At 36.8% G+C, this 144179-nt stretch overlaps 9 protein-coding genes across 12 annotated transcripts in view; 3 read left to right on the top strand and 6 right to left on the bottom strand.

The window, feature by feature from the left end:
• The window catches only part of LOC120413196 (importin subunit alpha-7), a 7440-nt gene extending 5002 nt beyond the window's left edge, over positions 1 to 2438 (bottom strand). Inside the window, exon 1 of the mRNA XM_039573912.2 lies at positions 2300 to 2438. The gene's annotated coding sequence lies outside the window, so the exon portion shown is untranslated. The remainder of the gene's footprint in view (positions 1 to 2299) is intronic.
• The window catches only part of LOC120413260 (B9 domain-containing protein 2-like), a 229896-nt gene extending 207708 nt beyond the window's left edge, over positions 1 to 22188 (bottom strand). Inside the window, exon 1 of the mRNA XM_039573988.2 lies at positions 21147 to 22188. Within this exon, the coding sequence (XP_039429922.1) occupies positions 21358 to 21840 (483 nt within the window). The 5' untranslated portion in view covers positions 21841 to 22188 and the 3' untranslated portion in view covers positions 21147 to 21357. The remainder of the gene's footprint in view (positions 1 to 21146) is intronic.
• On the top strand, positions 2341 to 3023 carry LOC120413197 (DNA repair protein SWI5 homolog). Its single transcript, XM_039573913.2, has 2 exons — positions 2341 to 2459; positions 2517 to 3023. The coding sequence occupies exon 2, from the start codon at positions 2529 to 2531 to the stop codon at positions 2769 to 2771; it is 243 nt and encodes an 80-aa protein (XP_039429847.1). The 5' UTR covers positions 2341 to 2459; positions 2517 to 2528; the 3' UTR covers positions 2772 to 3023.
• Positions 15992 to 17208, bottom strand: LOC120413249 (protein Asterix). The gene is made up of 3 exons (XM_039573978.2): positions 17077 to 17208; positions 16441 to 16563; positions 15992 to 16373 (listed from the first exon to the last, which is right to left on the bottom strand). Exons 2-3 carry the CDS (start codon positions 16556 to 16558, stop codon positions 16165 to 16167), a joined length of 327 nt encoding a protein of 108 aa, XP_039429912.1. The 5' UTR covers positions 16559 to 16563; positions 17077 to 17208; the 3' UTR covers positions 15992 to 16164.
• LOC120413248 (general transcription factor IIF subunit 2) lies at positions 17306 to 18405 on the top strand. The gene has a single exon (XM_039573977.2). The coding sequence runs from the start codon at positions 17408 to 17410 to the stop codon at positions 18248 to 18250; it is 843 nt and encodes a 280-aa protein (XP_039429911.1). The 5' UTR covers positions 17306 to 17407; the 3' UTR covers positions 18251 to 18405.
• Positions 22189 to 31843: 9655 nt separating the features above from the next.
• On the bottom strand, positions 31844 to 33187 carry LOC120413256 (uncharacterized). Its single transcript, XM_039573985.2, has 3 exons — positions 33083 to 33187; positions 32909 to 33021; positions 31844 to 32843 (listed from the first exon to the last, which is right to left on the bottom strand). Exons 1-3 carry the CDS (start codon positions 33104 to 33106, stop codon positions 31925 to 31927), a joined length of 1056 nt encoding a protein of 351 aa, XP_039429919.1. The 5' UTR covers positions 33107 to 33187; the 3' UTR covers positions 31844 to 31924.
• A 3754-nt stretch (positions 33188 to 36941) lies between these two features.
• LOC120413257 (uncharacterized protein K02A2.6-like) lies at positions 36942 to 43478 on the bottom strand. Its single transcript, XM_039573986.2, has 4 exons — positions 43345 to 43478; positions 40849 to 42238; positions 38859 to 40703; positions 36942 to 38800 (listed from the first exon to the last, which is right to left on the bottom strand). Exons 2-4 carry the CDS (start codon positions 42229 to 42231, stop codon positions 37529 to 37531), a joined length of 4500 nt encoding a protein of 1499 aa, XP_039429920.1. The 5' UTR covers positions 42232 to 42238; positions 43345 to 43478; the 3' UTR covers positions 36942 to 37528.
• Positions 43479 to 46714: 3236 nt separating this feature from the next.
• Positions 46715 to 48411, top strand: LOC120413252 (ubiquitin thioesterase OTU1). Its single transcript, XM_039573980.2, has 3 exons — positions 46715 to 47373; positions 47451 to 47782; positions 47847 to 48411. Exons 1-3 carry the CDS (start codon positions 46944 to 46946, stop codon positions 48057 to 48059), a joined length of 975 nt encoding a protein of 324 aa, XP_039429914.1. The 5' UTR covers positions 46715 to 46943; the 3' UTR covers positions 48060 to 48411.
• Positions 48412 to 60610: 12199 nt separating this feature from the next.
• Positions 60611 to 121970, bottom strand: LOC120413207 (uncharacterized). 4 transcript variants are annotated; one of them, XM_052710151.1, is made up of 6 exons: positions 121249 to 121970; positions 87113 to 87812; positions 75319 to 75379; positions 71228 to 71302; positions 65348 to 65596; positions 60788 to 61305 (listed from the first exon to the last, which is right to left on the bottom strand). In XM_052710151.1, the coding sequence occupies exons 2-6, from the start codon at positions 87201 to 87203 to the stop codon at positions 61167 to 61169; spliced, it is 615 nt and encodes a 204-aa protein (XP_052566111.1). In that variant the 5' UTR covers positions 87204 to 87812; positions 121249 to 121970; the 3' UTR covers positions 60788 to 61166. The 4 variants fall into 4 exon arrangements, with proteins under 4 accessions (XP_039429860.1, XP_039429859.1, XP_052566111.1 ...); XM_039573924.2 differs by having other exon boundaries at positions 60789 to 61305; positions 65348 to 65599; XM_039573926.2 differs by lacking the exon at positions 75319 to 75379 and having other exon boundaries at positions 60611 to 61305.
• Between the last annotated feature and the right edge of the window lie 22209 nt (positions 121971 to 144179).

The following is a 144179-nucleotide window of genomic DNA, read 5'->3' as shown; positions in this document are numbered from 1 at the left end:
AGTTGACCCCTAAAAAAATACATTTTTAAAAACATAGGCAGTCACATAAAACAAGTCAAACATCCAACCCATAAATTCTTCCTTTCAATGGTTGAAAAATAGATTTTCTACGATTTTTTAGATCAAAGCCCGTTTAAAGGCAGGGTTGGGTTGTAATCAATTCAAAAATAGTATAATTCAAAAATTCTGAAATTCAAAAATCCATGAATACTTAGATTATTAAATTCTGAAATTATAAAATTCTAAAATCTAGAATTTGAAAATTCTTAGTTTTTTAATTCCTAAATTCTCAAATTCCTAATCCTTGAGTTTTGAATTTCTGAAATTCCAAAAATCACTAAATTCAGAAATTTCAAAAATTCTCATACTTAAGTTCAGAGATCCAAATTTGAGAAAAAACAATTCGTGATTCTATCTCGAATTGGAACATTAGAGAACCGAGTACGGACTACGGTACGGACTGAATTTAAATTTATCGCACATTGAATATAAAATTTAAGAATTTTAAAATTTTTGAATCTCAAACTTTAATTCTCGATTAAATTTTCAAAAGGTCCTATCTGCATAGGAAACCCATGAGGGATAGGTTGTTTTGAAAATTTAATCTAGAATTTTATTGTTTCTTTGAATTTTAAATATTTTGTTAATTTTAGATGTTTTGAACCGCTGAGTTCAATGCATTATGCACAAGGAATACCGAATGATTTTTTGGAGAAAAATCATTCGGCCCAGTCTAAATATTTTTGCAAAATTCAAAGTGTACGTATTTTTGGGAATCCTTAAGTTCATGATATGGGACTGCGCAAAAATGTTGTTGGTCGGTGTTATAATTGGTGAAAGATTATTTTTATGTTGCTAATTTGCCACCTAAATCTACCTATGCAGCTTAGAAAATATTAAATTATTTTTTTGCGCGATTTTTCGGTAATTGGGTCTTGAAATGAAGTTTGAATTACGAATTTTGCTGTTCACAACGCAAAAGCTTATTTTTCTGAGCACGTCACATTTTACGACCCTAAAGAGTTAAACTCTGGATTTTTAAATCAATTCAATAAACCTGATAAAAAGTTGTAAACTAACAGGCTCTCGTCGCAAATAAATTCATGCGAACATGGCCAGTAGATCTATAACAGTAATAGTAGTTTAAGCAACAAGTTGCAAAAAGAGGATTTTTTCAGCACGAGTCTTACATTTATCCAACGAGGTTCACCGAGTTGGATAAAAACGAAGAGTGCTGAAAAAATCAAGTTTTGCAACGAGTTCCGTACAACATTTTTTGCAATTCCGAAAAACACCCATTGAGTGAAATTTTAAGTCAAGTTTTCATGTATTTTGTCAATAAATCGTTTAAATCAAAACAATGTTGAAAAGTGTTACTTTTCGAAACAAGTACTGAAAAGTTCAACTTTTCAGCACCCATTTCAGTGCTGAAAAGTAGAACTTTTCAGCATTTATTTTGAAAAGTGTTGCTATGCGATTCTGTTATTTTTGGTACAGAAAAGTAGGCTATTTCGTCGTTCAAGAATGACAGGAAAAGTAAGTAGTTTCACGACGGAATTGCAAAAAGTTGTATTTCCATCATAGTAGCGCATCACCACTGTGAATGCAACCAGCGCATCACCACTGTGAATGCACAAAATGTAACAAATCGGTAAACAAGCCGTAGCTTATCAGTAAATCAACGCGACCAGCCACGATTTTTCCGGAATAATTACGAAATTTCCGCCCTTGCAACGCCCATTCCCCATTACTATTTTCCACAACGCAAACGTACGTACGAACGTCCGACGACGACGAATTTCCCAATCTCACGTTCCACGTCCAAGTGTTTTGGCTGCTGCCTGGCCATGGCCACCTCCACCACACCAGCAGCAACAGCAGGCCATGGCGAGTGGTTTTTAATTTCCCTTTCTACTTCAACACACAGTGCACACAGAGCGAAAACTTCTTGCGCTCTGACATTAGTCACTTTTTTTTGCGTTTTTCCTCAGCTGCTGCACCACAAAAGCCCCGTGGCCTCAACGGGGGGAAGGGAGGGGGGAGGACCGGTGGCGCGAGGTTGACGGCAGGCAGGGGAGTTCGTTCCACATTGTGGTGCTACTACACTGCAGGCAGCAGCTCTTTTCTCGAGTCGTCAAGGCAAAATTTGCGAGTCTTCAGCCTCTTCCACCTGGTCTCGAGGTCGGGCCCCGTTTTTAATTCGACGCAAAAGCACTCTTCCGGCCCGTTTCGGACCCCAAACGGACGCGCAACGCAGAGGTAAGGCCGCCGACCCCACGCGGACGCACAGTTTACTTACTTTGGATTCTTTTTTCCGGGTGAAAATTAACAATTTTCCAGCAGCACTTTCATCAAAGGAAAAAACTTGGTTTGCAAGACAGTCCTCCTCGTTCTTCACGGAATCGCGTGTGTCACGGTGTGTGTGTGAGCGCGCGTTTGACAGATCGGTAACGCGAGGGGTAAGACAGTGACGTTTCAAAGAGAGAACACAGCTTGTTAACTTTTGTTCGTTCAAGGGGTGATGCAAAATGGACGACGGCCGGAAAAAGACGCAGGACTACGCTCGAGCGGAAATCGAGAGCAGACAAAGACGGAAGCAAAACGACGACGACGACGCAGAGCGAAAGGACAAGGAACGATTGATGGAGTTGCTGCACAAGTACAACGATATTAAGGATGCGACGCAGCGCGTGCTTGGAGCGCTGGCCGTCCACGAAGGTGTCACGGTGCGGGAAATGCATCGGCGGTACAACTTACCGCTGGATTCGTAGCGATTGGCGACGGATTATTTATTTACTTTTTCATATATTTATTTTTAACAAAAAAAAAACTGTATGTACTATTGTGTAAATTTACATATATGAATTAATTCTATTGAAATTAATTGGACCACTCCCTCCATTTCGAGCCAGTACCAATTTAAAGAAAAATGCGGACGTAGAATGGATTTGTGTAGTCCATTTTCCAATTTATTTTGTTTTCAGTGTATATTGCGCAAATGAAAATTACTACTTAATTTTCACATTCGGCGATTATTTTAATTAAAAATTTACATATGAGCAATTCTCTACGAAATCGGCCGATTTTGACCATTTCTATTGTTTTGTGTTGTGGATTAAGAGGTTACATACATGTAGAAAATCACAAAATTTCATATTCCAGAAAATTTATTAAATCCACTAAGGGACCATCCATAAACCTCGTGGACACTTTTTTTTGAAAACCTCACCCCCCCCCCCCCCCCCCTCGTGGACAATTGCCCATACAAAAAAAAACTTTGTTGTAAGGATCGTGGACAGTCGTATTAACCCCCCCCCCCTCTTAAAGTGTCCACGTGGTTTATGGATGGTCCCTAAAATGATTATTTCAAACACTCCTGAAAGTTTCATAAGAGACGATTTAAGCTCAAAGTTTTGCCATGCGTAAAGCGAAGTGTCAAACTTTGTGAGCGTTTTTCTCTAAACACCGAGTTGATTTACGGGTGCCACGATATCTCGAGATGAGATGGACAAAATTGGCTGAAATTTCGGGTGAAGACTCTCAAGACATATCCCGTGTGCATGACGAAGCCCGATTTTGAAATTTTGCTTTTTAAAAAATACAAAAATCAAAAACTAACGATTTTTTATTTGAAAAACATAAAAATATTTTAATCTTTTTTTAAAATATTTTTTTTTTGAAAATCGGCCTCCGTCATGCACACGGAACCAGTTAAACGAGTCTTCAACAAAATTTTGTTCCGATTTGGTCAGAGCAGTGTTGAGATATCGTGGCACCCGTTTTTGTAAACTGCAAACTTCCAATAGCTCTATCTCGGCGAAGACACAACAAAACGTGATAAAATTTATTTCATTGATAGATGAAAATGTATATTTTAATGCCCTGAAAACAGATTTGAAAAAAAGGATAAGCGTGTGCTCAAACCAACCTCTGAAATTTATGCCGATTTACATGTATGTAACCCCTTAAGCTGGTTGCTGAATTTTCTGGCATCTTTTTAAAGAGGTTTCGGGGAGGCCGGAATAAAACACGCGGTTAACTTAGCGAAAAGAAAAATAAAGCGTGTATTCTCGTTAAACTTTGTCACAGACTGGTAGCGGAAGTGCAGCTGTCAAACAGCAGCAGCCCGCGTGTGCCCAGTGGGCTTGAGCGTCGTAGGGGCGAACAGAGTGCGGTGGTTGCCAACTTATCACCCCTGCTCAATCACAGCACGTCTCCTCCAATCCCAGCTTGGCGCGAAGATCCTTGAAGACAGCTGCCGGTAGACCTTTGGTCATGATGTCCGCTTGTTGCTCCGCTGAGCGCACGAACTTGATCTCGATCGTCCTCTGCTGCACCAGCTCCCGCAGGAAGTGGAACTTGGTGTCCACGTGCTTCAGGCGCTTGCAGTCTCGAGAATCCTCGGCAATCCTGATCGTGGACTGGTTGTCCTCGAACATCGGTACGGGACCGTCCACTGGCTTGCCCAGATCGTCCAGCACGCGTATCGTCCACAGGGTGTGACACGCTGCCGTGCAGAGTGCCGCGAGCTCCGCCTCCGTCGACGACAGAGAAACCGTCTGCTGCTTCCTCGTTAGCTAGCCGACCGTACATCTCGAACTCCTCGGTTAGCTTCTGCTTGACCGCTTCCAGCACTTTCTACGACGTTCCGGCCAGGAGGATGTCGTCTACGTACAGTACCAGGATCAGCTTCTTGTCTCCAGCTCCTCGGGTGTAGGTACACATGTCGTTGGCGCTCCGGACGAATCCGAGTTTGCTGATGAAGCCATGGAATCGGTCGTTCCACGCTCGGGACGCTTGCTTCAACCCGTAGATGGAACGGTTCAGCTTGCAGACCAGACCATTCCCCTGCTGAAACTCTTCCGGCTGGGTCATGTAGATCTCTTCAGCTAACTCACCGTTCAGGAACGCTGTTTTCACGTCCATCTGGTGCACGAACATCCGATTCTTGTTGGCCAGCGCCAACACCGCCCGCCGCGTGTCCAACTTCGCCACCGGAGAGTAGGTCTCGGTGTAGTCGAACCCGGGCTTCTGCGTGAAACCTGTGGCGACTAGTCTCGCCTTGAACCGGTCCGGTTTCTCAGCGTCGCCCCGCTTCACCTTGAACACCCACTTGCAGGTAACGGCTTTGCGTCCTGCAGGCAACTTCACCAGCGTCCAGGCGTTGTTGTGCTTCATGGAGTTCATCTCGTCTTGCATCGCAGCTCTCCACTCGTGCCAATCGTCCCGCTTTTTCAGCTCAGGGACCGAACTCGGGATGTCCTCGATGAAGTTCATCGCATTGAGTGCAAAACTGGCGTACTCAACCTCGAAATCCTTGTGCCAAGCGGGAGGGTTCTTCGGTCTTTGAGGTCGGCCGCTGCCATCAGCTTCCTCAGCTTCGGGTTCATCGGCAGCACTGCTGAACTCGTCTTCCGAAGTCTCGTCTCCATCGTCGGCACAGCTCGCGTCATCGACGCAGCTCTCTTCATCGGATTGAAGTGGCACAAACTGCGAGTCGGGTTGCGCGACCTGCTGCTGCACCGCGACAGACTCCACGAAGTCCACGTCGCGCGCCGTGACGACCGTCCGTTTCTTGGGATCCCAGACTCGATACCCGTTGTGTGAGTACCCGACGAGCGTTCCTTTCCACGCCTTGTCGTCCAGCTTTCGGCGCAACTCCTTCGGGACGTGGACGAACACATCGCTGCCAAAAACACGAATGTTCGACACGTCCGGCTTCTTGGACTCCCACAACTCGTACGGCGTTTTCTTCATCTCGAGAGCAGCGGTCGGGCTTCGGTTCGTCAGGTAGGCCGCCGTCAGCATGGCTTGCCCCCAGAACTTCTTGTCGACGCCAGCATCAGCAAGCATCGCCCGCGCCTTCTCGACTAGCGTCCGGTTCATGCGCTCGCTCAACGGCTTCGTACTCCTCGAAACACTCCATGACCTCGTCCTTCGAGCGAATCAGGTACACCATCACGAAATGGGTCCAGTCGTCGATGAACGTCACAAAATATTTCATCCCGTCGAGTCCCTCCGGCGACACGGGACCACACACGTCGGTGTGTACCAATTCGAGCACTCGCGACGATCGACGACCTTCACGCGGTGGGTGAGGCTTCCGCGTTTGCTTGCCGACGACGCACGATTCACACACGACGGTATCGTCAGTCCCGGCGGTACTGAGGTCGAGTCCGGATACCATCTCCTTCTGCACCAGACACTTGAGGCTTTGCTCGTTCAAATGTCCAAAACGACGGTGCCAGAGAACGAACCCTTTTCGCACGCGACCGCACGTCAACAGCGAAGAATCGTCCGTACCGTGCCGAGCCAGAAAGTTCATTTCGTACAGCTTGTTCTGCACAGTAGCACACGCGACGATTTCGGAACCACTGTACACTGTCGCTTTCCCGTCTTCGAACACGACGCGCATCCCGGCTTGTTCAACGCGCAGCACCGAAAACAAATTGCAGCGCAACTTTGGCACGTACAACGCGTCTTTGATCGTACAGTTCACTCTCTTACCGTCCACGACCGCAACCACCTTCACCGTGCCGGAGTGCTCCGCCTGGATTGTTTCACCGTCCTTGGCCACCGCGATCTCGATGGGCTTCTTCAGACGATGCAGCTCACAGAACAGTTCCTTGTCCCGCACGAGGTGGTCCGTCGCACCGGAATCGATGAACCAGCGCGTCCGCGCCTGCTGGGGGTTCGCCTCGCTCACGAAGCAAACTTCCTTCCGGTTGCTGCCGGAATCCGCCACGTTCGCCTTCGACTTCTGCTTCCTCTTGCTCTGTTGCGGTTTCTTCTTCTCGGGACAGTCGGCCACCCGGTGGCCCTCCTTGTTGCAGCCGAAACACTTTTGCTTCTTCTGCGGCTTCGCCCCGTGAAACGCAGCATCGCTCTGGGACGGGGTGGGTGATTCAATGCCCTTCTTCGTCTCTTCGTCCAAGAGCCGGTTCTTGACGAAATCGAGCTTGAGGTCCTCCTGCGACATGGTTTCCAGCGCCGTCACAGCACCGGAGTACGCCGATCCCAACGAGATGAACAGGTGGCAAATCACGTCGATCTCCTCCAGCTTCGCGCCGGCGGACCGATACTCCCGGATCAACTTCTCGAACTGCAAGAAGTGCTGCTGCAGCTTTCCCCCATCGTAGCGCATCGTCACGATCTGCCGTTGGATCCGCATCCGGCTCGCGACGCTCTTCCGCGCGTGGATGTTGTGCAGCTTGTCCCAGATGTCCTTCGGGGACATGTCCTCCTCCAGGTGGTCCATCTGCGCATCGCTGATCCGCGCCATCAACTGCGAACGGCACTGACGGTCCTTCTTGATGCGCTTTTCCAGCAGCTTCATCCGGGCCGTCTTTTCCTCCGGCTTTTCTCCCACTTTCTCCTTCAGTTCCGCCACGTCGCCCACGTCCGACCGCAGACATTCCAAGAGCTCGTGCTCCTCCAGGAACGATAACATGCGGAGACGCCACGGGTTGAAGTTGGACTCTTCCAACATCGGCACCTGCACCGGAGCGGGTTTTGCGTCCGTCATGACGCCCGACGATTCCGCGCACTTTTCCCGTTTGACCGAAAAACGCGACTTGGGCCCACAACCTAAAAAGGTTTCGGGACGGCCGGAATAAAACACGCGGTTTACTTAGCGGATAGAAAAATAGCGTGTAATCTCGTTAAACTTTGTCACAGACTGGTAGCGGAAGTGCAGCTGTCAAACAGCAGCAGCCCGCGTGTGCCCAGTGGGCTTGAGCGTCGTAGGGGCGAACAGAGTGCGGTGGTTGCCAACTTATCACTTTTCACGGTCATTGGAAACCTTGGAAACGGTCGTGGATAGACCTATCTGACCCGCCGCCTATTTCGACGGTCGTTTCCAACAATATTTATTTATTTGGCTTAAACTTTGTGGGGACCTTTTCTATCACCAAAGAAGCCATTTTGTGTCATTGGTTCACACATAAAAATCTCTATATGATTTTGACAGCTGTTCATACAAAAATGGTACGTAAATTTCCAAAAATCTGTAACATTTCAGGGAATTTTTCGATTGATTTGGTATCTTCGGCAAAGTTGTAGATATTGATGAGGACTATTCAGAAAAAAAAAGTACACGGAAAAAATTGCGGATTTTTTTATTAATTTTTTTTTACAAAAAATCAATATCCCAAAATATTTTTTTTTATTTTTGTTTTTTTTTTTTTGTATAAAACATATGCAAAAAAAACCCTGCATCTTTTAAGCCATTCAGAAGTATGGGCTAACATTTTGCCGACGAGTTATATATATTTTTTTAAATTGCGATTTTTGTAAATAAAAAAGTCCTGTAGTTAAAATTTGTTTGACCTCTTTTTTATGTAAAATCGAAATTGCATTTTTTTTTGATTGAGTGCACCGTTTTTAAAATATAGCCATTCAAAGTTAAATTTTGTTTTAACATCCCCAATTAGGCTGTTACAAATTTTTTTTAATGTTTTTGTCTCTCCCACCTTCAAAGTTGGCCCTAAAAATCAGGGGGCAAAAAAATATTTTTTTTAATAAACTTCAAAATTTCTATGGAAATTTGAACTGAAAATGAGCTGAAATCAATTTTAATTGCATTATCCTGCGTTTAGAATAATTTTCAGCATGTTTGGGTTGATTTAAAAATCTTTTGAACTTTTGAAAAATTTCGATGTTTATTATAGTAAAATGTTTTGTTTTGGCTAAAATTTTGTTTTCGGCAAATCTTACATTTTTTGAAAACTATTGCGGATTTTAGAGATTTTTAGACAATCGTGCAATTTGTGGAAAGCTCTCCAACAAAGTGCACACCTCAGCAGAAAAAAACTATCCAAGACACACACCCTAGTTTGAAACTGTTCTAATGTGGTCGAAAGCAACAAAGCTCAGTCGAGACACGCACCACTCTAGGTGTAAGGGGGGGAGAAGGGGTAGGATTTCAAGTGTGCAAATATTTGGTGTGCAGTTATGATTTGCAAGGGTGGAGAATTTGGTGCAAAGTGTGCAATAATGATTGCAAAACAATACAGAACTAGTGTAAAATGCGAGGTAAAATGCATGTTTCCATGTAAATGTTGAAACTATGGCTTGTTATTTCAATATTTATATTTTTTTTTGCATTTAACGGCATTTAAAAATTCTACTTTTTTTTATTTGGCCTCTTTAGGCAATTCTGGATTTTCAATTTTATTTTATCGATTGCAACATTATTTAAACTTTTGCAAGCTTCATTTTTTTTGTTTTTTTTTCATCAAAAAAGATTGCAAATAGCACCGCGACATGCAAATAGCATGTCTGCTTTAGAAGAATCTTTCCGTGACCCATTCCTTGAGTGTTTTTTATGCGAAATTTTGTGTTACTTTCAAGCTCCGTACCAGCTTTAAAGAATTTGTAGAGTAATACAGGGATGCCAGATGAAATTTTGAGTTATCTGCAATTTTTTTTTTCAAAAATCTGCAAAAATCTGCAAACTCAAATACACGAAAAACTAGGTTTATGAATTCGTATCCTACAATTCTGTTTAACAAAATTATGGTGTTTAACCCAAAAAACGTTCACATATCTGCCAATAATTGAAAATTCGGCTATTATGCCAAATCAAGTATTCCGAGAAAAACGCGTTTTAGTGTTTGTCACCAAATCTCCGTCAAGGCAATATCCCATAAGAGTGGCATATTAGCCGTTTGGTTTTTCGCATCGGCAGCCAAGTCTAAACATTATTTCAGTGAAATTCAAGGTTCAGAAGATGCGTTGGAACATCCTCTACCACCTGGTGCTAATATCTCGTTTTTGCCAAAAGTGGATATTAGCCGTTTTTTCAATGGTGGGCAGATATATGTTTTATGTACTTAAATTTGTGTGAAATCAAACTATTTTGCTAAAATTATTTACAGTATTTTCAAGTAATTTGAAAAAGTCTTAATAAAAAGTACTGTAGCTTCAATTAAATCTTATTTACCTGCATGATCAAAAGTCTTGATCAAATTGCATTGTGTTTTACTTTTCGATAAATGGCAGGATATCCTTAGTAAAATTTTAAAATTATACAAACAGTATTCCAAAAATTAACATATTTTTGTCAAGATACCTTTTGTATGTTTTATTCCTCAAATTTGTGTTTTCCTCTTTCAAGGTTAGGCTAATATAAATATACTTTTTAAGTTATATTTCAATGTTTTTCGAGAACAGAAATTTAGAAAAAAATAACTCATCTAAAATAATTTTAATTAAATAATTTCGGCACGGTTTTAGTTCTGCCTATTTTGTGATACTTTTGAATAACTTAACAAAAAGTTAAAATAAAATTTGCGATAGTATTATTTCGTGCAGTATTGTATCCAAGGAAATGATTGTTTCAACGGCTATTAACGGTATGCTGATTTCACGTAATTATAAATATAATTTTGAATCTCTAAAGTCCATGAAGCATACTTTCAGATAAGTCCAATTTTTTGATAATTATTTAAATGGCTTATTCTTCTTGCACCACTTTACTTGAAATGTTTACTATTTGTTTGGTCATGTCAATTATTTACATAACATTTACATTTTTACTTGTTATTAAAGGTTGACTGACTTAATAAAAAAAATAATAATGAAACAGTTAACGAAAAGATATGACTGTCGATGGTAAAATATTTCAATAGTTCATCGCTAACAACTTTTTTGGATGATTTCGTGATCAAAAAAATCTGACCCTGGAGAATCCGGATTATATCCGGCCAGGGACCCGGAATCTAGGTTTTTCCGATGCATCGTGTTCGGTGTAAATAACTGAGCGGACGAACACAGAAGAACTAAAATTTGTTTAGTTTGAGCCAAGATATGGGAACTATTCAATATTAAAAACCCAAGTGATAATTAAATGGTTAACAAATCTGTAATCTAAACTTTAAAAATAGTAAAATACAGTCCACAACAAAATCTCCTAAGCCTTCGCAAAAAAAATACTATGGAAAATCAAATCACGTTGAAAATAATTTTGTCTTTGTCTTATTGTGGGTCTTTGAGCTCGAATATGACCCCAAAATCATCCGAAGTGGAAAAAATACAGTTTGTAAAAAAGTTTATACATATGTACCCTTCAGGCATTTTACACAATATGTTCTGAAGCATAAAAAAAACTTAAAACCTAGCTCTACATTTTTTAAAGTAACTCATGCTGAAAATTTGTGGAACAATAAGTTAGTAAAAAGATGATTTCTTTAAAAACTTCCTGAGCAACAACTTAAGAAAAAGAAAATAAAATGTTTTTTTTTTTAATATTGTGTTTATTTGTTTGATTATCACAAGTAAATCTGTAGAACTTCACAAAAGTAAAACTTTGATCAGTCGAGTCTGGGTTGTATGTAGAGCGTCCAATTTCCCGGGGTTACAAACTTCTCGGGAAAAGAGGAATTCTCAGAAAATTTGAAATTTTACAAAAATTGATCTGATCCTGGTTCGGATTAATACTTTGGAACAAAATTGTATAAAATAGCAATAGCAATGGTCAAAATAAGTGTGAAAATCAACTGATGCCTTGACTGCCTGTAAAAAACATACGACTTCAAGAAAATATATATTTTTTAAATTTATAATCATACAAAATATTAAAAAAATAAGTTTTTTTTTCTAGGTTTTTTTTTCTCAAAATTTATTTTCCCTAAAAGAGCACTCAGCTAGCAAAATCTTAACTAAGAAATATGTAAAAAGTAATCCACTTTAATGTATGTATGTATGAAATATGTACCCTCTCTGTAAAGTCTTATGAATTGATCTCAGTTGAAAGGTTCTCCAAATCTCTAAATTGCAAATTTTACATCCTGGAGTATAACTGTTGAATTTTAATTAACACTGATTGGAAATTGTATTTTTTTAAAAGTAGGTATGATTTTTTCAATCACGGTATTTGGACAGTGAGTAAAATTAATTCATGCTCAAAAACAATAAAATGATAAAATGCTTTTGAATTTGTCTCTGTGACCAGTTCGAGAGAAAATAATATAGAAAAATATTGATAATTAAGTTGCAATAAAAATATTTTTTCCAGAACAAATTTTACTGGTTTGAGCTCAGGAATAAATAGATAGGCATTTAATTTGCCTTAAAAATAATCTTTTTCACTTGAAATACAATTTTTATGCAATCACAACTCAAAGTTTTCAAATATTTGGAGCGAGTTTTTTGAAGGAATGTTTGCATTTTGGGCGCTTTTGTGTAATACGAAGAAGTTTTTCAATGATTTTTAAATGATGCAACCTTCGGTTAAAATCATTTTCATAGCAAAAAAGTAGTTCATTAGTTTCACATTTAAACCTCTTACGCCCTTGTAGTTCTTAGTGTCATATAAATTTTCAACTTTAAACTAAAATTTCTCGAATAATTTTAAACTAATTAACCTAATTCTTCTTGCACAACCCTCTTTGAGACATTTAATGATATCAATTCAATTTGCATCTAATTTGGTCGTGGTAAACAAAAACGTAGAAGAAACTTAATTTTGACCTTGGCGGGAAGGGGTACTTTATTATCAAATGGTAAATGGTATTTCATTCTTTTTTATTTAAAAAAATTTCCAAAAGGTTAAAAAAATATACTTTTGATAGAATTTCGGGAAATCCCGGGAAATTTACAAAAAGGAAAATATTCTTTTTTCGGGAAATCCCTCGATTTTTTTCCCGGGACGGGAAATTGGACGCTCTAGTTGTGTGTGTTGTCCCGCCCGTGTGGATCAATCGGACCGCGCACTGGACTCACAATCCAGAGGTCACCGGTTCGAATCCCGCGGCGGGCGCTCTAAAATTCTTTGTGTAAATATGGGTATTCGGCGCCGTCGCTCCGTGCCATACTTTCATACACTTAGGAGCCCAGGGCGGCGAAGTCCTTGTAGATAAAAAGGCAGACACTAGTGGTTGGTACAAGCAATGGTGGCCGACAGCTATAAAGTCAACTTCGTATAGCTGTATGTGTTCTCTTAAAAAAATGACATGACAGTCAACACTTTATTGTCGATATTCCTCCTCGATAAACTTGGCCCTTGAACAAAATGAAAAATAAATAAATATTTAACTATCGTTTTGATCTGTTTTTGCTTTTGGTCCGAAAACATTATTATCAATTTCGTACAAAATTGAAATATATCAAAAATAAAAATAAAACTCGGATTATTGTACAGAATGACTATAATATTAAATTTCTAACAGTTTTGAATGTGTTAATTTAAAACATAAATTTTGAATTGAAATTTCTTTCTTGAGGAATTTGATTTAAATTGATTTACTTATAAATGAGTAAGCAAAAAATTATGTAGTTTTCAATAAAACTTTTCAGCAATATATTTTGTTAGGAAAAAGTTTTAAAAAGCCAATATTTTTAAAACATTGAAAAATGTTTGAAAATGTATCTAGCAATATCCTTAAAATATATTGTTTGAAGAAATTAAAAGAATAGCTTTTTAACAATAACGCAAATAGTGCATTTATTTTTTTTTATAAATATTGTTGTGCTGAGGAAATTAAACTTTATAAACTTTCTACGACCATTTGTATGCATTATCTACTTTTACCAAACTTCAGCTTCAGAAAAATCAGATCTGGCCCGCAGGGCCAAAAGGTTGGGCACCCCTGGGTTAATTCATCCTCCAATACCTACACCTTCTATGTATTGCTATTTCGCGATTTAATGTTAAATATTAAAAAAAAAATCAAAGCTTATGCTTTGTGCTCTATCAGAAACCTAGAAACGCTTTGATTTATTTTATTTTTATAAGTTTTTAAGTTTATCTTCATTAAATCCTTCTGTGAGCCAAAATTACTTTTTCAATATCGATTGCAATAGTTTTTAAAATGATATTTATTTTAAAAAAAATCATATTGTGCGCACTGCTATCGAATTTTCAATGGAAAAACAATTTAAAACTAAAATAATAATTTAAATAGTCTTTCAAAATTTAGAATCATAATTATTTCAATCAATCCAATTTAATAAAAAAATAAGGCATACAAGAGAAGTATGCAACAGACGTTTGTGCAATTTAAGAAATATTTTTAAATGATTCGAAACACAAACCTAAAATTAAAAACAGGACAACAATATATGTTGAAATGTTTTTAGAATGTTTGAACATTTGACTTGAAAATACTAAACTAATCATTCTTTATATGTGAACGCTATAGGTTCTCTATACATCACACAAAATTATATAAGATTTTTTTCAATGGAAAAAAGAAACTCCGGAATATTTTCTCACACATAAGTGTCATGTAGATTGAACAATGTTGTACCTGTGCTACCCGCGAAAAGAAAACTGAACTTTTAAAAAGAATGTATACATAATCGCTACAGTTAAGCATGTTTAAGAAAAAACTCGTTATTTTTTGGTCAATATTTTTGGCGACTTAGGTAAAAACGAATGTAAAGCATATTTGAATCAAAAAATCGAACCATCCACATTAACGACCCGCGGGTCTTTTGTGGTCTCTATTGCAAGTTTCTGCTCGAACCTAGGAGTCCGAAGGCTTGAATGGAACCTTCCACCCCAGTGTTTGAACTGACGACCTTTGGATTGCGAGTCCAACCGCCGCCAGCGATTCCACCGGAGTAGGCTTGGTTTGGTGTGTTGTTTGTACTTATGGCATGGAGACGACTCCTACACCTGGAATGACTTAACGGCCTAACAACCAAGGCCGGGACCGACATTTTACTTCCTCATCCGATGGAAGGTTGGAGCAGATGGGAATCGAACCCAGAATCATCCGCTTACAAAGCGGACAGCGTAACCATTCGGCCACGCACTGCCACATATTTGAATCATTGAATCTTAATTAAATTGAATGTTTTATTTAGAAATTGCCATTGAACATTTTCCTTTTAATCTTATATCTTATAATAACAATATACCAGGAGGACGACTCTTACGGAATGACTTAACGGCCAACTGAGACCGGGACCAACGTTTTACTTCTCCATCCGATGGAAGGCAATCTTAAAAAATATTTTGAAAACCACATTGAAAATCTTATGTAACTTCGCATTTCTATTTATTTTTATTTTTTTTTTTTAAATTAACAGAGGTAGAAAATCTAATTCACCGTTAATTCTTAATTATTACAAAACATGAAGAAATTTATTTAAAAAATGCTAAAACTCAAATTGAACTTATTTATGTCTCCATTATGTTTTCAAAATTGTTCCATATAAGAATCTGAAAATTCAATGAAGTAAACAACAATATTTGCTTCAAATAATTTAGGACAGCATTTTTTCAACAATAGCCAAAACCTTGGAAAACATTTACTGAAACAGAAATTAATTAATTACAATTGAATTATCTTGAAGCCAAGCAACTTAAACCATTTGAATACCAAGATTTGAGTAGGAATCTTGCAAGGACCAAAGCCATGTTGTAGAGCGCGCAATCTCCCAGTCAAATCAATCCGAATTCTGAAACGGAATCTAATTAGAATCGTACACAAATTCCGTTTCAAACGCAACAACCGGTTCGAACACGGAACCGGTTGTTGCGTTTTAAACGGAATTTGTATACGATTCTAAGTAGATTCCGTTTCAGAATTCGGATTGAGTTAACTGGGCTGATTTGTATTTTTTTCCGACAAGTGTTCCCAAGTGATTAAAAAATAGTTGGGAAAATTCGGAATACTTGCATATTTTGACAGTAATCAAACTTGACGTAAGTCTAAGAAGATTGATTCTAAATTTGTAAATACTATGTACTGTTGGGTTACTCAACTTATTCAAAGCAATTGTCACATAAGGATTATTATTTTTTTTTTTGCAAACCTCATCGGTAAAATATCTGCAAAAATCTGCAACAAAAAAGTTGTCTGCAACAAATTTCGGAAATCTTCAAATTTGCAGAGAAATCTGCAAATCTGGCATCCCTGGAGTAATATTCCAGTCTAATGACCCAACATTAGACAACGGATCGGATTTTCTGGTTGGCCCTGTCAGACAAAGGAAGTTTTCGGATAAAGGAGGTTTATGAAAACTAGAATTCCACGTTCTCATTTATTCAAATAAAATTATTAGTAAGGTTTCTCCAATCCAGAAATGCAATATTCAAATTAATGGTACGAAGAAAACAATGATTCAAAGTTGTTGTCATTTTAAACCCCAAAAGAAAAAGGAAAAACCCCACTGAGTTAATTGTGCTAGTTTCTAGTTTGTGCCCCAGCCTTCCTATATCGACTGCCACGGTGGCGTCATCGGGGTCGGATTCTGCAGGTAGGACATGACAACGGCGCTTACACTGAGCATAAACGACGACAGTACCTGTTTGGCGTCATCACTGACCCGCGAGTTGGCAAAGCTAATGCACGAACAGTAAAGGGCCAACCATGCGCACCATTTCAGTTTCATCATCAAGCCACACATTGAGAATATCATTCCTGTCAGAAGTAGGGTGGCGTTACTTAGGAGTTGCCTTTCAAGAGGAATCGGCGTTGAATCTCTTACCCAGAATGTTCATGTAGTCCGGCATCAGGTCGTCACCAACGCCGGCTTGGTTTCCGGAATCCACCGGCTTGTAGCGGTTCACCTTGTCCGGTCGGCGGGGGTCCACGGTGGCAGTCATTGTCGCTGGAATGGTTTTTTGGCAATGAGTTTATCTGGAGTTTTTTTTTTAAAAAAAAGGTCATATAAACAACATTTTCAGTTTATGATTTATGCGTGTTTTTGAAACCGCCTTGGGTCAGGGGTAAAAAACTCTAGATATTTTAAATGTATAATTTCCAGTTAGTAAAACAATCTACTTCTGGAGTTTTGTTTTGAAAAGGTACATTAAACCAAACTTTCAGTTTTTGCTTTTTGGGTGTTTTTTTAATACCCCTGACTCAAGGCGGTTTCGAAAACACCCAAAAGCAAACACTGGAAATTTGGTTTATTGTACCTTTAAAAAAAAACTCCAGACTTTAAAATTAGAATTGCCCAAATATGGAGTGGCACCTCAAGGGTTAAAATTGAGTTGTCATATGATAGACCAAATTAGTTCCTTTTAAATTAGCTATTTTGGTCCAAATCTAGCTAAATTAAAACTCAATTTTGCTTTCACGATTGCACACAAACCTAATGAAATGATTAGCACTAATTTACCTTTAAATTTGAGGAAATTCGATTAAAAAAAGATATTTTCTAATTTAGAAAATCGCGATGTTGACCCGAGGGAGCAATTTGTGCACTTTGACTGACAGAACAGCTGACAGTTCTCTTGTGAGTTGGTGTGAGGCATTGGTCAAACTGGTCGAAAAAACATCGAACTGTCATCATCGAGCCGATTCGGAGCTAATTCGAACTCCCCATCATAAACTGTCAAACGCGGCGGTGGCCTCCTTTTGTTTACAAACTGTTTGCCCCCCGCACGCACAGCAATCTGCAACAGTTTCGTCGTGAATTTTCCGGTTTGTACGTGATTCCGCTGCAGAAAATGTCCAAAGAAAATACCGACACAGCTGCGGCCGCCGCCCGGGTTGACAAGGAGCTGGACCTGTCCAACGCAGGTCGCGGCGTTTGGCTCGTCAAGGTGCCCAAGTACATCGCCAACAAGTGGGAAAAGGCGCCCGGGAACATCGAGGTGGGCAAGCTGAAGATCTCCAAGCAGGTCGGCCAGAAGGCACAGGTTTCGCTGACGCTGTCCGATGCCGTCATCAACATTGACCCCGCGGAGGAGATTCCGCGCGACCACCGGTTGGACGTTTCCGTTGTGACCAAGCAGACGCTCGGGGTGTTTGCGCACAGCGTGCCCGCGTCCGGTGCCGGCAGTGCCGACCCGACCCCCGAAAGCGAAAAGCTCTTCATGGAAGGACGGATCGTGCAGAAGCTCGAGTGCCGACCGTACGCGGACAATTGCTACATGAAGATGAAGCTGGAATCGATCCGGAAGGCGTCGCAACCGGCCCGGCAGCTCAAATCGCTCGAGAAGATTGTGCAGACGTTCAAGCCGGTGTCCGACCACAAGCACAACATCGAGGAGAAGGAGCGCAAGAAGGCCGAAGGTAAAAAGTCTCGCGACGACAAGAACGCCGTCCTGGATATGCTGTTCAACGCGTTCGAGAAGCACCAGTACTACAACATCAAGGACCTGGTCAAGATCACGCGGCAGCCGATCAGCTATCTGAAGGAGATTCTCAAAGAGGTCTGTGATTACAACATGAAGAATCCGCACAAAAACATGTGGGAGCTGAAGAAGGAGTACCGGCACTACAAGGAGGACGACAAAAAGGACGAGGACGGCAAGGAGGGCGGAATGTCCGACAGTGACAGTGACTGAAGTGGGACTTGTTTTATATTATACTTTTGCAGGGGGGGAACTCAAGACAAACTTCATAAAAGAATTAATAAATATGGATCTTATTGCTTCTATTTATACGGTTCCGTTGTTTCAGAATCAAGGTAAGCAAGGCAAATACAATTTTATTCAATTGATTTTGATTCTAGTGACTAATCCGAACAGGTTCCAAAAACTAAATATCCTTTATAGCTAAATACGGAACTCGCAAGAAACTTGATCAAGAAAAGTTAGAATTATTTTCGTGACCTCACTACAAAAGCGCGTGTCTTTTGATTCTTGGAGGATTAAATATTTTGGGTAGTTGAGTTCCCAATTTCCCCTTAAAATTTATAGAAACTTGCTTGCTATTTATAATTCGATCTCAGTAGAAAACGCTTTTATGAGCTGTAATTGAACGTCAAAGTGTTGAAATGGCAACATTTGGGGTCACGATGGAGTTAGATGCTGTTCCCCTATGTAATCCACTGCTGTAAAGTAACAGGCATACACTCAAAAAAATATTCACATTGAAGTTACGTGAAAAGCTTTGTGGTATTTTTCCACTAAACTTTTCACGTAACTTCTACGAGGTGGCTCTAGTAGAAACGGAGTATGCTTGGCCAGATCATTTCACGTTGCTTCTACGTGTTTCACACGTAGAAGCTATATGAATCGATTGATGAATTCTACGTGCTTGCTGTAGTAAACATTATATGATTTTTATGGTTGTAGTATTTATTTTTTTTTCGAATGGAAATTAGAAGAAATAAAGAGTAATTGCTAAAAATCATTTCCTTTATTAACTTATAAATTTCTTCGGGGTGATTTCACTATAGTCAAACACTGAAAAATGTAAAAAGAAAAGACAATTAAATTTTCAAACACTGTATTGTTGATTTTTTTTAAATATTTGTATTTTTGAATTATTAAATTCATTTTTTTTTGTTTATTTTGTGATTAATTATTGCGTATTTTTCTCTGAATTTTTCAATATTAAAACTTATAAATTTCAGCCTAAGTTTTATTTAATTTGTTTAATTTTTTATTTATTTTTGAGATTTTTGGTTTATGAATTTAATTAATTTTGGATGATTGAAATGTTATATATTAATTTACTGAAATATTCTGTTTTATACCTTTAAAACATGTTTTTTTTTTAATTTTTGAGATTTAGACGCTTCAAGTTTAAATATCCATTTTAATTATTTTCAGAAATTGAACTTTGAAAACACAGAAATTCTTAACTTTAAATATTGAAAAAAGTAAAAAAAAAATACAGATTGGATTCGCAAATTCGCTAATTGGAACGACTGACAGCTGAGCAATTTTCTGAGATTTCGGACATTCGATTTTTTTGTATTTTTAATCAGACTGAAACTTTTTTGGTGCCTTTGGTATGCCAAAAGAAGCCATTTGGCATTATTAGTTTGTCCATATAATCCATACAAAAATGATGTATGAAAATTCAAAAATCTGTATCTTTTGAAGAAATTTTTTGATCGATTTGGTGTCTTCGGCAAAGTTGTAGGTATGGATATGGACTACACTGAAAAAAAATTATACGCGGTAAATGTTTTTTTGGTGATTTTTAGTTTCACTTTTAAGAACTAAAACTTAATTTGCAAAAAAAACACCATTTTTTATTTTTTTATTTTGTATATCTTTTAGGGGACATAAAATGCCAACTTTTCAGAAATTTCCAGAACGGGCGAAAAATCTTTGCCCAATTTTTGAATCACAACTGTTTTTTTTTTCAATCAAACGAAATATTGGTCGCAAAACATTTTCAACTCATTTTTCGATATAAAATTGAATTTGCAATCAAAAAGTACTCTTGTCAAATTTTGATAAAGTGCACCGTTTTCAAGTTATAGCCATTTTTAGGTTACTTTTTTGAAAATAGTCGCAGCCATTCATTTTTCCAAACTAGTGCCCATGTTTGCCCACCTCTGAAAAAAATATTCTTCAAAAGCTGAGAAAATCTTGATCTCAATCTTTTCGAAAACAATATTTTCAAAATTTTTAAATTTAGACCAACATTTAAAAAGGGCGGAATATTGAATGTTTGGCTCTTTTGAATTGTAAGTCTTGCTTTAATTTTTTTGAAAATATTGTTTTCGAAAAGATCGGAAAATTTCACGAATGTTTCATATTTTAATATTGTAAATCGGACCATTAGTTGCTGAGATATCGACATTAGAAAATGGTGGGTTGTTTGGGTGAGACTTAGAAAACATCAATTTTCCTGTTTTTAAACACTTGCATGGCAATATCTCAGCAACTAAGGGTCGTATCAACAAAGTTCAAAAAAGCAAAATATAGAGAATTTTCTCAGCCTTTCAAAAATATTTTTTTCAAAAGTGTGCAAACATGGGCACTAATTTAAAAAAAATAATAACTGCGACTATTTTCAAAAAAAGTAACCTAAAAATGGCTATAACTTGAAAACGGTGCACTTTATCAAAATTTCACTAAAGTACTTTTTGATTGCACATTTGAAACACTTTTGCGACCTACATTTCGATTTTTTTTTAAATCAGTATTGATTCAAAAAATCATAACTCGGTCAAGGGTTTTTTTATGCCTCCTAAAACATATAAAAAAAAAAATTTGCAAATCAAGTTTTACTGACAAAAAGTGAAATTAAAAATCACCAAAAATTGTATTACCGTGTATCATTTTTTTTTTCAGTGTACTGCCGTTCTACGCATAATTGTCCCATGTTCGGAAAAGTGCAACTGAGAAAAACGCGATTGAAATTTTTCGACCGATTTCTGTGGTTCTACGCATAATTGTCCCGGGAGTCCCTATTCACCCTATGTGTCCATAATCGCCCCCAGTTAGTAGTTTATCACTCTTATTTGTGGTACTCTTTCTATATTTAGGGAAACAAGACATACACGCAAAACGGACATTAGGTATAAATTCCTAATTTTTAGTATTTTTTGAACTTATGTTCTAGCTTGTCAAATTATACCTAAAAATTAGTAATTTTTTCTTCCTAAAATTTAGGATTTTTTTAGAACATTGAAGTACTTCTTAAAAATTCCTAAATTTTAGTATTTTTTTAGTTCAAGAATTGTGATTCACGTTTTGACATGTCAATGTCAAAATAATTTCGCGGCTGTGAGTTTGTGTTCCGTGGTGCTGCTGTTAATTTTTAATTGTGGGAAGTGGCAAGGTAAGTTTTGTGCCGGGAACCGATCGGAAATTGATTTCGAGTTGGCCGACGAAACTTTCCACGTGGCCATCCGGATCCAGTGCAGCCCCGGTTGGGTCGGCAGAAACGCAAAGCCGTACCCGACTGGCCAAAAGTTGTCGAACGAGTTCAGCGCAATCAGTTCCACGTGCAGCTTTGGCCAAACCTGGATTCCGCGGCAGGCCAGGTGCAAATCGAGCGGAGTTCCAAAGTTGGACCGCCGAGGATCGACGCGGGCCGTGTTGGCGACACTCTGTCCCTCGCAGTGACCCTCAATCACTTTCCAACTGGACCCGAACTGGACGCTCCATTTGCAGAACAGGTTCGGCTCTTCAAAATCCGACGCATGGCACAGTTCTCCCAGGATGGGACAGAGGTTCCGCCGGGGCATCGCTGGATTTAGTTACGTAGCTTTATTTTTTTTAAGGGAACCGCTTTTTGAGTGCCAAGGAGGAGGACGGAACCTTCAACTCCCGGCGGGATTAAAAAAGCCGCGTCTTCCCTCTCGTGCCCTTGAAGACGGATGTTTGCGGAAGAGCTGGAAAGGGGGAGTATAAAGGAACCCCAACCGGGGGGATTGTGCGATCCACTGAGAAAGATGCTGGAGGCGAATGAAAGGTTTGAGGTTGGTGAACCAAAGTTTATCTTGTTGTGATTTGGTTGGGAGTTGCGGGTGTGTGTATGTATGCGTGTGTGAAAGTGCGTTTGTGCTCGTGTGTGTATGAGAGACTGAGAGTGAGAGGGCGAGGGTAGAGGAAGAGAAAGTGGGAGAGAGAAGAGGAGAGGGAGAGAAAAAGGAGGGAAAGAGAGAGAAAGTGGGAAAGGGAGAGAGGGAGAGAGAAAGTGGGAGGGAAGAGGGACAGAAAATGTGGGAGAGAGAGAGAGCGCTAGGGTGAGGGTAGATGAAAGAGAGAAACTAAGAGAGAAGGAGAGAGAGAGAAAGAGAGAGAAAGAGAGAGAGAGTGAGAGAGAGAGAGAATGAAGGGGGGGGGGTAAAATGTGTGTATAAGAGAGAAAGATAAAAATAGTGCTAGAGAGAGTAAGAGATAGAGAGGACAGAGAAAGAGTGAGAAGGAGAGACAAGAGAGGGGGAGAAATAGAGAAATAGTGGTAGATAGAGTAACAGGTAGGAGAGAGCAAGTGGGAGTAAAGGGGCAAAGTGGGAGGAAGAAAGAGAGAGATGAGAGAGAAAGTGGGAGAGAAAGTAGGAGAGGGAGAGAAAGTGTGAAAGAGAGAAGGGGAGAAAATGTGGTAGAGGGAGAGAGGGGGGAGAGGAAGAGAGAAGGTGGGAAAAATAGAGAGGATGGGAGAGCGAGAAAAAGTAGGATAGAGAAGAGAAGAGAAAGCAAGCTCGAAATAGAGAGAAAGAGGAAGAAAGAGAGAGAAAAATTTAAAAACCCTAAATTTCAAACATTCTCAAACTCCAAAAAATCAAATATTCTAAAATTCAAAATATTAAAAGATTTTTATATTGAAGTTGTAAAAATATTCAAATATTACAATAATAAAATATCAAAAATAAATAATTATGAAAATATTAAAAAACTAAAGCAGTAAATTATTCCAACAATAAAATATTAAAATATTGAAATACTTAAATTTAAAATAACAAAATATGAAAATATGAAAATATTAAAATATTAAAATATTAAAAAATTTAAAATATTAAAAAATTTAAAATATTAAAATATTAAAATATTAAAAAATTTAAAATATTAAAATATTAAAATATTAAAATATTAATATATTAAAATATTAAAATATTAAAATATTAAAATATTAAAATATTAAAATATTAAAATATTAAAATATTAAAATATTAAAATATTAAAATATTAAAGTATTAAAATATTAAAATATTAAAATATTAAAATATTAAAATATTAAAATATTAAAATATTAAAATATTAAAATATTAAAATATTAAAATATTAAAATATTAAAATATTAAAATATTAAAATATTAAAATATTAAAATATTAAAATATTAAAATATTAAAATATTAAAATATTAAAATATTAAAATATTAAAGCATTAAAATATTAAAAATTTAAAATATTAAAATATTAAAACATCAAAATATTAAAATAATAAAATATTAAAATATCAAAATATTAAAATATCAAAATATTTAACTATTAAACTATTAAAATATTCAAATCATCGTAAATGTATTTTAAAATATTAAAATATTAAAGTATTAAAATATTAAAATATTAAAATATTAAAATATTAAAATATTAAAATATTAAAATATTAAAATATTAAAATATTAAAATATTAAAATATTAAAATATTAAAATATTAAAATATTAAAATATTAAAATATTAAAATATTAAAATATTAAAATATTAAAATATTAAAATATTAAAATATTAAAATATTAAAATATTAAAATATTAAAATATTAAAATATTAAAATATTAAAATATTAAAATATTAAAATATTAAAATATTAAAATATTAAAATATTAAAATATTAAAATATTAAAATATTAAAATATTAAAATATTAAAATATTAAAATATTAAAATATTAAAATATTAAAATATTAAAATATTAAAATATTAAAATATTAAAATATTAAAATATTAAAATATTAAAATATTAAAATATTAAAATATTAAAATATTAAAATATTAAAATATTAAAATATTAAAATATTAAAATATTAAAATATTAAAATATTAAAATATTAAAATATTAAAATATTAAAATATTAAAATATTAAAATATTAAAATATTAAAATATTAAAATATTAAAATATTAAAATATTAAAATATTAAAATATTAAAATATTAAAATATTAAAATATTAAAATATTAAAATATTAAAATATTAAAATATTAAAATATTAAAATATTAAAATATTAAAATATTAAAATATTAAAATATTAAAATATTAAAATATTAAAATATTAAAATATTAAAATATTAAAATATTAAAATATTAAAATATTAAAATATAAAAATATTAAAATATAAAAATATAAAAATATTAAAATATTAAAATATTAAAATATTAAAATATAAAAATATAAAAATATAAAAATATAAAAATATCAAAATATAAAAATATAAAAATATTAAAATATTAAAATATTAAAATATTTAAATATTTAACTATTAAAATATTCAAATCATCATAAATGTATTTTAAAATATTAAAATATTAAAATATTAAAATATTAAAATATTAAAATATTAAAATATTAAAAATATTAAAATATTAAAATATTACAATATTAAAATATTAAAATATTAAAATATGAAATATCAAAATATTAAAATATTAAAATATTAAAATCTTCTGTAAGTTTTTTTTATAGTTTTTTCTTACTCTTGCTAGCGCCTAAGTCTAGCAGCTCATTGGCAGTCAACCATGCTCATGCTCATGCTCATGCTGCTCTTGCTAGTGCCTAAGTTAAAGAAATAATTGTTCCTAAATGGATTATGATGCAACACACAGCTGTAAGGAACTCCAAAACTCTGTTATGCACTTCAAAATAACTCATTGTATCTTGATTATTCACCAATAAAACCGAATTGAATTGAAAAATTGAAAATATTAAAATATAAAATTATAAAAATATTAAAATATTAAAATATTAAAATATTAAAATATTAAAATATTAAAATATTAAAATATTAAAATATTAAAATATTAAAATATTAAAATATTAAAATATTAAAATATTAAAATATTAAAATATTAAAATATTAAAATATTAAAATATTAAAATATTAAAATATTAAAGTATTAAAATATTAAAAATTTAAAATATTAAAACATCAAAATATTAAAATAATAAAATATCAAAATATTAAAATATTAAAATATTAAAATATTAAAATATTAAAATATTAAAATATTAAAATATTAAAATATTAAAATATTAAAATATTAAAATATTAAAATATTAAAATATTAAAATATTAAAATATTAAAATATTAAAATATTAAAATATTAAAATATTAAAATATTAAAATATTAAAATATTAAAATATTAAAATATTAAAATATTAAAATATTAAAATATTAAAATATTAAAGTATTAAAATATTAAAAATTTAAAATATTAAAACATCAAAATATTAAAATAATAAAATATCAAAATATTAAAATATTAAAATATTTAAATATTCAACTATTAAAATATTCAAATCATCATAAATGTATTTTAAAATATTAAAATATTAAAATATTGAAATATTAAAATATTAAAATATTAAAATATTAAAATATTAAAATATTAAAATATTAAAATATTAAAATATTAAAATATTAAAATATTAAAATATTAAAATATTAAAATATTAAAATATTAAAATATTAAAATATTAACCTTCCCTTGGTATAAAAAAAAAATCACACATAAGGTACTGGGGTCCTTTTCGACCCCAAACTTTAAAAAATCGTCAAAAATCCAGTTTTTGACCGATTCCGGTTCTTTTGGTCACAAATGAAAGCTTAGAACGTCCCCTTTCCGAAACCGACCGAAACCCGGATTTGGTCACTGTGGCCACCGGGAATCGGCTACAACCAAAAAAAGGCCTTTCTGAGACCCCAACTTTGACGGCCTGTATCTCCGGCAAATTTAAACCAATCAGGATGCTCCGGGTTGCATTCGACAGGTTTATACCTGTAATTTGACCACAAATATTAATATCAGGGCCAGGTGACCTACCGGTTCTGGAAATCCGGAACATCCGAAAAGTTCATATTTTACTGTTTTTCACGTATATGTGATACCAATACTCTCTTGATAGTTGAAATTGATCCATAAAACTTACTAAAAACACATTACACGATTACCAGAACCACTCTGGAGTGTTAGTGGCCACTTCCGGGTAACCTGGAACCGGTTCCCGGGTACCCGATGAACGGCCAATTTGATTTTTTTGTTGAAAACCCATCATGTCACATATCAAACTTCATGAAATTGAAAGATATGTCCATCTTTGGTAATGCCGTTAATCGCTGAGCCATCCTGGCCAATCTGGAACCGGTTACCGGTGGCGCCTTGGGGACACTTCCGGAATATGAGAGAAACCCTATCATCCGACATATCAAACTTCATGAAATTGAAAGATATGTCAATCTACGTTCATGCCAATGTTCGCTGAACCATCCTGGTCAATTTGGAACCGGCTACCGGTAGCCCCTTTGGGGACACTCCCGGAATATGAGAGAAACCCCATCATCCGACATATCTAACTTCATGAAATTGAAAGATATGTTAATCTACGGTCATGACAATGTTCGCTGACCCATCCTGGCCAATTTGGAACCGGTTACTGGTGGCCCCTTGGGACCACTTCTGGAATATGAGAGAAACCCTATCATCCGACTTATCAAACTTCATGAAATTGAAATTTATGTCAATCTACGGTCATGAAAATGTTCGCTGAACCATCCAGGTCAATTTGGAACCGGTTACTGGTGGCCCCTTGGGACCACTTCCGGAATATGAGAGAAACCCTATCATCCGACATATCAAACTTCATGAAATTGAAAGATATGTCAACCAACGGTCAGCGAACAACGCCATGTCCGTAGATTGACGTAGTTTTCAATTTCATGAAGTTTGATATGTCGGATGGTAGGGTTACTTTCATATTCCGGGAGTGTCCCCAAGGGGCCACCGGTAACCGGTTCCAGATTGGCCACAATGGGTCAGCGAACAACGGCATGACCGTAAATAGACAAATCTTTCAATTTCATGAAGTTTGATATGTCGGATGATAAGGTTTCTCTCATATTCCGGGAGTGTCCCCAAGGGGCTACCGGTAACCGGTTCCAGAATGACCATGATGGGTCAGCGAACATTCGCATGACCGTGGATTGACATATCTTTCAATTTCATGAAGTTTGATATGGCGGATGATAGGGTTTCTCTCATATCCCTGGAATGTCCCCAAGGGGCCACTGGGAACCGGTTCCAGATTGGCCAGGATGGGTCAGCGAACAACGGCATGACCGTAGATTGACATATCTTTCAATTTCATGAAGTTTGATATGTCGGATGACAGGGTTTCTCTCATATTCCGGAAGTGTCCCCAAGGGGCCACCGGTAACCGGTTCCAGATTGGCCAGAAAGGGTCAGCGAACAATGGCATGACCGTAAATTGACATATCTTTCAATTTCATGAAGTTTGATATGTCGGATGATGGGGTTTCTCTCATATTCCGGAAGTGTCCCCAAGGCGCCACCGGTAACCGGTTCCAGATTGGCCAGGATGGCACAGCGATTAACGGCATTACCAAAGATGGACATATCTTTCAATTTCATGAAGTTTGATATGCGACATGATGGGTTTTCAACAAAAAAATCAAATTGGCCGTTCATCGGGTACCCGGGAACCGGTTCCAGGTTACCCGGAAGTGGCCACTAATACTCCAGAGTGGTTCTGGCAATCGTGTATTGTATAGTAAGTTTTATGGATCAATTTCAACTATCAAGAGAGTATTGGTATCACATATACGTGAAAAACAGTAAAATATGAACTTTTCGGATGTTCCGGATTTCCAGAACCGGTAGGTCACCTGGCCCTGATATTAATATTTGTGGTCAAATTACAGGTATATACCTGTCGAATGCAACCCGGAGCATCCTGATTGGTTTAAATTTGCCGGAGATACAGGCCGTCAAAGTTGGGGTCTCAGAAAGGCCTTTTTTTGGTTGTAGCCGATTCCCGGTGGCCACAGTGACCAAATCCGGTTTTCCGGGTCGGTTTCGGAAAGGGGACGTTCTAAGCTTTCATTTGTGACCAAAAGAACCGGAATCGGTCAAAAACTGGATTTTTGACGATTTTTTAAAGTTTGGGGTCGAAAAGGACCCCAATACCTTTAAAGTAACTTTTGTTATGGACGCTCCCCTAGGGGTCGTCCGAGGTATTTTTGTTTTGTGAAATGTGTATTTATACTATAAATTTAATGTCAGAAAATTTGAAGGCTCTAGCATGTATATAACAAAAGTTATGGCAAATTTAATTTCCAAAAAGGCCGAAAAGGACCCCAATACCGTAGGAAGGTTAAAAAATTAAAATATTAAAATATTAAAATATTAAAATATTAAAATATTAAAATATTACAATATTAAAATATTAAAATATTAAAATATGAAATATTAAAATATTAAAATATTAAAATATTAAAATATTAAAATATTAAAATATTAAAATATTAAAATATTAAAATATTAAAATATTAAAATATTAAAATATTAAAATATTAAAATATTAAAATATTAAAATATTAAAATATTAAAATATTAAAATATTATAATATTAAAATCTTAAAATCTTAAAATATTAAAATCTTAAAATCTTAAAATATTAAAATATTAAAATAATAAAATATTAAAGTATTAAAATATTAAAAATTTAAAATATTAAAATATTAAAATATTAAAACATCAAAATATTAAAATAATAAAATATTCAAATCATCATAAATGTATTTTTAGGTAAGAACATTTATAAAAAAGTTGTTTTTTATGTAAATAAAAATATAAATATCATTTAGACCATTGTTTTCTTCTGCCTGCATATCTCTTGGATAATACCTAATTTTATCTTTGATTATTCCTAAATATAAGTTATTTTGGTTTCCTTACTTTTCTAGAAAATACCCAAAATTTAGATATTTATGCCTAGAAATTAGGAATAATCGTGGTCCGACATCTTGAATTATACCTTGAGCGCTTACTTTTCCAGAAAATATCTCAAATTCAGGCATTTATGCCTAGAATTTAGTAATAATCATGGTCCGCCATCTTGAATTATACCTGAATATCAGTTATTTTGGATCCCTTACTTTTCCAGAAAATATCTCAAATTTAGGTTTTTACACTTAAAATAAAGAATAATCGTGGTCCGCCATCATGGATTATACCTAAATAAAAGTTATTTTGGATCCCTGACTCTTCCAGAAAATACCTAAATTTTAGGTATTTATGCCTAGAATTTAGTAATAATCATGGTCCGCCATCTTGGATTATACCTAAAAATAAGTAATGTTGAATCCCGAAGTTTTCCAGAACATACCTAAATTTTAGGTATTTATGCCTAGAAATTAGGAATAATAATGGTCCGCCATCTTGGATTATACCTGAATATCAGTAATTTTGGATCCCTCACTTTTCCAGAAAATACCTCAAATTTAGGTATTTATACCTAAAAATAAGGAATAATCATGGCCCGCCATCTTGGATTATACCTAAATATTAGTAATTTTGGATCCCTCACTTTTTCTGAAAATACCTCAAATTTAGGTATTTATACCTAAAAATTAGGAATAATAATGGTCCGCCATCTTGGATTATACCTGAATATCAGTAATTTTGGATTCCACACTTTTCCAGAAAATACCTAAATTTTAGGTTTTTATACCTAGAATTTAGTAATAATCATGGTCCGCCATCTTGGATTATACCTAAATATTAGTAATTTTGGTTCCCTCACTTTTCCAGAAAATACCTAAAATTTAGGTATATTGGTTCTTCAATTATACCTAAAATTTAGGAATTCTCGTACTAAAACGCGACTAGTAATTTTATTACTAATAGCCGATTAGTAATAAAATACCTTATTGCAGTCAGGTTCGATTATACCTAAAAATTAGGAATTTATACCTAATGTCCGTTTTGCGTGTAATGCGTCGTAAAACTAATGATTCCGTGAAAGAAAATACTTGGTGGGACAATTATGCGTAATGGTACAACGATGGGACAAACAGACTTGGTGTTGTTTTCAAGGATTTTCCGAACAAAGTACTAGATTTTATTTGTTTTTCGAAAAGTAAACGTCAAACTAAACCTAACAATGACAAAAAGTCACAATCGACCAAAAATGACATGGGACAATTATGCGTAGAACGGCAGTGTAGTCTTTATCCATACCTATAACTTTGCCCAAGACACCGAATCGATCAAAAACTCAATTTCCCAAAATACGTATTTTTTTATTTTCGAGATTTTTTGATATGTTTTAGGGGACAAAAACCCGCAACTTTTGAGCTATAGAGAAACATGGTCAAAAAATCTGCCGCCGAGTTATGATTTTTTGAAAAAAATAGTGATTTTTGGAAAAAATCGAAATTTCATGCAAAAACAAATTTGATGTAATTTTTTAATGTAAAATTGAATTTACAATCGAAAAGTACTTTACAGATTTTTTGATAAAGGGCTCTGTTTTCAAGATATAGCCACCGAAAGTTTGATTTTAGCGAAATATTTGCAGTTTTTTGATTTTTAAAAATAGTGACCATGAGTGACCATTTCTAAAAATATTTTTATTGAAAAGTTCAGAAAATTTGCTATGAAATTGTCTAAGAGACATTGAAGATTGGACCTCTGGTTGCTGAGATACAGCCGCTTTAAGGAAAAGAAACAGGAAAATTGAAGTTTTCTAAGTCTCACCAAAACAACCCACCATTTTCTAATGTCGATATCTCAGCAACTAATGGTCCGATTTTCAATGTTAAAACATGAAACATTCGTGAAATTTTCCGATCTCTTCGAAAAAAATATTTTGAATTTTTTTAAATCAAGACTAACATTTTAAATGGGCGTAATATTCAATGTTTTACCCTTTTAAAATGTTAGTCCTAATTTAAAAATTTCCAAAATATTCTGAACTTTTCAATAAAAATATTTTAGAAATGGTCACTCATGGTCACTATTTTAAAAAATCGAAAAACTGCAAATATTTCGCTAAAATAAAACTTTCGGTCGCTATATCTTGAAAACAGAGCCCTTTATCAAAAAATCTGTAAGGTACTTTTAATTCAATTTTACATTAAAAAATTACATCAAATTTGTTTTTGCATGAAATTTCGATTTTTTCCAAAAATCACTATTTTTTCAAAAAATCATAACTCGGCGGCAGATTTTTTGACCATGTTTCTCTATAGCTCAAAAGTTGCGGGTTTTTGTCCCCTAAAACATATCAAAAAATATCGAAAACAAAAAATAAGCATTTTGGGAAATTGAGTTTTTTGTGAAGTTGATACAAAAATCTGCAAATTTTTTTTCCGTGTACCTTTTTTCTTCTCAATAGTCCTCAACAATACCTTCAACTTTGCAGAAGACACCAAATTGATCAGAAAATTCACTCAAAAGTTACAGCTGTTTGAATATGTACGTACCATTTTTGTATGGACAGCAGCCAAAATTGTATGGAGACTTGTATGGGTGAACCAATGACACAAAATAGCTTATTTGGTCATAGGGAAGGCCCCCACAAAGTTTGAGCCAAATCAAAAAATACAAATAAAATCCATTTCCGGTTTTGGTAGAGAATTGCTCATATGGGACAATTATGCGAACTCGGGCTGCGTACTAGCCTTACGAAAGAACAAGTTCAACTAAACAATGGAATAAAAAAATCTTATGTAAATTTATATTTATTCATCAATTCAAATCAAACGATTGAAACAATCAAAAAGGAACCAACAACTCTCACTCGCTCAAATAATTTTAAACACATTCTCCGTCAGCCGCACCAGCAGCGGCACCAGCGTGTCCACTTTCAGCCCGTTGCGCCACTGGTCTTGCAGCAACTTTTCCGCTATCGCCGTCGGTGACTGATCCGGATCCTCCTCCGCACGTCGCGAGATATCAATCGTGAAGAAGATGACCGCTCGCTCGACCAGCGGCCCGTACGAGTCGCAGATCGTGAACAGAGCCCGGGCAGCCTTCGCCGGAACCTGGTCCAAGTCTTGCACCACCATAATGCCGCGCTCTTCCAGCTGCGGCTTGTACCGGTGCAGGAACGCGCTGTAATCGGCGGCAATATCGGGCGTCTCAAAGTCTGCGCTGGTCAGCCGGATCGGTCGGGTGTTGTCGAAGCACTTGGACGTGATGCCGATGATGTCCTCGACGAGACTCTGGCGGACCGTGGCGGAATCGTACAGGAACACAAATGTGGATGGTTCGCCAGGTTTTCTGTACAGCGCTCGGTTGACGCTGACGTTGAGCGTGGTCCACAGCATCGGATCGATCGTGGGATACTTGGGACGGAGTTGCGTCACGAATTGGTCACAGTGCTGGGGTTTAAATGAGGGTGTTTTGGACAGCCAAAGCTTTGCAATTGCCACCGCCGCTACTACTACTATAACTACTCCAGCAATCGCTAGTAGCGAAGTGTTACTACTTTCAGCTTCCGGTCCTGGAGTGGCACCTTTCGACTGTTTCTTGGGGCTTTCCTTTAGCGGTGTGGTCGGTTCCGTGTAGCTAGAGCTTCTTCTGGACGTTGATTTGTCCTGTGGAGGCGAGTCCATCTCCAACTCGTCCGGTTCTACCGACCGTCTCGAGTCGTCTCCGTCAATGCTGGCATCTACATCCTGATGGGACGAAGATTCCGCAATCGAGTGGTGCAGAGATTGACTGGAAATTTGAAAAAATGCTTCATATCGCAAAAAATAAACCAGGTTATTAATGAAAGAACTAACCTGGACGTATCCATCAAAACATCAGACAAAGTTTCGGATTCCTCTGATGCTAGTGCCGGTGCCGGTTTCTTCGATCGTATAGGTGGTCTTCCTTTTGGAAAGTCTCCAAATGGCTGCAATGAAAAGTGGTTAGTTCTATCGAATATAAAGTGCACTGATAAGAAACCACTTTACCGAGTTCGGATGTGAGTCACCCATCACGATTGCGCACGGAAATAGTACGAAGAGTTTGCAATAAAACGAGTGGAACACAAGTGCAAGTTGGGTCAAGAATCAAAACGAGGCACTATTTTGATTGGTTGCCGATTTTGAAAGTAAACAAAATTATGGAATTGTCGAAAAGGCCGAACCGGCCGAACGCAAATAGATCAGAATGTAAGAACAGTCTGCTGAACTCGATTACACTAAAACCCCGGTGGTTTGACACTGCACAGTGGTCCAGATCACAAAATTAAGTGGAAAATGGATTTTCCGTAAAATGATGAAGTTTTGGAGCTTTGGTGCTTTCAGAAGAGTTCCCAAGTAACCATCCAGCACTAGGAAAAATCATAAAACAGCAATAAATCAGCAATCCTAATGCAAGATTGCCATGCAACAGCACGTGCAAGTGCTAATTAGCATTGTGGGCGTAGCATTCAAGATAGCTGAGATAGTGCTGTTTAAGTGCGGCGGCTGGCAACTCTGTTTGTAAGTTTTCATGAAACTGGCAACAGTGTAAGCTTTGTTTATATTCGGAACGGTAGAGCGAGGGAGACGGCATGAAAACATTTTATTATTTCATTCCAACCGTGGGAAACTGCGAGTTTTTCTTGAGATCACCAAATTATGATACAAATAGGTACCCAAGTAACCATCCAGCACTAATAACCAGCTATACTTCGGCACTAAATGCGCTTTTACAGCTACGGGTAAAAGCTAAACAGTTTTTGCCTCAGCACTGACAGCTACTATAGTGCTGAATAATGGCCGCTTTTGGACTTTACTCGGCTGGTTTAGTGCTGTTCTCTACTTTTGATGTCCAACCCTGCGGAAAATGTCAAAATAAAAAATAAACAGAGAGGCAAAAATGTTGCTCGCCCCACGCTCTCTCTATTCTATTTTTGGTTTGTTTACTATACTGCGTTACCGACTGCCTGCTGAATGAACGAAGACGATTATTTTTAGAAGATCTGTGTGATTATGGTAGTTGACGTCGCTGATGTGGTGATTCCAGAGCCCGTGTCCTCACGGCTAAATGAGAAGTAATGTTTGATGTGTTTTTATAGCTGGTTATTAGTTCGTGTCAACACAAAATCACAAGTTTTTCTCTTCTCTTTTTTTGAAACCAATGGAAAACAATTGATTTATTTGACAAACCTTATTTATCTATAAAGCATTTTTGTGTACAATGAATCACTTTTTACATTTATTTGATTGTCCTACAGTTACCTCCTAGGACAATGTTTTTATTCAGCTATTTTTCGCACGGTTCACGTAAACCAAATTTCTGCCTCCCGGATCGTCGTCGAACAGCGTACATTCAACTTCCTTGCACGTTCCGGACATCCCACGGGCCATCGAATGCTGCAGCATTACCCGGGTGGGGCTGATCGCAGGACCACCAGCTGCCTTTTCACTGGAATGGTTGAAACGAGACGATGTTGGGAAACTGAAAATTAATTATGTTAAAAACTGGTAATGTTTAGAGTTATTTCACATACTTACATGAAAAGATTGCAAAATAAGGAAAGATTTGAGCGAATTTTCAAAAATATCTGCCCACTTGAAGGGGCCTGAGTGAGCGAACAGTTTGTTTTGCTTTTTCCCTCTCTCTCACTCTTCACTCATAACCAGAATCGTGTTGCCAGTTTTATAAAAAATCTGGAAGGTGTTGCCAGTCGTGGCTTTAAATCAGCACTATAACAGCTTTTGACTGTGCTGTTAAATAAGTGCTGATTCGCATTAACCAATGCTGTTGAATGGCTAATCAGCAATAGAGGTGCCAATTTACTGCTGATTTGTGACTTTTGTTAGTGCTGGATGGTTACTTGGGTAAGTTTAACAACCATAATTGTCTTTAAAATCTGTACCAGGCAAGGTAACAGGCGTGTGTATTCATTTCAAAAGCGGCACAAATAAGGCCTGCAACATTTCCAGCGTAACAAGCTGTTCGGGGTGGACGCCGGACTCATCACACGTCATTAGAATTTTCAGGAAAACGTTAACTGTGGAAAATATGTGCGCGGTTCCAAAATACGGAGTGTTGAGCCGAGTGTAGATCGGATATGTGTTGTTAAATTTAAAAATTGAATAAATAAACGTAGAATTCAAAACGAACAACACAAAATATGTTTTATGAATCGAAACGAATTCACTGCATTAAAATAGATCATCAAAAAACACTACCCGTAATCCCTCTGGCACTTACTGTATCAGCAACTAGTTTACAAGTACCTGTAAAGCATCCTCGGACCTTTCATTTATGCTTGAAAGCTCGGGCTCACGGACATCAGCGACAACAATTTCCACCATCGGGCATCAAATCTCCAACAGGTCAAGTTCGAGCAAAAAAAAAAAAAAATCATCCCTCACTCGGATCACCTGAGTCGGTAACGTAGTAATTGTAAACAAACCCAAAAATAGAACATGGCGAGAGAGGAAAGGGAGAGAGAGCAACATTTTTGCTCCTCCCATTTTTTTTACGTTTTGTGCAGGGTTGGATCGAAAACAGTAGGGGCCAGCACTTAAACAGCCGAGAAAAGTCCAAAAGCGGCCACTATTCAGCACTATAGTACCCAGACACGAGATTTTCTTACAGAATTGGTTCTGTTAGAATCCTGCTAGAATCATTCTAGCAGCCCTGTCAGAATTCTGTTAGAATTTTGTATGAATTTTCTTACAGGAAAAACTGCTCGCTGATTGGCTGGCCTTGTACCGGTTCAGTTCGTGTTTCAACAAGTTCAATTTTCACACGTTTTATTCTACCTCGACCATTTGAGCACGTTTTTTTTCGGGAGCAACATCAACGTCGAAAACCTGCTTGGTTTAGTTTGTGGGACCAATCGGAAGCAGAATCGCAGAAGTCATGTTATGGCCAAATCGCTGTCACGGGGCTTCAAAAGTGGCCACAAACGGGTGTCCGTCTGGGCAAACATCCCATGCACCGGCGGCCATTTTGTTATTTCGAGCTCCGATGACAATCTTAAAATCCCATCGGAACCGAGGTCGGAATCCTATGATTTGCTGGCAAATTACAAAATCCCTTCGCAGGTAAGCATCCACTCCGAAAATTGCGACACCTGTTACGAATTTCAATCATTATGGCGATGACCTCAACTTACTTCTCCGCATGTTTAACCGACCTTCTCTGGTTCTCTTTGTAGATGTGGCTCTGCGGTACTGGCGACAATCCGGCCTGGAACTGGGAGTTCCGATTCCTCATACTCGGCATCAAGGAAAAACCTTCTCAACTCGTGCAGATCGGATAACGGAACAAAACAGTTGTCTCGGAAGAACAACAGCTGCCTCTATGTTGGTATTGCAGGGAATCTGAGTGCAGTGCAATAATTTTGTAATACAAATAGAAATAAATTTCGTGTGAAACAAAACACAGCTTTTATTTTGCTGAAATATTTTCAGCAATAACATTCTGACAAAATTCTAGCAGGATTCTCACAAAAATTTTAACCGAACATTTCTAGCAAAATTCTAGCAGCATTCTAGCAGAATAGCCTGTCAGATGGATCTAGCATAATTCTAGCAGGATTCTAACAAAACCGGTTGATTTCACCGGCTTCTGCCATAACCCGTTATTGCATTTGAGCCAGAATTCTGTGAGAATGATGGCAGGAAACTTACAGAATGATGGCAAAAATCTAGTAAACTCTGCTAGAATTCTGTAAGAATCCTGCTAGAATGCCGTGACTGGGTAGCTGTTGGTGCTGAAGTAAAAACCGTTTAGCTTTTACTTGCAGCTATGAAAGCGCATTAAGGGCTGAACAGTGACTGTTATTTAGTGCTGGATGGTTACTGTGGATTTTAGCCAAGTTGCCGAGAATCACCCAGCACAATCTGTCACAACTTACCACTTCGGCTGCTGCTCGCACTCTGACTGCGGTGACAGCTGCCAACCGAGGCGGAAGTGCCGAACGCGAGTTGCGTTACGCGAGCGTCACAAGCGCGTCCCGCAGTGCTGCCAGCTTACAATAATATACAGTATCTCACATCCCCCTCCCTCAGCATAAACTACATCTAGGAAACTTTGAGTTTTGAGAAGTGTCTTTTTGTCTCTGACGATTTACCGAGGACATTCCGCGCCAGGTTTTTCCCACGGGGCGTTCGCACTTTCTTTTTGCAGTGGGATTATAAACGTCATTCTGTCATTCCCTTCCCTCTTTGCAGTGGGGCAAGAAACGTCATCTCAATGTTTACCTTTTTCTCTCATCGTTGTAAAAATAATCAGTTCAGTTAGTCAAGGAAACAATATTCTGATCCGACCTGAGTTTATTTGCGAATTATTGAAGTGTCTATCTTTCAAGAACACTCATTGTCCCACTGACCGTTCCCCACGTTCCCTTTGCCGATACCCTGATCGTGCGAAACAAAGTGAATTTTTCGAAAAAGAATGATCACAAAATCCAGTTATTGCTGCTCCGCAACAAAAACGAAATCTTTCAAGTGGCTTGGAACTCGTTTTTCCCTTCCTGGACGCTGGATTGGTGCAGTTTCACGAGTTGGTTGCTGAGCCTGATGCTGCTGCAAAGCTGTTTCCGGCCGAGTAGCGTCCTCCTTGTCCTTTTCCAGGTCATTTGCTTTGGGCCGCCATTCGCTAACTTTCCTGGTTTGAGAGACGTGCCTTTTAAGCACTTGACCCGCATCATCACAAAGTACTAGCATTCCGTTGTTTTCCCCGGTTACACAGTACTTGCGCGGATAAAATCGTGATTCCCCCTTCGCGCGAGTTTGCCGCTCGATCACCACCGAATCTCCTAACTTGACTCGACACTCACGCGCACTTCGCTTTTGATCTTCTCGTTCCTTGGCGAGCATTTTTGACTCCCGGTCTCGCGAATCAAGAACGTTGTCATCGAATGAAGATTGTCCGGGACATACAAGAGGCAGTCCTCGACGGATTTTTCGTCGCGTCATCACTTCCTCTGGCGGGATCTTCGTGACTGCGTGTGCGGCTGCATTATGCGCGTTAACAGCGGCGTTCAACTCGTCGACGTAGCTTGTGTTGTTCGTGGCGGCAGCGATCATCGACTTGTTTATAAGCTTCATGGAAACCTCCGCCAGCCCATTTTGCTGCGGGTAGAGTGGAGTAGAGAAGACAGTCCTTATGCCGCGCCCTTCACAGTACCGTCGATAATCCTCGCCGTTAAACGGCGGACCGTTGTCCGACTTCATACATTGTGGGTAGCCTTCTTTTTCAAACACAGAATCGAGAGCTTTCCTCGTTTCTTCAAAGCTGGTGGATTTAACGGGCTTGGCGATTACAAACCTTGAACGATAATCTACGATTACCAGGATATATATTCCTCCGAATCTCGAGTACGGCCCGTTGAAGTCGAGTGCGATTGTTTCCCACACGTTTTTCGGAGCGAGAAAACGCTGCATTGGAGTGGGCTTTTCCGGTCTACCGTTAGTGGCACAAACCGCACAAGATTCAACCCAAGCAACAGCATCCTTGTTCATGCTAGGCCACCACACGCGCTCTCTCAGGATGCTCTTCAGTTTCGCGGCAGACGGATGGCCCTCGTGAGCAACTGCCAGAGCTTTCTGACGGAGTGTTTCGGGAATTACCACGCAACCCGCCCTGATCAGGATGCCGTCGCGCACAGTGAGTTCGTCACAAAGGGACTCGAAAAGCTTGAGCTGGTGCGACCAGTAACCCGTGTCCAGAGCGTCCATCACCTATTTAATGAAAGGTGTACTGTTCGTAAGCAATACTAAATTATTTTGTCAATATTACCTTTTGAAGTTGATCGTCATCGATCGTAGCGGCCTTAATTTCCTCCTCCGTCAAGATTTGGACTTGGTTCGCCTGTAAGCACGCGATCTCCCACGGACTGTTTTCCTCCTCGAACGGGCCATCGTTCCCGTCGTATAGTCGCGATGAGGGATCAGCGATGTTTTCTCGACCGCTCACGTGTTCAACCAGGAATTTGTAGGGGCTCAACCGAAGCGCCCATCCATCGGCACGAGTTAGAGCACGTTTCGTGTTCTCCCGTGAGCGGTCTAGTATGAACGTGACACCCTGTGCATCAGTACGTAGAACGAAAGGACGCCCGAGAAGGAAGTAAGAATAGTGCTCAACTGCCCAGACTGCCGCCAAGGCCTCCCGCTGGTTCTGTGGGTACAGTTTCTCAGTCGGGGTGAGGGCTTTTGATGCGAAACTTATCACTCGTGGGGACCGCTGACTACTCTGCTGAACGAGAACGGCTCCAAGCGCCTTCGGGGAGGCATCGGTGTATAAAATGGTCGTGTCGTTCTCGGAGAAATACCCGAGAGTGGTAGTGCAATGGACAATTTGATCCTTCAACCCCTGAAACGCCCTTTCCTGGTCGATACCCCACGACCATGCATTTGCGCTGGTTACCGCCCAAAGGGGGCTTGCAGTGTCGGCGAACTTCTCAAGGTACGGACTCATGAATGAGGCCAACCCAAGGAAGCTTCGCAGCTCGGAGACGGTCGATGGGTGTCTGAACCGACGGATGTCCTGAATCTTCTGCTCGTCGATGTGGAATCCTTCCTGGTCCAGCTCGTGTCCCAGAAACTTGATTCGGGTCTTCTCATACTCGCACTTGGTTGTGTTCACCGTCAGGTTGTTCTCACGAAGGATCTTCAGAACTTCCGTTAGCGTTTTCCGCAGCTTTTCGATACAGTCCGCGTAGATCAGAATATCATCGATATAAACGATGATGTTGTCAACTCCGCGGAAAATTCTGATCATTTCCCGCTGGAATATTTCAGGAGCCGCATTCACCCCGAACAGCAACCGTGTGAACCGGAACATTCCGTCTTCTGACAGAAATGTAGTGAGGTCTCTCGATTCGGGATGTAGCTGCAGGTGGTAGAAAGCGCTGGACAAGTCCAACTTCGAGAAGTATTTCGCCCCGTGGAGCTTGATCCGTATCTCGTCCAGCAACGGCAACCGGAAATATTCCCGCTTGATGGCCTTGTTTGGTGCACGCATATTTACAACAAGCCTGAAGTCCCCCTTGCCTTTAGCGACCGCGGACAATCCGCTGATCCAGTCTGGTGCCTTGACCACTCGTTCTATTATCCCTTTGGCTTCCATTTCCTGCAGTCGTGCCCTAGCACTCGCTCTGTAGGCGGCTGGGACGTTGTAATATGCGTTTTTAGTAGGTGGGATCGACTTGTCGACGCTGAACTTAATCAACACGCCCGGCATTTTGGGGAACTCTTCAACGCTACAGTTGTTAACAGACGGGCCAACTTCCAGCAGCCGCAAATCACTCGCTGTTGATCGGCTCAGGAGGGACTGGCCTCCATCTGCGACAACTAGAAATTCGGCTACGATCACGGGTTTCGCATGTCCGACCACCTCAGCAATGGCCTTGAACCGACACGAGACGGTGATCGACTTCGCTGAAGCATATGATCGCAGGTTTTTCGTTGGTATTTCCATCGGTTCGAGCACCGCTTGGCCAGCATGAAACTCCCGCTTTAGGTTGATCCAGTCCTTACCACCAACTAAGTTTACGTCCGCCCCGGAGTCGATTAAGAACTGGATGGGACTCGAAGATCCCAGGCGAAGGTTAATCAGCGCGTCCGCGAGTGTGAGTGCGTTTATCTGGCGAAAAATAAAACCATGTAGAGTTAGGTATGAAGAATCGATTTGTATTTCCAATCCAAAACAAAAAAATTAAGTCATCACCACCCTATCCGAACTAACTACTGGTAGAACGCTCATCTGGGTCAGTTCACTTTTTTATTACCTTGGAGTCCTCGTCGTCGGTCCATCCGGAGTGCTCGACATTGTTTGCCTCCTGCTTTGCCCGACAAACGGATGCAAAATGACCTACGTCACCGCACGAAAGGCACTTCCTCTCCAGCGCGGGGCAGGTGCCGAACTTGTGATAAGATTTGTTGCACCTGGAGCATCGGCCGCGGCGGTCTTGTTCGCGGACCCTTCCATTCCTTCCGTCTCGTTGAACGTTACGGTAACCACCTTCGTTGTCCCGATGCCCAACCGCTCGCTTCCGCTGGTCGTAGACACCCTCGTGCTTGCGTTTTTCCCGCCTGGAATCTTCCCGTCCACTTCCACTTTCGTAGTAGGGCCAAGATCTGCCGACCTCCTCGAGACGCTTTGGGCTTTTCCGTACTCCGGCTGCTTCGAAGCGAGAGTCCGGCGCACGCCACCTTTGTGAGCGCTGCTCGACAGCGAATGCTTGAGGCAGCTTCTCTTCAGGTTCCGCTGGGGTTGACTTCTTTGCGCGGGTTTCAGTGCGGCCGGCCATCTGCAAAATGGATGCAGTACTCATGCTGAGATTGTGACACATGTCCGCCACACCTTGGTTGCTCATTCCGGCCAGCAACTGGCTGCGAACAAATCGATCTTGGTCGACCTTGTTATATCTGCAGAGGCGCGCTTTCTCCATCAGGCGCGCGTGGAATGCAACGGTCGGTTCATCCGGACCTTGCTTGAGGCTTTGGAACGCGACGTGTTCAGCATCCAGGTCGATCATTGAATGTAGATAGCGTTCCACGTTGTGCACAAACCGGTCGTACGCGTTGGGGTCCTGGAGACTGGGACGAAGTCTTCCAGCTGTAATTATTCCCTGCAGTTTTGGTCCCATTGCCAGGAACAACATTTGCGCGCGCTTAACCTGGTCATCAACGTTCGCCACCGAAACCGAGATCTCGAATCGATCGATGAATTTGTTCCACTCGGCCCACATCTGGTTGCCGGGAATGTCTTCAGGGAAGGGTTGAATGCTCTCAAAGCGCAGGTTGATCCCCGAAGCCATGGATTGTCCTCGCGCGTTGTGGCTCCAGGATTCTTCGCGGGGTGGCAAATCATAATGGCCAGGTTGGTTGGCAGCAAACATCTCCTGTATTTGATTGAGTGCCCCTTCGAATTGGTTCAATCGCTCCATGAAAGCTCGGTTGTCCTCGCGACCCGTTTTGTTTGCATCGATGTTCACGAGCGGCCCTTTCGCCCGAGGAGGATCGGTATCGTCGTTTTGAGCGTTTGCTGCAACGGGTTCCGTCTGATCCCTTATCTCCTCCTCCTCTTCGCTGATCGTCCAGTGTCCGGAGCCCGTTGGGACTCGCACGTATCTTCCAGCCGAGAACATCTTTGTGCTGTTGTGTTGCATCAGAATTCTGCAAAATAATTAAGAAAGGGAAAGGGTTTGTAAGCCCCACAGAATTTTCAATTCTCAATTATTTCTGTTAATTTATTCGGTTGGCCTGGTTCACTTTACAAATCCGCATTCCTGTTCAATTTATGATTCCGTGACAAGTTCCTTGGAGGCAATCAGACGTCCCTTCTGTCCCGCTCTGATTCGCAAACAGATAATTTCCTCCGATTCCGGTCTGACTCGTAAACAGACGGTTCCTTCCATCCCGGTCTGACTCGCAAACAGACAATTTCCACCGATTTCGGCCTGATTCGTAAACAGACGGTTTCTTCCGGCTCAGTCTGATTCGTAAACAGACGGTTTCTTCCGGCTCAGTCTGATTCGTAAACAGATAATTTTCTCAAATTCCGGTCTGATTCGTAAACAGACGGTTCCTTCCGGCTCAGTCTGATTCGTAAACAGACAATTTCCTCCGAATCCGGACTGATTCGTAAACAGACGGTTCCTTCCATCCCGGTCTGACTCGCAAACAGACAATTTCCACCGATTCCGGCCTGATTCGTAAACAGACGGTTCTTTCCGGCTCGGTCTGATTCGTAAACAGACAATTTCCTCCAATTCATGTCTGATCCGTAAACAGACGGTTCCTTCCGTCCCGGTCTGATACGGAAACAGACAATTTTCATCGATTCCGGTCTGAATCGTAAACAGACGGTTACTTCCGCCTCGATCTGATCCCCAAACGGACAATTCTTTCCCTCCTGGTCCGATTCCTAAACAGATCATTTCCTGGCGGCCACTCTGGACAATTCACTGGTATCTTTTCCTTTTTTTTTTGCCTTTGCGGTCCACGGACCGCAATCTGCAACTCCGGCAATTTGACGATTCTAACCTCAAAATCACGGATTGAGGTTCCCGCTCGGATCATTCTTCTATCTCGCGAGGCGCAAGCAAAATACCGTTTTTTTAATTGATTTTCGCTTTGTTTCTCACCCCACGTTCGTAACTGTGCTGGGTGATTCTCGAACGACTTTCCAACAACAATTAATTCTGGCTCCTGGCAGGATCGCCATTGTGGATTTTAGCCAAGTTGCCGAGAATCACCCAGCACAATCTGTCACAACTTACCACTTCGGCTGCTGCTCGCACTCTGACTGCGGTGACAGCTGCCAACCGAGGCGGAAGTGCCGAACGCGAGTTGCGTTACGCGAGCGTCACAAGCGCGTCCCGCAGTGCTGCCAGCTTACAATAATATACAGTATCTCACAGTTACTTGGGTTGTTGCATATGGAAAGGGGCAACTTTTGGTTTGGTTGGAAATTAGGGTGGTTCACTATTAGGGTGATTTTGGAAATCTAACTTTTCAGGAGTATTTTTGGGATTTTTTTGTCTTCTAGAAAGTTGTTGGGCTTGCCAATCCAAGCAACTTTGTCAAAGACACCAACATTTTATCTCGTAATCTACGCCTTCTACGACCAAATTTATAGAAAGCATCTGAGCAAACCTTCAAAAATCAGTTTTTTGAACGTGGCAATTCAGGGTTAAGTTTAAGAGAAAAGTGATATTGGGGGCACTATTAGAGCTCTGAAAAAAACAAACATTTTTATTATTTGACAAGTCAATTTGGACTTAAGGGTCAAAAGTTACAGCGATTTTAAGGTAAAAAAGATGCAAATTTAAAACTTAAATATCTCGAAAAGGCGCAAGCCAAATTTTAAGCGCCAGGTTGCATTTGAAAGAGGAGATCCAGCACTACAAACGCTGAAAAAATCTCAGGGGTGTTTTTCTTTAAACTCGAGATATCTTCATTTGAAAAAGTATAATTTTCAAGGGAAAACCTTATGGGACCACCCTAACGAATTTCTAAAATTGTCCAAATATATGTTTTTCCATGTAATTTTGCCCACTGAATCTGAATCTGCCCTCAGAATTGACCCAAAGTGTCGAAAAATCGATTTTTGGTCATATTTTGGGTTTCCATGTAAAATTATCATTTAAACCCAAAATATGACCAAAAATCGATTTTTCAAATAAAGATATCTCGAGTTAAAAGAAAAACACCCCTGAGTTTTTTTCAGCGTTTGTAGTGCTGGATCTCCTCTTTCAAATGCAACCTGGCGCTTAAAATTTGGCTTGCGCCTTTTCGAGATATTTAAGTTATAAATATGCATCTTTTTTTACCTTAAAATCGCTGTAACTTTTGACCCTTAAGTCCAAATTGACTTGTCAAATAATAAAAATGTTTGTTTTTCAGAGCTCTAAAAGTGCCCCCAATATCACTTTTCTCTAAAACTTAACCCTGAATTGCCACGTTCAAAAAACTGATTTTCGAAGGTTTGCTCAGATGCTTTCTATAAATTTGGTCGTAGAAGGCGTAGATTACGAGATAAAATGTTGGTGTCTTTGACAAAGTTGCTTGGATTAGCAAGCCCAACAACTTTCTAGAAGACAAACAAATCCCAAAAATACTCCTGAAAAGTTAGATTTCCAAAATCACCCTAATAGTGAACCACCCTAATTTCCAACCAAACCAAAAGTTGCCCCTTTCCATATGCAACAACTCTTCTGAAAGCACCAAAGCTCCAAAACTTCATCATTTTACAGAAAATCCATTGTCCACTTAATTTTGCGATCTGGACCACTGTGCACTGATTGTTGTAAAAACCATCTGGGTCCTTATTCAGATTGACACCACGTCTTTTTACCTAATGCTCGACCTAATGAGAGTTTTGTGAATTTTATGATTTTTCTGAATATTGTGATTTTTTTTAATTTTGTAAATTTTGTGAATTCAGTAAACTTTGTGAATTTTTATAATTTTGTGATTTTTTAGATTTTTTTGTATGCTGTGAATTTTGTATTTTTTTGTAAATATTGTGAATTTTGAGATTTATTTAAAATTTGGTATTTTTTAAATTTTTTGAATTTTTAGACTTTTAAGAATTTTCAGAATTTTTTAAAAAATAAAAAAATAGATTTTTTAATAATTTTAGAATTTTTAGGATTTTTAGAATTTTCAGAATTTTTAGAATTTTGAAAATTTTTAGAATTTTTAGAATATTTAAAATTTTTAGAATTTTTAGAATTTTTAATTTTTTTTTGAATTTTTAGAATTTTTTAATTTTTTAGAATTTTAAAAACTTTTAGAATTTTTAGAATTTTTAATTTTTTTAGAATTTTTAGAACTTTTAGAATTTTTAGAATTTTTACAAATTTTTGTAATTTTTAGATTTTTTAGAATTTTTAAAATTTTTAGATTTTTTAGAATTTTTAGAATTTTTTGAACTTTAAGAAATTTTAGAATTTTTAGCTTGACACCACTTTCTACCTAATGCTCGACCTAATGTGAGTTTTGTGAATTTCATGATTTTTCTGAATTTTGTGATTTTTTTGAATTTTGTAAAAAATGAATTTTTAGATTTTTTTGAATCCTGTGAATTTTGTTTTTTTTTTGTAAATATTGTGAATTTTGAGATTTTTTAAAATTTGGAATTTTAAATTTTTTTAAAAAAATTAGGATTTTTAATATTTTTAGAATTTTTAGATTTTTTAGAATTTGTGATATTTAATGCTAGATTCGTTTTTCAATTTGTGATATTTAATGCTCGGGCTATTGCAACCAATAAAAAAAATATCAAATTACAATTTAATTGGGTCCTAAAATGAAGTCTAGATTGCTGATATTATTGTTTACAGCAGGCCTGCCCAACCTTTTCGGCTCAATTTTCACATTTTTGATCGTCAAAATTACAATTGTTCATTTTTTCATGGTTTCTTTGATGGAATCGGTTCTCAGATGACCAATAAACATAACTTTACCAAAAGTTTGAAAAAATATGTATACAAGTCGTTTTTATCTACATTTTACGTCAAAAATCAATCCGGCCCGCGGGCCGGACCAATTTTTCACTTAAAACTTACATAAAAACGACCTGCAAAAATATTTTTCCAAACTTTTATCAAAGTTATGTTCACTGGACATCTGAGAACCGATTCCATCAAAGAAACCATGAAAAAATGAACAATTGTAATTTTGACGATCAAAAATGTGAAAATTGAGCCGAAAAGTTTGGGCAGGCCTGGTTTACAGCAATAAAGCTTATTTTTCGGAGTACAATGACCCTTTGTACGACCACAAAGAGTTTAGAATGGATTTTTAAATCAAATTTGAAAAATTAACCTCGCGGTTCTTCTTGACAGAAAAGTTCCTACTTGACAGCTCGTTCCAAGGGGACCATAGTTGATCCATCGAAAAAATGTTGTCCTGTCATTATTTTGTTTTTTGCATTAAAATGAAAAAAAGTGGTCAGAAATGGTTTTTAATCTTGTTTTTTACCGTGATACATAAAAATTGACATAGGGCTTTAGTACCCAATTACAAATTGAAAAAGTTTTTAACTCATCTATTCGATTCGACCCGCCGGTCCAATCCCGCGTCATAAAAAAGCACTAAAAACATCGCACGCGCGAGGTCGCCCGCAAATGTCAAACTTGTGATTATTTTTAGTCATTCTCCGTATTTGGCTTACGTCGAGTGCATTATCGTCAAAAATTTCAAATAAAACAACGGAGAAACCTCCGGAAACCCATCCCAAACTCGCTCGAGTGGCCACACAGCAACTTCCAGCTTGCCCGGTGTGACGTGCGCGAGAAGAAACCCTTCGTGTTCAACAAACAACTTTAATTACCTCAACCCAGTCGTGCGTCGTTTCGTTGCAACAGCAAAAATGCCTGGTCTGACGCTGAAGCTGAAAACGAAAACCGGCCAGCAGCACATCGTCTCGAACCTGGACAAGGATGGCACGACGGTGGGCGCGCTCAAGCAGAAGATCACCGAGCTGACGGCGATTCCGGGCGCGGGGCTGCACGCCGTGCTCGGCTTTCCGCCCTTCAAGCAGCTGGACTTTAGCCGGGACGAGGCGCCGATCGCGTCGATCGGGATCTCCAACGGGGACACACTGATCGTGGAGGAGAAGCAGCTCAGCCAGGCGGAACGGGACCAGCTGGAGGCGGCGAAGCGGCTCGAGCAGGACGAGAAGCTCGCGAAGGAGCTGGCGGCCCAGGAGGGGGGTGACTTGGGAGTGGGGGCTGGCTTCGGGGGGATTCTGCTCAAGCAGGTCGTCCCCAGCGACAATTCGTGCCTGTTTACGAGCATCGGTGAGGAAAATGCGGGTGGGGTATCGATTTAAGTATGCAAATTTAATTGATTTTTTTTTGTTTCTCTACTCAAACAGGATTCGTTCTCACCGGGAAGGTAGATCCGGAGAGTAGTCAGTACATGAGGCAGATTATTGCGGCCACGGTCAACGGGAACAAGCAAGAGTACAACGAGGGCATTCTGGGCAGGCCGAACGACGAGTACTGTGCGTGGATTCTGCAGCCGGAATCGTGGGGCGGTGCGATTGAGGTATCGATCCTGTCCGCGTACCACGGCATCGAATTCGACGTGGTGGACATTACGAACGCCATCATCAACCGGTTCGGGGAGGACAGAAACTACGGCATGAGGGCGTTCCTGCTGTTTGACGGAATTCACTACGATCCGCTGTACCTGGAGTCCACGTCGGTAAGTCAATCTTTAAGCTTGAACTCGGTAGAAATCGAACGTCAACGCAATATCCATCCCGCAGGGCGAACCTCCCAAGACGATCTTCCCGATCGAGGATAACGCGGTGTACGTGCAGGCGGAGCAGCTCGCCCAGGAGGCGAAATCGTCGCGCCAGTTTACCGACGTGAACAAGTTCACCCTCAAGTGCAACAACTGCGGCATCTTCCTCAAGGGGCAGGTCGAGGCGCAGCAGCACGCGAAAGAAACGACCCACGTCAACTTTGGCGAGGTTTGATGCAGCAGCAGCAATTTGTGTCTTAAAATCAGCTGTCGAGGGAGTTTTATTATGTAGTTTTTTTTTGTTTTTTGAAAATAGGAGAGATGAGAGGAGAGAGTGTGTTGGGGCCGAGTGTGGGCGAGCATTCTAGGATTTAAAGCGCGAAAAGGCAGTCAAATTTTCGAGTGGTTTGCTAAATTGTGGTGGCTTTCTTGCGTTAGGCTTTCAATTTATGTTAGCGTTTCTATTTGCGATCAATTCTTGCATGAGAGATTAAATTCTACCTAATCAGAAGAGAGAAGAAAAGCTACCGTACTGTTAAACTGTAGTTCTTTCCCTAATTAAATAAATCTTTAAACTGAGCCGTGCACAATTTGTGGTTTTGTAAACTTCAATATCACACACACACACAGACACATTCGCCATTTGCGAATCCGGTTGCCGAAGAGAGCAAACATCACACTCACGCACTAATTAGACCTGTGCGAAAAGCCGTGTGGTTTTGCTGCGTGAAATTGGTCCAGATTTGCGGCAGGGTGGTCGGCGTGATGTACGTAAACACACTTCGATTGCTTAATTAACCAAAGGATGTCGTAAAGTTGGGGGCTAGCGTGACGGTCCGTTGGGCTGAGGGGTAAGTTATTGCGGATGAAAAGGGATGTTAAAGCTGATACTTCAGCTGTTCATTTAAATTAATTTGAGCTTTAAGTTGGTTTCGACCTGATTTATCAAAAAATCGTTCCGCAGTGCTTTAAGCTACAATTTTCGTGTCACTCATTTTCACGCTCCACACCGGCTGAATCGCTCAGCAAAAGGTGCGAAACAAAATTACCTTCCACCACTCTTTCACCATCGTTAATGTTTCGCGTGTTTGATAAGGCGATATTATTCACCCACACCCACCCACTCCAGATTGCCCCATGTTCTTCCGTTTCCATCAAACTCATTCTGGCAAATCAAGATTTCTGATTTTGGTGGTAAGGATTTTCTTATCGTTTTTTTTTGTCAACCTGAATTTACCTAATTTTGATTCTCAATCAAATAAGAAAAACTGAAAGATTTAAAAAAATCTTGATTTTATAATAAGCACCTAGTTAAAAAAAAAATTTCCTAGTTAAAATTGCAAGTGGAACAGAAAAAAAGGTTTTGCACTGTTAAATAAAGCAATATTTTTTCAATTTCCTACTGGAGCTAAAATTTTCTATCATTTTAAGTATTTCTGTATGCCTGAAAAAGATTTTTTTTTTAATTTACATACCTGCCTTTTTCAGATTTTTATTTTTTTTTATTTTCATAATAAAACAAAGCCAATTTGAATTGTCACTGTTTCATTGGATGTATCAAAATAAGTAGCTGTTGGGACAACTGGACCTGGGATCTGGGAACCCTGCAGTCCGCCCCAGATCTTTATCGCTGGGCTCGTCACTGACATCTGTGGTGACAGCTGATAGATGCCAACAAGCAATACCGTCTTCTTTTAACATGTTGTTTGTGATCCTCGTCCATTCTCTGTTGTGCCGCCAAGCCGGACAGTTCTTTTATAATAAATTATTGTTTAATCGTTTACGGCGAGTTTTATTACGATGACCATCTGGTCACGGCCACCTGTCTAACTGCCGTAACAGTGGCGACGACGCGTGAGTTTTCGCGGAGTGATTACATCACCGGAAAACATAACCCACGCACGGAGGAGCTGCACCCTGGACCCGGCTCAAGGAATCGCGATGGCGAAGCGGCCATTGCAGTTCGGTCCGCGTGGTGGCCACGAGGCGCTCGCAGAGCAGCGACCAATGGACGGTACCTTTTCCGTCGGTCCTGGAAGTATCGAGCCGCCGCCACTACGTCCCGTCCGCCCGGTCAACCTGCAGCAGCTGCCGTTGACAGCGTCAAACGGTGCCCCGTCGGTCCTCACGCAGAAGCAGCCGAAGTACGGATTCGCATCCGTAGGCTTGGGACCTTCCGGACAGCAGACACCGTGCAGTAGCCAGTATCCGGGAGTCCATTTTCATCACCCCGTCGGCTACGCATTCGCCGGTCATCTTGTGCCCTCCACCGATGAAGTCCTGGCCCGCTGCCTGAAGGTAATCAATCGAGGTTCCGAGCAGTGCCAAAATGGTCTTCCCGCGACCACAGCGCTGCCCAGTAATGCAATGGCGGCGGCACCATCTTCAGCATCAGTCTACACCGCCGAGTTTGAGGTTATGTCAACCGTGCGGCTGGTGCAAAGGCCCTCCAGATCAACCGAATCCCGCAACGTTCAACGAGTTCCTCCCTTAAACGTGCGCAACCGCACCGGGTGCGGCCAAGGCGTGCGTCAAGAAGGCGGCAGGACATCTCGAAGTGTGTACAAGGGGAGGAAGCGGAATAACAGTGCCATACCAAAGCGACGTACGCGCAAAGTCGAGCCCTTGGAAGCGCAAGTCTGGCTCGAGTCTACCGTCGAAATGGGCACGTCCATCGTCATCGGAAAGCAGTTTGGAAGCCCGGCGCCACCAGCAGCAGTGTGTGCCACAGCAGCGCCCGGTCCAACGCAGCGGCTCGCCAGTGAGTCCTTCCGTGACGTCATCCACAGCAGCGCGATGCACCGTAAGATCATCCATTCCGCCGAGGGACCTGTACTGCGCTCCGGATCTGACGGCGTGGACGATAACGGTCGCTGCCATACCAACGGTTCTTCAATGTCTGCCAAAAAGCAGAAAAGCACCTCTACTAACGTCAACAACCAGCGTCCGGCGTCGTGTGCCATCGATGCCGTCGACCAGCTCGACCGGTGCAAGCAGACGCCTGCCGTCATCCCGGTCGAACAACGAGTGTGCGCGCCACCAGCCGTGGTCGCTCACCTACTCATCGGTGTCATCAAGAAGATCGAGAGTCGTCGTGCCAGCTTCAACCTCATCTTACATCAACACCGGTGCTCGTTCCCACAAGCTGAAAGTGTGAACATCAAAGCTCATCAGCTGTTCATCATCCACCAAGGACGGTGGCTGTACTCAGGTGGAGTCGTAGCGTTCGCTGACCGTCCTCCTCCATGGCCACCTCCTGCTCAAGATCGTCCAGCCCGGAATGTCGTATTCGTCCACGATCTCAACCGCATCTTCCAGCACTGAGTCTGCAGTAGCATCCAAGCAACCCTGGTGCTCTTTGCGTGACCGAAGACCACCCTGCGGTTCAACCGTAACTTCGCTACTAGGAGGGAGATGTTGGGACAACTGGACCTGGGATCTGGGAACCCTGCAGTCCGCCCCAGATCTTTATCGCTGGGCTCGTCACTGACATCTGTGGTGACAGCTGATAGATGCCAACAAGCAATACCGTCTTCTTTTAACATGTTGTTTGTGATCCTCGTCCATTCTCTGTTGTGCCGCCAAGCCGGACAGTTCTTTTACAATAAATATATTGTTTAATCGTTTACGGCTAGTTTTATTACGATGACCATCTGGTCACGGCCACCTGTCTATTTGCCGTAACAGTAGCCAAATCAAATTTCTATCAATGTCACCCCGGGCTATCAAAGTCACTCCAGTTTACGGTACATGGTATGATACGATGCAATTAAAAATAATGGAAGACGACGAAGATCAGATCACAGTAGACTACGAATAGGGGAGTCGGAGGTGTAATGGGACGACAGTCTAAAATAAAATTCATTCTATTGCAAACACTCAACTGAAGTAGTTCGGTCTCTGGCTAATCTCCCAAAAGGTTCTTGGCATCCTCCAGACCGAATCGACTTGCCATCTTGTCGATGTACTTCTGCTGGTTCAACTTGAATCCATCGGCCGCTCGCTCAACTTCCATTCCCAGGAAATGCTTCAGATCTCCGAGGTTCGTAACGGTGAAGTGCTGTTGCAGGCCGTTGAATATAGCTTCAAACTCCTCCTCAGTCTCGGCAGCGATCACCATGTCGTCCACGTAGATGATGATATACGCTGTCGACCTTCCGGTCTTCCGAACGTAGAGGCACAGATCATCCTGCACCTGGAACGTCACAATTTTTGTCACGTGAAGGACACGAAGACCGCCAAGGAAGCGTGGGAAGCGCTCGAAGCCGCGTTCGAGGACGCGGGGCTGACCCGACGGACCGGCCTGATCAGGAAGTTCGGTTCGACGCACTTGGAGGACTGTTCGTCCATGGAGGAATTCGTGAACACGGTGATGTCAACCGCGCACCAGCTGCGTGGTATCGGAATGGTTATTCCGGAGGAATTGGTCGGTGGACTGCTGTTGGCGGGTCTGCCGGAATCGTACCGCCCGATGATTATGGCTTTGGAGAATTCTGGAACGGTGATTTCTGGAGATTCGATAAAAACGAAGTTGCTGCAGGAACTCCCGGTGACATCGGCGGGCGCGGCCTACTCAAGCAGGAAGCAGGAACGCAGACCCGAGCAGAAACGGCCACCACGACCAACCGGCGACAGCAAGGGTCCGAAGTGCAGGCGCTGCCAGAAGTTCGGACACATTGCGAAGGATTGCCGCTCGAAGGACTCAAATCGGAGGGACGGAGACGCTTGGTGTACCGTACTGTCAACCGTCAACGAGGACGACCACTGGTACTTCGATTCAGGGGCTTCCAACCACTTTGCGAAGTCGAAGGAAACGTTGGACAACCTGGAGAACTACAGTGGTACAGTCGTTGCTGCGAACAGAGGTGCCATGAAGGTCGTCGCGAAGGGAAGCATGAAGCTGTGGACCACGGTTTCACCCGACGAGAAGCCGATTGAAGTCAACGACGTGCAGGTAATTCCGGACCTATCGACGAACCTACTCTCGGTAAGCCAAATCGTGAAGAGAGGGAACACGGTTACGTTTGATAAGGGTGGAGTGAAGGTGATCAACGCAGCCGGGGCCATCGTTGCCACCGGAAGTATGGTCAAGGACATCTTCAGGCTGAACCAGGCCGTACCGAAGCCTCAAGCGCTCGCGGTGACTGCTGCGGAATCGTTGGAACTGTGGCACAAGCGGATGGGCCATCTCAACTTCGACGGCGTGAGACGTTTGAAGAATGGTCTAGTCTCCGGAGTTCACTACAACGAGTCTGCTGTCGAGAAGTGCAAGGTTTGCGCTATGGGTAAGCAAACACGCCTCCCGTTTAGCAAGGCCGGTTCGCGCGCAAGCGACCTACTGGAGTTGGTTCACTCCGACATCTGTGGACCAATGGAGGTTCAATCCCTCGGGGGTAGGCGGTACTACCTGAGCTTCATCGACGACAAGTCGCGGCGGATCGCTGTGTACTTTCTGAAGCAAAAGTCGGCGGACGAAGTCTACGACGCGTTCGAGGATTTCCGCTGCAAGGCGGAGAGGCAGACTGGTCGGAAGTTGAAGATTCTTCGCACGGACAACGGTAAGGAGTTCACCAACAAGAAGTTGCAGGTCTTGCTCAGCCGCTTGGGAATACGCCATCAAACGACGGTGGACTACACGCCGGAGCAGAACGGGCTTGCTGAACGCGGGAACCGGACCATTGTCGAGCGTGCACGGTGCATGCTGTTTGACGCCAACCTACCAAAGACCTTCTGGGCGGAGGCAACGGGCACAGCGGTGTATCTGGCGAATCGATCTCCAACCAAAGGCCACGACAAGACACCGGAAGAGGTATGGACTGGACGTAAACAAAATTTGGCACACATCCGTGTGTTCGGAACTCCAGTCATGGTGCACATCCCGAAACAGAAGCGGAAGAAGTGGGACGCCAAAGCCCACGAGTGTATTCTGACAGGTTTCGAGGAGGATATCAAGGCCTACCGCCTGTGGGATCCGATAGCGAAGAAGTTGATCAAGCGACGAGACGTAACTTTTCTCCGTGAAGGAGGAGTCTCGGCAAGCGCTCCTGTCTCTGCAAAGCAACCGATGGTGATTCGTCTGGATTTTGAAGAACCCATCCCGTGTGTGCAGGAAGAAGACGAGCCTCCGGTGCAGCTGGAAGAAGCTGAACCAGTCGTTGATGATGTCCCACAAGAGCCTGAAGTCATAGCTGAACTCGAAAACGACAACGCTGAAGTTGAAGTTGAAGTAGAGGACGCCGAGCCCCTGGCAGGTCCCAGCTGTGACGTGACACCTATTGCGCTCCCCTCGCGACCATTACATCCGCCTGGGTCACCGGCGTTGTTGCGCAGCGGTCGGGAGCGCAGTCTTCCAGGCAAGTTCAAAGATTTTATTCTGTCGAGCAAAGGCCTGTCCCTTCCATCATTCACAGCCAACTCTGGATATGACGAGATCGTTTCGGACTCGGAAACAAGTGGAGACGAGAACTCGGACGATACACTAGTTGGACTTGCAGCCAGACGTCAGCCCCCGAAGGGTCGAGATCCCGTTACACCGGCAGAGGCGATGAAACGTGGCGATGCGAAGCTGTGGAAGGACGCGATGGACGATGAGTACCGATCACTCATGGAGAACGGCACGTGGGAGCTGGTCCAGCTGCCTCCGGATCGCAAGGCGATCGGATGTAAATGGCTGTTCAAGACCAAGGAGGACGAGAAGGGCAACATCGTGCGGCACAAGGCCAGGCTCGTGGCGCAGGGCTTCACCCAGAAGTTTGGCGTGGACTTCGACGAAGTTTTCGCACCTGTGGCCAGACAAGAAACGTTCCGGATCCTGCTGACAATCGCTAGCCGTCGGAAGATGGTGGCAAAGCACGTGGACGTCAAGACAGCGTACCTTCATGGCAAGTTGGAGGAGACCATCTACATGAAGCAGCCTGCAGGATACACAACCGGAGACGTCAATACTGTGTGTCGATTGAAGAAGAGTCTGTACGGGCTCAAACAATCCGCTCGAGTGTGGAACCACAAGATCGACGCAGTTTTCAAGCAACTGGGCTTCAGCCAGGCGAAGGCTGATCCGTGCCTCTACGTTCGGAAGACCGGAAGGTCGACAGCGTATATCATCATCTACGTGGACGACATGGTGATCGCTGCCGAGACTGAGGAGGAGTTTGAAGCTATATTCAACGGCCTGCAACAGCACTTCACCGTTACGAACCTCGGAGATCTGAAGCATTTCCTGGGAATGGAAGTTGAGCGAGCGGCCGATGGATTCAAGTTGAACCAGCAGAAGTACATCGACAAGATGGCAAGTCGATTCGGTCTGGAGGATGCCAAGAAATCGAAGATTCCCTTGGATCCAGCCTACCTACAGCAGAAGGAGGAGAACGATCAGCTACCCAACAACACCGATTATTTGAGCTTGATCGGAGGTCTGCTGTACGTAGCTGTTCACACCCGACCAGACATTGCCGTTAGCACATCGATTCTTGCTCAGAAGTCGAGTCGTCCGACGCAGCTGGATTGGCAAGAGGCAAAGCGAGTGCTACGCTACCTGAAGGGGACGAGCGATCACAAACTGCACTTGGGATCTACCGGTGCAGGACTGGAGATGTACGTGGATGCGGACTGGGCAGGCGACCACCGAGACAGAAAATCCAACTCTGGTTATCTGGTGCGTTTTGGCGGCGGACTCGTCAGCTGGGGCTCCCGGAAGCAGAGCTGTGTAGCGCTGTCATCAACGGAAGCTGAACTGGTGGCGCTGACTGAAGGATGCAAGGAGCTGATCTGGATACAGATGCTGCTGGGCGAGTTCGGGATCAAGATCAACCGAGCTGTGCCGGTCTACGAGGACAATCAAAGCTGCATCAAGCTCGTGGACGGCAACAAGATCGAGAAGCGGACGAAGCACATCGAAACCCGATACTTCTACGTTCGCGACCTGAAAGAGAAGAAGATGATCGATCTGCAGTACTGCCCGACTGAGAAGATGTTGGCAGACATTCTTACGAAGCCGTTGCAGAACCTGCGGATCAAGATGCTGCGTGAAGAAATCGGTCTACTACCGGATCACGTCGAGGAGGAGTAATGGAAGACGACGAAGATCAGATCACAGTAGACTACGAATAGGGGAGTCGGAGGTGTAATGGGACGACAGTCTAAAATAAAATTCATTCTATTGCAAACACTCAACTGAAGTAGTTCGGTCTCTGGCTAATCTCCCAAAAAAAAAAAATCCATTGTTCAATTTCTACTCGAAACTAGTTGTCCGAAGGCTTGAAACGGTGAGACAACCCAAACCTCTTTTTACACCTAAGCTGCCATCCACCCTGGGATTCGAACTGACGGCCTTTGGATTGTGAAAATGTGTGGGAGATGGATTGGATTGAGCTAACGATCTAGAAAACCTCTACGTTTAGGCCAGGACCAACATTTACTTCCCCATCCGACCGGAGGCTTGACCAGACAAATCTCGAAAAATGCCACCGAGACCTTCTGGAACAGAACCCAGGCCAACTGGAGTGAGAGGCAACCACGTTCTCAATTTATGTATTTATGGCCATTTTTCCTCAAAAGTTGGAAAATGGTATCAAAAGTTTAGGAAATTCGGAACTTTCGTAGGGCACTGATATTGCAAAGAAGGGAAATAATTAAAAATAAGTTTTTGTTTAAAATGTTATTTTTTTTCTCGTTTTCACCATTTTTCGGTTTAAATGCTTGGCGCGTCAGAAAAACCGATTTTTATTTTCAAAAAATTATATCTCTAATATGTTATGTGAAATTTCCCCGAGAAATCCGATTATAATATGTTCAGACATAGGCTCTTTGCTCAAGTCAAGATCAAAACACAATTTAAGTATTAATACGACTTTTTCAAATCTAAGGCTGGATTTTTTGGACATTAAACTATTTTTTCATAAAAGCCTTTCATTTCGCCCAAGAGGGCTAAAATCGGTTTAAACGGCTCAGAATAAAGATTTTTTGAAAATTGTGGAACATTGTCGAAAATGACCATTTTTGGGACCACCCTAGCATGGTGGAGGTCACCCTAACAGCAACAAAATTTATAAAAATGCGGGTCTAATTAATTTGGTCAAAGACCTTCAGAATAATTTTGAGCCCGATCCGAGAACTGTTTTTCCGGTTTATGCTCTTTTGAAAAGAGTCTTTTCAAATGGGATTGCTGTAAAGGGACCATCCATGAATCACGTGGACACTTTTTTTTTTAAATCTCAGACCCCCCCTCGTGGACAATTTCCATACAAACAAATATTTTTGTGTATGGAGCGTGGACAATCGCTGACCCCCCAAGTGGTTTATGGATGGTCCCAAACTGCAATTTATCCAATTTTTCTAATCAACAGTTAATTTCTAAACATTCAATTGAGTTTTGTTTATATGTTGAAGGGAACTAAACTTTAGAGCCTTTGAGAAGTATGGGGAAAAAATAGCTGCCATGATATGAACTTTTGTGAAAGTACAGATTTTTTTTTTCAAAAAATCCAATTTCAAGCAGATTTTTTTACATGGGTTTTAATTTAAAATCGATTTTGCAATTGAATAGTACCTTACAATTAGTTTTGAAAAAGTGCACAATTTTTGAGTCATATAAGTGGCTAAGTCATAGTTAGTAAAAAAAACTTCAATTTTTATTTTTTTTCAATAGCAGCCTTTCACACAGCCAATCTTTCTTCTGCAATATCCAATTACATCAAAATGAATTGTAGTACAAATCTCGGATTAGTTTTCAAAAAGACGTAAGAGCCATTGGTAAACTCACCCGAGCAATCTAGATTACTTTTTCAAAACAACCAATGCGCCATTGGTCTCCTATGTACATAGGACTTTTTGAAAAAGTAAGCGTGAAATCATAGTTGAAAGACACTCCAAAAATCTATTAGGTTATAAGAATTACGAAATTGTGAATTGATTATTTACTAATAAAAACTAAAAATAAAAATAAAAAAATAAAAATTAAAAGCCAATTTCTTAAAAACTTTTTTTTTAAAAATGGACATTTTCAGTACAATCGTCCAAGAAACATTGCAGATTGGTATATTCGCTCTTGAAGTACAGCCATAAAACATTTATGTTTTTTAAGTGTCACATAAACAGCACTCATTTTTTAAATGCCAACACCTCAAAAACGAATGGTCCGATTTTCAATGTCGAATAAAAAATTTAAAAAAAAAATCAAAATCTAGAATAACATTTGATTGAAAATTTGGTTTCATTTCTTGAATTAACTTGTGTAATAGCTCAAAAGGAGCCCTTTTTGTCAACTATGTATATCCAAACCGAGAATTTGCAAGAACGGATATTTTGCTCAATAAATTTTGTGTGAAACCCGAATTGAAAAAATAGGTAATTTTGTAGAGAAATCAAATGCCCACGCCTCATCAAAGCGTCGATTAGTTTATTTTAAATGTATTCCTAAGGCAAGGAATCACTCTCAATGTAAAGGAGTCGGGAATGAATCTTGAACTGGGAAAATATGTACAAAACAAACCTTTGTGGTATATATCAATATTTTATTTATTTATTTCCTTTTTTGCTGCATTATATGGAACAAATATCCTGTTATCCGTAAATTTCGAATAATATCCGTTTTTTCGGAGCATAGTTAGCTCAGAGGAAAATTTTACAAAATCTACGAGGGGATAGAGATAATAAGAAATGGGATTAGCAAATAAAATAATGCGTCTCCAGCAAAATGCACTTGGAACTTATTTCTATGGAGAAGCACGGTATTTTAAGTATCATTAAAAATAGAAAAAAATTCTAGGTACATTTTGCCGACGTACCGAAAGCCGTAGTTATTTTTATTTTATTTTATTTTCTAACTCTATTTCTAATTACTAATTATTCTTTGGTAATAAATAAAAACTTTGGTCTATGACAAAGTGATGCTAGAAGCAAACGCATTAGTGGACAAAATGCCTCAAATATGTATTTTTATGGGGTTAAACCCATTTAAAATTCAAATACTAAGCACCAGCTCCTGTTACGTCCAATCAAGGTCATATAAAGGATTTGGGCTCAAAAAGTATAAAATTTTGGCCTTTTTCAGTTATGTTTTATAAATTACGTTGCATTATAAAACTCAGCTTATTACCTTTCTTTTGAAACGTGATGAACTAAATTTAGTTCAGCTGTTCTTACGATATGATTTTTCAATAATATGTTGTTTGCAAATATCTTCGAAAGCCAATCGAAAAATTGCTAAACCAAAAAAAAACGAGTCTGATTATTTTGGCCAAAGAATTGCCATGCCAAATTCAACTTCTTGTTTTGGATTTGGTTTTACGGGGGATTATGTTCATATAAAATTTATCAAAATATGATTTCTTGAAATTGTCAAATTCGTTGTGAAAATTACATTTAGATATTTGAATTGGTTTGAAAGCCAATTTGTGACAAATAGCGAATTGTCAAGCTCGAAACGCGTTTCTCTGAAGGGAGACACAAACTAGCTTCAATCTTTAGTGAAGACTCTCTGCAAACGCCACTTGTCTGGCAACGCAAATTCCAACATCTTCTCACGCGAGCGAGTGGTTGTGGCAGAGTAAAATTACAGTTTTCCGCTCTCCTTTAGCTGTTTGGTGCGCACTTTTTTGGCGAGGTGAGGAAACTTTCCACTTTTAAATTGCCCCCTCGCCACCGTGAGAAGCCGCCAGGCCAGGAAGAGGAGTCATTTTTTTACGCCTCACCTTCCTTAAAAACGCTTTTTCCGCTTTTCCTCAGATTTTCCGACTTCTTATCACCATGGGAAATAATGAATCACATCAGAGCCAGCAGCAGCAGCAGAATCGTCTGATTGCGATGGAGAAAATCGTCGCCGAAAGTGAAAAGTTCGCCCAGAAACAATCGATTATGGTGGAAAATTTGCGACACCGGGTGCGAACCCTGGAGTGCCGAACGGAAGCACTGGAGAAAATGGTCCACGCCGCCGGTCTGCTGATTGCGGTCCTGCTGGTTGCGCTGCTGGTTGTCCTGAACTGCTGGAGTCATCACAATTGAGAGGGAGTTGGGCGTTTTTTTCTTTTCTACAAAACTTTGACTTTATTATCAGAGCCGTTTAAACACTTGTAAGCATCAGTAATTTGTTTATGTATAACTTAACTTTCTTTTTCTTTGTTTAACGATACTAACGTTAATATACATGCTTACTTCACAAAAGCTTCGCTCGACTGCACTTTAGAATTAACCTTAACCTCACTTATATTTAAATTAATAAGAGAACAGTTCACACATGGAAGGTGGTCAAATAGAGAGTCGTTTTAAAGCTACCATACACACAAAACTAAAGTCACATTTTGCTTAGTTGTAATCAATCAGTTGTTAGAAACACAAATTGTTAGGGTGATTTGCTTACTTAACTATTTTTGGAGTTCATTATTGATTTGTCTTTAAATCCGAAAAATAGCATTGGAAAAATCAACATCAATTTTGAGACCAAATTTTAAAAATATCTCAAGGTATCAAAATAATTAATTGTATTTTTTTCCGAGGTTTGAAAAGACCAATTCTCGGATTAGTTTTCAAAAAGACGTAAGAGCCAATGGTAAACAAAGCCTTTTTTGCATCGGTATCCGACCTACTAACGAAAACCAAATTTCAAAAATGCTTAAGATTGTTCATCTACACATCTTTCAAGTGCCCCGAACTAAAAATAAATGAAATTTTGTTACAATTGGGAGAAAAACGAATATTAGTTTCGGAGGTCACAGTGGCTCTTACGGCATTTTGAAAACTCACCCGAGAATTAATGGAAAGGTTGTTTTTGCTTTGGCGCATTACACAAATTTGAAGTACCGTTCTTCTCCATTGAAGTTTTGTTCTGTCAACATTTTAAAGGAGCAGCTTGGTACTCTAGAATTTGTTATAAAATTCAGTGTAGACGGAAAACATTGAATCATTTTCAACGCATTTCCAGTACAAAATTATCATAAATAAAAACGAAATAAAATAATAATTTTTGAAATAAGTTTTTTTTTCTATTTAACTTCCTCCCACGAGTGCCACCGTAATCACAAATCAACCACAACTTCCCACAAGCCTGCACGTGTCCGTGTGTATGTATACATTAATGTTTGCCAAGTTTTGAAAAATATTTACAAATGTTATGCAAAACTATCCGCTACAATCTTCGCTCCCGTTACTAGCTCGGCCCGTGACCAACCTCACAATCACGGTTCTATTTGATAACATCACAATCGCAGTCCTCGTCCAGCTTTTCGTAGCTTTGGTTCATATTTTTTCTGATCACTTTTTTGCTGGCACTGCGAATCGCTGCCACTGCTGTGCTGTCAGCAGTGTTGCCAGTTATCTCCGTCGTCGTCTCAGTCGTTGGTTGGCCGTGTCAAATGGTCCCGTTGATACGCCGCCGGCCAGCGTGCTCTTCCCCATCGTCATCGTCGTCCTCGTCGTCCTCGTCCTCGAGGCTTTGGCCCGGTTTGGGCATCGAGTCGTCCACCAGTACGTCGGTGAGGTTGTCGTACCTGGAAGGAATAGGGAAAAAAGATAACTGTTAATACATTTTTTTCTAAATTGTCTGCTTTAAAAATTTGTAAAACATTGTTAGGCTGTAAAAATAACCCTGCAAATAGTGCGTTCATCCCGGGAATTCCCGAGATTTTTCCAAAACCGGGAATTCCCGAATCCCGGGATTTTCTGTAATTTGTCCCGGGAATTCCCGAAATTTAAAAAAAACATATTTTGGTCTGGAAATTCAGGTTTGGTTGTGGAAATAGTTTGACTTTGACCAACCAACGGGGTACAAACTAAAAAAGTGTCAAACGAAAAAGTGACCAACCACCGGGGGTTGAGTGTACATTAGGGTGGAATCGAAAATTGGTTTCTTCAGCAACACATTTTTTGGGTCCTTTTTAGGGTCCCAAACAACCTCTCAAACTTTGGGACCGATTGGTTTAGCCCACGATTGGCGCAAAGCAAGTGAAATTTGTATGAAAATTACTATGGGGAAACTTGCTTTTTCACATTTTTGAAATTACAAAATTCATGTTTTATTATTTTATGAAACTAACACCGTAGAAGTATAGCCCTTAATGTCCTTAACAACTCTCTCGAAGACAGTATGGTGCTAACTTGCTTCTAACAAAAGTTACAGAGCGTTCAAGAGAGTCATTTTGGAATACTCGGTAAAAATTAACTTTTTGCCAACACTGCCAAGTCAAGTGGAAACTTTCGTAAACTATAATATATTTGAGGAATTGGGGTGCATTTTAACTAAATAATGTCTTCTGAACATTTCTTCATAACGATTTTACGTAAGGCTCATCAAATCTAAGATCAATCGTGTTTATTTTGTATTTCATGGTTCCTTCGGCAATGTTGGCAGAAAATGTGAGTTTCGCTGATTATTTCAATACACTACTTTTGAAAACTCTGTATCTTTTTTGAGGCGCACTTTAGCACCATACTGTCTTGGGAAGAGTTGTTCAGGACATCCAGGGCTATACTTCTACGGTGTAAGTTTCATAAAATAAAAATTCAAGTTTTCCCATAGTAATTTCCATACAAATTTCATTCGCTTTGCGCCAATCGTAGGCTCAACCAATCGCTCCCAAATTTTGGGAGGTTGTTTGGGACCTTAAAAGGGACCCAAAAAATGTGTTGCTGATTAAATTTTTGTCATTTTAAATTTTTCCATATAACTAGATTCCACCCTAGTGTACATGTATTTGGCTTATTAGGGAATATTATTATAATTTTAATTTATATGTCCGCAAAATGCATAGCGCTTTAAAAAAAATCTTTTTTTCTTTTTAAGGGTTGGATATATATACGTATATTAGGATTTTAAATTTGAAAGAAAATTCTCATATTAAATTATTTTCAATCAAACACTGGCATCTGGGGCAAATAGGGACAAATGTAAGGAATAAAGACAGCTATTTAAGCAAAAAAATAAAATGCATAATGTGTTGGATGACTTCGGTTAAAACAGGAACATAACAAAACAATAAGTACACCGACTTCCAAATGTATTGCATTAAAATCTCTAGTACCTATTCAGACTTTTGTCCCGATTTTCCCCCGGTTGGCGGTAGTAACTTGAAATTATTATTATCTAAAATGTTACATTGACTTGTATCATTTTATTTGTTGTTGTAGTTTTTTTGTTTTTTAGACATATATTAAAGTAATGTTTTGAAGCTGTTTTATTTATATCATATAAAAAAATTAAAATGTTTAAAAATTGAATTTACGAGCCATGGTTTCAACATTTAAATGAAAAAAGTGTTTTAAAATGCATTAAACACCTGTCCAGTTGTTTTGCAATCATTAGTTTCCAAAATATCTAAGTATTGACGAAAATTTTATTTTTTGCGAAAAAAAAGTTTTTGCGGTGCTGTGCATTGGAATTTCATAAAAATTCAAAATATTTTTAATCCAGCCCAAACATGCTAAATATGATTATCAATGCAGAAAAATGCATTTTAGATTGTTTTCAGTTGATTTAACTTCTATTTTCATTAAAATTTTGAAGTTTTTTGAAAAATATTTTTTTGCCCCCTGATTTTTCGGACCAATTTTGAAGGGGGGGGGGGGAATATTTGCAATGGCCTTATGATTTTTAAATCAATACTGATTTTTCAAAAATCGAAATATTGGTTGCATTGGTTGTAAAATTGAATTTGCAATCAAAAAGTACTTAAGTGAAATTTTGATAAAGTGCACCGTTTACAAGTTATAGCCATTTTTAGGTAACTTTTTTGAACATTTCAAAAGGGCCAAACATTAAATTTTACGCCCTTTTGAAATGTTAGTCCTGATTCGAAAATTTTGAAAATATTGATATCGTAAAGATTGAAAAATTTATTGAATGTTTCATGTTTTAACGTTGAAAGTCGGACTTTTAGTTGCTGAGATATCGACATTAGAAAATGGTGGGTTGTTTGGGTGAGACTTCGAAAACATCAATTTTCCTGTTTTAAAACCTTTTCATGGCAATATCTAAGCAATTAAGGGTTGTATCAGCAAAGTTCAAAAAAGCAAATTATAGAGAATTTTCTCAGCTTTTTAAACATATTTTTTTCAAAGGTGGGCAAACATGGGCACTAATTAAAAAAAAAAAAGAATTAAAAAAAAATCTAATGTAAGTCGTGATTTCAAAAATCTTAAAATATTTATTAAAAAAATATAAAAAGTTATAGTATGGAGTACCGTCCTTACGGGTGACATTGGGTCTATGGGGTGAGATTAGGTCATGCAAATTTCAGCATTTTTTATGACCCAATCTTACTCACCATATCCAATGTCACCCCTGATGACGGTACTCCATATTGTATTTTATAATTTTTTTTAAATAAATATTTTCGGATTTTTTAAATCACGACTTACATTTCAATAGGGCCAAAAAATATTTATTTGGTCAATAGTCTCCACGATATTATCGATTGAAAATTGAACTTTAAATAACTATTTTTTGGTAATTTTCATTCTTTGCAAGACCATCTATCATTAACCAAAGGTCAGATTAACAATATAAAAAAAAACAAAATGTAGAGTATTTTCTTAGCTTTTAGAATAAATTTGTTATCAAGTATGGACACAAATAAAAAAAAAAAGATTTTGTTAATTATTTGGCCTAAAAATGTATATAACTCGAGAACGGTGCAAATTTGACAAAAGTATTATTCGATTTGAAATTCAATATTACACCTGAAAATAATTCCTTGAATTTGTTTGTGTGAATTTTCAATACTTCTCAAAAAACGATATTCAAAACAAAATCATAGCTTGGCCAAAATCAAACCGTCCGTCATACGCCTAGTTCTACAGTTGACACTTTTAATCTACTAAAACATATCCAAAAATGAAAAATATAAAAGGGGGTGAAGTTTGTCCAAATTGAGCTTTTGTGATAAAAAGTTATTTTTGACAAGGGGCAATTTTTTAGAGTGCAACCTACAACTTTGCCGAAGACACCGAATCAATCAGAAAACCCCGTCTCGAGGCAAAGATTTTCAAATGTTCTCTTAGTATGGAGACATGAATGAAGAAACTAAAGATGCAAATTTCAACCCTTTTGAGTCGGTTTTTTTTTAAATTATGAAAAAAATGAAAAATTGGGCTTCCCATAATAATTTAAAATAGAAGAAATGTCTTTTTAACCTTCGTTTTCTTTACAAACGATACTTTGCCATTCCAGCGAGAAAATCCTTCCCAAGAACCAATTAGTCAAATCATCGAGACGTAACTTTCCCCGGAAGCGAATTGATAACGCCCCCAACAAAAAACGAAACGAAAAAACGAAACTATTGGCACTACGCCCCCCGGGGCATGGCCTTCCTCTAAGGTGGGATTTCTGCTCCAGCGCCTCTGACGAGACAGGAGAAACCGGGACCGACGTTTTACTTCACCATCCGATAGAAGCTCAGTGGATAAGGCGGGAATCGAACCCGCGTCTCATAGCATCATCGGGATCGGCAGCCGAAGCCGCTACCCCTGCGCCACGAGACCCCAACAAAAAACGTGCCCCCTTAATTAGAGGCAATACCAACGGATGATACTCACTTGTCCACGTGTTCATCGAACTGGTTCAGCAGCTCCTCGTCCTTGCCGCCGGCCCGAAACTGACACACCGTCAGCAGCCGCAGCAGGGCCAACGCTATCAGCTGACCGCCGGCCACGTGACTCAGCCACAGCCGGTGCGGCCAGATGATGAGGGCGACCCCGAGGGCCACGTAGGGCAGCGCAAGTCGCCAGCCGCCGCAAAATCGGCACACGTTCCAACACTTTTGACAACCCGTGGAGTAGTCGGTGCTGCTGGAAAAGAGGAACAGGGAAAAAGAAGAAAAGACAGAATTGGATGAGAAACTGAGGCTGGAAATTCAATCAAATTGGGACGATTTCCCGAGGTATCTGTTTCAGGGGAGTAGGGGAAATTAGTCTACATTTAGTTTTCTTGAACAAAAACTTGCAATGCGAGAGCAAAAATTTCAATTTGCAGTAGAACTCAATTTACTGTCCATTGTTGACCTAAATGCTGAAATTACGTAAAATGGTCATCATTCTCTTCTAATGAAACACGTGTTGCGGTGCATCGGATTCATTAGGTAATTATTGGAAATCGGCTTTCGAGACACAGTCCGGCCACCCATCAGTTCGGACAATCGGCATAGAGCTAAAGCAAAACTCTGCAAAGGACGATAAATCGTCTAGGCTTTTCATTTGGCATCGTCGTCGAACCAAAAAGAGGCTGGAAACGGTCGATACAAACGATAAATCTTTGCGTGGATATTTTGCCGGAACGGATGGAAGTGTGCCAAAAAACCAATTTGGTATCGATGGTACAGGAAGAAATTGGGATACGGCACACAGTTACTGGCCGGATGCGGGACAACTATCGGGGGTTTTAATTGCGATAATTGCAAAGATTTCCATTTGTTAAACTATAAAACAAAATATATGCAATTAATTGTTTTTATAAGATTTTTTTTTAGACTGAAGCATGTTAGTTAAATTGTTCAACATGGTAAAGATTTGATTACTTGATCTTTTTCAGCAAATATTCGTCTGTTCATCGTTTCAAAGGAAAATTTCAGTTCTTTTCAAATATGTTTTGGTGATTTGCAATGCACAGCAAAATTAAATCCGCATTAAACGACCAATTAAGATTTAAAAGCAAAACTATTGCTAATTTTGAAACTTACGGGGGAAAAAGTATAAATAAACTTTTTTCTTTAATATTTTTATGAAAAATTGTTCCATATACCTATAATTTACACTGAAATTAAAAATCTATGGTGATGAAAAATTTTGTATTCCAAATTGTTAACGATAAAATTATCGAGGCTAAGAATTTTTTTTTTAAATCAAGTTAGTTTCAAATTAAAACAATATACTCAAATTTGTTCACAAAATACCGTATTTTTCGAAAGTACTCAAATTTTCATTATTTCCAATAGGGTATCATACGAAGCGAAGTTTGGCATGCTTTTCACTTTCTTAGAGTTTTTTTAATTTTAGTTTTTCTCCAATTCCCGTATTTTTTTTGAAATACTCAAAATTTCGAAATATGCAATATGGGTATCAAACGAAGCGAAATTTTGTGTGCTTTTTCACTTTATTAGAGTTTTTTTTGAAAATACAGTCGACTCTCTGGCTGTCGATCTTCTCGATATCAATATTGCTCCATGTACCGATGGATTCTTCAGTCCCTTCAAACTGCATACTGCGATTGTCTTTATTCCTCGATATTTTCTCTTGCTTGAAGGATCTCTTCCTCGACGGTCCCTTGGATTCTATTTGCTTTAATCATCTATTCCGGTTGTCAATAATTTCACTTTCTCATGGCGACATTTTTCTTTAAAAAACGAAGCTTTGAAGGATGTTTGACATTTCTTTGTTTTTGTTTGCTGGACGTTGCCATGATTCTCTCCCATAGCTGGTTAGCAAGAAAAAACAAATTTCAATCGAGTCTTCATTTTGCATCGTTCTGTAAACTGATGCTTCTCTTCCTCGACGGTCCCTTGGATATTGACAACCAGAGAGTCGACTGTACTAAAATTTTCACAAATTACCGTATTTTTCCGAAGTACTAAAATTTTCATAATTTGCAATATGGGTATCAAGAAGCGAAATTTTGCATGCTTTTTACGTTATTGGAGTTTTTTTGAAAATACTAAAATTTTCACAAATTACCGTATTTTTCTAAAATACTCAAAATGGGTATCAAACGAAGCTAAATTTGTTATGCTTTTTTCACTTTATTTGAGTTTTTGGAAAAAAGATTTTTTTTTGCAAATTACAAATTACATCTTGAAAAGGCATTTTTATTTAAAACCAACACCAAAATAATTGCAAATAACTAAAAGATTCGATACATATTTTGCTGCGTTGTTAGAATTTTTATGTATGATTATCTCGCTACATCCAAAACCCGAGTTCAGAAGGGCTTCAATCCTTAATAATCAGTTGTTAAACCAATTTATAATTGCGAAATAAATTATCAAAGAGCAAACCTTTTTGACAGGAAATTTTAAGGTTTGATTAATATTGCTTTTCTAATGTTTTGAAAGATGTATTTTTTGGGTCAACTTTGGTTGAGCTTGGGAAGTACTTACCTTCACTTTTTTTGGGAAGTACTGGGTTAATGATTAATTAGAGCATATAACATAGAATCTATTTTTCAAAATCAATTTAAAATCCAAAACCTTTCAATGGAACTTTTGAAGCTTGATTCGATTTACAAAATGTAACTTTCTGTAAGAAAATTTAAAATCAAACAAAGCGTCCAATTGTGACGAGATGCCAAAGGAATTTTCAGCCAGAGTCCGACGAATTCAGTAAGAACATTCGGATAGGAGGAATAATCGAATGATGCTCAAAAACTTTAAAATAAGTTTTTCTAGATTGTATGACCGTTCCAGGTGGGACCGTTATGCTGTTTTGAGCAGTGGTAAAATTTAAAAAAAAATATTTATTTTGTGTTTCACAAAAAAAAACTTTATGTTACTTGAATAGCCACCAAACTTTAAGAGATTTAAAAAAGAAATGTGTTACCGTAAACCGGGGTGACTTTGATAGGATTTCAATTTGTTTTTGCAATATTTTCCAACTGGTAAGGTTTTTCTCAAGTTTATTATTTTTATAACATGTACTGGGGTAGGCCACACAAAGTCCATGCACTATTTTGGAAAAAAAGTTTTTTCAATAGTGTTAAGAAAAATAGTTACGTTAAAAATTCTTAGTTTAAATTCCGGGGTGACTTTGATAGTCATAGTTTTTCTTGTTAAAATCACATTTAAGATGTTAAAACTTTATTTGTACGTTAATGTACCATCACTAAAGTAGCTGATATAGTTTTTAAGAAAAAAATATATGTTTATATTTAGTTAACTAAGTTTATAAACTTTTTAACAAAATACATATAAATTTTAGGTAAAATTGTTAAAAAGACGGAATTTGGCGTGAAATTTGTTAAAACTGGTTTTGTTTATAAAATTATTGATTTATATTGTATTTTATACTGAATTCGAAGCACGAATCACAAGTTTTCACATTTTACATGAAATTTGTTCAACTGAAATTGCCTATAAATTTGGAGATTTTTTTTAATTGTGTTTCAAAAACACATATTATTTATTATTTACAAACTTATTTACCGTTCTCCTAGTGGAAAATTGTCCAAAGAATCCGAAAATGAATTCCGTTTTCCGATTCAAAATCATGTTCATTGAGAAAATCATGACACTTTGAGAAGTTTAAAATAATGACTTTCATCAACATTTTCTTAACTATAGTTAACTAACTTTTTAAACTTTTCAAAATTTTATAAAAAGTTCTTTTTGAGGTACTTTGAACACTTCTCTACCACGGTCAGTATGATTCTAAACAATTCCGTACGTATTTTGATTGTACTCTTCATTTTGCGGAAAAATAGCAAACCTATCAAAGTCACCCCGGCTATCAAAGTCACCCCGTTTTACGGTACCTTTACTGCAGTTGAAAACGCTTTTCAATAAATTTTAATCGAACTTCAAAGTGTTTCTTAACTGGCACAAGAGAGCAGATGGAAACGCCTTGCCTAAGTCAAATTTCTGTGGAAAAGAACTCCTCTCGTTCATTGATGTGCTCTCAGTTGGGGGCGCAAAGTCTTACACAAAGTGAAAGCTAAAGAAGCCATAAGCTTTAATTGTATGAAGATTGAGGTGACATAATTGTATCCGCATAAATGCGACCAACTGTTGTAGTAGGGTGGCACCAGCAGCAGACGCCCAGTTGGTGGCAGTGGAGACTTCTGCTGGTGGGTGGCTTTTTGCACCCTCCCAAAAACTAGGCAATTGTGTATTCTGTGTGAGGAGGTTGTGTGTGGTACATAATTCTCTCGTGTATATCGAGGGTAACGATCCGCACATAAACGCCAACTTTCTTCGCTCTGTGTGTGTGTGTGTGTGTTTGGGACATGCAATTCAATTAGACTTTCTCCGCAGTGTCGTGGCGAGGGGAGCATGTCTGATGACACGCTGTGAATATTGAAAGTAACTGGAATGAATGGGTTTGAGGGGGGTTAGAAATGAGTAAGGAAATCAATGGAAATATGTGTGATTAATTTTCGAAACAACAGTAATATTTGTTAATTGGGGCAGTTCTTGAAAATCCAAAACCACCTTATTGTAATTGTTTAAAGGCTTTATAAAAAACCTGAAAGCTTGAATATTTCACCTTTCTAAATCGTGCTTACCAGAACAACAGCATCGTGCAATAATAATGAACTGTTAATCTCAGCCAATCTCGTTCAAAACATGTTGTTTTTCATTTCATCGTGCCTTGACCGAACCGGAAAAATGTTCAAAGTTGAGCTTTTTCATTTTTTCAAAGCTAAGTTAAGAGAAACAAACCACCCCATAAACACATACAGAGAGGAAAGACGACTTCACTCCACAATGAAGTCGTTTTATATTTATACGAAAACGGGGTTAATCATACACACAGACACAAACTACCGGCATATGGTTTTTTTCCGGCAGGGATGTAGGGATGGAAAGTTGAGAAAAAGAAAAATTCGTAGATTGAAATGTTTTCAAACTGGCTGTGTTTTGGTGAACCAATCACAAGTTTATTAAATTTCATGTGATACATTTATTTATTTTATTTAGTTAGTTTTAGTTTAGTTCTTCAAAGTAGTGATCAAAAATCTATAAAAACTGACAACTGGCGCATTTTTGGATTTTTGGAAACATTGTAACAAAATGCAAAAAGCAAAAAGCAAAAAGCAAAAAGCAAAAAGCAAAAAGCAGTGGATTTAATTTGATTTTTATAGAATTTTATAGATTTTTATTGTAAAAGAAATACAAGGAGCGGAAGAACATGTTTTAGTGAGTCTGTATTGTATTTCGGTTATAGTTTTGTTGACATGGTCGAAGGAAAGAAAAAGAGCTTAATTAATTGTAATGTAATATTTTACGGCGAAACAAAAAAAAAATGTTGGAGGAATTGCTTAAAGCTTTTACAGAAAAAAGCCAAAATGACAATTTTCAATCAGATAGCACCCAACAAGAAAAAAGTGAAAATAATATATCCAATACATATATCGATACTTTCAATGTCAAAAAATAGCAGTCGTATAAATTTCTCATTTATTTAATAACAATGGTTTCAAAATATTGAATTCAAGTCTACATAATCCTGAATAGTGTAATAAAATTATATAAATAGTAATACTTGATGTCTACTAAAGGATTCCACATTTTCATTTCAGAGATTTGAAGAACCTTTTAGCTGAGAACAATTAAAAAACCTTAACCAGAGAACGCTAGTTAGTTCCTAGCTAGTTGCGTGAAGCCTATTTTTTCATATAAAAATGCAATTTGCCACAATTTTGTGGCTTCCCATGACTGCAACCCCTTTTTGCCACCCTACTCTTGCGGTTCAACCAGAACGGCAACTTACCTTGTGCACAGCAGGTGGATGAATAGTGTAAAAAGCCACTTGATTTCTAAGATGAATATGACGACGGAGGCAACACTGAAAAGAAAAAAAATAAAGCCAGAGAGAAAAGAAAGTGAGTTGTTGAGATGGTTGAGAAGAAAAGAAAAAAAAAATCAATGTTTAGCAGGAAAAGTTTTCATCCTACAAGCCGTTCCATATTTCTAAAAATATATGAGAAAGAAGCATTGTGAGGTATCGCACGCCAAGTTCTTTTTCAAAAACTTTTTTTTGTTTATAGCCGAGCAGTTTGTTTGATCTAATTTCCGGGCAAAGTTGTTCGCTCTATGCTCGGAAAAGAAACTATTTGCAGGTTCGAATAACGAACAATGCCGAGAGTTAAAAAAAAATAACAAAGTTTTCCCCCGGAAAATCCTCCAACCAGGTAGAGATAAACTGCCGTTGGTTCCCGAGGGTCATAATTTACCCATCGAAAAGGGAGGAAATTAAAACTGTCAGCACTTCGAAGAGCTCTCCGTTGTTTCGGGGTCCAAAACTTAGTGCCAGGCGTTCCAAGGGAGGTCGAGGTTGGGGGTACAATCCAGTAAATGGTGCGTTAAAGATGGGTAATGACCCGTTCATAATACTTCACCGTCCGGGGTAGGATTTGAAGCCGGTTCTGGCTCTTCGGAAAAAAAGGCAGAACCGGTTTTGCCTGGTTTATTATGTGTACACATATTTTGGGAAGCTTTTCTTGCTTATATGGTAGGGAAATTAGGAGAACGAAAATTGTTTTTGTTAGTGGTCGTGAGAAGTAATAATGTTACTTGTTACTTTTATAAGAGATTACTTCATATCTCTATCGGAAATAATAGTTGACGCATTTCTCACATTGGTATGACTTTTTATTCAGAAAAAATGAAAGTTTTCAGATTTTCAGAGCATTTTTCAGATTCTTATCTTCTAAAGTGTAATGAGGATGAGATTTTTAAAAATCAAAACTACTACATTTAACATTCTATCGATTGACGATTGACGAGGGAGTGACCAATCCACTGAAGCTATGAATAAGCTTCTAGAACAGGGGTGATCAAAGTATGGCCCGCGGGCCATACGTGTCATTTAGTGTTTTCAGAGAAATTTTTAAAAAATAAAAAAAAGTTTAAAAAAACTTCAATTGATTTTTTTTAGTGTTATAAATTCTAATAGTTTTATTTATATATTTTATGAATTTGGCCCACAAAGTCATTTGAGCTTCAAATTTAGCCCGGCTCCCAAAAACTTTGAGCACCCCTGTTCTAGAATTTGCTACATCCAGCTTTGAAAAACTCGAAAAATCCTTTTTAATGGCTTTGAAATTTAGTTTTCTTATTCGACTACAGCACGGTATGGCGCATGAAAAATATTATAAATCGAGATGACCCATGGGAAATATATACGTAGAAAGTTGCGTTTAAACTTCCTGATTGAGAATATGTTCGATTTAAAATATTCTATCGGTAAAAATTGCGTTTTTCAGCAAAAAATAGTTTTCCATACTAATGGAGACGCACACGAAAATTAAATAATTTGATTTAAAAAATACTTTTTTTAAGCTAGGACTAATTTAAAGTCAGAGAAATGCAGAACATTTTAAATTAATAAAGCAATTAATAATAAACAGATTATTTAAATTTACTTGAGCCACCATGCGCCTCCTTCTAAGGTACTTTATATGGGAAAACAAGGTTTTTCTAAAAAACGCAAATTTCACCGACAGAATATTTTAAATCGAACATATTCTTAAACAGGAAAGTCAAACCCAACTTTTGATGTATACATCTCCCATCATCCCCTCCCCAATTCGGTTTTATATTCAAATATAAATTTAATTTTTTTTTCGTAGGTATCTCAATACTAATCAAAATCTCATTTTTTCAATTCCGTCGTGAAACTACTTACTTTTCCTGTCATTTTTAAACGACGAAATAGCCTACTTTTCTGAACCAAAAATAACAGAATCGAATAGCAAAACTTTTCAAAATAAATGGGTGCTGAAAACATGAACTTTTCAGCACCTGTTTCGAAAAGTAACACTTTTCATTTTTTTTTGGATTTAAACGATTTATTGACAAAATACATGAAAATTTAACCTAAAATTTCACTCAATGGGTGTTTTTCGGAATTGCAAAAAATGTTGTTATGAAAATCGTTGCAAAACTTGATTTTTTCAGCAATCGTCGTATTTATCCAACTCCGTGAACCTCGTTGGATAAATGTACGACTCGTGCTGAAAAAATCCTCTTTTTGCAAATTGTTGCATAAACTGTTATTTCAGAACTAAGGACTGTATCGAAAAGAAGTGCACACACGAAAATGCGTCGCAAAATTAACAGAAACATTTTTTTTTTTATTTTTGTTGATCAAGATTTGCTTGCAAATTACACACATCGGAATGAGATGTACGATGATTATTAATGATTTGCCAGCTATTTTGCGAAACTACTTCTTTAAATCTTCCACAGTTGGAGCATTTTAAGCATTATTTATTTCGTAATCATGTTAAATCATTTTAACCCGATCGTTAAATTTCAATTTTGACGTCATTATTTGAATCATTCACAAAAACTTTTATATATTTCGATTTGGTTAAAATTTATATTAAAAAAAAAAACACTCAAAATTGTTTATTTGGTTTGAAATATTTTTCTCGAAGAACCTTTCGAATAAAAAATATCAGAAATGGACACTCCTAGGTACTATTTAAAAAAATGAAACTGTGTTTTATTTAAAGTCTAACTTTAAGTGGCTTTTTTAAAACAAAAACAAAAACAGAGCACTCTATAATTTTATTTTTTTGTTAATTCGATTTAAAAAAAACTGTATTTCTTCATAAAATTATACTTTGGTGGCAAAATTTGTGTCCATTCTCTGTGGCCCAAATGACTCATTTTTTGGCCACCCAAAACATATCAAACAATTTCGAGAATCTAAAAATACGGATTTGGTAATTAAATTTGTGTTAATAGAAAATATGAATCTTTTTGTAAGTGTGGCAATTTATTTTCTGAAACGGCAAAAGGCGAAGGCATCAAATTAATCGGAAATAACCATCCCAAGATACAGAATATTTACAAACCACTTTTGTATGGATAGTTACCAAAATTGTATGGAAACTTGTATGCGCGAACCAACGCAATCATGCAAAATGGCTTCTTTGATCAGAGAAAAAAGTTTTATTCAAATAAAAAATACAAAAATTAAAACGTCTAGAAATCGGCTGATTTCACGGAGAATTGTTCATATCCAAAAATGGTAATTATTAATTAACCCTCGACTGCCCAAATTTTTTTCAAACATTTTTATTTTCCCGTGTTCGGGAGGTCACTTTGAGCAACTTTTGTTCTACGAAAAACTATACTTCTCTTGTTTTATGTTTTCTTGTTTCATTGTTAGTATTTTAATTTGTATTTATCTTGTTTAGTTTATGTTTGTTTTTGGTAGTATTTGGCTTATTCTACCACCTCCTATAATTACATTTTGCCTATCTTATTTTTTCATGTTTTTACAGTCACTTTTTCAATTTTTTGTTTGTTTTTCACATTTCCTGCTATAAAATAGCACCATCATCATTTAAATTGTAAAAAAACATGCGTAGAGGCAAAGTCTGGGACACTAGAAAAATTACGGCACACTTCTTTTAACTTAAAATATACGAAATGTTAGCATAAAACTCAGCTAAAGTTGACCCCTAAAAAATGTCATTTTTTTTAACATTGGCAAAGTCACAAGTAAAACTTCCAACACCTGAATTTTCAAAAATTTTAAGAATTCTTCTTTCCAATGCTTTTTAAAGATCAAAAATTGGTTGAAAAAAAGATTTTTGGCGATTTTTTTTAAATCGACCCCCATTTAAAGGCGGGGTTGAGATGTAGAGGGTTAACAGTATTCCGAGATAATATGTTTAAAAAATAATTTTATCAAATTTTGATATGTCTTCAGCAAAATAAATTGAATTTAGGTATATCTGTGGAGAACCATGAGCACTGGAATCCGATGAATTATTTTCATTTGAGTCTTGGCATAAATTATATAAAAAGTCTATAAAACCATAACCCAGTCACTAGTATACTTACATGATGTAGACACCTGCACTGTAACCGTGGACCATAATGTCGACACCGACTCCGCTGACCACTGCGCCGGCACCGAAGGCATGTGGGGATGAAAGAAAAACCAGGAGGAAAAAATATAAAAGTATGTTAAAAGTGTGGTTTACAGGGGGTTTACTGAAAGTCGACTATTTTTTTCTATCTCTCTCTCGGTAACCGACCGTTTAACTGACCGCTGGCAAAGTTAAGTGAAAAGTTTTGGTTGGAAGATGAACTCAAACGGGACGACCAAAGTAGAACATTCTTTATGCTAGGTTTTTTTTCTTCCAGGGGTGAGATCCTTAAAGATCTACCAAATGGATTTTTTACCCATGTTTAAAATGTTTCGCCACTAAAGAGAGAGGACCACCGCACCCGGTTCTGTTCTAGCAGTGGCAAAAGAAAGCTTCTACATTATTCATCGGTTGGAATGGCAATTTCCGTGTACGCACGCAAAGCAACCACAAAAAAAAGCTAGCACTAGAACAGCACCGGAAGCAGCAGCTGTGGCCGGGTTGGCACCTTTTGGTTTGCCGGGGAGCATAGTGCAGTGAACAGCATTCTGCATTTGAATATTAGACATTCTTTTCTTCCACTTCTGGGGCAAGATTTTACCCAAGTGCAGCGTTGTGCAGTTTGTCGAACAGATCGAGTTCAAGAGGATGCTGGTCTTATTATATCTAATGTATTGAACGTCACGTAACATTTAATATAAAATAAATAAATTACAATTTATTCTAACTTTAATTTATCCTATAAATTTGCTCATAAACATCACGAGTTATCGCGATTTTACGAAAAAAAAGTTTTGAAAAAGTTGGTTGTCGTTGATCATGGCCGTTCATGGTCACCCGCGACAGACACGGACGACGAAACAAAGAGAAACGCAAAAGACACGGACGACGAAACAAAGAGAAACGCAAAAATTGACTTATTCATAACTTATTTTTCGTAAAATCGCGATAACTCATGATGTTTACTAGCAAACCCCTTATGTTTATATATCAAAATTTTTGTAATTGTCTGCTCTACAACTTTGTAGAACATAATTACACTCTAAAAAAACCCTGCAAAGCTAGAAAAAACACGAAATTTTAAAATGAAAATTTTTGTTCTAAATAAAAAAATGATCCGTCTGGTTCAATATAGATTCGAAAAGTACATTAAATTTCCCGTAAAATGAAAGGATCCAATTTTTTTTACAGTCGAGTAACGGAAATATGAGAATTTTTAAGATCGAGTTTTTCACCAATGTGTAACAGGTCGCATCGAGGTGCTCCGATTTGGATGAAACTTTCAGCGTTTGTTTGTCTATACATGAGATGAACTCATGCCAAATATGAGTCCTCTACGACAAAGGGAAGTGGGTTAAAACGAGCATTGAAATTTGAGGTCCAAATAACATGAAAAATCTTAAAATTGCTCGCATTGTCGTCTTTTGAAGCCCTTCAAAATGAGCCATAGACAACCAGGATTGGTTCGACTTTTTCTCATAGCTTTTGCAAATTACTGTTAAAAATTGATTATTTTAAACCCTTAATAACTTTTTGCAACAGCCTTGGGTACCTCAAACTAACGTGAAATTTTCCGAGGATTTTGAATATGACAAAATTGAGACCAAAAAGTGCTGCTATGGAGGCTTACAGGGCAAAAACTAACGATGTAAAATGTTTGTTATAGAAAAATAAAAAAAACTATGAGAAAAACTGCGATTGGCCAAAAAGTTAATTCCGTAGGCTTATAGTTCATGAAATTCCCTAACTTTTGACCTATAGGAGTATGGGTGTTGGAGGCTGTTGCAACAAGTTATTAAAGGTTTTAAAAAAATCCATTTTTAACAGTAATTTGAAAAAGCTATGAGAAAAAGTCAAACCAATCTTGGATGTCTATGGCACATTTTGAAGGGCTTCAAAAGACCTTTCGAATGCAGCTAAGAGAGTTGGAATGATGAAGTTTTACGAAAATGCGAGCAATTTTTAAGATTTTTCATGTTATTTGGACCTCAAATTTCAATGCTCGTTTTACCCCATTTCCCTTTGTCGTAGAGGTCTCATATTTGGCATGAGTTCATCTCATGTATAGACAAACAAACGCTGAAAGTTTCGTCCAAATCGGAGCGGTCCTCGATACGACCTCTAGAACAAACCGAGCAAAATCTGCCTCTGCCTCTTAAAACTTTTTTAGGGTTTTTTTTGATGAAAAATAAGTTTTTTTCGGAATTCTGAGTACGCCATTAAATCAGGCGTGTAATTTTACATAAAAGTCCTTTGGACACCACATTTCTATCTCATCACCGTTTCAGGCTGCAAATTATTGAAAAACACCTCTTTTTTCGCGGGTTAAAAATGAAAGGGGTCGTACCGCCCCTCCGTCCCGAGATATCAAAAATGGACCTCGGATTCGTGATCAGGGACAAAAGTCACCCCTTAGGATAAAGTTCACGCAAATCTAAGAGGGGTCGGGGCAACTGCTGTGTGATCAAAAAATACAGGTCAGACTCGATTATCCGACGTTCGATTTTCCGAAGTTCGATTACCCGAAGGTTTGTATGGGACTTTGGAAAATCGAATCACGAAAACAAAATTATTTTCATACTTTTTAAACCAAATTAAAGTTCGTTTTAACAAGTCTCTTCTACGAAACATTTCCGATGACATGTACAAGGTAGCGGCTGATTGGAAATTCTGTCAACCGATAATCCAAAATTTGAACAAATGCTTCAAGATACAATACAGGTCCTTGCCAATTCCAAGTAAACTAAAATTTTCCACTCACCATCAACAGAGTAAAGCCAAGCACTCCATTCCAGCACGCTCTATTGATGATTTATGGGCACAATTTTCCATCATGCTGGCTGGCATATCTGATCATTTCGTTGGAAAATAACTGTCTCCAGCATCATAAGCTAGCAAAGTATGGCAAAAAAAAACTCAAGCAACAACAAAAAAACCCAATGTGTCCCCTCAATGCATTCACAATTTTGCTCGGTGATGCAGAATAGGCTCCATCCACCACCAATTCATTGCTCTCAAATGAACGAAAGTGACTGCCAGCATCCGATCCGATGTGGACCTCAACCTCAGGGCACGATGGCGTGGCGATGCGAAATGATGAATGGCCAGCAGCGGGCAGAATGCTATCATCACTGCCATCAGAGTTTTCAGTGCCTGGGTGAGAGATTTTTTGTTTGTTGCTTCAAGGGGTGCGCACGATGATGAAGGGTCAACGCAATGTTAAGCTTTTGGAAGGGGTTAACCCTCTACTGTCCAATTTTTTTTTTCAAAATTTTTATTTTTCCCGTGTTCAGGAGGTCATTTAGAGCAACTTTTGTTCTACGAAAAACTTTACTTCTCTTGTTTTATGTTTTTCTTGTTTCATTTTTAGTATTTTAATTTGCATTTCTCTTGTTTAGTTCATGTTTGTTTTTGGTAGTTGTTGGCCTACTCTACCACCTCTTATCATTACATTCTGCCTATCTAATTTTTTCATGTTTTTACAGTAACTTTTTCAATTTTTTGCATGTTTTTCACATGTTTTGCTATAAAATGGAACCATTATCATTTAAATTGTAAATAAATGCGTAGAGGCATAGTCTGGGGCACTAGAAAAATTACTGCATACTTCTTTTTACTTAAAATATAGGAAATGTTAGTAAAAAACACAGCCAAAGTTGACCCCTAAAAAAATTACATTTTTAAAAACATTGGCAAAGTCACATAAAACAAGTCAAACTTCAAAACCTAAAATTTTTCAAAATTTTAAAAGTTCTTCTTTCCAATGCTTTTTGAAGATCAAAAATTGGTTGAAAAATGGATTTTTGGCGATTTTTTTAAATCGAAGCCCGTCTAGAGGCGGGGTTGGGTTGTAGAGGGTTAATGTTATTTGAATTAATGATAGGCCGATTGTGCGCTGAGATTGGATTTTCAAACGATTGGCATTTAACCGTTTGAGGCTATTCTAAGAATTTTTGTAGTTAAAGATGGGCATATGATTCTTATGACCATACGACAATTATAGGCTAGTTTTGGAAATTTTAATGTTTGGGTTATATATGACCCATCAGGTATCAATTGATTTATTTCTGTTATTTAGGAATTATAAAGGGTGTATCGTTTATACCCATAGTCACCCTCACTGACCGAATTGTCCTTATCTATACCTACAACTTTGCCCAAGACACCAAGTTGATCAGATATTCTGTTACAGATACAGTTGTTAGACAATTTTGTATATTTAGACAATTTAGAATATTTAGATAGCTAATATTTTACCTGGGGATTTTTGTTTCCATTTTTTTAAAATACATTTTGATGGAGGCGCATGATTAATTGCTAATTTAATCATAATCGTCGGATTATCAACACAGCGCACGATCATTCATACAGCTTCATTTTAGTTGAATATTCAAGAAGTATCACGCGCCTCCTTTCAAACACATTAACCATATATTTCAAAGGAGGCGCGCTATATTTTTTGAATCTTGACCTGGAACGAAGTATTATGAATGATCGTGCGCCTCCGTCAAAGTATTTATTAAAAAAAATGTTTCGAGAATTTTGAGTACGCCATCAAATCAGGCGAGACATAAAAGTCTCTTTCACACCAAATTTCTATCTCATCACCGTTTCAGGCTGCAAATTATTGAAAAACACCTCTTTTTTCGCATGTTCAAAAATGAAAGGGGTCGTACCGCTCTCCGTCACGAGATATCAAAAAACGGACCTCGCATTCGGGATCGGGGACAAAAGTTACCCCTTAGTACGAAGTTTCACGCAAATCGAAGAAGGGTCGGGGCAACTGCTGTGTGAGTTGGCGGAGAATTACACACATACATTTGTTTAGAATTGGATTCTGAGCCAATAGTTCCGTTTGTATGCTTATTGTATTACGCTCAAAAAGATGTTCTACTCTATTAAAGTATTCGAAATCAAGTATTTTATTTGAGTATTTTATGTTAGAAAATTTTATTTGACTTTTTAAAACGAATTTAGATTTTTTAAACAAATTTTTGATTATTTTTTATCCATTTTACAATATCATATTTTGTTGACGCAAACGTTGAAGACAGTTGATCACTAAGAATTTTTAATGGATTTTGGCACTTCTTGTTAGAAACAATAAATGATTTAATAAAAAGTAAAGTGGAAAATCCCATTACTGTTTTCTCGTTAAAGTATTAATACCTATTGAACTACAAATAAAACCCCAACATCGATGCAATAGGTACCTTTCAACCCCCACAAAACACACAGTTTGTGCAAATCAACCCCGGGGGTTCAATCAAAACAAAACAATAAAATTACAATAAATTATACCGTATTATCCTGGAGAGTACCATAAATCCCGCACAATACCCAGTTGGTGAACAAAACAAACAGATTCAGAGTGCAGAGTGGGAGTGAACACAGAGTGCGTTATAGATTTTCGCACTGTGTCAGTTAAGCAATATGAAAAAAAAAAAATGGCGGGAAAAAGTGCGTGTTGCGCCGTTGGGGAAATCTGCTGGTTCGATAAATCAGGTAACGGTGTCATCGCGGCGGAGACTGCTTCGATTTCAGCACAATCATGTGTGGAAATTGGGTGTGGAGTGAGAATTTGGGACTTTTTGGGAATCGATGACGGCTGGCTATTGCAGCTGAAGTTTGGGAGGAATCGATTCTATATTTCGGGAAAACAAAACGATATTTGCACGCACAATGTGGTGATGGCTCGGAACAGAAAATATTTGCACTGTGATAAAATAAATAACTTTCGTTTCGGCGATTCTGCCCGAAATTGATTCCATAATGCACGGGAATTTATTTTGGTTTGCTACAGTAAAATCTCGATAAGCAGGGTTGTTAAAAATCGTCATAATTGAAAAAAAAACGAAAAAATATCAAACCAAAAATATAAATCTAATTTAAGTGTTGCATTTTTCACTGTTCCAAAATCAACTCGATACAGGCAAACTCTTGGCACACATCGTCCTGGAATATGATTTATCACACTTGTCGGAAGCGTACCCCTGCGTTTGTGAACATTTTCTCCGGGGGCTTCTTCCGATGTCTCTGGCCAGAACCGACGGTCAACCCCCATCAGCCCCATCCTGTATTCTACCCCTAGACCGGAAGAAACACGCGGGCGGAAAACAGGCCAGATCCCGTACGTGAGCAAGACAATGATTTCGACGCGACTACAGCTCGGGAGGATACATATGGGGGCCACGTGGCCACCAGCGATGGCACGTTCCACCTGGAATCTTCCCCGGGCACGGAACACGAAGCGGAACTAATCTGACAAACGGGGAGTTGCCGCGCCGTTTCGGTTGTCACCGCATGGGAACGTGAGGCTCATTTCGTGATTTAAATTGGGATTTTGATGGAGAAATGTTTTTTTTTGTTGGAGGCTTGCTGAACTTGGGGAAATCAGATAGCAACGTGGCGCAAGATGAATGGGAGTTATTTATACTTTGGCTGCTTTCGTTTGTAAGGTTCTTCAAATTACGTTATCAACTGCCCATTTGATTTCGTAATTGCATTCGAGAGGGAGAACGAAAGAAAAAAATGCCTTTAGAAATAGATACATTTTTTGGGAAATCTATTTTCATAAATTAAACGCTAAGATAATAGAAAATACCTTAACACTGGAACGCCCAACGCATGTCCAACTTACACGGACGCCCAAGCCTCTCAAAAAAGTTGGAACGGTAATTTCAACTCGCTGGTTCTCGGTCATAACTTAACCAATCAAGATGATTCTTGTTTTCAGTGATTTATAAGAATGTCTAGATGATCCTAAAATTTTGCAGAACTTGATTTGAACAAATCTGTAATTTCTGCGACCGAAAACATCATTCCAACTTTTTTAATACGAGTGCCTCCGCGGAATTTTTGGCTATTTTTTTATTGTACTTTGCACTTTTTGCACATAGCAAAAAATAAAAATGCTGTTTGTTTGAAAATCAATTTTTAATAGCAAAAAGTGAATTTAAAAATCAACAGAAGAAATCCACGTATCATTTTTTTCGTTGTAGTCCTCATTTGTACCTACAACTTTTTCGAAGACAGCAAATCGATAAAAAAGTGTCTATTTTATGTGTTAAACTACCTTACCCAAAGCGTTATCAGTCTCAGATGGTAGTCTCAAATGTCCCCTACAAGTCCAGGTTGACGTTTTTCAACCATAAACTTTGTGTCCCGATTTGCCCATTTTCCCGTTGACCTAGAGTGCTCAACTTTTGGCCAGATGCTAGTTTCATATGTACATATAACCCCTGAAAATTTCAGGCAGAATGGTGAGGTCGATGCTAGATGGGTATGCTTTGCTTGTGGACTCGCTCTTAACCATTTCTTTTTTCCATCCCAAAAAACATCTGACATTTATAAAGTCATCGAAATGCTTGAAAACCTGGAATTAAATAATTTCACTACAGTCCAGACTCGGTTATCCGAAGTCCTTGGAAAATTTGACTATGGATAATCGAATCACAATTTATTTGTTGTCTTATTTTTGATTTTCGAGCTTTAACTACGCTGATCGCATAAATGTCCCATATGCATTTTCATCACTTTTGAGTTATTGATGCAGTTTGGTTAAAAATCGTGTGCTCTTTCTAAGGAGCCTATAACATCCAGTACTTTGTTCTAGAAATCGGGAGGAAATCCAGTTTTTTCGTGTAAACTTAACACGTAGCCTTATGTGTGGGACAAACTTCAAATGCTTTTTTCTCAGTTTGCTGTTTTTGCATATGGGACATTTATGCGAACATGGGCAGTAAAGTAATTGAGAATATTTTTAATCCAAGATGGCGGCTAACATGGCGGTGATGATGGTGACAATTTGAGTAAAATGGGTTCGCAGAACTCGATTTTGATGTTAAAAGTAAGAAAATAAAATAAAAAACTTCGAACAATCGAATCTTCGGATAAACGAGTCTGGATTGTATCTGTAAATATTGTTTTCAAGAATTGATTTATTTTAGAATTTGATAAATATTCACATACGCCCCCACGTTGTTTAAGTCAAAATTGAAAGTAAGGTTTAAATCAAAAATTTAATGTATTTATTTGCTCGATTTTTTTTATCAGGGTTGAGGGATAAATATGAAAAAAATAAATTTTATTACGTTTTTCAAATATATTTATATATATGAATAAGAAAATAAGAAATAAGCAACATTTGTTAAACAATTAACACTTATCTTATTACAGACAGAACAGGTAAAACTGACAGTTCAACTCCTCCCAAACTACGGAGACAGATACCTAAAAAACAGACAGACAGCTAGGAAATAAGACAATCAAAGAAAAAAAACAATTCCAGCCATCAGGAAAAAAAACAAACCTAAACCTGAAGCTAGGCAACCCGGTGTGATGCGTTGGCATCCGGCACAATCGCTGTGCCGCAAATCTGTGCCATTTTATTTTTAGACTGCTGGAATGCTTCCAAGTCGACATATTTCCGCCACCAGCTGCAGCCTGCCACGGAGGAATGTGTTACGATTGCTGGTTCTTCTGCCAGACGCGACAGAACAATTTGCTGAACTTTGTCGTTACAGAAAACATGACTTACATGACTTACATGACTTGGTTAGTAAAATTTTTGTAACAACAATGTTTAAACAAAAATAAAAATGTATTTAAAAAATATCTAGAATTTTCCATAGAATTTTCTATTATCTGTCAAAAATCGGTATAACACAGACGTCGTACGAATTCATAGAATCGGAGCGATTAAATGAAAACTCATTTCCCCTCTTCTGTCAAAAGAACAAACAAGTACGGAGAGAAAAAAGGAAGCTGTTTGCTTCCATTTTTATTTCCCTAGAAGTAGGGGATTATGCTGTCTCTCGGGGTTTTCCCCTTCCCCATCACAACTCTACCGTAAAAGAGTTTCCCACCCGGCGATTGTTTTCAAAGAAGGACTTTCGAAAGTTTAGTTCCAAAGTATGCTGCCGTAAAATACAAGTTCAAAGCTCGCTCAAAAGTTGTTTGTCCCATCATGTTTTTTTTTTGTATTTTTTCGCCAAATTCGCGAAACGAAATGAATTGACTCTGCGGAAGCGCGTTCGGACAAAATGTTGCTTCGGAAATTTGAATTTAAAACAGTGTCAAACCGAAGCGTGGTGTGGCGCGTCTGCGATTTTTTTTTCTTTTTTTTTGTAAATTTATTCCATCGGAAAAACCAATTGCCAGGGACGACGATGGTTGTCTGAGAATCGCAGCAGCAGTTGAGCAGCATTACTTTGGAAGGAAAGCAGCCAGCTATAACCAGTGGTGTAAGTAGAAAGGATTGGTGGAATTATATCTTTTCCGGAAGGGTCTAATTTATTCAATTAACTTACAAATTTATTATTTTTCATTATTTTTTTTTCGATTGTTCTAAAAGCATAACCTTTTAAAATTATATTGAAGCAATCTTTAAAATATTTCACCAACCAACAAAATATATGTACATGCTTTATTCGAGGGGATGCATGCGCTGTGGGATCCCTAGAAACCACGCAATTTATATTTTTTTATTAGGAAGGGCCGAATGGTTTTTCTCCAAAGTAAGAGAATTAGTGTGGTTCGCTGCTCCTACACATTACATGAAATTTCTGAATAGTATGCAACCTGAACCACCCTAAACCCCTTTGAAGAAAAACCATTCTCGACACTCCAAAGGTCATGCTTCTGCTCGAATTAAGCATATGCAGTTAGTTATGTAATTTTTTGTTAGCGAGTGTTATAAATGGGTAATTCTCCGCCAACTCACGAAATCGGAAAAAGTTGCCCGAACCCTCTTTAATTTCCTTGAAACTTTGAGCTAATGGGCAATTTTGGCCCTTTATCATGTTTCCGAGGTACATTTCTTTTGAATGAAAATTAAATTCAGAAATTTTGGAGATAGTCACTTTTCATTTCATGAAATTGGGCATATCTCTGATTATATTTAACCAAAATTGATACTTTTTTTAAAGGAAATTGTTCTGGAAACTATTCTCTACAGTATGGTTGTTTCGATTTTTTTTAAATACCATGGTGTTATATAGCAGAGGATTGAAAAAAATATTTTGGGAACCTTTGAGTAATAAATAGTTTTCTGATTAAATACTCTAAGTTTAGCAGTGTTTTATAATCAAATTTGTGTCCGTGTAATCTGTAGCTGTATTTTCATGAAAAATTGTACAAAGAAATTATTTTTATTTGGTCGTATTGGGGTTTGCAGCTTGGATGTTGGGGTTAAAAAAAGCTAGAATTCTGGTAAATTTGGATCGGAAACTTTTTATTGGAGGGCGAATATTGGTCAAATATGTAATTTTCTGGATATGTACATGAATCCATCGATTTTCAGCAACTTTTCTGAAGAACAAGGGCCCTGATTTTTGGTTCAAAGATCAGAAATCACTCACTCATCGCCGAGCGAATCTTTTCCGACTGGAGCTCGCAACCATTCGCGAGCGAACACGACTCTCAGGCTGCCAGCGACTTGCTCAATCGCTTCACACAGCGATACAAATACATCGTAAATGTCTTTGCCTACTCCGTCCGTCGACTCGGGTCACATACGAATACGTTCAGAGAGGAGAGAATCTAGTAACATACCAGCTAGGCGCTCTTTTGGCCTACATTGCCACAGTTTGCCGTAAATTTCTGTATTTCTTGATGGATATTGCTTTTAAATGTGCCTTTTATGTTGTGTTATCAACAAAATTGCAAAACATGTTTGATAACATTGATTTTAAGCAGTTTAATAAATGACTATTTCGACTCAGCTTTGAGCAACATAACGCAATCGGTATCTCTGAGCCATTCTCTGTACTCTACGAGAGCGAAGAGACAGTATTCAGTAGCGATCGGTGTGAAAGTGACAAACGGTAGGTAACGGTCAGAGCAGTTTTTCTTCGCGTTCGATTTGTGGTCGTGAGTGAATGAGTCTTTTTGGTACAATTAGGACCATTTCTGAACAATAATGCTATAAAATCGGAAAAAAATCAAGAAAAAAATTGGCTGTAGACCCCTCAACGAAATATTTCTACGACTTTCGTGAAGAATAATCCTATAAAACCGAAAAAAAAAAATCTTCAAAAAAATGTTGCTCTAGATCTCCCAACGAAATATTTATACGGACCCCGCATAATGACCGGAATGGGTCCTTAATATCAGACTTAACTATGGTGAAAATAATCGAAAATCTGTACTTCGCGAAGGAATTTTCGAATCGATTTGGTGTCTTGAGGAATGTTTTAGGTATTGGTTAGAACTGTTATCACTAAAAGTTGAGTTTTAAAATCAGTATTTGAAGATTTTTCAAAATATTTGGTTTTGATGATTGAATTAAATCAAGATTCTTGCTTTTTTCAATGCAGTAACTTGGATCTACATTTATTCAGTGATATTTTTGGCTAAGAGTCAGCATTTTTTTAAATCTTCATTCCTGCCATCGAAACTCACGCCACGTCCTTGCTCGCTTAATCGCTCGCGTAGAATCGCAGGTGGTGAAACGCTTGTTCGATGGAGAAAACATTGTGCACATTTCAAAGTTTTTAATCAGCCAAATTTGGTGCGACTTTCAGCGCCGCCGCCAACTGCCGTTGTAACTCGTACAAATTGAGTGCTACTGCTTCAACTCTTCATTCTGTTTTGGAACTTTTTGCCACCCTTTCGAGCAGCAGACCTCAGCTTTCCCTCCTAAAGATAATTGTTTTCCGTGGGAAAAAGGAAAACATCACAACTTTCCAAATCCAATTAGCCGACGAACAACAACAAGTCCTACCCCGGTTGCTGATGGTGATTGCCATTCCATACACACTTACCGATTGCCGTGATGATGCCCCAAATCCGAATGAGCGGCCGGAGGCAGTGACATGGTCCGCCAAGCTGACGCCGCCGGTTCCTGCCATCCATTTCGAACGGGTTTTCTTCTTCTTCTTTACTGCGCCGGAAACACTCTTCGAACGACGGAACGACTTCTGGCCAAAGTGGGAAAACTTTTCACCGTAACACCACCCTTCTTGAACGGATTTGTTTGTGTTGGTCCAAACCCCCCCTCTGGCTGTCTCCCCACCCCTTTAGCACCTTTTAAATCACCCACGGTGGGATTGTAACCCCACCTCCTTCCCGTTTTCTGGTTATTATTGGCCCTTGTTGGATGCTGTTTTGACGGGTTGAATGTTAATTCGTTGATTTATATTTACATTGGGTTTTGCTGCTGCCATTCTGCAGTGGTAATTTATGATTTACGTTTACAAACACGCTTCCCCCGGCGCAGCCACCTCTTCCAACACCACGTGTAATACCGCGGCGCACCACGTGTTTCACCGCCGGAGATTCCGATTCACAACATCATAAATCCAATTAGGCACAGATTCGACGCGCACGTGGAATTCCCCGGCAGCTTAGACAGCGAGCTTCATTACAGAGCAGCAACACGATGCGATGCGTGTGCTTTGCTTTTCCGGCGTGGAAAACGGCTTACGAAGAGATGATGAGCCGGTGTTTAGAGAAGTGGTTTCCCTGGAAAAAAGGAAGAATGGAAGAAACACGTTTTAGAATATTGTAGAGATGAAATTTCCTTGAAATTTTCCAAAGAGATAATTGTGTGAATATAAAAACAATATTTTAAATCGCTGAGCATGGATGCCAAGATAGAAAGAAATAGTTGGAAACTCTTGGTTCAGATTAAAAAGTACATTGTGATATTTATGTTTTTATACTTTAGAATAATTATTGTCAGGAATTATTGACGTTTTTTTATCCTAAATAAAACAAAATCTCTCCTAGTTTGGCGACAAATCTGACCTAAAGGGCTCCGAAGTTGAACAAAAACGGCAAAAGATGTAATGTAATGTGCAAAAGTGCTTATTCTGATAAAATGACAAACAGTTTAAATTGAATTCAAAATTGAATGCTTTGTGATCTCGACGCTGTTGTGCTATCATGTCGCACCCGCCATTTCGACGTTCCGAGAAAAACGCGTTTTAATGTTTGACCTTGAATAAACAAAAACGAGATCATGCAATGTAAACAATGAATAACACGTTTTGTTTGGTTGACCATTCAGTGCGTTGCCCCGAAGTTTGGTTGAAATTGGTTTTCTGGAGTCCCGAGTTATAATTACAAATGTTTACGGTAGTCTTACTTGTACGTGCGTCAAACGCATCCTGACCTGCAATCCCTTTGGCCAATTGTCGCACTTACATCAATTTTCAGGGAGTGACAAGATAGCACGACAAGATTGAAACTTCTTTCGTATGAAAAGTGACAAAAATCCGCGGAGCTTTTTTGGTTTTTATTGAATATCTCAGGATCAGGGTTGTTAAAATATCAAAATATCAGCTCTCAGCAACTACAATTATCCCGCCTGAATATTCATGCCTCAAATACAACTGCTTTTCTCTCCCTATTGAAACTCTCAGTGCCGAACATAGCCGAACACGTTTTCGTGTTTACACACTCGCGATTGACATTTTCCTTTTCTCTCTCATTCCCGCTTGCACGATTATCCAACCCTCACAGCGTTTAACCATAAAAGCCGGCACAAAACCAATTTCTGCAAGCGCAGTTTTATGGGACGTCATGCGTGGTCGGCTTCTAATAGCCATCTCGCGTTCTCTCATTGCAGTTTTCGGAGAGATTGAGAGACTCAACGGTGAGAGCGCATAGTCGAGGAAAAGGGGAGGAGTGATAGAGAGAGAATGATATCGCTGGGAATTACGAGACACAAGAAGAGATCTCACAAGCTATAGTGACAGCCGCTATACTCTCGGATATTTTTGGTGCAGAGATAATCAATTGACAGCTTTTCTATCACTCATTTGCAACACTGCTCAGGATTGAAATCGAATTTTGGGGATCTGTGAAGGTCAAAAGGTGAGGCATTGTGAGCTGCACAAAATGGCGTTCTTAACTCAATTTGGCCCAAAGTGCACGTTCGACAAGTTAGCACGACGGCGACGATCTGAGGATTACAACGAGTCAGAAAATTTAAAAAGATTGGCAACACAAACGAAAAACTCAATTTTAAATGCACTTTTTCAATAAGCAAAAAAATACTTAGACAATTTAAAAACCTTTTTTCATTTCATTTCCAATAATGACTGATTTGGCAAAAACATCAGTGCAGTAATTAACCTAAGCTGAGAACTTTTTCCAAAATTTCCTAATTTAATTAGTTTTCACATGATGGGCACTGCCTACTAAGATATTTGTTATGATGTAATATTTTATTGAAACATAAAAATTATAACAAGTTTTGACGAAATTCATGATGATTATTCTATACTGCCCATAATTGAAAATACGGCTATTATGCCAAATCAAGTATTCCGAGAAAAACGCGTTTTAGTGTTTGTCACAAAATCTCCGTCAAGGCAATTTCCCATAAGAGTGGCATATTAGCCGTTTGGTTTTTCGCATCGGCAGCCAAGTCTATACACTATTTCAGTGAAATTCAAGTTCCAGGAGATGCGTTGGAACATCCTCTACCACCTGGTGCTAATATCTCGTTTTTGCCAAAAGTGGATATTAGCCGTTTTTTCAATGGTGGGCAGTATAGCATTCATTACAAAACTTAGTAAGCAGTGCCCATCATGTGAAAGGTAATTAAATTAAGAAATTTTGGAGAAAGCCACTATTTATTTCAAGATTGGGCATATCTCTGCTTATATTGAACCAAAACTGATACTTTTTTATGGAACTTGTTCAGAAAACTGTTCTCTACAATGTGATTGATCTAAAATGATTTAAAATATAATAGTGTGATGTGGCAGAGGAATGAAAAAATAATTTTCGGAACCTATTGGGTAATAAACAGCTTAATAAATAAATAATCTATGTTTTGCATTGTTTAATGCTCAAATTTGTATCCGGGCAATAATGTGTTGCTGTAATTTCATAACAAATTGTACAAAGAAAAGATTTATTTTCGGTCGTATCGGGGTTTTCAGCTTGGATTTTGGAGTTATTTCAAAGAAAGCTAGAAATCTAATAAATTTGGTTCGATTTTTTTTATTGGAGGTCAAATATATTTGGTTAAAGTACCAAGGTATATTCATAAGAAGTTTGAGTGATATCAACATGAATGCACCGATTTTCTGTGTTTTTTTTTTTTGAACAAATATCCAATAAAATCGAAAAACAAACTTAAAAAAAAAGTTGCTCTAGACCCCCCGACGAAATATTTCGATAAACCCCGCAAAATGTCGGGAAAGAGCCCTCCTTATATTTTTTTGCACCCTGATATTTTGAGCCGTTTTTGAAGGGAGGTGACAAAAACTTTAAATAAAGTTTGTATCAGCCTAATACCCTATTTACACGGGCGAGTTATAGCCGGTTGTAACCATTTTGAAAACCGCAACTGTCAAAGTTGTATGAATTATAACCTTGTTTTCATTTTAAAACCGGCTATAAGAAGCCCGTGCGAATGGGGTATAAGAGGATCATAAAATCCATCATTTCTTGAGCAACACGAAAAAGAGCGGATAAGCATTTTGACAGTTCGAACTATTTTGCAAATTTCCAGGCTAATTTGAACTTTTTCACAAAACTCTAAGTGTTAAACAATATATGTCGTCTCTTGCTACATTCAGTACGGGATTTATTAAATAGTTACCTGTTGTCTCGTATTTTGCAAAATAGTTCCAGCTGTCAAAATGCTTATGCGCCCTTTTGAAATGTTGCTCCAGATTTGAGCTATGGCCCAAAAAAGGAAAACAATATTAGGAATCGATGTAAATTTTCTGAAAAAAATATATTTATAGGGGTTGAATTTTCAACCTCTAAAACTCAATAGTATGATTCGAAAAGTTTATTGAATCTCCCATCAAACGACATGTCTCACGATTTTTGACAGTTGAGTAACCGGAAATGTAGCGATTTTTTTTAACTCTTTGATGAAAAATAAGTTTTTTTCGGAATTAAATCGGGCGTCCAATTTCTAATCTAATCTAATCTAATCTAATCAGACCCTAGCACAGCCAATCTTTCGAAGGGATCCTGGAGAGTGCCTTAGGTTAGATGACCCCTAGCACTCTTCTTGTCATTTATTAATATTTGTAGTGCGCAATAGCATTAGAATGCAATGAAACATCACAAGCGTTAAAGCGGCCAGGCCTACTGCGTAAAGCCGTATCGCAGACATGACTCGTAATTGGGTTGAGTTTGAGCACTGAGTGTTCGAACAACTACACAATTCTGAATCGACAGGGGAGGAAGAAGCGTGGGGACACACCACCATACGCTCCGAGATTTTGGTTGTATTCGTTGGAAGCACCATGCTAAGAAGCTTTGGTACTCCGGGACCCTCTGGGATGGGACATTGTATTTCCACGAATGCCCTGGACACTATTTGCCGTGGTTATAGCGCCACAACTCGCTCTGAATTAAATCGGGCGTCCAGTTTTACACAAAAGTCCCTTTAACACCAAATGTCTATGTCTTCACGGTTTAGAGCTATAAATCTCATAAAACGTGTCTTAGTAAAATTCCAGACAAATAAAAGTGGTCGTACCACCCCACCGTCACGAGAACGAAGAGGGTCGGGGCAACTGCTGTATGAGTTGGTGGAGAATGACCCCTATACCATCACTCATTCTTAAGAAAACTCATTCTTAAGAAACGATTTCTAGAATATTTAGAAACAAGGTTTGTATGGATAGCTGTCAAATTTGTATGGAAACTGGTATGGATGAAACAACGACGCCAAATGGCTTCTTTAGACTAAGGGAAAAAAAATAGATTATTTAAAAAATGTAAAATTGAACAAACTTGATCTCAAAGAAAAAGGATGCAGAAACTGCCGAATAATTTGACTTTTTAAAGCTTTATGATGGTAATTTCCAAAGGTACCGTAAACCGGAGTGACTTTGATAGGATTTCAATTTGTTTTTAGAATATTTTCCAACAGGTAAGGTTTTTCTTAAGATTATTATTTTTAAAACATGTACTGGGGTAGACTACACAAAGTCCTTGCACTATTTCGGAAAAAAAGTTTTTTCAAAAATGTTTAGAAAAATAGTTACGTTAAAAATTCTTAGTTTGAATTCCGGGGTGACTTTGATAGTCATAGTTTTTCTTGTTAAAATCAGATTTAAGATGTTCAAACTTCATTTGTACGTTAAAAGTACTATCACTTAAGTAGCTGACATAGTATTTAAGAAAAAAAAATCAATGTTTATATTTTGTTAACTAAGTGTATAAGCTTTTAAGCAAAATACATATAAATTTTAGGTAAAATTGTTAAAAAGTCGGAATTTTGCCTGAAATTTGTTAAAACTAGTTTTGTTTATAAAATTATAGATTTATATTGCATTTTATACTGAATTCGAAGCACGAACCACAAGTTTTCACATTTTACATGAAATTTGTTCAACTGAAATTGCCTATAAATTTAGAGAGTTTTTATAATTGTGTTTCAAAAAAACATATTATTTATTTTTTACAAACTTTTTTAACCTTCTCCTAGTGGAAAATTGTCCAAAGAATCCGAAAATGCATTCCGTTTTCCGATTAAAAATCATGTTCATTGAGAAAATCATGACACTTTGAGAAGTTTAAAATAATGACATTTATCAACATTTTCTTAGCTATAGTTAACTAACTTTTTAAACTTGTCAAAATTTTATGAAAATTTCTTCTTGAGGTACTTTGAACACTTCTCTACCACGGCCAGTATGTTTCTAAACCATTCCTTACGTATTTTAATTGTACTCTTCATTTTGCGGAAAAATCGCAAACCTATCAAAGTCACCCCGGCTATCAAAGTCACTCCGTTTTACGGTACCGAAAAATGGTTTTGTCTGCCTCTTTTAGAAAAGGCTTATTTACTTACTTGTTTTGGTCATTGAAAGAATTGGTGGAAAACAATTTGAAATGTAAATGTCATGTTATGCCCATTCACTAGTAAAAACAAAACAAAAACAAAAGGAATTCCTCCAAAAAATCACATAATATTCCGCACAACACATCCCAGCTGTTTAAACATAACATGGATTGCAAATTAGAAAAAAAAACAATATACCTTTTATCCTTGGCTGCTGGCCGTACATGAGGACGCCCGCTCAGCCATTTCAACAGCCCAGCCAGCCAGCTCACAAAGTTGTTTTCCACCGACATTTCCAATCACGAATTCCCATCTCGAGCTGTTCTGTACAAGCGCTCGTATTTCATCACCACCAGGGGAAACATATTCCAATACGGTTTTCCGCTACGCTGGAATTTGTCTCCAGCAACAGGGTGGTGATAGAATTGATGATTTTGTTCGGTGGTTTTTGGTATATTGAATTATTTATCACATGAAAATTATAATTTGAAAAACTATTTTTTTTTGTTCTTCATTCAACATTTTTGTTAAATACTATAATGTAACAACTGTATGTTTTTATCATTAAAATTGAAAGACTTGACTCCAGTCACCCTGTTGTGGCTTGTAATATTCCAATTCAAGTTCCGCCAGTAAGACCAAAATCGATCGAAATGATACAAATCTGTCCAGATTGGCCACTTGTGTTGGGCTCGGATGATGGTTCTGTTGCTGAAGGATGCCAAAAACTAGACGTTTTCCAGCTCTAAAGTTATGCAATGTGGGTTGTGTTTTGTGGACGGGGGCGACTACACGATTGATGTCGAACCAGGGGGTCGGAAAATTGATACACGTCCACTGCAGATAGGTATATCGGATTATATTTGGAACTAATTTGAAATTATTGTGCTGCCAACGAGTCTGGTCATGGAGAGCAATCCATGATGGGTGCAATTTTGGGAGTTGATTTTAATTAAAATTCATCACAGAAATTTTTAATCAAATTCATTCAACGAGTTCTGTTGGAAATTCTCGGTAAAAATAGATTAAATGCCAGTCTGAATAATCAACTCTCGGGAGGTCGCTGAAAGTACTCTAAAAGCAAAATCAATTTCAATTATTGAGTGCCAACAGTACGATGGGACTCAAAACAGCAAACAGCAATAACCGTTTAGAAAATACTGGCCCATGTCGACATTGTTTCTCAATTAAAATTCAATCCAAACCTGGAAAGTTTGGCCCTTAAAAATAGTTGCTCGATTTAAGTAGGGAACCTCGTCTGGCGACGGACTGTTCCATGGAATATCACAAACGAAGAAATAAAAATAAAATTAAAAAGGATCAAAACACGATGAATGGCATTAAATTACAGAATATTAAAACAAGAGAACAAGAGAACAAGAAAACAAGAGAACAAGAGAACAAGAGAATAAGAGAACAAGAGAACAAGAGAACAAGAGAACAAGAGAACAAGAGAATAAGAGTACAACAGAACAACAGAACAAGAGAACAACTGAGAAAAAATAGAAAAATAAACAGAATAGACACTGTTAATTTTCGCAATTTATCCTGGAATCGTAATTGTTCCCAATTCTGTCCTATAATACGGATGTGAACGAGTGTCACGATTAGAACCCGGAAGTGGGCAGCTTTCAGTTCAAACAGAATCAACAGAAAGCACGTGAAACTGCCACGTGTACACACCATCACCACACAGTGTCAGCAGAACGAGGAACTTTTCATATAAATTGATATTAAAATTTCTCGTTATCCAAGAACCACTCCACCCCTCCGCCAACTTGCTCTTTTGCATGGGTTCCAAAAACCGCAAAGTCGAGGGCAGCTGGTGGCAACACTACATTAAAGCACCCAACCAACACTTTCACGTCGAGTTCTTCCATGTGAAGGTTATGGGGTGTGTATTGCAGTACATTTTACCACCGCTGAAGGACCCCCCAAAAAAGTTAAGTGTGCACGAAAATGAGTTTTCAGTGGTTTTCGAGCGCTTGAGTGTGTGTGTGAGTGCGAGCACTTGGTATGAAAGTGAGCCCGTATCATGCAAAGCAAATGGTGAGGGTTAGTTAAATACATAGTTGATATCTGATGGGATTAATTCGGAAGGATAATTTACGTACTGTCAAAAGAGAGATTTGCTTTCAATTAACTGATAATTTGATTAATTGAAGTAGGGGGACCCAATGTTAGCAGTACAGAGATTAAGCTGAGTGCCTTTTTATTGCTAACATAAGAATTATTCGATTAATAATAACGAACGTTAACGTTAACAAAATGCACCCAAAATTGTGAGCGAGCAAAAAAAAAACGTTTCTAATTTGCATACAAAGTATCTTTAAAGCTATAAAATTAGAAGGTGTTACAACTCTTTTATGATTAAGACTGAAAAAATGGAAAAACACTGGACATAAAAGATGCCATCCCATATTATCATGATTTTTTTCTGTGCAATTTTCAATGTTTGGATGTATTTATTTTGGTTTAAGTAATCCTTGAACTGCCTTACAAAAATCCAATTATGTAATGAAAAGCCACTACTGAAATGTGTTTTATCAAATCAAAGTGAATTAGTTGAGACCGGACATTTTTAAAACACAACATAACATGGGACTACATACCATTATCAGTAAAAATGGTCTGCCAATAATATTTTTTCGACAGAGAAAAAATATCAAAAATAAATTTAAATTTTATTGAAAAAATAGGACCAAATTTGATTAAAACCCGAAAAAATCATTCCAAATGATTTCATTGATCATATTGTCAATCTAGGGGAAATATACCCATTTTAATCACACTAAGCCGTTCGACCAATTCTCATCACTTTTGCCGTTTTCCGCTATTAAATTAAAATTTTTAGATGTACCAACAATAGAGAGTTGCTTGCTTACTTTTATTTGAGCTATTTATAACATTAGAACAGTCAAAACCACTTTATAAAAGCAGTAATTCATGATCAAAGTGCTGATAGGCCGATAAAAGAAATAGGCTGAGAAAGGGTATGGTTCCCCTATAAACCTTCCCAACGAATCCAAAAATTAAAAGATCTGGCAACCCTGTCCCTAATTATCAGGACTTATGTGATACTGATAACCGTGGTCAAATTGTTAGGTTTTAGATTTTTTTTTTCGGAAATTGAATGATACGAATTAAATACGAAAGGATTAACAAAACATATAAAAACATTAAAAGGACTTTGTGATTATTTTTTTCAAATTTGTGTGGGCCCATTGTTTTTCAATAGTCATAAAATTTTGAATGGCAACACACAGAATCAACTGAAAACAGTTTAAAATTTTCAATAATTGAGCAATTCTTTCATGAATGAGCATATTTAAGTTGATGAAAAATTGATTTTTTTTAAATGATTTATTTGGATGAAACTTTGTGTGTACTTTTTCTATGACCAAAGACCTCTTTTTGCATCGTTGTTTTGTCCATTCAAATAGTTTCAGGTATTGCTTACCTTTCTAAAAAAAAAAGCACTCTTAAAAAAATTACCCGTTTTTATAACTGGACGTTTTTTAATATTCTCTTCTTTGGATATTTTTAGATGACAAAAAATGACATAATATAAGCTGTAGCACAAGATGGATAAAACTAATTTAGCAGTGTTGCATTACATTTTTTTAAACATTGAAAATAGTATTTTTTTTAGTTTTATTAGCGGTAAAATCAAATTTGCAATCGAAAAGTACTTTATGTATGTTTCGATATCGTGCACCGTCATAAAGTTCACTTTAAATAGATTTTTTATTTACAACGTGACTTTTTTACCTGCACAATTCAACCATCCCTGAAAATCGTTTTTAATTCAAAAAATCAGAAAAATTGCTATAAATTTGCTTCAAAGACATTAAAGATAGAACCAATGGTTGCTGAGATGCAGCCTCTGAAAGAAAAGCAAACAGGAAAAAATAGGCTTTCTCTACATCAACAAAATAGCGTTAAATTTTTAAGAGACGCTAACCCCGATCTGCGCCCAACTTTCAATGTCAAAAGTCGATCTTTTGTATACTTTTTTTCAAAATTTTCAACTCAACCTTAACATTTGAAGAGGCCCAAAATCAATTATTTTTTACCATATCAAATGATTTTTTTTGAAAACATATGTGTTAGAAAGACAGAAAAATTTCACAATAAGTTAATTTCTTGACAATGAAAATTGAAAGCATATTTGCTGAGTTATTGCCACTGACATCTACAGGTTAAAAAAGTCACCTTATCAACAATAAAAATTAGGTGGCTAAAACTTGAAAACGGTGCACAATATTAAAATTCATTCAAAGTACTTTTCTATTGCAAATTTTATTTTATATTTAAAAATTAATTGTCTCTTTTTTTTCAACGTTCTTCAAAAATTATGATAATTTGGCAAAATTGACAACACTGCCAAATTAATTTTGACCAACTTGTACCATAGCTCAAAAAATGGAATTTTTTGTCTTCTTAAACATATCTAAAAATGAGAATTTTAAAAAATTGTTAATCAGAAAATCTGTTCTCGAGATTTTTGAATATTTTATTTTTTATTTTTTTTTCTTCTCTCTGGTTGTTTGGAGGCAGTGTTGTAGAGACGAACTTATGATGCGAAATGACATCGAAACCAACAAATATTCTTTGGCCGAAGTCTCAGAAAATTGCCTAATTTCAAACTGAGTTTATCAAGAGGAATGTTTTCTGGTGAGCTTTTCCCTTCTGGAATCGATTGCTTAGTAAAGGGAAGGTAGTGTATCGTCACAAACTGGACCTTATCCACGACACCTTAGGGAGGCGACCTATGGAATGTTAACATTAACCTTAACATGTTAACATTAAGTTGATTAAGTTGAATAAACTGTCACTGAATCCGCTTTGTAAATGCCGGCCCCGATACTCTTCAAGGGTGTTCCCCTCAGGAACTGGGAAAAAAAAATGTTTTCTATAGTTAATCCACTTTCGATTTCTGTTTAAAAACATACTTTATTGACATTCGAACAAAGATTGCTGCTCTTTTCCAAAATATCACCAAAATGTCAACTGACTCTTCAATCGAGCAGCACATCAATCATACTGTTGCGCTACTCCTTTATTCCAACGTTCTGAGAACTGAAGCCATTAGCATTTCACCATAAAATCTCCAAGGAGCGTCCAAGTCTCAAAACCACTCAATTAACGCCATAAAGACCGAGAGAGCATCGAAAAGCTATTATTGCGAAACAATGTAAATCCACGTGCCCGGCGCCAAAAATTCACGAATCAATCACAATAACGGTTCGCCGACCAACGACCACCACCACCTTATTTTCGTGGAAACTTTCCCTCCTTCGCTAATGAAGGTTCAAATATGGTGCGCGCCCACCCGCGAATTCGTCTTGATTTGTTTTTTTTTTTCCTGGCCCAACATTTCCACGGTTTCCACTTTCCGCCACTCACTCTCTGTTCGAGAAAAGGGAAAAAGTAATTTTCTCGGTTTTATGAAGTCATAAAACTTAATTTAACACGATTCGCACAGGGTTTAGCGAATGACGGGTTCAAATGTTAGAAATAATTTTGAGTGATAAAAATCTTGATAATTTTTATACTGAAAATTATTTTTAAAACTAAGAAAAAATTAAACAAATTTGCTCTTAAAAATGATTTTTTTATTTTCAAACCATGGTTACTCTAAAAATTTCATCTGTTGCACACTAGCTCAACCATAAACAACGTAACAGAAAACCAAACTGACCCCATCACTGTCCAACGCCCCGATTGCGGTTCCTCTGTTAAGGTGCAAACACAATCACAATGTGTGTGTGTTTTCAGTTCTGGGCCCGTAATTTATGAAAATTGAAAAGCAGACTTCGCTTCAGTGAACTTTTCCTTGGCGACGAAGACGACGACAACGACGGAAAAGCAGCTTATCTCGGACAATTTGTCGAAGCGAAGGTCGTCACACAATCAAATGGACGATTCATGGTTCTTTTTTTTGTCGTCCAAGAAGTTCTAGAGATTGTAGGAGGAGGAACCAAAACAAAATCGTTTGCCCGGCGGCACCAAATTATCTTCCAATCAATATCGTCTTTATTGTTGGAACCGGCTTTTTGGTGAGACTTGGAGGGGAAATCCGATAGATAAGTTCAGGGGATAATCCTCCTTAGCGATATTTTATAAATATTTTATTTTATTCGGTACAAAAAGTTTCGATGTTTTCCTAAAATATTGCTAATTTCCAGGTAATAAATAAAATTAAAATTGAATTAAATTCGAAAATTCTTCATTTTTCACCATTTCATGGCTTTTCAAACAAACGTAAAATCTGAACTTTTCCACTGTCGTCGGAATAAAACTTGTTATAAGGGTAATTCTCCGCCAACTCACACAGCAGTTGCCCCGACCCCTCTTCGATTTGCGTGAAACTTTGTCCTAAGGGGTAACTTTTGTCTCTGATTACAAATCCGAGGTCCGTTTTTTGACATCTCGTGACGGAGGGGCGGTACGACCCCTTCCATTTTTGAACATGCGAAAAAAGAAGTGTTTTTCAATAATTTGCAGCCTGAAACGGTGATGAGATAGAAATTTGGTGTCAAAGGGACTTTTATGTAAAATTAGACGCCCGATTTGATGGCGTACTCAGAATTCCGAAAAAACGTATTTTTCATCGAAAAAAACACTAAAAAAGTTTTAAATATTCTCCCATTTTCCGTTACTCGACTCTAAAAAAATTTGGAACATCTCATTTTATGGGAAATTTAATGTACTTTTCGAATATACATTGACCCAGAAGGGTCATTTTTTCATTTTAAAATTTCGTGTTTTTTCTAACTTTGCAGGGTTATTTTTTAGAGTGTAACAATGTTCTACAAAGTTGTAGAGCAGACAATTACAAAAAATTTGATGTATAGACATAAGGGGTTTGCTTATAAACATCACGAGTTATCGCGATTTTACGAAAAAAAAGTTTTGAAAAAGTTGGTCGTCATCGATCATGGCCGTTCATGGTCACCCGCGACAGACACGGACGACAAAACAAAGAGAAACGTAAAAAGTTATTGCGCATTTTGCACTTTACTAGAGTCTTGCGCAATTATTTTCATCACAGTAATTTTTCATCACAGTGATTTTTCTTCACAGTGATGACGAAGATATCCGTTGCTATGGCAGGCTGTTTATTTATTTATTTTAGGAAGTTCAGAAAGCTCGTCCAGCCCAGAGAAAGTGTTTCGGACCGTCTAAGTAATTAAAGGGTCAACGAATTTCCCGACTGTGGAATCGTGGTCTTCGGTACCGGGATGCAGCGGTGTTGCGCCGGCATCTTGGCCTACGGTGGATCTTCGCAGTCAGAAAACGGCTGATGGCAGTTGTTGCTGCTTCGGGCAGGATTCCGCTGCCGGATGTCGAGTGGGCGTAGCTGGATTTCCGCGCGGCTAGGCGTCTTCCCTCAGTGACGGTATCGGCCAACCCAGCACCTGGCTGATCCGGTTGAATCGAGAGGGGAACTTCTTTAACGATGATGGCGCGTTCCGCGCCAGAGTTGAAGATAGTCCTTGACGTTCGATGCATGCAATGACCACTGCGCACTCACAGGCCTGAACCGACCAAAAACCGTGGGTTGCAGAGGTCCTGTGGATTAATTACTTCCGCCGGGACACTTTCTCTTCCATAATGCAGAGCGTAACCAGTACGAAAACGGGACTGACACTGGGACACTCGACTAACCACACGGACGCCTGAATGGCAAAAGACTCCGATCTTTGGGATCGGTGATAAAATTCCACATCTCTCTCCTAATCTATCCAGAGGGAAACTCCACCATTTTCCAATCCCACCCATTTTTGATGCAGTCTCGACGCAGCGCTGTCGAGCCTGTCTTAATTGCAGCGGTACGTAAATCCCTTCGCTGCTAGTGTAGGGTGTAATGTTGTATGATGAGGAATTAAGTTAAAAAGTAAAGGTTCGTTCAAGAACTGTGACCAACGGTTACAAGATTGCCGATATAATTATGCCCTCGAGCTCATTAGAAAAAATAACCCGTAAAAAACCCATAAGTGTCAACTACAAGAATCGATCCAAGAACCTTTAACAGACCATCTTTATGACTTAACTGCCTCGGCCACCACAGCTTGATGACTAGATTGTGGTCAGAAGTCGATGTATTGCACTTGTTTTGTTTTGAGGGTGTGATGAAAATTCGGTTTGCCAACTGTGATGAAAATTATCCCGCAGCACTCTAGCGCGGTGCAAAGTGCGCAAAGTTGACAGTTCTCAGTCCTGCAAAGCAGTGTGATGAAAAAATCTTGGCCTAGCACGATTGACACAAAACTCTAGAAATTGCTGCAAGGCGCAATACTTTTTCAAAACTTTTTTTCGTAAAATCGCGATGTTTACAAGCAAACCCCTTATGTCTATATATCAAATTTTTGTAATTGTCTGCTCTACAACTTTGTAGAACATTGTTACACTCTAAAAAATAACCCTGCAAAGTTAGAAAAAACACGAAATTTTAAAATAAAAAATTTTGTTCTAAATGAAAAAAATACCCTTCTGGGTCAATGTAGATTCGAAAAGGACATTAAATTTCCCATAAAATGACATGTTCCAAAAAATTGAACAGTCGAGTAACGGAAAATGGGAGAATTTTTAAAACTTTTTTAGTGTTTTTTTCGATGAAAAATACGTTTTTTCGGAATTCTGAGTACGCCATCAAATCGGGCGTCTAATTTTACATAAAATTCCCTTTGACACCAAATTTCTATCTCATCACCGTTTCAGGCTGCAAATTATAGAAAAACACCTCTTTTTTAGCATGTTCAAAAATTGAAGGGGTCATACCGCCCCTCCGTCACGAGATATCAAAAAACGGACCTCGGATTCGTGATCAGGGACAAAAGTTACCCCTTCGGACATAGTTTCACGCAAATCGAAGAGGGGTCGGGGCAACTTTTCCCGATTTCGTGTGAGTTGGTAGAGAATTACCCATAAATTAGTTTCACTCGATCGAATCGGTCCAATATACTTATTTGCACAATTCGCCCCAAAATGCTCGGATTTGTCAGCTTTTGGCCGGCTTGCACGTCTTTATCTCTTCCTCCTACAGAATCCGATTTTCTGGGGTAAAAATCGCCAAGCTAAAAACTGCCAAAGAAAAACTAAGTTTCTCAGATACCGCCGAAGAATGTTTTGGAAATGAGACTGAGAGGGGAAAACTAGAAAGTCAAATATTTGCTGAAAAAGACATACGAGTCTGACGAGAGAAAAAGTTTAATCCTGCAATTGAAGTCCAAACAAAAACAGGAGCAATTTTACGTTATGCTGACTTTTATGTTTGTCTGCTCTACATCCTTATCGTTAAATTGGATTTGGCTTGGTATTTTTATGAGTTTTGTTTTTTTTTTGTTTGTTGATTTCCATATTATCACTTCATTTTATCAAAGTGTCATAAAATACCAACAAGCAAATCCAAACGGAGCACAAATAAAATCATGCTGACGTGTGCAACTGCTTGTGCATGTGTTGATTAAAAATTAACATATATTCCTAGAACATATATAGAACGTGAATTCTGCTCTCAAGCCCAGGGTTGAGTGGTAGGTAAGTTTATTTCAACTTGTTCCGTGCTGGAAAAGCCCCTAATTAGAAAATTCCTGGTGGAGGAAAAGGCGATGTTCTGGTATTAAAGAACGGTGTGTTTGTGTAGGTTGTTCGTTACGAAAGATCATGAATGTGTTTTGTTTTTCGAGGATTAAACGGTGAAAAGATGTGTTTGGGTATGTAAAGCACACTCAAATTCAGAAATTTCCAGATTCGCTTTGAAAGATAATGTCAATTTTTCGTCTATAATTCTCTACGTTTTAGTAAATCAACTTTTTATTGTATTTTTTTATTTGGATGAAAATTTGACCATCGATGTTTATAGCTCTTTCCAATATTGGTTTTTTGTATTCAAGTCTCCTTAAAAACTGGGGAACTGTCCATACGAAATTGCTTTGAAAAATTTCTAAAATCCCTAACATGTTCTGATTGATTTAATATGTTCGGCAAAGTTGTAGGTTATAATTAACACTTTCCTGAAAAAAGTAAATGAAAAAATCCCCATTTTTTTAATTCGTTACGAAAAATCTTTTTTGTAGTTGTAGATGTTTTGAGCTTAAGTGAATGACGGACGTTTTTATTTAGGCCAAATTTTTAAAGAAAAGTAATTTTTGAAAAGTTATGTTAAAACCAATGCAATCAAAAAATACTTTTGTGAAATTTCGAATTAATGCACCGTTTTCAAGTTATAAAGTTCATAGTTCTATGATTTGGTAAGATTTTTCGATTTTTTTATAATTGTTATAAAAATAGTGTCTACCCTCGTCTTTTTTTCGAATAAATTTGCAATAATAATTGAGAAAATGCTCTACAGTTATATATTTTAGAGATTGTTGATTCTACCCATGTTTGTAAGATATGGTTTTTCAAAAAATAAAAAATTGGGAAGATAAGTGCAACTGAATTAGCCTTATTTTTTCAATCTAAGATATATTGGGAACTATTGACTCGATTACCAATGTCAAAAAAAAGAAACCTTTGCAGTATTTCCTCATCTCTAAGAAAAATATATTTTTATAATTTAAAAATCATGGCTTAATTCCAAAAAGGTCCAATCCAAATATTTTTTTGTAATTTAGCAATTTGTCACTAGAAGTTTTTGAGAGTTATTGGTTTTAGCGTTTGTACTACTACAACAAACTACTACTACATACTTTGTAGTCAACATTTTGTTTAAAATTTGTAATATTGGAGGGAACCAAGGTTTGTTTACAGTGAGGCACTTTTAGGATTTTTACAAGATGAAAAAAGGAAAAAGGAAATTCAATGTAATGAATTATTTTCATGAATTGGTTGACATAAACTTTGAAAAATGTTTGCAACGGCCTTACTGTAATAAAATAATCGATTTATGTTGCATTTTACACTGAATTCGCAGCACGAAAGAAAAGATTTTACAGTTTATATGAAATGTGTTTTACTGGAAATGCCTATAAATTTGATGGTTTTTAAAATTATGTTTCAAAAACACGTGTCATTAATTTGTTTCAAATTTTCCCGATTAGAATGGGTACACACTCATCGGGACTGGCAACACCAGCCAGCAACAGTCAACTGTTCGGAGCTCCTCAAACTTTTCGATTTTTTCGCCGTAATTAACCGTGTTTACCCGCGAGTTTGCTGCTCCAGCATGCCAAGGGCCGGCCGTGGCCGTGGCAGTTCGAGTGCGGCCTCGAAAAACCCGCGAAGTTCATCTACCGGCAGAGTGCAGAAAGGTAAACACACCAACGCCGCATCGACCGCCATCGCGCACGGGAGCGTGCCCAGTGACGTCACCGATCCATCGTTTTTACACGTGTCATACCGTCCACGTGAGTCCCCAGTACGGACGAGACAATCGACCCGGGCATCCGGAAGCACTTCCGGCCAGCAGCAGCAGCAGCAGCAGTCCACCAGCACTACGACAACAACCACTTCCAACGTTCCCACCAGCAACGAATTTGAGATGCTGAGTGGAGAAGAAAACAACACCGCCAGTGACAGCAGCAGTACTGGCGACGACGATGATGATGATGAACTTGCGCGCAAGCAAGGAAAGCAGAAAAAGTGTAACTCTCCGAAGGAACGACGTCCACCTCCAATTTTTGTTTTGGATACGTTGGCTGACGATGTTGACGAGTTGCTTGAGGGACTCCAATATTGTCTCAAAATCAGCAAAACTTCTGTGCAAGTGATTACCCACAAGAAGCTGCATTTCGACTTGGTGGTGAAGAAGTTGAAGTTGCGAAACTTCAAATTCTTCACATTTGATCCTGCAGAGAAGGTCCCAGTGAAGATCGTCCTTCAGGGATATCCGGACCGCCCGATCTCCGACCTAGAAGAACACCTGACGGGCGTCAAGGTAAAGCCTCGAGAGATAAAGGTGCTCTCAAAATCGACTACGGTGACAGGTACGTACACCTTGTAACCCCTGTACTTCGATCGCGGGTCCGTCAAAATCCAGGACCTACGGCAGATCAAAGCACTGGACGGCTTCTTTGTGACGTGGCGATTCTATACGAAGAATCCGGTCGACGCAGCTCAATGCCACCGCTGTCAGAAATTCGGACACGGTTCCAGAAATTGCAATCTTCCACCCCGGTGCGTAAAGTGCGGTGAGACCCACTTCACCGAAAGGTGCAATCTTCCGCGGAAAGACCAGCTGGGGGAAAACGCCCAGCAGCACAAAGCGCGCGTCAAGTGTGCGAACTGTGGTGGAAACCACACGGCGAATTTCCGTGGCTGTGCCGCGCGGAAAAAGTACCTCGAGGAGCAGGACAAGAAGAAGAAAGCGCCAGCGTCCCGCCAACCTCCAAAGACATCGAGCTCGAACGCTGCAGCAGCTGGCGGCGGAGCGGTTCCATCGACCAACCCAGCGTTCCCTCCCGGTTGGGGAGGTTCGTACGCTAGAGTAGCCGCTTCTGGGAGTGGTACTTCACCGGGACAAGCAGACGTCACCGGAGATGACCTCTTCACGCTTCCCGAGTTTTTCGCTCTTGCTGGAGAGATGCTCACGCGCTTCCGTGCCTGCCGGAACAAGGCAGAACAATTCCAAGCTCTCAGTGAGCTGATGATGAAGTACATCTACAACGGATAAGCTGCCTTGTGCAGCGAAGTTTTTCGACGTCAATGGACAAAACATACTGTGATTTAGTTTTAAGCTTTTCTATTTCTATCATTTTCCTTAGTAAATCTAGAAGGTTTTTTTTAAATTTTTCCTTCTCTTGCCAAATCCATTGTTAGAATATCCAATTACATCAAAATGAATTATAGTTCAAATCATAGTTGAAAGGAACTCCAAAACTCTATTAGGTTATAAGAATTACGAAATTGTGAATTGATTATTTACTAATAAAAACTAATTGAATTGAATTGAATTGAATGGGTACACAGAAAAAAATGATTGTAATGTTCATCAGGAATTGGTGACAGATTTTGTGCAAAAAAAGTTTAATATTACTGTGTAGTATTTAGCTGGGTGCTGAAAAGACATAATTCGTAACGTGATTTTTGAATGCTCCCCACTGCTCCCCACTACTACATCTGCACTACAGCTGTAAACATAAACAAAGCAGAAGACTATGTTCAAGCTCAAGCTTGACATACACAGAAAAAAATATTCCTGTGAATTTACATTATTTATCATGTACCAAAAGGTATCATGATAAATGATGTATATTTACATTAGGTTCTTTGGAAATTTACATAAGATTCATTGGAAATTTACATTAGTTTTGAAAATTTACATTAGTTTTGGAATTTACATTAGTTTTGGAATTTACATTAGTTCAAATCAACTTATTTTGATTGGCCAATGGGAATGAGAAACTCGACTTGGATTGCAGTAGGAAAAGGGTGTGGCCTATGTTCTATTTTAAAATGATTGAAGCGGGCAGCCAAAGGAAATTCTGATTTTAAAAAGTTGTTTCACAGGTAGGGGACGCTTTCTCGACGAAGGCCAAGTGGAATAACGCTGGACTGGTATCGAACGGACGACGGGTAGGATGTTCGGTGTTACTGCTGCTACCCGCTGCCGACTGAGCCATCTTCGCATTTTATAAACGAGCGGCATCAACTTGTTCAGGTCGAGGCTCAGGCAGTGGGCAAGCGAAATATGAGAGCGATAGAAAGAGAACCAAATATAACTATTTTTAGTTCGAGTAGTTTTGAAGTCAACGTTTGGCAGAAATACATTGGATAGGGGAGTGTGGGGTAATTTGGACACCCTAAGGAAATTGCTCTGCCACGGGCTGTATGGATATTTTAAAGGAATGTGGATGACACCAGAGGATAATAGAGACCATATTTGATGGAAAAATGTCATTCATTTCGATAAATTTTGATGAAAAACCCATTTTTACCGCAAAAATTAAAAGGTGTCCAAATTACCCCCACATTTTTGTGTGGGGGTAATATGAACACCCCTATGGGGTAATTTGGACATGCCTTGTGGGGTAATTTGGACATGCCTTGTGGGGTAATATGGACATACCTTGTGGGGTAATATGGACACCTTTTGTGGGGTAATTTGGACACATGTTGAAGAATAAGTTTAACATTTGATTTTTTGAGCATGTTTTTGTAATTGTTTTATATTTTGATGTGTTTATTTTGCTCACAATATTTCATCAAAGGTATAAATAATGATTTTGTGATAGAACTATAATTCAATAGGAAGATAACAAATTGTTCAGTGTTGTATACATAATTCAATCATTAATTCTGAAATGATTTAAACATTGATTCTGGATTAGGCACAAGTATAGTTTTTAGTGATTAAGGTATTGTTTAGATTTATATAAATCAATCTTTATATAAAACTAATTAACCTGAAACCATCATTTTTTTTTAATTTTACATGTAGCCCTTCAAATTTTGATATTTTTGTAAACCAGCATAGAAATTAGAAATGTCACAGAAATTGACTAAAAGCTAAATGTGCAGTAATCAAATTTCATCCATTTGAATATTGCAATAAATTTATCTAAATTAAAAAATAGGGATTTTGTGAAAGTTCTGATTGCTCACATTCCTTTTTGAGTGTTTTGACATTTTAAATCCCTCTAAATCCCTTTAAGAACTCAACCAACCATGAAAGTTATTTTTTACCTGACAGGTAGACTTTCAGGTATGTCCAAATTACCCCACAAGCCATGTCCAAATTACCCCCATAGCATATTCTATCATAAATTGCAATTTTTGATGATAAAAATTGATAAAATGCACAATTTTTATACGTACATATCTCAGACATCGACATTAGCAACCCCCTTAAACAAAAAATGTCACCCCCTTAAACAAAAAATGTCCATGTTTTATTTTTCCCGTGTTCAGCAGGTCATTTTGAGCAACTTTTGTTCTACGAAAAACTTTACTTCTCTTGTTTTATGTTTTTCTTGTTTCATTTTTAGTTTTTTAATTTACATTTATCTTGTTTAGTTTATGTTTGTTTTTGGTAGTATTTGGCCTACTCTACCACCTCCTATCATTACATTTTGCCTATCTAATTTTTTCATGTTTTTACAGTAACTTTTTCAATTTTTTGCATGTTTTTCACATTTTCTGCTATAAAATGGAACCATTATCATTTAAATTGTAAATAAATGCGTAGAGGCATAGTCTGGGGCACTAGAAAAATTACTGCATACTTCTTTTTTTCTTAAAATATAGGAAATGTTAGTAAAAATACAGCCAAAGTTGACCCCTAAAAAAAATATTTTTTTTAGAACATTGGCAAAGTCACGTAAAACAAGTCAAACTTCCAACCCTAAAATTTTCCAAAATTTTAAAAGTTCTTCTTTTCAATGCTTTTTGAAGATCAAAAATTGGTTGAAAAATTATTTTTTGGCGATTTTTTAAATCGAAGCCCGTCTAGAGGCGGGGTTGGGTTGTAGAGGGTTAAGATTTTTTTGATTTCGAATACCTCGAAAGCTCGACGCAATCGGCTTTTTTATTCCTAACAAAATAAATTATAGATCGATTACAATACTTGTCACTTCTCGGTATCATTTTGCAAACAGTAAATTGGTTCCGCTTTGACAGTTCTAAATTTAGGCCGCTTTGCGAACCACTATTCTGCACCCAGGTATTTAGTTTCTCCACACAGAAAAAAAGTTGATTTTTGGATGGTTGAAATTTTGGTTGGTTGAATATGACCTCTTTTTGAGTATCATTACATAAAAAATATGTAAAAATGTGAACCTGATGAAATTTACCCAAAAACTGATGAAAATTCTCCAGTTCCTGATGCAATATTAAACATTTTTTTGACACAAAACCTGGCATCATTTCCTGATGAATATTACCATGATTTTTTTTCTGTGCTGCGTTAAAATATATCGAAAATTGAGTTCTGGATTCTTAATCATAAGAATTACTAAACATTTAAAAAACATAGCAAAAACACTCATGTTTGCCAAAATGTTGCAAGTTGCGAAATCGATTTAACCAAATCGAGTTCATAAATTGAACATTCATAGCAATTCAAACCAAGTTACGACTGATGGAAATAAAAATAATTCCAGGTTATAAAAATAAATCCCAAAGTGCACAATTCGGTACAATCCTTTGCACGAGAAGCTCCGATTCAACCGAAGTCAGTAAGCCAACAAGAACGGCACAACCACGTGGGTGGGGGGAAACAAACACGCCCTCCCCCTTTTGACTTGTATTGTTGAACTTTGGTGGTTCCTCCACCTTCCTCCATCCACAGTAATAACAACAACATCGCAGCAGGGTTAGATGTGGGTGTTTGCGGGTGGTGCACGTATGCCATCACGTGGTGGGGCCCCCCTTTTTTCGGGCAAAATATTTACTTTTTTTCACGGCTTGGTGGTTGTCCCACCTTCTTGGGCAAACATTCTTCTAAACCCCCCTTTGCCTTCCTGCCTTCTCTTCCGGAAGTACGTAATTGAGGAAATAAAAAACGGATTTTGTGAATTTTGGTGGGTGGGTACGTGCCCCGGATCGGTTTTGGAGGGGCCCCACGGGAAGGAAAACACACGTTCACAACTCAACACCGAGAACAGCAACAGCATTTTTGTTGGGGGGCGTTGTCGAAATCGAAATTGAAGCTGATGGGACGTGAAGTGAGGCTTTTGACTTCTTGAGTGTTTGTTTTGGGGAAACTAATTTTGATGGCGTTTTGTTGAGATTTGTTTGCCAATCGAATTAGACTTTTCTCGACCTTAGAGAAGTTTGAAAGAATTAGAATCATTAAATTCTTTTCAAGTTCATCATTTATTTACAAACGATTGAAATTGTAAAATTATTGAGAATTCTCAAATAATACTTTTCAATTCCCGAGACTCCAAAACTTTTGAAATATTCTGAATTCTAAATTGTATTCATACTTGCATAAAACAGGGAAAAAATAGAAGAATCAGATAAGTAAAACAAGTCACCCACTGTGGGCACTTCACAATCTGCGATGTTTTCCTTCCTCATTAGGACAGCGTGGAAAGACAAAACGAGTCAAAGGAAACAAGAGAGAAAAAATACACAAATCCTCTGGAAAAGGCGCTCAAAGTTCAAGTGGCCGCTGCCACCACAGCCCACCAACGAAAATCCCACCTCAGGGGTGAGGGGGCATCCATATCTGGAGCAACAGAGTGCAAGAAAAAAAAATGAAAATAATGAGAAAACTTGTTTTTTTTTCAGCGCTCCGGAAGAAAAAGTGTAATTTCTTTCAACGGAAGTTGAAAAGTGTGGCAGGTCAGAAATCTCATGAATTTATAATTAATTAAAGGTAGCAATTTGGCTGTATTTGCATAAAGTGTCCATAACGTTTAATGGGATGTTAATTTTTGCCCTTTACCTTTGTGTGGAGAAGCTTACTCACGGAAAAGAGTTCTATCCAAAATTTAACAATTCAAATTAGCTGGCTTCAAATTGGTGAAACAGTGATTTTTTTGGTTGAATCAGCTAAAATTACAGCTAAATTTACCAACCTGGGATTGGTGAAATAGCTAACCCTGATTGCTGATTTGCTTTCCAAAACTGACAGCCCAAATCAAAATGACAGGAGAGATTTTACCAAAAATAATGGTGTTTTAGCACAATTTTGCGTAATTTTACCGAAAAATTAGCTGGAACCGGCAGCATGGATTTTTTGACAGGTCATCAGTTCGAGACCAAAACAAAGCATCGTCTTGTATCGTGTTCGATCCTGTTTGAGCCGCTCAGTTCGCGAAGTTTTTTGATGGTTATGTGTGCTGTTTGAGTGCAAGTGCAAGTGCAAAAGGTGATAGAATGTGTTGTGTGAGTGAATAAATCAAAAGCCTGGAAGGTTTTCTGCGGATCGACACCTGAAGGTAAGTTTCAGTAGATAAGGTGAGAAGTTTTTTGTGTTGAGGGAAAGTGGTTAGAAGTTGAGCCTCTCGTTATTGTTTGGATGATGCGTAGGTAAAAACATGTACTTAACATAAAGGGGGAGCATCCCTAAACCACGTGAACACTTTGGCAGGGGAAAGGGGAGGCTGGCGATAGAGCTTTATGACGTTTCGCGTACACACACTAGCGCACCATTTGATTTTGCTGGCCGGACAAAATTTAACCTCAATCTTTTTCGTGTACGTACACGCAATACATGCGCACGTAGATAACTCTATTGTCCACAGTATACTTTTTTGTATGGACATCTGTCCACCTGGAGGGGCGGCGGGTACAGAATGTCTAGACATAGATTGGCCAATGTTTGACAGCTCCGAACAAATAGGGTACCTAATGCCTTTTAAGCACATCCATAAATATAGTTAAATATTGTTAGAAATGAAGTTAAATTAAGTTCAATTAAGTTAAATTAAGTGAAATTAAGTGAAATTAAGTTTAATCAATTTAAGTTTAGTTAAATTAAGTTACATTTGGTAAAATTTAAATAAAAATGTAGAATTCAGTTAAAATCAGTTAAATTGATAAAATTTAGTTAAAATTAGTTAAATTTAGTTGAAATTAGTAAAATTTCGTTAAAATTGATTAAATTTAGTTTAAATTAGTAAAATAAAGTAAAATTTAGATAAGTTTAAATAAATTTTGTTGAATTAAGATGAATTTTAAAAAAATAGTTAAATTAAGCAAAAGTTAGTTAAATTCAGATCCATTCAGTTGAAATTAGTTATTTTTTGTGTGATTTAGTTGAATTGGCCCAAATTTGGTTAAATTAAGTTGTGTTAAGTTGAATTTAGTAAAATAAAAAAAAATAAGCAAAATTAAGTAAAATTAAGCAAAATTAAGCAAAATTAAGCAAAATTAAATAAAATTAAGCATAATTAAGTAAAATTATGTAAAATTAAGTAAAATTAAGTAAAATTAAGTAAAATAAAGTAAATTTATGTAAAATTAAGTAAAATAAAGTTAAAAAAAGTAAAATTGAGTTGAAATTATGTTAAATTCAGTTAATATATGTCAAATTAATTTCAATCAAGTTTAATTAAGTAAAATTAAATTAAATCAGTTAAATTGAGCTTAATTTAGTTGAAAATGGTTATATTTAGAAAAATGTAGTTGAATTTAGGTAAATGTAGTAGAATATAGGTAAATGTAAGTACATTTATTCAAATGTTATTACATTTGGTAGAATTCAGTTGAATTTAATGTAATTTGGTAGAATTTAGTTAAATTTAAAGTTATTTGGTAAAATTCAGTTAAATTGAGTTTAATTAAGTTAAGTTAACTATAATTAAGTTAAAATAAGTTTAATTAAGTTAAATTAGGTTAAACTAAGTTGAATTAAGTAAAATTCAATTAAATTAAGTTAAATTAAGTTAAATTAAGTTAAATTAAGTTAAATTGAGTTAAATTAAGTTAAATTAAATTAAATTAAGTTAACTTTAATTAAGCTAAAATAAGTTTGATTAAGTTAAATTAAATTAAGTTAAGTTTAGTTCCATTAAGTTATATTAAGCTAAATTGAGTTAAATAAAGTTAAATTAAGTTAAATAAAGTTAAATAAATTCAAATAAAGTTAAATAAAGTTAAATTAAGTTAAATAAAGTTGAACCAAGTTAAATTAAGTTAAGTTAAGTTTAATTAAGTTAAATTAAGCTAAATTATGTTAAATTAAGTTAAATTAAGTTAAATTAAGTTGGATAAAGTAAAGTTATTTTGTTTAAGTGAAAGTAATTTGATGTTATATTTAAACTTTGTTAAATGCAAAACATAGTTTAAATTTAACATTAATTTACTATAATTTAACCAAAATAACTTTTTGTGAGTTTTTTTTGTATTTTTGTATTTTTGTATTTTTGTATTTTTGTATTTTTGTATTTTTGTATTTTTGTATTTTTGTAGTTTTGTATTTTTGTATTTTTGTATTTTTGTATTTTTGTATTTTTGTATTTTTGTATTTTTGTATTTTTGTATTTTTGTATTTTTGTATTTTTGTATTTTTGTATTTTTGTATTTTTGTATTTTTGTATTTTTGTATTTTTGTATTTTTGTATTTTTGTATTTTTGTATTTTTGTATTTTTTTTTTGTATTTTTGTATTTTTGTATTTTGGTATTTTTGTATTTTTGTATTTTTGTATTTTTGTATTTTTGTATTTTTGTATTTTTGTATTACTGTATTTCATTTTTTTTATTTGTCAATAGAATATCGCAACAAAGCCGTACAATTAGGATGATCAACTATAACATAGTTTAAAAGTCTACCAAAAAAACGTACCAAGAATAGCGGAAAATCATGCTACACCAGCAAAAGTCTTTTTGAAAATAAAAAACAACTTTACAGGCAGTAAGGGATTTTTAAAAATGATTTCGAAATTACCAGTTAAAACAGTCTAAAAATTAGCTAGACTTACCGAAAAACGAAGCAAGAACAAAAAAGAAACGAGCTAAATCAGCCACAGGCTGGGTGAATAATGCGAGCTTTGCAGGCAGCAACGGAGGCTTTTGAAAGAAAACTTGTAGAAATAGTGGAAAAATTAGCTATTCCAACCAAAACACCTACCAAGAATAGTGGCAAAGTTAGCTAAACTAGCTAAAAAGATGTGTGAAAATACCTGGCTTCGCAGCCATCAATGGAAAATTTTGAGAATGATTCCAAAAAAACTGGTTGAAACAGCCTAAAAACTCGCTGGGCTAACTATAAAACTTCCTAGAATACCATAAAATCTAGCTAAAATAGCTAACAGACCTTCTCAAAACATACAGCTTTTGAGACTGACAGCATTTTTCCAGCTTGCAAATTAGTAAAATTTACTAAAAATTTAGCTAGATTTATCATTTTTAGGACCTGGATCCAGCTGTCAAATCCAGGAATTTTTTTTAGGATTTCCAGCTAAAAAAAATCGTGGTTGGAAAAACAACCAATTTTTTTAGGGTTTTTAACCGAAAATTAGTAAGATTCACGATAAACCTTCTTTCCGTGCTGGAATGGGGAAATTGAAATGATTATGAAGTGGGAAGGACTGGATTCAAGGTACCGTTTGGTTATCAAAATAATAACGTTTTGATTTTAATCTGTTCACTCAGTTCGGAAACGGGTTTCATATTTGTGTAAGCGAAAACTGTTCTCTATTTGTTTATGTTTGTTTTAAAACTTAACAAAAACTTAATATAAATCAACTTTTTTGTAGACACACTAAGTTGATCTCTGGAAAGCTCAACTAGATTGCTTCAGTTAATTCCGCTTTTAAAAACATATTTAAATCGAGCGCTGGAACCATAACTGATTTTCATTTTGATCTGTTTGATGGGAAAATCAATAACCAATGTTAACTTTAAATCAAATTATTCTATTGCTCTGAAATTCGATTTTAACTATCAACTATTTACTGAAATAATCGATTCTTGTGTTATTTTGAATGCAAAATATTAGAAATATTTTAGGACAATGTTTTAGTTTGTTTAATTTTGCCTTCCTCACTGAGGTAAGCCTATACTCCTGCTCTATAAATAAACTTTTCTGTGTGTGTATGTGACCAAAATTTCAAACCAAATGCATACAACTTGTTTTAAAGCCCCATACTTACCTATCGATTTTTATAAAGTTCGATAAGTAGTTCAAAAGTTATGTATAAAAATGTGTTTTGTATTTATCCGGAAGTTAGATAAGTGACCAGAAATCAACTCAAACACCATCATGTTGTACATCGTTGGCAAGGTAATCAAAAAAACTTTCCAACGAGTCCAAAACATTGAAGATCTGGCAATCCTGTCTCAAGTAATGGCAACTTAAGTGATAATTATGTACTTTTTTGAAGCCAGATCTCGCTTAAATGTATCTACACAATGTCCAGATCCATCATCCGACCCACCGTTGGTTAGGTAATCAAAAGACCATTTCAACGAAACTAAAACATTGAGAACCTGGCAACCGTGTCTCAAGTTATGGCCACTTAAGTGATATTTATGTACTTTTTTGAAGCCGGATCTCACTTGAATTTGTTTAAACAATGTCCGAATCCATCATCCGATCCAAAACATTGAAAATTTGTTAACCCTGTCTCAAGTTTTAACCTCTTAAATGATATTTGTGTACTTTTTTTATTGCGAATCTAAAGAAAAACTAGATAAAATTCATGTCCAATTCCATCGAATCACCAATTGTTGGTAAAAAGGGAGGAAGGCACCAACCACATAGGTGGATTAAGTAAGGTTTTTTTTATATATTTTAGATTTCTCAGGGATTAAAAAACAAAAATTCATCTGCCAACGTAAATTTTATTTCAAATGTCTCCCTTGTTTGTCTCCCTTTCACAATAAAAACCTCGGGCAAAAAATATTGTTTAAATCGAAAATGTTGCATGAGAAAACTTGTGCAAACTGTTTACTATTTCATCAACAATGAATAAGGATTTTTTTTTTCAAAAAAAAAATAAATCTTCAAGCAATCATTTCTGTAAAAACAATACATTATTAAAAAAAATATAACGAAAAAAAACGGAATCGACGCAACACCTTATAATGTGACCCTGGTTCGTCAACGGATCCACAGGCGTGTATCGTTCTTTTTGCGACAGTCCCTATTCAGACTGTAGTCCCGGTTCACCCCAGTTGACGGTACTAGAAATTTGGGAGCGATTAGTTGCATCCACATTTTGTACATTGCAATTCAATTTTGAAAAACAACCGTTTCCCTTCGAAAACTGAAATTTGACAGTCGTTGCTAAATAAATTTTGAAAATCTTTCTTTTTTTCATTTTGATTTTTATAGTTTTAATTTTCCACTAAATTTTATTTTTCAAATCAACACAATAGCTCTGAAATTAAGAAAATTCTCTGAAACTTTCCCGAAGAAAGTAAGGTGTTATCTTGCTTCTGTAAATATACAGCGAAAGACGGTACAGCGTTCCCAAAACTGGTCTAAACCGTGATTTTCGAGCGAAAATCCCTTGAAAAATCCCGTTTTAAACCAGTTTTGAAGATATGATATTTTGTTGGTTTGAGAATATATCTAGCTCAATAAAAAAAATAAAAAAATAAACAGAAAAAAATAATTTTCCCAAAATTTTAAAATTTTGAGTTTAATTTATTGGATGTTAAGATATCACAAAACCGTAAAAAATACGAAAGTACTTTTTAAAAACATTTTCAACTCTTGAACCAACCTGTTCTCCATAATCGGTCACAGGACCCAATCCCGTTCGAAAGTGGGAGTCTCGAAAATTTACTGCCCCGCATCCGGGGTAATGTGTGCTCGTTCGCTCTCAAACCCAACTCATCTGGTGGAACCACTTTCCGGCAGGCCAAAGTTGATGGCACTTATGGCATCATCGGAAAATTCGTTTGGTCCGGCCGGGTGGCCATCAATGGCGCTGGTGAAATGAGCAGTCTGTCCCGGGTTACAAGAGCTTAAAACTCAAACGTGACTAAACTGCCAAAAAAGGCTGCTGTCCTGCTGCTGCTGCTGTTAAGGGGAACGCATTTCGCGTGTTCCAGTGTTGAAACCGATGCCGACCAACATTCCAAGTGTCCTAGAAGGGAGTCCCGTGCCCGGAACGGAACCCGCAGTCGCTATGAATACTAAAATAACAACCCAAGGGGGGGAAATACATCCTGACGGAGAATATGAAAGGAAACCGAGAGGCGATGTGATTATTCGATTTTAATTCAGAATATTTTCGGTGGATATTTTTCACTGGGGTGTCACTTCCGGAAGGTGATATTTCTTTCTGCCGGATGGATGTTACTTTGAGGCGTGTGGTACAGCAGACCATAAATGGCCCTTTTTTATTTTCTTTATGGTGCCGGTTCCTGAATTCGGAATTTTGTTTTGGGGTCAGAGATTTATGGCTCAATATTTTTGAATTATGTACCCGTAATTGATACCGGGTTTAGAGGTCGTGTTGAGCGTAATAATATATCGATTTAAAACGATCATTTCTATGGAGCTTATACAATTAAAATTCTATAAAAATTATTATTCAACTTGCGGGTACCAATATCTAGATTTTGCATAAAATTTGGTTCATTCATTACTTATGTTAAAAATTAAATAACGAAAAAAACAATGACATCTGGTCCATATCGCAAAATTCAAAGGAAAATTGATTTTCTGGAAAAAAAAGTCTTCAAAATAGTTATTTTTTTAGAGATTTGGTGGCTTTAGAAAAGTTGTTCCAAAAGAATAGGGGTAATTTTCATCACTTTTTCTAAAAGTTAACAATGAAAAAAACTGATTTAAGGGTTTATTTTGTGGTGCTTTTAACAAAAGTGGTCCTAGAAGCCATTGAGTATGGGATAAAATGTTGGTGTCTTGGACAAAGTGGCTTAGATTGGCATGCCCACAACATTCTAGAATAGAAAAAAAACCCAACCACATTTCTGGAAGGTAAGACTTTATAAAACTCCCTAATCGTGAACTAACCTTATTTTAAACCAAGCCAAAAGTTACCCCTAATTTTCCACTTAATCTTTTGTTCTGGACCACTGGGCAATGTTAACAACTTCGGAATATAATCAGAGACAATTCAGTTTGAAAAAAATACTGGAATATTTATTTTTGTAGAATGGTTCAAAAGTTCATTGATACAGTTGTGTCAAATATTGAAATAAAAAATACCAATTATTTTTTTTTCAAAATATTTTTTTTCTCTAATTTGTTAACAGCTTAAAATTCAGTAAGTTGATTTAAAACACAAGCATAAACGCTATACAATGTAGTCTCAATAGTTCACAATCGATTGTACCACTTTTTTCAATGAAGATTAAATTTTAAGGCAATATTTTTATTGCTTCCTGAATTTTTGAAGTTTTTGTAAATGCAATTCCATCAACATTTTTTTACAAAATATATACTTGCGATACTGTACTGGAGTATTATACCTTCTGCGATGTTGCAAACTTTCAGACACCCAAAAATGTCTATTTTGATTTTAAAATTCATAGTCCGTCCTCATCCAATTCTTGAAATTGGCCCACCCCGTAATTGTGTTGATTGCAAATTTCAACCATCACGAACCATCAGTGTTTTGTGTTCCATCGCGAAGTTCCAGGCCGTGTGCTTTGCCCGGCAACCTTTTTGCGTCACGTTTTATCAGCACTGTAATGACAGTGCAAGCCGTCGTCCAGAGGCAGCTCAGTGCAGTGATCTGTGCATCAACTTCTAGGACGACGACTAGTTCCACACAGTCCTAATGGGAAATGTTGAGCCACCAGCACCACCTGGGAGGGGACCGAAATCCTCAACATGGAATGATGTACCGGTGGGATTGTTTATGAAGGAAGGATTTCACGATTGTCCATAAACTTGGTTCACTGGGCAGAAAATACAAAATGTACATCATTGTTCCATTCGCAAGGTCAGGGTGCAACCAAGCACGTGTTGTTTTAGGATGTCCCCTTACAACTTATGTGATTCATACTGTTCTGCCGTTATCTGTTTTTTAATCCACTTTTAATGCTGGTAACCCTAACCTCCGCTGTCTAATATATTCCGGCTGGCTTAAATATTCCATTGTACGACACAAAACAAAACCTGACTCATAGCTCCACCAAAAGCTGGCAATGGCAGTAGTAGCAACAGTCCTCTTTTTCCACATCCGTGGCACATAAAACATACCACCGGCATTCCAGAACCTCCCACAACAATGATGTAAAGCACCGAATGTCAGTCGTAAAATGGCTCGGGAGGGGAAGCACAAATCATCATCGTCAAATTGTACCGCGAATAAAGACAACCAACGGAACGACTGAGGCAGAACGAGGGTAACGCGGCAGAGTGATCTCATAAGCATCCTGTCGAACATCCTCGCTGCGGTTGTGTCATTGTGTGTGTGTGTGTGTTTTTGAAATGCAGCCACGCACGTCTTCCGCTTCCTCTGAGAGGAACAAGGTTGATGGGGTTTAGATGAGTGTATTGACAAGAGAAGATGTAGATGAATGTATTGAAATTTTGCTTTATATTTTTTATATCTGATTCAATTTTGGCAGCTGTCCATACAAAAATGGTACGTAAATATTCAAAAAAATGTTACTTTTGAATGAATTTTCGTATGAATTTGGTGTCTTCGGCAAACTTGTAGGTATTGTTGAGGACTATTCGAAAAAAAATATGTACACGGTTTTTTTTGCGATTTTTAAATTAACTTTGTTCACATAAAAAAGAATTTCCCAAAACTATTTTTTTTTATTTTGAATTTTTTTTATATGGTTTAGGCCGTTGCAAATATTTTTCAAAGTTTATGTGCCCCCCCTGCCCCTTCAAAATTGGTCCGAAAATCAGGGGGCAAAAATTCTTTTTTTTTTTCAAAAATCTTCTAAATTTTAATGAAAAAAAATAGAAGTCAAATCAACTTTAAACAATCTAAAACGCATTTTTCTGCATTTATAATCATATTTAGCATGTTTGGGCTGGATTAAAAGTATTTTGAATTTTTATAAAATTCCAATGTACAGCACCGCAAAAACTTTTTTTTTGCAAAAAAAATAAATTTTCGTCAATACTTAGGTATTTTGGAAACTAATGATTGCAAAACAACTGGGCAGGTGTAAAATGCATTTTTAAACACTTTGTTCATTCAAATGTTGAATCCATGGCTCGTAAATTCAATTTTCAAAGATTTTCTATTGTTTGCCCCCCCCTCGACTTTGTTCAGAGTCGAGGGACATAAACTTTAAAAAATATTTGCAACGGCCTTAGGAGACAAAAACCCACAAAAAAACTTTTGTGCCATAGAAAAGTATGGAAAAAAAATCTGAGTGGATTATAGCGTATTCAGGAGGTCATGTTTTTCGATTATGATTGTGTATTATTTTCATATTTTTTGAGTCATTTTACAGTTCTCCACGGTGTGTTTCATAGAACAAACTTAAAATTAAAAAAATCGCAAGTCTGATATTTGGCACCATGAAAGGCGGGCTCTTTCCCGACATTTAACGTGGCTCATTAAAATATTTTGTCGAGGGGTCCAGAGCAACTTTTTTGTAAAGATTTTTTTCGATTTCAATAGATTCTACAGATCCATGAATTTCTTATGAATATGCCTTGAGAGACTTTAAACTACACATTTGATCAATATTTTACCTCAAATAAAAAGTATACCCTGACTAAATCTACCATATATTTTGCTTTATTTGAACTAACCTTAATATCAAAGCTGGAAAAGCCAAGACGTTCGAATAAATATCTCTTCTTTGTAAAATTTGGTAGACTTAGTATTTCATTAAAAAAGCTATTTGTTTCCCAATAGGTCCCAAACATATTTTTTTCATTTTCCATCTTCACCATCTGTTTTTGGCAGTGTTGAACTTAGTTTTGAAATTTATTAGAAAAAAATCCTTTCACATTTTGGAAGTGACATAAGCCTTGAAAAATATAAAAAAAAATACCTATGGCTGGTACAAATATTTTTAAAAGTTTTTGTCACCCCCCTCCCCTTCAAAATCGGGCCGAAAATCAGATGGCAAAAAATATTTTTTCTAAAAACTTCAAAATGTCAATTGAATTTCAAGTGCAATTACTTGAATTAATTTATGCGTTTTAAAATTACTTGAATTTAGAATCATTTTTAAGCATGTTTGTGTTCATTTGAAAATCCTTTGAATCTTTAAAAAATTTCGGTGTACGGAACCACAAAAAGGAACCACATTTCTTAAAAACTAATGATTGCAAAACAACTGAACTAGTGAAAATGCATTTTAAACACTTTTTTCATTCAAGTGTTAAGATAATGGCTTGTTTTTAAACTTTTTTTTTTGTTTTTAATGTTCAGGATGTACGTAGGTACGTTTTTCAAACGTACCATGCAATTTGAACCCTTTGTTTGTGGTTCCCATTTTCATGAAGGCATGTTCACGATTTTGGGAACTCTTTTTTCTCCGTGTAGGAACAGGGAAAGATTTACTTTTTTGACTGATCATAAACTACAACTTTGCCAATGAAACCAAATAGTTTCGGAACATACCCATTCCAAATATATCTTTTCGAATATTTCCAAATAAAATAAAATCACACAAATCCTTCCGAATCAAGTTTCCCGACTCATTGATCCGCCAATAATTCGGCTTCAATACAGTGCCTTTTCCCACTCGACCCTTTTAGCTTACGCCAAATTATAGAAACTCAAGCGCCACCCTTTACGCGTCGACCTCCTTCGTAATAGGGCACCCTATTAGTGTGATTGCATGCTTTTGCCAAGCGCATTACTCTATATTTGGTTTCGTACCGTGATTCCGCCCAACTCTCCTCAGCAAGTCAACCAGAAGCAGCCGTATGGAAGGATCTTCAACATTTGTTTACTCCACTTTACATCCTCAAGATTCATCGACTCAATCACTCAACAACAGTCGAACCGGTTCCCCAGTATTACATCCGAGGGACAGACTTCAAGTGTTGCACATCTCATCATCGTTGTCGCTCACTACCGTTGAGAACTACACACACTTGACTCTTCAACATTGTGTATTCACAGATTTTCCAAAGAACCACTTCAGACGGAGATCCGAACTTTCAAGCATCCAGCATCCAGCATTTGTACTGAGTTATATCCAAATTGATTTCACGTCTCCTTAATGACCAGGATGTATTCTGAAACTAACGAACTTGTCTTGTGTCTTCTTTTCGTTGGGAGTGACCTCCACGTGTGTCACATATCCCCGTTGTATCCTTCGCTTTCAGCACAACATGCAGCTCAATAACAAAATGATGAACTTCCCTTCAAAAAGGGGAGAAAATGAACTTGCCACTAATCACTTTTCACACGTTTTCCACCCGGGCACAATACACCCCACACCGGAGGCAAAACTGTTGACCTGCTGTGCGTTGTTCTTGTTTCATAACACTCAACAGTCGAGATTTTTCCCGCGAAGTGAAATTTCCACGGACAGGGAGATCCTTCCCAAGAGCAAGACCGCACGCGTCCACAGCCGGCAAACGACTGAGTGCTCGCTCGGGGAAATTGGCGAGCTTTTCCTCCCCAACAGAAAAACAGATTCTAGTACCGCAGCACAGTTTTTGTCGCGTGACATTTAGCGGTGTTGTGACAAATGGGGTGTTGTCGCGTGCAGGTCAATGTGACCGACGGCAGCGTGATTAATTTTCAGGTTGCGTTTACTGATGACGCGGGATGAGGTCCATTGGGTTAATGGCGGGGTGAACTTGGTGGTGAGCTAGTGAGTGTTGGTGATTGGTAATTAGAGATTGAAGGCTTGTCAATAAATAACGGAATGATGAATGAATTGGAATCAAGCATCCGACAAAGATAGAATTTATGTCAACAATGCAATTTTGTTTTTCGTTCAAATGGGGAAAAAAAAATAAAAAAAATACAAAAATACAAAAATACAAAAATACAAAAATACAAAAATACAAAAATACAAAAATACAAAAATACAAAAATACAAAAATACAAAAATACAAAAATACAAAAATACAAAAATACAAAAATACAAAAATACAAAAATACAAAAATACAAAAATACAAAAATACAAAAATACAAAAATACAAAAAAACAAAAATACAAAAATACAAAAATTCAAAAATACAAAAATACAAAAATACAAAAATACAAAAATACAAAAATACAAAAATACAAAAATACCAAAATACAAAAATACAAAAATACAAAAATACAAAAATACAAAAATACAAAAATACAAAAATACAAAAATACAAAAATACAAAAGTACAAAAATACAAAAATACAAAAATACAAAAATACAAAAATACAAAAATACAAAAATACAAAAATACAAAAATACAAAAATACAAAAATACAAAAATACAAAAATACAAAAATACAAAAATACAAAAATACAAAAATACAAAAATACAAAAATACAAAAATACAAAAATACAAAAATACAAAAATACAAAAATACAAAAATACAAAAATACAAAAATACAAAAATACAAAAATACAAAAATACAAAAAATACAAAAATACAAAAATACAAAAATACAAAAATACAAAAATACAAAAATACAAAAATACAAAAATACAAAAATACAAAAATACAAAAATACAAAAATACAAAAATACAAAAATACAAAAATACAAAAATACAAAAATACAAAAATACAAAAATACAAAAATACAAAAATACAAAAATACAAAAATACAAAAATACAAAAATACAAAATACAAAAATACAAAAATACAAAAATACAAAAATACAAAAATACAAAAATACAAAAATACAAAAATACAAAAATACAAAAATACAAAAATACAAAAATACAAAAATACAAAAATACAAAAATACAAAAATACAAAAATACAAAAATACAAAAATACAAAAATACAAAAATACAAAATACAAAAATACAAAAATACAAAAATACAAAAATACAAAAATACAAAAATACAAAAATACAAAAATACAAAAATACAAAAATACAAAAATACAAAAATACAAAAATACAAAAATACAAAAATACAAAAATACAAAAATACAAAAATACAAAAATACAAAAATACAAAAATACAAAAATACAAAAATACAAAAATACAAAAATACAAAAATACAAAAATACAAAAATACAAAAATACAAAAATACAAAAATACAAAAATACAAAAATACAAAAATACAAAAATACAAAAATACAAAAATACAAAAATACAAAAATACAAAAATACAAAAATACAAAAATACAAAAATACAAAAATACAAAAATACAAAAATACAAAAATACAAAAATACAAAAATACAAAAATACAAAAATACAAAAATACAAAAATACAAAAATACAAAAATACAAAAATACAAAAATACAAAAATACAAAAATACAAAAATACAAAAATACAAAAATACAAAAATACAAAAATACAAAAATACAAAAATACAAAAATACAAAAATACAAAAATACAAAAATACAAAAATACAAAAATACAAAAATACAAAAATACAAAAATACAAAAATACAAAAATACAAAAATACAAAAATACAAAAATACAAAAATACAAAAATACAAAAATACAAAAATACAAAAATACAAAAATACAAAAATACAAAAATACAAAAATACAAAAATACAAAAATACAAAAATACAAAAATACAAAAATACAAAAATACAAAAATACAAAAATACAAAAATACAAAAATACAAAAATACAAAAATACAAAAATACAAAAATACAAAAATACAAAAATACAAAAATACAAAAATACAAAAATACAAAATACAAAAATACAAAAATACAAAAATACAAAAATACAAAAGTACAAAAATACAAAAATACAAAAATACAAAAATACAAAAATACAAAAATACAAAAATACAAAAATACAAAAATACAAAAATACAAAAATACAAAAATACAAAAATACAAAAATACAAAAATACAAAAATACAAAAATACAAAAATACAAAAATACAAAAATACAAAATACAAAAATACAAAAATACAAAAATACAAAAATACAAAAATACAAAAATACAAAAATACAAAAATACAAAAATACAAAAATACAAAAATACAAAAATACAAAAATACAAAAATACAAAAATACAAAAATACAAAAATACAAAAATACAAAAATACAAAAATACAAAAATACAAAAATACAAAAATACAAAAATACAAAAATACAAAAATACAAAAATACAAAAATACAAAAATACAAAAATACAAAAATACAAAAATACAAAAATACAAAAATACAAAAATACAAAAATACAAAAATACAAAAATACAAAAATACAAAAATACAAAAATACAAAAATACAAAAATACAAAAATACAAAAATACAAAAATACAAAAATACAAAAATACAAAAATACAAAAATACAAAAATACAAAAATACAAAAATACAAAAATACAAAAATACAAAAATACAAAAATACAAAAATACAAAAATACAAAAATACAAAATACAAAAATACAAAAATACAAAAATACAAAAATACAAAAATACAAAAATACAAAAATACAAAATACAAAAATACAAAAATACAAAAATACAAAAATACAAAAATACAAAAATACAAAAATACAAAAATACAAAAATACAAAAATACAAAAATACAAAAATACAAAAATACAAAAATACAAAAATACAAAAATACAAAAATACAAAAATACAAAAATACAAAAATACAAAAATACAAAAATACAAAAATACAAAAAATACAAAAATACAAAAATACAAAAATACAAAAATACAAAAATACAAAAATACAAAAATACAAAAATACAAAAATACAAAAATACAAAAATACAAAAATACAAAAATACAAAAATACAAAAATACAAAAATACAAAAATACAAAAATACAAAAATACAAAAATACAAAAATACAAAAATACAAAAATACAAAAATACAAAAATACAAAAATACAAAAATACAAAAATACAAAAATACAAAAATACAAAAATACAAAAATACAAAAATACAAAAATACAAAAATACAAAAATACAAAAATACAAAAATACAAAAATACAAAAATACAAAAATACAAAAATACAAAAATACAAAAATACAAAAATACAAAAATACAAAAATACAAAAATACAAAAATACAAAAATACAAAAATACAAAAATACAAAAATACAAAAATACAAAAATACAAAAATACAAAAATACAAAAATACAAAAATACAAAAATACAAAAATACAAAAATACAAAAATACAAAAATACAAAAATACAAAAATACAAAAATACAAAAATACAAAAATACAAAAATACAAAAATACAAAAATACAAAATACAAAAATACAAAAATACAAAATACAAAAATACAAAAATACAAAAATACAAAAATACAAAAATACAAAAATACAAAAATACAAAAATACAAAAATACAAAAATACAAAAATACAAAAATACAAAAATACAAAAATACAAAAATACAAAAATACAAAAATACAAAAATACAAAAATACAAAAATACAAAAATACAAAAATACAAAAATACAAAAATACAAAAATACAAAAATACAAAAATACAAAAATACAAAAATACAAAAATACAAAAATACAAAAAAACCAAAATACAAAAATACAAAAATACAAAAATACAAAAATACAAAAATACAAAAATACAAAAATACAAACATACAAAAATACAAAAATACAAAAATACAAAAATACAAAAATACAAAAATACAAAAATACAAAAATACAAAAATACAAAAATACAAAAATACAAAATACAAAAATACAAAAAAAAAAACAAAAATACAAAAATATAAAAAAACAAAAATACAAAAAAACAAAAATACAAAAAAAAATGCAAAAATACAAAAATACAAAGAGCAACTCTCTACCAAAACCGGAAATGGATTTTATTTGTATTTTTTGATTTGGCTAAAACTTTGTGGGGGCCTTCCCTATGACCAAAGAAGCTATTTTGTGTCATTGGATCACCCATACAAGTCTCCATACAATTTTGGCAGCTGTCCATACAAAAATGGTACGTAAATATTCGAATATCTGTAACTTTTGAATGAATTTTCTGATCAATTTGGTGTCTTTGGCAAAGTTGTAGGTATTGTTGAGGACTATTGAGAAAAAATAGGCACACGGAAAAAAAAATTGCCGATTTTTTAACTAACATTTTTTTCACAAAAAATTCAATTTCCCAACATACGTATTTTTGGATTTTCGAGATTTTTTTATATGTTTTAGGGGACAAAAACCTGCAACTTTTGAGCTATAGAGAAACATGGTCAAAAAATCTGCCGCCGAGTTATGATTTTTTGAAAAAATAGTGATTTTTGGAAAAAAAATGAAATTTCATGCAAAAACAAATTTGACGTAATTTTTCAATGTAAAATTGAATTTCCAATCGAAAAGTACTTTACAGATTTTTTGATGAAAGGCTCCGTTTTCAAGATATAGCCACCGAAAGTTTGATTTCAGCGAAATATTTGCAGTTTTTCGATTTTTAAAAATAGTGACCATGAGTGACCATTTCTAAAAATATTTGTTTTGAAAAGTTCAGAAAACATGCTATAAAATTGTCTAAGAGACATTGAAGATTGGACCTCTGGTTGCTGAGATACAGCGGCTTAAACAAAAAGAAACACGAAAATTGAAGTATTCTAAGTCTCACCAAAACCACCTACCATTTTCTAATGTCGATATCTCAGCAACTAATGGTTCGATTCCCAATGTTAAAACATGAAACATTCGTGAAAATTTCTGATATTTTGGAAAAAATGATTAAAAAAAATTTAAATCAAGACTAACATTTTAAATGGGCGTAATATTCAATGTTTGGCCCTTTTAAAATGTTAGTCTTGATTTAAAAAAATCAAAATACTCTTTTCGAAAAGATCGGAAAATTTCACGAATGTTTCATGTTTTAACATTGGGAATCGAACAATTAGTAGTTGAGATATCGACATTAGAAAATGGTGGGCTGTTTTGGTGAGACTAAGAAAACTTCAATTTTCGTGTTTCTTTTTCTTAAAGCGGCTGTATCTCAGCAACCAGAGGTCCTATCTTCAATGTCTCTTAGACAATTTTATAGCATGTTTTCTGAACTTTTCAAAAAAAATATGTTTGAAATGGTCACTCATGGTCACTATTTTTAAAAATCGAAAAAACTGCAAATAGGGGAAATATACCCATTTTAATCACACTAAGCCGTTCGACCAATTCTCATCACTTTTGCCGTTTCTGCTATTAAATCAACATTTTCAGATGTTTCAACAATGGAGAGTTGCTTGCTCACTTTTATTTGAGCTATTTATTACTTTGGAACAGTCAAAAACACTTTACATAAGCTGTAATTCATGATCAAAGTGCTGATAGGCCGATAATAGAAATAGGCTGAGAAAGGGTATAGTTCCCCTATTTCGCTAAAATCAAACTTTCGGTGGCTATATCTTGAAAACAGAGCCTTTTATCAAAAAATCTGTAAGGTACTTTTCGATTGGAAATTCAATTTTACATTAAAAAATTACGTCAAATTTGTTTTTGCATGAAATTTCGATTTTTTTTTCCAAAAATCACTATTTTTTCAAAAATTCATAACTCGGCGGCAGATTTTTTGACCATGTTTCTCTATGGCTCAAAAGTTGCGGGTTTTTGTCCCCTAAAACATATAAAAAAATCTCGAAAATCAAAAAATACGTATTTTGGGAAATTTAGTTTTTGTGAAAAAAATGTAAATTAAAAAATCGGCAAATATTTTTTCCGTGTACCTATTTTTTTCTCAATAGTCCTCAACAATACCTACAACTTTGCCAAAGACACCAAATTGATCAGAAAATTCATTCAAAAGTTACAGATATTCGAATATTTACGTACCATTTTTGTATGGACAGCTGCCAAAATTGTATGGAGACTTGTATGGGTGAACCAATGACACAAAATAGCTTCTTTGGTCATAGGGAAGGCCCCCACAAAGTTTGAGTCAAATAAAAAAATACAAAAAATAAAAATGGTCGAAATCGGCCGATTTCGTAGAGAGTTGCTCAAAAGTATCGTGTTTTTTGCTCGGAAATCGACAAGTTTTATTTTTATAACGTGTTTTTTGCTCGAAAATATACGAGTTTTAAGGACGCTTTACCTTCTTTCAGAAGCAAGTTTGCACAATACTCTATTCGGGAAAGTTGTAGAGCACCTTCCAGAGCATCCAAATATGGGTCTAGTTTTTATATAGCGTGAAACGTGGATTTAAAAAAAAATATTTTTTTTCTCAGACATTGGGGAGTTGTTTAGGACCCCAAAATAAATTGAGAAATTGCTGTGCTGGAAAATCGATTTTGACTACTTCTGCATCAAACAAAAAAAAATCTTAGCTTTGACATAACATTTATTAAGCTTTTTTTTTTGAAAAGGTCTAAAAAATTAATTTATGTGTTTTGCTTTTTGGTTGAAACAGCCTTGAGTCAAAATTATTCAAATAGAGCCAAAAAGCAAAAAAAAAATTTTTTGTTTAAAGGACCTAAACAAAAAAGTCTAGATTTGATGAAATTGGTCGATGTTAGGCTAAAACGTCATCATAGTAGTCCATTCATCAGAAAAGATACATTTTTGAACCGTCACTTGTCAATTTATTTTGTACCCCTTTATTTTCTAATGTACCCCCACCCCCACCACGGCAATGGCCACCACCTGGACGCCGCCTACAAGGCCGCCCTCGCGCTGCTCAAGCAGCAGATCGTCAACCTGCACGACCCAACCGAGGTGACCATCTGTGCGCGCTGGATACGACGGTTCAACGAGGCCCGGCCGGAGGAGAAGTCGAACCGTAACCGGTTGATCCAACTTTTGATCGAACAGCTGGCCGACGACAACCTGAGCTATCCGTTTATATTTCTGAACAATCTGGATCGGCCACTGCAGGTGCCGGATTTGGAGCTGCTGACCCGGCGGACCGTGTCTGAGGAGAAGGTTCCGGCTGTTGGCACGGGGGAAATTGGTGACATTTTGGACAATTTGAAGCAGTTGTTGAGCGATGCTGAAACGTTGAATCTGCGGACGGAGGAAGATCTGGAGTCGATTCGGGACAGCGAGTTCAGTGGAGACGGTGGTGGTGAGCAGGAAATGAAGTATTTACGGATGTTGGAGACTGAGGTCCGATGGGTGTTGAGCGATCAGATTCCGAAGCTGGTTGAGACGCCGGATTTGAAGGTTGTGCTAAGTGGCGATTTGCGGGAAGGAGATACCGAGTGGATTAACGCATCTTTGGAGAGAATACGGAGAGTGGTTGAGTCACTACGAAGATCGTCAGAAGATTCAAAATCCGAGGAAACTCAAACTGATGTTCCAGAGTTGACGGTCTCGAGCGATATCGAGTCCTTCTACGAGAGAAAGTTTGCTAGACTTTACGCGGATTCCGTTCTCAAAGATCAAGCCCGCCAAATGCAGCACAAATCCATTGAAGGGCTTAGGGAGATCGATCGGTCCCAGCAATTCCGGAAGCATCTTAGTAAAGAGTATCATCCACACTGTTGAAAACACGTGCTCGCCATAATTGTTGTCGGTAATAAAGAATATGCTTCCATTATGGTGTCTGTGCGTCTGTTCTCATAAAACATATTTCCCCCGCATTAAGCTTGGCATTTCCTCCCAGAAAAAGGTGGTTTGTGTCCAAAAATGTACACAAACACATTGCTCTGTACAGTGCCGCTCGACGTAAATTAAATGGAGCATCAAACGTGACTAACGACTCGTTAATAATTTCGTAACAGGATTTTCCCTTGGCGTGGCTCTTTAATTTGCTCCTATTCCATGGACCTCCTCCACCACCTCCAGAACGATGCATGCGCCGTAGTGTAGATTGTGTTTTGGTTCGCAGCAAATGCTTCATTATATGAGCTGCCACCGACAACATTGCCCCAACCCCGATCTCCCTCGTTTTTCATGGAAATCCTTTTGTGTATCCCTTTTTGTTACGCGCAAATTGATGTGTGTTGGCTTTTGCGTTACGTAGGGGAAATATACCTATTTTAATCACTCTAAGCCGTTCGACCAATTCTCATAACTTTTGCTGTTTTCCGCTATTAAATCAGCATTTTCAGATGTATCAACAATGGAGAGTTGCTTGCTCACTTTTATTTTAGCTATTTAATACTTTGGAACAGTCAAAAACACTTTATGAATGCTGTAATTCATGATCAAAGTGCTGATAGGCCGATAATAGAAATAGGCTGAAAAAGGGTATAGTTCCCCTACATTCAATACGAGAAAAGCGCACTCATTTGTGTGAATAGGAGAGCCGGTTAAACTACAGTCATCAAGTTATATTCAATAAAATCATAAATCATAAATTCAAGTGCCTTGTTGTATTCAAAGTTGTTAAAAGAACTTTTGCCAGTTTTTTAGTCATTTCAGAATAATACAAAAAAAAAACACGTGCTTGGACAACTCCTTGCTCCCCTACATGTAAACGCATAATTGTCGCAACACGTTTTTGGTTTGCTAATGGTAACCGGAAGCAAACCGATTAAACCACAAATGTTACCCATGAAACATTATTGCTTTGTTGAGCTTTTTTTTTTTTTTTTTTTTTTTTTTTTTTTTTTTTTTTTTTTTGGGTTTTAAAAAACGTTTATTGTTACGGTCATTTTGGTCAAACAATACAGTTTACAGTTTACAATATTTTACTTTCCTAACTCTCTCGTCCTACATCCCTAACCTTAGCAAATGTGTTCCAAAAACTTTATTGAAAATTAATCTGTTATTCCATCTCATTTCACGTATTTCCTTTTTGAAAACAAACAAGCTAGGTCCAGGGTAGCACTTCAAATTAAAAGAAATCGCTAGAATACATAACCACAAAGCGGCTATTTCTGTTTTTTTGTTCTCATCGATCTCAAATGACAGAATATCTTCTAGATTCACTAATTTTATCCCACTTATCTTTTCTACTTTATTCTTTGTCCAATTTGAAATAATCCTGGATTGAGGGCATTCCATTATTCTGTGTCCGTTATTATCAATTCCATTACAAATATCACATAAATTATTAGACAATCTTCCGATGTTGTAGGCCATTAGTTTTTCCTTGTTTGGTATTAAATTATTTAAAAAAGCAAAAAGCCTTGACTTTTCATCAGATCCAATGAAATTGAAATTTAAATTTTTCCAAATTATTGTCCATTGAAATTGTGGAAAATCAACTTTAACTTTTGGAATGAAGTTTTCCTGATTCAAAAAATGTTTATAAAAAGCCTTCGAACTGTCCAATAAAGAATCGTTTTTGCAAAGTCTAGCAACTTCGATCCACTGCCTAAAACACAAGGGCAGTTGGTGTTGTTTTGAATATACTAAAATGTAATTTTCAGAAACATTTCCTCCAGGGTAAAGAATGTTTCTTATGAACAAAGCTTTCATTTTAAACTCCGCATTAACCAACCTTATACCTCCTGCATCATAATCTAAATAAAGTTGATCGCGAGCTGTTTTAAAAATAAACCCATTCCACAAAAACTGCCCTACTAGTGAATTTATAATATCAATATGTTTTTTGTACGGTGGGAATATCTGCGCAAGATACCAAAACTTTGATAAGATAAAAGCATTTAATAACCACCCTCGTTCCACTAAATTTAATTTTCTAACACCATGGAGATGGAGCGTATGCTTAACATTTAAAATCACTTTATCATAATTTAAATTAATTGATTCTGATATACTATTTGAAAAATAAATTCCTAAAATTTTAAAACTATTTACTTCCCTGATCATTTGTGGACCAAAGATTGCACGGTTTATTCTCAAGTAAACTGACTTATTAAAATTCATCTTAATTTTTCCAAATGATTCGAAGGAATTAAGAATTTGGATTAACAAATCAAATTCCTCATCATTCCTTATAAAAATATTTATGTCGTCAGCGTAAGCAATGGTTTTTATGAACTTATCATAAATAAGTACACCTGCGATGCCGTCACTAATTTTTCTCAAAAGTGGCTCGATGTACAATACAAACAAAATCATGCTAAGTGGGCACCCTTGCCGCACCGACGATTCAATCTTAATATTATTAGTCAAAAAACCATTAAACAGAACCTTTGACGTTGCAGAATCATATAAATTTCGAATACAACTAATCAAACTATCTGGAAAATTAAATTTTTCCAAAACTTTCCACAAATATGTATGATCTACTTTATCGAAAGCTTTTTGAAGATCAATACTAACTAATGCTCCTTTAAAACGTTTTGAATCATTTGCACGAAGCATAATTCGTCTGATATCTTTTAAATTGTCCGAGCAAGATCGATTTGATTTACATGCAGACTGTTCACAGCCTAGTAAATCATCAAGATGTAACTTTATGCGCATTGCTATAATTTTAGTGAATAATTTATAATCACAGTTAAGTAAACTAATTGGTCTATAATTATTTAAATCATTCTTATCATTACCTTTATGTATAAGAGTAATAATACCAGCAGTAAAATCTCTAGGAGGTTTTTTTGTTCCTGATAAATATTCGTTAAACAATACTACCAAATCATCCTTAATTAAATCAAAATGTTTTAAATAAAATTCGTAATTCAAACCATCAGGCCCTGGTGATTTTTTATGTGCACATAATTTTAAAACGGTAAACATTTCATCAACTGTAATCGGTCTTGTGAGCTCTCTTTGCTGTTCATCTGATAAGCGACTGGTTACACTTTCTAAAGGATCAGTGATCCCATCTAGTGCATTATCCGGAGATTTTTTGAACTGTTCAGAAAAATGATCAAAAATAATTTGTTTCATAATCGAGCAGTCCCCTGTTATCACATTACCATCCTTTAATTTGAGATTGTTTGACGTACTGAATTTCTTAATTTGAGCAGAAACTTGAAAAATATTCATAACCTCCCCTTGTAACAATGAGAAATTATTCAATTTATTACTATAATGTTTAAGTCTATCTAATTCAATTTCCATTAAACGTGACTTAACTAAAAACATATCTTTGGATACCTCTTCACCAAGACATCTTCTACGATGTAAATCGTTTAAAACTCCATGAAAATAACTTTTACGATCTAAAATATATTTATTAATTGCCCAGCTCTCCCCTTTAAAAAATTGTTTGAATTTAACTTTAGCTATCGAGTTCCACCACTGATTTTTATCATTGAAATAAGATGATCTGTTACAGATTGATTGATATTCAACACTAAGTTTATGTGAAATATTTTCATCAAAAAGAAGACTGTTATTAATTTTCCAATAGCCCCTTCCTTTCAAACAAAATGAGTTTGAATCTGTTTTAATTTTTAACACAATAGCACAATGATCAGAAAAAGGAACTGATATTGTTTTAGCTTCTAGAATCAAATCTACAAAACGCGACGGTCCATAAATTCTATCAAGTCGCGAAGCGACTCCAGATCGAAAAAAGGTGAATTCATTTTGCTTCATTTCTGCAAAAATATCTTTCCATTGAAGTGATTCTACGAGTCGTTTGAGGCCCGCAGACACATTTTTAGTTGCCCCTGTAGCATCGGAAGAGTTTAAAATACAATTGAAATCCCCGGCCAGAACGGAATATTCAATACCGGATTTACTCAAATGGACAGTTAAATTGTTCAAAAATAGCTCATCTCTTTCTTTCTTTTTGTTAGTTCCCGAAAACGCGTAAATATTAATATAATTGATGCCATTGATAACTAAAGAAGATATTCTACCATTCGGATCAAGAACAACGTTGTTGAATTCGAACGATTTCCGCAACAGAATGCCAGTTCCCATACCATTTTGATTTAAATTAATAATCGCAAAATGAGAAGGAATAAAAGAAAAATTTTGATAGCAAAGCTCCTGAACAAAAACTAAATCTATATCCTGATTCCAAATAAAATCTCTTAATAAATTTTGATTGATAGTAGTTGTTGTACTGTTTAAATTGACAGACGCTATTTTAAGTGTAAAGTTCATTGTATAAAATTAAAAGAACAAAATAAATCTAACTAATCCTACCATAAAGCTAACCTATTCTAAATTGAATGTAAAATATAGCTACTTATATGACCAAAATCCGAAACAAACCCATAGTGACTAACTCGATTTTCAAAGATTCTCCTCCAGATTGGCATCAACCCCTTCCCCCTCCCCATTCCCCCCCAATTTATCCTTCCCCTTTACATCCCCCTTTCCCCGTGTATCCCCCTTCCCCTTTACATCCCCCTTTCCCCGTGTATCCCCCTTCCCCTCTGTATCCCTGTCCCTCAAACTACGTGATCGGCTTCTCTCTTTGTTGTCCTCTTTCTTCTTTGAACGACCCCGCGTCTCCATGCTCTGCGCTGCACTCAAGTTAGACGGTGGGATAAAAATCATACCTGATCCGGGCTTTGCTGGAGCGTCAGCTGAAAGCGATCGCATTTCCTCCTTCCTCTTTTTCTTACGACCTTGCACTAGCTGGAACTCTTCTTCACCCTGCGCCTCCTTCACCGCACCATCCGTCACGATCGGCACTGCCAACGACGATACGCCGCCGCCGGTAAGAACTCCTTCGGCTGTTGTTGTCTCCTTCATTTCTGCGTCCGGCTCACTCATTGGGAGAACGATCTGCTCAACACTGCTCGAGCCGACTCCGGCCTGAACGATCGGCTTTACAGCCGACGGTACCTCGGGCAACTTCGGCGGCACCAACAAACTCGGTTTCGCCGGCCCGAAAAAATTGTTCAACACGACCATCTGCCCTTCTCCTCCACTCTCTCCTGCCTTGTGCGTCGATCCTCGACCCAACCAGAGCGGTGGTTTCGCAGTCACCGCACTGTACGACAAGCTTCCGTTTTGTTCCATCCGTTGGTTGACCTTCGACTTCTTTGGGCAGTTGACCTTGACGTGATCTTTGCTGCCGCAAATGAAACACTTGTTCTGAAGTCCATCGTAGTACACACGCGCTTGGAAGTTTCGCACGTGTATGGTGGCCGGAATGTCCTGCTTGATTTCCATATGAACTCCCCGGACTGAGGACCAGATTGGGAAGCCAGTCTCAGGGGCGTACCTTTCCCTGACCATCCGCTGAATGACGCCGAACTTAGACATCACAGTCGAAATCTCCTGGTCGCTGATCTCCGGTGGCAGGTTGAAAATTCGGACATACTTAAAAACCGTCGATGCCGATGAGAAGGTCACCTTTGTCGACTCGTACTTGTTGTACTCGAAGTCCATCGATTCCGGCAGGTCCAGCAAGGTGTTCGTCAGCATTTCCTCCGTCTTGAACTTAATGTACACGCAGTTCTCCTTCGATTCCTTGTACATCGACAAGAGTGAATTTGGGTTCAATCTCATCTTCTGCTTCATGAAATTGAAAATTCCATGATCCAGCGGTTCCTTCTTCCCAGGGCCAAAGTAGATCCTCAACGAGTTGGCACGTGCTTCCTCAAAAGTCGCCATTTTCTGCACTGTTCCGATTTGAAAACTAAAAACTATTGTTCTCGAAGAACAAAACACCCGGGCAGAGTAGCCTGAGCTACAACAAAACGTTGTCTCAACTATTAGACCGCAAAAGACAATATCGACCGTTCGGCTTGAAGTCTGGCCGTCAACTGAGATTTCAAATTGAAAAAGATTTTGATTATCTGCGTCATAATTCATCATTGACGGAATGTCAAACGAATTTAGCACGAGTGAAATTCGTTAACCAAAGGTGGTGAAACCCATTTTAGCCACCATGGACATCCAGCCACATGAAAGAGAGCAATCTGATGGTGATCACACATACACACTGATGCACACACACACACCCACACCCACACCTCGCGACATGTGTGTGCGCGTAAATGGGATGCGCTCTTTCTCGGTTGCACTCAAAAACACGTTTTCCATTTGGGAGCCTTTTAAAGTGCCACTTAAGTGGTGAAACTGTGGGTGGAAAGTGCAAATTGCATGATTTAGAATATCGGAAAGAAGCAGTTTCGTGTTGAACTGCTTTAGAATAATTCACGTTGAACGATAAATCATGCAATTGTAGATTGCTTTTGGTTGCAGTAAAATGTAAACTTTTTGTATGATTTTTGCTATCCATTCATTTCAAAATGTTCGCATTTTTTATATATTGTATTTAACTTCAGTTTTTGGTTATGGTTTTTTCTGTTTTCGTGTGAATTGGCATAGAATGACCCGTTCTTATTTTGAACTACTTTATAAATACAGCTGATCATATTATTTGCAAGATTTGGAAAAAAAAACTTTGACAAAAATTGCTTTTGATTTTTTTATCAAAAAAAAGGGATTTGATTACCACTTTTCTGCATAACAACTCAAAAAGGGAAAACTCCTTCCCCTGAATCAAAGTCAGTCTCAAAGCGTATTTTAAATGCACTTTCTTGAATGAGAACAAAACCATGTTATTACTCATATCGACTACTCCCACATATTGCATGCAATTTTTGGATTGTATGCAACAGCGACGAACCGCTCTAATTCTCCATACATACTTTGGATAAAACCATTTGGCCCTGTCTAACTATTTTTGAAAAACTCAAAGTGCACGTGTTTCTGGGGACCCAAAGTTTATGCTTCCCCTCGAGTTGAGCCTGCGCAGAAATTTTGTTGGTCGGTGTTATTATTCGTGCTTTACCAATCAGAAATAATAAAAAATCATATTTTTTTTAAAAAGAACCTTAAACTCCTAAATAGTCAAATTTTTATTTGTTTTATTTTAGGCTTTTGCTCTCAAAATAATGGTATTTTTTTATTTTGTTGTTGTTTTATTTATGAGTTATGATTACCATCGCGAAACAAAACCAATTAAACATCACTTCTATCAAATTCAAACTTTTTACTCAAATATCATTTTCTCAAAGCTTTTTTGATGGTTTTAATCGATTGATGGCCTTAAAAAACAATGCTAAATGACAACAACAGCACAAAAATAAATTTTAAAGTCCAGAACAAAAAAAAAAGTTGAATTATGAAACCTATTGGGGTCATTCTTCGCCAACTCACACAGCAGTTGCCCCGACCCCTCTTATTATTTTGGTTCCTGATCACGAATCCGAGGTCCATTTTTCGATATCTCGTGACAGTGGGGACGCCCTTTTCATTTTTCTGTTTTTTTTACTAAGACACGTTTTTAAGTGATTGTAGCTCGCAACCGTGAAGAGATAGAAATTTGGTGTCAAAAGGACTTTTGTGTAAAATTAGACGCCCGATTTGATGGCGTACTCAAAATTCCGAAAAAAAACGTATTTTTCATCAAAAAAAGTTAAAAAATAGTTTTAAAATCGCTGCCATTTCCCGTTACTCAACTGTCAAAAATCGTGAGACATGTCATTTCATGGGAAATTTAATGTACTTTTCGAATCTGAAATAACCCAGAAGGGTCATTTTTTCATTTAGAACATTTTTTTTTTCATTTTAAAATTACGTGTTTTTTCTAACTTTGCAGGGTTACATTTTAGAGTGTAACAATGTTCTACAAAGTTGTAGAGCAGACAAAAACAAAAATTTTGATATATAGACATAAGGGGTTTGCATGTATTCTTCACGAGTTATCAGAATTTTACAAAAAAGTTTTTTGAAAAAGTTATGATTTTGACCATTTTTGACCAGTTTTTCGAATTTTTAGGCCCAAAAACTCAATCTTGTGCTTTTGAAAGTATTTTTTTCGGAAAGCTCAGCAAATTTTACATAATAATGACCCCTTGGACGATTGTTGTGACTCGTGCATTGCGAGAATCAGATTTTTTTTTCAAAGGCAATATTATTCTGAAGAGTGAGTGTATCCGGTTTGTTTTATTTTTTATTTTCGAAAAATCCCCACATACAAGCAGTGCACAAGCCACAACAATCGTCCAAGGGGTCATTCTTATGCAAAATTAGCTGAACATTCCGAAAAAAATACTTTCAAAAGCTTTTTGTCTGCTCTACAACTTTGTAGAACATTGTTACACTCTAAAATGTTACCCTGCAAAGTTAGAAAAAACACGTGATTTTAAAATGAAAAATCTTGTTCTAAATGAAAAAATGACCCTTTCAGATTCGAAAAGTACATTAAATTTCCCATAAAATGACATGTCTCACGATTTTTGACAGTTGAGTAACGGGAAATGGCAGCGATTTTAAAACTATTTTTTAACTTTTTTTTATGAAAAATACGTTTTTTTGAAATTTTGAGTACGCCATCAAATCGGGCGTCTAATTTTACACAAAAGTCCTTTTGACACCAAATTTCTATCTCTTCACGGTTGCGAGCTACAAATCACTGAAAAACGTGTCTTAGTAAAAGACCAGAAAAATTTAAGGGGTCGTACCGCCCCACCGTCACGAGATATCGAAAAATGGACCTCTGATTCGTGATCAGGGACCAAAATTACACCTTAGAGCAAAGTTAGCATAGCATAGCATAGCATTACGGGTCTGCACCACGCTGTAGGGGGTGCCACAATGGTCAATTCAATATTCTTAGACAATTTGATTGCTGCCCGGTACATCCAAATATATCTAAAAACGTAAATTTCCACACTGTGCTCCAAGGCTACGCCCATACAGTCCCGTGGGGATTTGGGAGGGGATATTTTTGTTGTTCACTAGTGGCAAAAGTGCAGGGAACCCAGCCGACTTTTAAAAGTGAACGGAATATTTTTGGGAGGTTTGGAATGGAGGTTAGGGGAATTTCATCGGGCCGATGAAAATGGTTGAATGCGTAATGTATTAAATGATTTGGAAGTTTGTACGTGTAAATGTGAGTCTTTAGTGTATTATATAATATGCATATAGTTTTGTAAAAATAATAAATGAAACAAATATAATACATATAATAAATATAATAAATAAAATCAATATGATTCCAGGAAGCTGTAAGAAAATAGCAGTAATTAAAAAAAAATGCTCCAGATGGTTCCCATGCTGCTCTAGAAAGTTTCGTTAATTTAAACAATTTAATCATATATGGTATGAGGAGATGGTATGTTACAGGAAAGGAAAAGGATAAGGAATAATATAAACATTTATATAAATCATATAGTGAGCTGATAAATTTACATGCAGACAATAAAATTACCACAATCCCTCACCCAATACGAACAGCGACATAAAAGCACACACAAAAAAATAACCTGAATAATCACGACTTCGACTGACGCGCAACAATATTTATTAGCACAATGACCCCCCTCACCGCATGCATGATATGAACATGACATGATCACGAATACAGCACAAAAAGAACACCACAAAAATCCATCTTCCCGGCACTGCTGCTCACGCGATACTCAATTACACCTTAGAGCAAAGTTTCACGAAAATCGAAGAAGGGTCGGGGAAACTTGTTCCGATATCGTGTGAGTTGGTGGAGAATGACCCATTGAATAATTTCATTTAATAAATGTTTGGTGCATTTAAAAAAAACACACGGTTATTTTATGTATTTAAATAATTATGCCAAGGTTATAAATATAAAACTTAACTTACAGTAGAACGTCTTGAGAAAAAAAACATATGCATCTGAGTCCTTAACGCCATATGCTACAAATTTTTCATGTAATTTTACAACAGAAACTGGCAAACATTTCATCATTTTGTTTTTAAATTTCACTTTTTCACACATCAATTAAGTTAAAATTACACTAAAAATTAGATAATATTCAACAATAAAATTTTAAACCATTATAAAATTAACTTTTTTTTACTCGGTAGTGTAAAAACTACACAGACCACCTAGCATTAAGTAATTCAGTTAAATTTATTGAAATATGCCTCACTTTAATTCAATGATAATTTACTGAAATTTCAGCAAAGTTTGACTGCTCCATATAAAATTAAACTGAAATAAAGTAAAAAACTTACGGAAAAAATCGGTTGAGTGCTTTTAAGCTACTGCGGATGTTATAATGAAATTAACAAATATAAAATAAAATATATATTTTGAAATTTGGAATGATATAGTTCATTAAAATAAATAAAACAAAAATGTTGGATAACCTAACATTTAACGTTATCACATAAAATCACAATTTTCGTGTTTATAAATGCGGTTCTAATAACACGATCTTTTATTTTTTGTTTGGTTGAGAATAAAAATATCCCAAAACATTTGCTCAAGCCTTTTCCGGCTTATAGGGCTACGGTAGCCAAACGCATCGCAATTTTCATTTATGGTTGCGCTCTGCCTAGGCCCACCAAACGTGCCACCCTCACAACCATGGGGCAAGCGCGTTAATTGGCGCGGTGGCGAACAAAAAAGATTAGGGTGCGACTTCCGGTGCGAGCCGGCTCCCACACTCGCACCCCTTATGGCCATTTTTCTAATGGATTGTCATTAATTTAGCCACGCTGCAATTTCCGCGGCTGACAGCTCCACCGAAAATAGAACAAATTTGTAAAGGCTAGACTCGAAACCGCCAAACGGGTTATTCCACAATAAACGCTTTCTGGGGGTGCTTTAAACGATTCCGCTTTCGAGGGTGCTTAAATTTTCCGGAGTTTGCTGGGAGGAAGAAGAGTGCTGGAGGGGTGCTTTTCCGGAACCGGAACGTAGACCACATGCGGGGTTTGTTGGGGCCGCGAGTTGGAACAACAACCGCAGACGGGCGCTCGGAGGCTGGGCAATGCTGCTTGCTTGGAGCCTTGCGGCAGCTCCAAACATGGGGCTAGACTGAGAGGACAGTCAGTGCCGGTGGCACTGTGGAACCACTATCGGCATCAGCGCGGCGGCAGTTCGCTACATTCGACTGCTGCCTGCGAGCTGCTTTAAGTGCGCTTCTCCATAAATCATCCGTGTTTAGTGAGAGTGTTTTGTGGAGCAAACAGGACTGGAAAATTTATTTTTAATATTTATTCGAAATTGAACCTGTGAATTTCTTTACGTTTGTCAGAATATTCTAACAAATTTGTAGTTTATTTATTTGTAACAATACAAGTTATAAAACTAAAATAGCAGATTATGCAGCTAGTTGCAACATGATGATTGAATCATTTTCTTTAAAAATCCAAGTTTTGCAACGTGTTAAATATATTTTTTTTTGCAATTTCGAACAACACATTTCAATAGGATTTTTCAGTGAAACGTATGATGCCCCGCTCTAAGTTGGCGCCAATGAACATTTTTTTCCTTAGTCTTAAACTCTTATTCTTTCTACATTTTTAGCTGTCAAAACAAATGTCAAAACCAAAAAAATGCTCTAACATTTATTAAAGCACTCAGTACAGTACATTGCTACTATGAATATATACTTTTTTTTTTTTGAATGACAACTAATATTTTGAATTAATTTAAGTGTCTATTGACTGCTTCACATTGAGGTTCTATTACAATATTTATGTTTCAAATAATTTAATTTCATTTTATTAGCTTCTAGTTTTATGATAAATTTTATACTTAAACTCTTTTTTAAAATAATTGATTCAGAAAATAATGAACAAACCGAAATAATGCCGATAATAGTCAAGGCACAAAACAAGAAAATAGCAATGTAAGAAGCCAATCGTGTTACAGGTCAGTTTTTTATTGATCTAGACTAAATTGACCCTCCTGAATCCGAATCTGCATGGTGATTTTCCCGATTCTCAAAGGGAACCAAACAAACTTAGCAAACTTCATAATTTCATATTCAGTTGTCTGTTTTGTAGAAAATGTTTACTCTGCAAAAAATGTTCTAGTAAAGTTACGAAAAATAAAATTTATTATTTTGAAAAATAAATCCGATTCATAATTCAAATAAGGCGTTTAGACTAAAATATTTGAATACTTAAAGATGTCTAGAAGGGTGGTCCAAATGCGGGTACCACTGGTCATATTATTCTATCCATCAATAGGTTTTATTCCAAATTCTTGTTCATTCTGCCCATCCCTGACCGTAAGCGCTTACAGTTTGTGTGGAAAATATCGTCAAAATGTATGGAGAAAGGCAATTGCTTCAGTTTTTGGGCTTTAAAAAGCGTAACAGTCTTTACTAACTTGAATGTAGGAACTTCACTAAGTTTGGAACAACTTTCTCAAAGACATTATATTTAAAAGATTTTTCCTGCGAAAATGTTAGCTTTAGAATTGCGTAACGTGATTTTCGAATGATCCCACTTTGTTTACATCTACAAAGTAGGAGGCTGTTCAAGCACAAGCATGACTTTTTTCATACTGGTAAATGAGCTGTTTTATAATCAGTGGTATGTGTTTTATTTAGTCTAGTTTTCAACTTTTTTGCTGTAAAATTGTATGTTTTCAAGTTTCAAACGGTTAGAAGATGTTTTTCTTTTTTACGGGAGAAGGTTTTTAACTAAACCAGTAGGTTTTCAAACGGAATCAAACAATAAAGACAGCTTCTGGATGGATACAACCGCATCGACTCCATAAACAACTTCCATTCATATTTATAAAAAAACAAGCCTTACTCGACAAACTTCGTTCTGCCTTTTTTCGTTTGTTGACGTTTTTTTGATTTTTTGCTTATTCAGCCTCCTGTGATCAAAATTTGATTTTACGTAACTTTTCCCATACAATCTGCAGATTTTCCGGAATCGGTTCCAGAGTGGCCAAAGTTGAAACTTTTTGGCGTAAGAACCTTCCTTGGACTTATACGAACTCAACGCAACAAAGAGCACCTCGATCCGGCGCTCCGTATTGAACTGATTTGCGTTCGAACAAAACCGTCGAAATTTTTTATATATATATAAGAAGATGATTATGTCGCCATTAACTTTCTTGACTTCAACTCCTGGTCCTCAAAAGCCACAAATTTATCATTCCGGCAAAAAAAGAACAATTTTTAATGATCGATAACAATACTCTCTACTTTTGGCGAACAGTGAATTGGTTCCACTTTGAAAGTTTAAAATTGAGGCCGTTTTACGAACCACTATTCAGCACCCAGGAATTAACTGTAATTTAGAAATTAGCCTGGTGACAGATAAATCTTTGATTTCAGGGGATAGCGCCGAGGGTACTCGAATTTAAAGCACTCTAATGCCATCCATCTAAGATTGTTTTATTGTTATAATTCATTAAATTAAAGTTCTAATATTCCAACATTCCATTCCGTTTCCGTGCAAGCACCCTTTCTGGAGGCTTCTCTCTCCAGTCGAATGCTGATGGCGCCACTTTGTCCCTTTAGTATCACACACAACCATGGTGGCGCGCGGAACTTTCAAATACGAGAATGCTTTACGACCGCGAACTTACTACTGGCTGCTGGGCAACGTTCTCTTTACTATGACTATGATGTTTTGGCGCTAGTCGTGCAACACAAACAGACACACATGACACTGTCGCACTGATAACAGATGTCCCGACTTCCGACTTAGTTGGTTGGTATTTGAGTAAATATTACAGCTTTCTAGGACGCAATATCTATGGTCTGGCATGGATGGGTCAACGGTCATAAATCAGTTCAGTGCAGTTGAACGCATTTTTCAATCTGTTTTAGCTTTTCAAACAAACACTTTAGTCTCTCTGTAATTTCAATTATCCTCAATTTCCCAGACAGCTAATCCTTAAATCGGTTAAAAGCCATCACAAATCTGTGGGGGGAAAGTTATTTCAACCGCCAGCTGCTGAACTTCGGTTATCCCTCGGAACTTTACACTAAGCTGCACATCAAACGAATTGACAGTGCTGCTGCGACAGCCCTCGACCGTCCAGATAATTAAATGAAATTAAGTCGCCCGAATAAAATTATATGATGATTTGTATTGTCAAAACCATGAAGTTACAATAGATATTATAATATTTATGGTAAGTTTATGGTTGATTTTTTTTTAACTTCATTGGAATGACGATAAAGTTATCGTAGATT

The sequence above is a fragment of the Culex pipiens genome, chromosome 3, assembly GCF_016801865.2.
Source record: "Culex pipiens pallens isolate TS chromosome 3, TS_CPP_V2, whole genome shotgun sequence".
Classification (NCBI taxonomy): Eukaryota; Metazoa; Arthropoda; class Insecta; order Diptera; family Culicidae; genus Culex; species Culex pipiens.
This window is presented reverse-complemented; position numbering and strand designations above follow the sequence as displayed.

Coding starts and splice junctions, on each gene's coding strand:
- LOC120413248 (XM_039573977.2), top strand. CDS start 17,408: ATGTCCAAAGAAAATACCGACACAGCTGCGGCCGCCGCCCGGGTTGAC.
- LOC120413252 (XM_039573980.2), top strand. CDS start 46,944: ATGCCTGGTCTGACGCTGAAGCTGAAAACGAAAACCGGCCAGCAGCAC. Junction 47,374..47,450: donor GTGCCTGTTTACGAGCATCG/GTGAGGAAAATG, acceptor CTACTCAAACAG/GATTCGTTCTCACCGGGAAG. Junction 47,783..47,846: donor TGTACCTGGAGTCCACGTCG/GTAAGTCAATCT, acceptor TCCATCCCGCAG/GGCGAACCTCCCAAGACGAT.
- LOC120413207 (XM_039573924.2), bottom strand. CDS start 87,203: ATGGATGGCAGGAACCGGCGGCGTCAGCTTGGCGGACCATGTCACTGC. Junction 75,380..87,112: donor GGGCATCATCACGGCAATCG/GTAAGTGTGTAT, acceptor GTGCCGGCGCAG/TGGTCAGCGGAGTCGGTGTC. Junction 65,600..71,227: donor ATCCACCTGCTGTGCACAAG/GTAAGTTGCCGT, acceptor CCTCTTTTCCAG/CAGCACCGACTACTCCACGG.
- LOC120413256 (XM_039573985.2), bottom strand. CDS start 33,106: ATGGGTGACTCACATCCGAACTCG. Junction 33,022..33,082: donor GTGACTCACATCCGAACTCG/GTAAAGTGGTTT, acceptor TTTTCATTGCAG/CCATTTGGAGACTTTCCAAA. Junction 32,844..32,908: donor GTTTTGATGGATACGTCCAG/GTTAGTTCTTTC, acceptor TCAAATTTCCAG/TCAATCTCTGCACCACTCGA.
- LOC120413257 (XM_039573986.2), bottom strand. CDS start 42,231: ATGCAACACAACAGCACAAAGATGTTCTCGGCTGGAAGATACGTGCGA. Junction 40,704..40,848: donor CCGACGACGAGGACTCCAAG/GTAATAAAAAAG, acceptor ATTTTTCGCCAG/ATAAACGCACTCACACTCGC. Junction 38,801..38,858: donor ATGACGATCAACTTCAAAAG/GTAATATTGACA, acceptor TTCATTAAATAG/GTGATGGACGCTCTGGACAC.
- LOC120413197 (XM_039573913.2), top strand. CDS start 2,529: ATGGACGACGGCCGGAAAAAGACGCAGGACTACGCTCGAGCGGAAATC.
- LOC120413249 (XM_039573978.2), bottom strand. CDS start 16,558: ATGACTGCCACCGTGGACCCCCGCCGACCGGACAAGGTGAACCGCTAC. Junction 16,374..16,440: donor GGACTACATGAACATTCTGG/GTAAGAGATTCA, acceptor TACTTCTGACAG/GAATGATATTCTCAATGTGT.